Below are 124,308 nucleotides of genomic sequence, written 5' to 3'. Positions count from 1 at the left end.
CCACTCCTCCTCCCTACCAGGTCTCATCACTGCGACTGCCCGGTGACATTCAGCGGAACCCACTCCTCCTCCCTACCAGGTCTCATCACTGCGACTGCCCAGTGACGCTCAGCGGAACCCACTCCTCCTCCCTACCAGGTCTCATCACTGCGACTGCCCAGTGACGTTCAGCGGAACCCACTCCTCCTCCCTACTAGGTCTCATCACTGCGACCGCCCGGTGACGCTCAGCGGAACCCACTCCTCCTCCCTACCAGGTCCCATCACTGCGACTGCCTGGTGACATTCAGCGGAACCCACTCCTCCTCCCTACCAGGTCTCATCACTGCGACTGCCCGGTGACGCTCAGCGGAACCCACTCCTCCTCCCTACCAGGTCTCATCACTGCGACTGCCCGGTGACGCTCAGCGGAACCCACTCCTCCTCCCTACCAGGTCTCATCACTGCGACTGCCCGGTGACGCTCAGCGGAACCCACTCCTCCTCCCTACCAGATCCCATCACTGCGACTGCCCGGTGACGTTCAGCAGAACCCACTCCTCCTCCCTACCAGGTCTCATCACTGCGACTGCCCGGCGACGTTCAGCGGAACCCACTGTCCTCCCTTCCAGGTCTCATCACTGCGACTGCCTGGCGACGTTCAGCGGAACCCACTCCTCCTCCCTACCAGGTCCCATCACTGCGACTGCCTGGTGACGTTCAGCGGAACCCACTCCTCCTCCCTACCAGGTCCCATCACTGCGACTGCCTGGTGACATTCAGCGGAACCCACTCCTCCTCCCTACCAGGTCCCATCACTGCGACTGCCTGGTGACATTCAGCGGAACCCACTCCTCCTCCCTACCAGGTCTCATCACTGCGACTGCCTGGTGACGTTCAGCGGAACCCACTCCTCCTCCCTACCAGGTCTCATCACTGCGACTGCCTGGTGACGTTCAGCGGAACCCACTCCTCCTCCCTACCAGGTCTCATCACTGCGACTGCCTGGTGACGTTCAGCGGAACCCACTCCTCCTCCCTACCAGGTCCCATCACTGCGACTGCCCGGCGACGTTCAGCGGAACCCACTCCTCCTCCCTACCAGGTCCCATCACTGCGACTGCCCGGCGACGTTCAGCGGAACCCACTCCTCCTCCCTACCAGGTCCCATCACTGCGACTGCCCGGCGACGTTCAGCGGAACCCACTCCTCCTCCCTACCAGGTCTCATCACTGCGACTGCCCGGTGACGCTCAGCGGAACCCACTCCTCCTCCCTACCAGGTCTCATCACTGCGACTGCCCGGTGACATTCAGCGGAACCCACTCCTCCTCCCTACCAGGTCTCATCACTGCGACTGCCCAGTGACGCTCAGCGGAACCCACTCCTCCTCCCTACCAGGTCTCATCACTGCGACTGCCCAGTGACGTTCAGCGGAACCCACTCCTCCTCCCTACTAGGTCTCATCACTGCGACCGCCCGGTGACGCTCAGCGGAACCCACTCCTCCTCCCTACCAGGTCCCATCACTGCGACTGCCTGGTGACATTCAGCGGAACCCACTCCTCCTCCCTACCAGGTCTCATCACTGCGACTGCCTGGTGACGTTCAGTGGAACCCACTCCTCCTCCCTACCAGGTCTCATCACTGCGACTGCCTGGTGACGTTCAGCGGAACCCACTCCTCCTCCCTACCAGGTCTCATCACTGCGACTGCCTGGTGACATTCAGCGGAACCCACTCCTCCTCCCTACCAGGTCTCATCACTGCGACTGCCTGGTGACGTTCAGCGGAACCCACTCCTCCTCCCTACCAGGTCTCATCACTGCGACTGCCCAGTGACATTCAGTGGAACGCACTCCTCCTCCCTACCAGGTCTCATCACTGCGACTGCCCGGTGACATTCAGCGGAACCCACTCCTCCTCCCAACCAGGTCCCATCACTGCGACTGCCCGGTGACATTCAGCGGAACCCACTCCTCCTCCCTACCAGGTCCCATCACTGCGACTGCCTGGTGACGTTCAGCAAAACCCACTCCTCCTCCCTACCAGGTCTCATCACTGCGACTGCCTGGTGACGTTCAGCAAAACCCACTCATCCTCCCTACCAGGTCCCATCACTGCGACTGCCTGGTGACGTTCAGCAAAACCCACTCCTCCTCCCTACCAGGTCTCATCACTGCGACTGCCCGGCGACGTTCAGCGGAACCCACTCCTCCTCCCTACCAGGTCTCATCACTGCGACTGCCCGGTGACGCTCAGCGGAACCCACTCCTCCTCCCTACCAGGTCCCATCACTGCGACTGCCCGGTGACGCTCAGCGGAACCCACTCCTCCTCCCTACCAGGTTTCATCACTGCGACTGCCTGGTGACGCTCAGCGGAACCCACTCCTCCTCCCTACCAGGTTTCATCACTGCGACTGCCCGGTGACGCTCAGCGGAACCCACTCCTCCTCCCTACCAGGTCCCATCACTGCGACTGCCTGGTGACGTTCAGCGGAATCCACTCCTCCTCCCTACCAGGTCCCATCACTGCGACTGCCCGGTGACGCTCAGCGGAACCCACTCCTCCTCCCTGCCAGGTTTCATCACTGCGACTGCCTGGTGACGCTCAGCGGAACCCACTCCTCCTCCCTACCAGGTTTCATCACTGCGACTGCCCGGTGACGCTCAGCGGAACCCACTCCTCCTCCCTACCAGGTCCCATCACTGCGACTGCCTGGTGACACTCAGCGGAACCCACTCCTCCTCCCTACCAGGTCTCATCACTGCGACTGCCTGGTGACGCTCAGAGGAACCCACTCCTCCTCCCTACCAGGTCTCATCACTGCGACTGCCCGGTGACGTTCAGCGGAACCCACTCCTCCTCCCTACCAGGTCCCATCACTGCGACTGCCTGGTGACATTCAGCGGAACCCACTCCTCCTCCCTACCAGGTCCCATCACTGCGACTGCCCGGTGACGCTCAGCGGAACCCACTCCTCCTCCCTACCAGGTCTCATCACTGCGACTGCCTGGTGACATTCAGCGGAACCCACTCCTCCTCCCTACCAGGTCCCATCACTGCGACCGCCCGGTGACGCTCAGCGGAACCCACTCCTCCTCCCTACCAGGTCCCATCACTGCGACCGCCCGGTGACGCTCAGTGGAACCCACTCCTCCTCCCTACCAGGTCTCATCACTGCGACTGCCCGGTGACGTCCAGTGGAACGCACTCATCCTCCCTACCAGGTTTCATCACTGCGACTGCCTGGTGACGCTCAGCAGAACCCACTCCTCCTCCCTACCAGGTCCCATCACTGCGACCGCCCGGTGACGCTCAGCGGAACCCACTCCTCCTCCCTACCAGGTCTCATCACTGCGACTGCCCAGTGACGTTCAGCGGAATCCACTCCTCCTCCCTACCAGGTCTCATCACTGCGACTGCCCGGTGACGCTCAGCGGAACCCACTCCTCCTCCCTACCAGGTCTCATCACTGCGATGTTCAGCTGATCACACTTACCTCCTTCTGCGTACACGTCTTTGGCCAGAATTTCAGCAGTCCGCGCAGAACCTGGGACAGGACAAGACACAGGTGGATGGTCAGGTCTGGGCTGGTCATAGTCATACTTTACTGATCCGGGGGAAATTGATTTTTGTTACAGTTGCACCATAAATAACTAAATAGTAATAAAACCATAAATAATTAAATAGTAATATGTAAATTATGCCAGGAAATAAATCCAGGACCAGCCTATTGGCTCAGGGTGTCTGACCCTCCAAGGGAGGAGTTGTACAGTTTGATGGCCACAGGCAGGAATGACTTCCTATGACGCTCTGTGCTGCATCTCGGTGGAATGAGTCTCTGGCTGAATGTACTCCTGTGCCCACCCAGTACATTATGTAGTGGATGGGAGACATTGTCCAAGAGGGCATGCAACTTGGACAGCATCCTCTTTTCAGACACCACTGTCAGAGAGTCCAGTTCCATCCCCACAACATCACTAGCCTTACGACTGAGTTTGTTGATTCTGTTGGTGTCTGCTACCCTCAGCCTGCTGCCCCAGCACACAACAGCAAACATGATCGCACTGGCCACCACAGACTCGTAGAACATCATCAGCATCGTCCGGCAGATGTTAAAGGACCTCAGTCTCCTCAGGAAATAGAGACGGCTCTGACCCTTCTTGTAGACAGCCTCAGTGTTCTTTGACCAGTCCAGTTTATTGTCAATTCGTATCCCCAGGTATTTGTAATCCTCCACCATGTCCACACTGACCCCCTGGACGGAAACAGGGGTCACCGGTACCTTAGCTCTCCTCAGGTCTACCACCAGCTCCTTAGTCTTTTTCACATTAAACTGCAGATAATTCTGCTCACACCATGTGACAAAGTTTCCTACCGTAGTCCTGTACTCAGCCTCATCTCCCTTGCTGATGCATCCAACTATGGCAGAGTCATCCGAAAATGTGTAGTAGTTGAAGTTCAATGTGTAAATGGTGAAGAGAAAGGGAGACAAGACAGTCCCCTGAAGAGCCCCAGTGCTGCTGATCACTCTGTCGGACACACAGTGTTGCAAGCACACGTACTGTGGTCTGCCAGTCAGGTAATCAAGAATCCATGATACCAGGAAAGCATCCACCTGCATCGCTGTCAGCTTCTCCCCCAGCAGAGCAGGGCGGATGGTGTTGAACGCACTGGAGAAGTCAAATAACATGACCCTCACAGTGCTCGCTGGCTTGTCCAGGTGGGCGTAGACACGGTTCAGCAGGTAGACGATGGCATCCTCAACTCCTAGTCGGGGCTGGTAGGCGAACTGGAGGGGATCTAAGTGTGGCCTGACCATAGGTCGGAGCAGCTCCAGAGCAAGTCTCTCCAGGGTCTTCATGATGTGGGAGGTCAATGCCACCGGTCTGTAGTCATTGAGGCCGCTGGGGCGCGGCGTCTTCGGCATAGGGACGAGGCAGGACGTCTTCCACAGCACAGGAACCCTCCGGAGCCTCAGGCTCAGGGTGAAGACATGGCGAAGTACTCCACATAGCTGAGGGGCACAGGCTTTGAGCACCCTGGTACTGACACCATCCGGTCCTGCAGCCTTGCTTGGGTTGAGACGTTTCAGCTGTCTTCTCACCTGTTCAGCGTGAAGCTCCCCGTGGTGGTTTCGTGTGGGGAAGGGGAGCAGGGTGGGGGACTGTGAGGAGGGGTAGGAGGGGAGAGTGGAATATGTGTTGGTTGGGGGCTGACAACAGATGGCTCATGTGGGGGATGGGCAGGGGCCACAATGTCAGATCTGTTAAAGAACAGGTTAAGTTCTGGTGGGGGCTGTGCTCACAGGGCAGCAGAGAGCAGCTTCCACCCTCATCATCACTGTCATGCCTTCCCCCTCCCTCTGAGAGCGGACACAGGGGAGGAGTGAGAGGGCAACGTAGGTGGAGAGGGTGCGAGAGAGTGAAAGAGAGAGAGAGAGAGAGGTCAGTGGGAAAGAGATGAGGGATGGGGAGGGTGGGAGAGGGATGGGGCAGAGTGAGAGAGGGAAAGAGGGAGAGGAGGAGAAGTGCATCTGTTCCAGACAAGCCAGGTCCCAGGTTTCACCGTCCACACTCACCGGCTCTGTCAACGTGGCATCTTTCTCCAGGAACTGCACGATACAGTAGGCGAGCTGGGGAGGAAAGGTAGAGGGTGAGGGTGAGACTGAGACAGTGAGAAATACCCAGCAGATTACCTGTGCCCCAAGGTAACACAAATTCCCTCCGTGATCCCGTACAGGTGCCTGTGTGGCTCTGCCGCCCTGGAGACTCCCCCTTCCGCCTAGAGGGTCTATACTGACCACTGGACCGACTTCACTTGCCTCAGCGCTGACCCGGCTCCGTAGCAGCCATTTTGTTGCCCGCCCATTCTAGGCCCAATCACCCCGATGAGGGGGGCAGCAGCAAGACAGATCAGGTTGAGGGGTGTTGCTACGACACCACACCCAGTGTCAGCAGGACTAATTGTTGACTTCAGGAAGGAGACGCCGAGGGAACTCGCACCAGTCCCCAGTGAGCAGCTTCAAGTTCCTGTTCTCGACACCTCAGAGGGCCCAACACATTGACATGGTCGTGAGGAAGGCACACTTCATTCGGAGTCTGAGAAGATTTGGTGTGTCGCCAAGGATTTCTACAGAAGCCCTGTGGAGAGCATTCCACCTGGTTGCATCACTGGGAGCCTCCAACGCCCAGGACAGGAGGCTACAGAAGGCTGTAGACTCTGAAAATCAGCCATTCACCAATGAGACCTCCAAACTCCATCAGAAGGGCCCTCACTATCCAGGCGTGCACTCTTCTCATTGCTACCATCAGGGACGGGGTACAGGAGCGTGAAGACGCACATTTCAATAATTTGGGGACAGCTCCTTCCCTGTCCGCCATCAGCCAATGAACCTATAAACACAGCTCGTTATTCCTTTCTTCACGCAGATTTACCAGATTTACTGCAGAGATCTTTATCGCCTCATACAGTACTGCAGCCACAAAGCCACAAATTTCACTATGTGTGCTGGTAATATTTAACCTGATTCTCATCCTCCTCACAAGCAGCTTTGCAAGATTTACTCTTAAAGGAAATGGTGTCTCGTACTTCAAAGGCTCAGGTTACTCTGAAGAATTCTCCTACAAACTGCGTGACAGCCAATGAGCAAACTGCTTCTGAGTAACGATTCTATCTCAGGATTGTTCTCAAAACGCAGCCACCAGCTTTTTTGAAGTGACATTTTGATCTGCGAAGAAGTAATCCAACATTTGTGTTTCAAACCTCACCATGGAAACACAACAGCTTGTCGTTTGGAGAGATTATTTTGCAATTACATTCACTCTGGCACTGACTGTTCTAACAGCAGATCTGGCAGAGTTGTCGAGCCAAGGAGAACCAGCAACCATTAACTATTCTGTTATGACAGGGGGAGAGAGAGGGAGAGAGGAGGAAAGGGGAAAGGGGAGGGGGAAAGGAGAGAGAGAGTGAAAGGGGAGGGGGAGAGGGGAGAGAGAGAGTGAAAGGGGAGGGGGAGAGGGAAAGGAGAGGGGGAGAGAGGGGGAAGGAGGGAGAGTGGGGGAGAGAGGGGGAGGGAGGGGGAGGGGAGAGAGGGGGAGGGGGAAGAGGGGGAGGGGGAGAGAGGGGGAGGGGGAGAGAGGGGGAGGGGGAGAGAGGGGGAGGGGAGAGAGGAGGAGGGGGAGGGGAGAGAGTGGGAGGGGAAGGGGAGGGAGGGAGAGGGGAAGGGGAGAGGGAGAGACGGGGAGGGAGGGGGAGAGGGGGTAAGGGGAGGGGTGAAAGGGGAGAAAGGGGAGGGGAGACAGGGGAGAGAGAGGGAGAGGGGAGAGAGGGGGAGAGAGGGGGAAAGGGGAGGGGGATGGAGGGGGAGAGGGGGTAAGGGGGGGGTGAAAGGGGAGGGGGAAAGAGGAGGGGGAGAGAGGGGGGAAAGGGGAGAGGGAGAGAGTGAAAGGGGAGAGAGGGAAAGGGGAGGGGAGAGAGGGAAAGGGGAGGGGAGAGAGGGGAAGGGGAGGGGAGAGAGGGGGAAGGGGAGGCGGAAGGGGAGAGAGGGGGAGAGGGTGAAAGGGGAGGGGAGAGAAGAGAGGGGGAAGGAGGGAGAGAGGGGAGAGGGCGGAGGGAGAGAGGGGAGAGGGCGGAGGGGGAGAGGGAAAGGGGATGGGGAGAGAGGGGGAGGGAGGGGGAGAGGGGCAAGGGGAGGGGAGGGGGAGAGGGGTGAAAGGGGAGCGGAGAGAGGGAAAGGGGACAGGGGATGGGGAGAGAGGGTAAGGGGTGGGGGAGATGGGGGAAGGGGAGGGTTAGAGTGGGGAAGGGGAGAGGAGAGGGGGGAAGGGGAGGGGGAGAGGGGGAGGGGGGAAGGGGAGGGGGAGAGGGGGAGGGGGGAAGGGGAGGGGGAGAGGGGGAGGGGGGAAGGGGAGGGGGAGAGGGGGGAAGGGGAGGGGGAGAGGGGGAAGGGGAGGGGGAGAGGGGGGAAGGGGAGGGGGAGAGGGGGGAAGGGGAGGGGGAGAGAGGAAAACTGGAGAGGGTGAAAGGGGAGGGGGAGAGGGGTAAAGGTGAGGGCAGAGAGTGGGAAAGGGGAGGGGGAGAGAGGGATTGGGGAGAGTGAGTGACTGGGGGAGTGACAGAGGGACTGGGAAAGGGGGATGAAGAGAGGGAATCGGGTGTGAGGGGGGAACGGGGTGTGAGAGGGGAATGGGGCGTGAGAGGGGAATGGGGTGTGAGAGGGAATGGGGTGAGAGGGGGGAACGGGGTGAGAGAGGGGAAATGGGGTGTGAGAGGGAACGGGGTGTGAGAGGAAACGGTGTGAGAGGGGGAATGGGGTGTGACGTGGGGGAATGGGGTGGGTGAGGGAAAGGGGAGATGGTTAGTATATTGAAAGGGGAGATTCGTGTCTGTGGGTTGTGGTGGTGATATTTGTGTCTGTGGGTGGGGGAGCGTCGTGTCTGTGGGTGTAGAGAGTCCTGTCTGTGGGTGGGGGTGCGTCGTGTCTGTGGGTGGGGAGATTTGTGTCTGTGGGTGGGGGAGCATCATGTCTGGGTGGGGGAGCGTCGTGTCTGTGGGTGGGGCGCGTCGTGTCTGTGGGTGGGGGCGCGTCGTGTCTGTGGGGCGACGCATCGTGTCTGTAGGTGGGGGAGCGTCGTGTCTGTAGGTGGGGGAGCGTCGTGTCTGTGGGGGGGCGCGTTGTGTCTGTGGGTGTAGAGTGTTGTGTCTGTGGGTGTGGGAGGTTCGTGTCTGTGGGTGGGGTAGAGTCGTGTCTGTGGGTGGGATAGAGTCATGTATTGGGTGTGGGAGAGTCGTGTCTGTGGGTGGTGGGAGGTTCGTGTCTGCGGGTTGTGGGAGGTTCGTGTCTGTGGGTGGGGTAGAGTTGTGTCTGTGGGTGTGGGAGAGTCGTGTCTGTGGGTGGGGGAGATTCGTGTCTGTGGGTGTAGAGAGTCATGTCTGTGGGTGTGGGAGGTTCGTGTCTGTGGGTGTGGGAGGTTCGTGTCTGTGGGTGGGGTAGAGTCGTGTCTGTGGGTGTGGGAGAGTCGTGTCTGTGGGTGGGGGAGATTCGTGTCTGTGGGTTGTGGTAGCTGTGTCTGTGGGTGTGGGAGGTTCGTGTCTGTGGGTGGGGTACAGTCATGTCTGTGGGTGGGGTAGAGTCGTGTCTGTGGGTGTGGGAGAGTCGCGTCTGTGGGTGGGGTAGAGTCGTGTCTGTGGGTGTGGAGAGTCGTGTCTGGGGGTGGGGGAGAGTCGTGTCTGTGGGTGGGGGAGGTTCGTGTCTGTGGGTGGGGGAGGTTCGTGTCTGTGGGTGGGGTAGAGTCGTGTCTGTGGGTGTGGGAGAGTCATGTATTGGGTGTGGGAGAGTCGTGTCTGTGGGTGTGGGAGAGTCGTGTCTGTGGGTGGTGGGAGGTTCGTGTCTGTGGGTTGTGGGAGGTTCGTGTCTGTGGGTGGGGTAGAGTCGTGTCTGTGGGTGTGGGAGAGTCGTGTCTGTGGGTGGGGGAGAGTCGTGTCTGTGGGTGGGGGAGGTTCGTGTCTGTGGGTGTAGAGAGTCGTGTCTGTGGGTGTGGGAAGTTCGTGTCTGTGGGTGGGGTAGAGTTGTGTCTGTGGGTGTGGGAGAGTCGTGTCTGGGTGTGGGAGATTCATGTCTGTGGGTTGTGGTAGCTGTGTCTGTGGGTGTGGGAGGTTCGTGTCTGTGGGTGGGGTACAGTCATGTCTGTGGGCGTGGGAGAGTCGTGTCTGGGTGGGGGAGATTCGTGTCTGTGGGTGGGGTAGAGTTGTGTCTGTGGGTGTGGGAGAGTCGTGTCTGTGGGTGGGGTAGAGTTGTGTCTGTGGGTGTGGAGAGTCGTGTCTGGGGGTGGGGGAGAGTCGTGTCTGTGGGTGGGGGAGAGTCGTGTCTGTGGGTGGGGGAGGTTCGTGTCTGTGGGTGGGGTACAGTCGTGTCTGTGGGTGTGGGAGAGTCGTGTCTGTGGGTGTAGAGAGTTGTGTCTGTGGGTGGGGGAGAGTCGTGTCTGGGTGCAGAGAGTCGTGTCTGTGGGTGTGGGAGAGTCGTATCTGTGGGTGTAGAGAGTCGTGTCTGTGGGTGGGGGAGAGTCGTGTCTGTGAGTGTGGGAGAGTCGTGTCTGTGGGTGTAGAGAGTCGTGTCTGTGGGTGGGGGAAGAGTCGTGTCTGTGGGTGTGGGAGAGTCGTGTCTGTGGGTGTAGAGAGTCGTGTCTGTGGGTAGGGAGCCTCAGCCCCCGGTACCTGCCTGATAATTCCCTGTGTGATGGATCAGAGCGAGGAGTCTGACATGTCTGGAACAATGAGCCCATGGCTGGACATTTCAGATGGGATGAGCTGCACTCAAAGACCCTGGGGCACATCGTTTTTGACAAACAGTCATCCAGTTCCAGAGACCTGGTTTCGATCCTGTCCTCTGCTGCGGTGTGCATGAGTGTGAGTGTGAGTGTGAGTGAGTGTGTGAGTGTGTGTGTGTGTGTGTGTGTGTGTACGCGCGTGTGTCTGTGCTTGTGTGTGTGCATGAGTGTGAGTGAGTGCTTGTGTGTGTCTGTGCGTGTGAGTGTGTGTATGTGTGTCTGTGTATTTGTGTGTGTGTGTATGTGTGAGTGTGTGTGTATGTGTGTGTGTGTGTGTGTCTGTGTGTGTGTGTCTGTGTCTGAACATGTGTGTGAGTGTGTGTCTCTGTGTGAGTGTGTATAGTTAGTTTAGTGAGCATTTGTGAGAAAGAGTGTGTTCAACATTCAATGTAAATGTATTATCCAAGTACATGTACATTTGCAAGAAAAAGTTTGTGAACCCTTTGCCATTACCTGGTTTTGTGCATTAATTATTCATAAAATGTGGCCTGATCTTCATCTAAGCCACTATAATAGACAAACACAATCTGTCCAAAATAATAACACACAAAACTCTTCATGTCTTTATTGAACACATTGTTTAATCATTCACAGTCCAGAATGTGAAGCCTTGTATTTAATAATGGATAGAACCTCCTTTAGCAGCAACAACCTCCACCAAACGTTTCCTGTAGCTGCTGATCAGACTTGCACAACGGCGAGGAGGAACTTTAGACCATTCCTCCATACAAAACTGTTTCAGTTCATCAATATTTCAGGGATACCTTACGTGAACAGTTCTCTTCAGAACATGCCATGGCATCTCAATTGGGTTAGGCTCTGGACTCTGACTTGGCCGTTCCAAAACACAAATTTTCTTCTTTTTAAAATCATTCTGTTGTTGGTTTGCTCTTATGTTTCGGATCATTGTCTTGTAGCATCATCCAACTTCTATTAAGCTTCAAGTAACGGACGACTACCCAGACATTCTCCTGTAAAATGTCTTGATACAATTTTGAATTCATTGTTCCCTCAACACCTGCAAACTGTCCAGACCCTCAGGCAGCAAACCAGCCCCAAACCATGATGGTCCTTCCACCATGCTTCACAGCTGGGATGAGGTTTTGGTGTCGGTGTGCAGTACCTTTTTTGGTCCAAACAGGGCAGTGTGAATTTCACCAAAAAGTTCGACTTTTGTTTCATCTGTCCACAGAACATTGTTCCAGAGGCATTGTGGAGCATCAAGGTGGTCTTTGCAAACTTGAGACATGCAACAATGTTTTTTGGAGAGCAGTGGTTTCCTCTATGGTGTCCTTCCATGAACACCATTCTTGTTCAGTGTTTTTCTTATAATGGATAGATGAACAGAGACTTCAGCAAGTTCTAGAGATTTCTGCAGGTCTTTTGTTGTTATCTTGGGTTCTTTTTTCACCTCCCTCAGCATTGCACATTGTGCTCTTGGTGTGATCTTTGCAGGACGCCCACTCCTACGGAGAGTAGCAACAGTACTGAGTTTCCTCCATTTGTAGACAATGTCTCTAACTGTGGCCTGATGACCACTCAGATCCTTAGAAATGTTTTTGTAGCCTTTTCCAGCTTCATGCATCTCTACAATTCTTCTTCTAAGGTCCTCTGAAAGTTGCTTTGATCGAGGCATTATGCACATAAATAGATCTTTCTTGAGAAGAGCAGGCTCTGTCAGTAAGCTGACTTTGTGTGTCCTTTTATAGGGCAGGGCACCTCTACAACCCACACCTCCAATCTCATCTTATTGATTGGAACACCTGACTCCAAATAGCTTTTGTAGAAGCCATTACCCCAGAGGTTCACATACCTTTTTTGAACCTGGACTGTGATTGTTTAGATGGTGTACTCAGCATTGATGAGAAGGGCAATTGTTTGTGTGCTATAGTTCTGGCAGATTGTGTTTGTCTATTATTGTGACCTAGATGAAGATCAGACCATATCTTATCAATAATTAATGCAGAAAATCAGGTAATTGCAAAAGGTTCACAAACTTTTTCTTGCAACTATACAATAAGTTAGCATAGTAGGTACAGAGGAGATGTCAGGGGTAAGTTTTTTACGCAGAGAGTGGTGAGTGCGTGGAATGGGCTGCCAGCGGCCGTGGTTGAGGTGGATGCAATAGGGTCTTTTAAGGGACTCCTGGACAGGTACATGGAGGTTAGAAAAATAGAGGGCTATGGGTAACTGAAGGTAATTTCTCAGGTAAAGACATATTTGGCACAGCTTTGTGGGCTAAAGGGCCTGTATTGTGCTGTAGGTTTTCTACGTTTCTATATAGAATCCTCAAGCTCATTTCCTTGTGGGAATATGTAATAAATCCATAATAGAAAAATAGAATCAAGGAAAGAGCGCACCAACTGGGTGTACAGTAAGTGTGCAAAAGCCAACGAACTGTGCAAATACAAACAGAAATAATAACAACAAATGAATAAATAAACAAAAAGATCAAGAATATGAGATGAAGAGTCCTTGAAAATGAATCCATTGGTTGTGGGAACATTTCAATGATGGGGCAAATGAAGTTGTGTGAAGTTATCCTCACTGGTTCAGGAGCCTGATGGTTGAGGGGTAATAACTGTTCCTGAACCTGCTGGTGTGGGTCCTGAGGCTCCTGTACCTCCTTCCCGATGGAATCAGTTCAGAGTTGAGGTTATCCTCACTGGTTCAGGAGCCTGATGGTTGAGGGGTAATAACTGTTCCTGAACCTGGTGGTGTGAGTCCTGAGGCTCCTGTACCTCCTTCCCGATGGAATCAGTTCAGAGTTGAGGTTATCCTCACTGGTTCAGGAGCCTGATGGTTGAGGGGTAATAACTATTCCTGAACCTGGTGGTGTGGGACCTGAGGCTCCTGTGCCTCCTTCCCGATGGAATCAGTTCGGAGGTGAGGTTATCCTCACTGGTTCAGGAGCCTGATGGTTGAGGGGTAATAACTGTTCCTGAACCTGGTGGTGTGGGACCTGAGGCTCCTGTACCTCCTTCCCGATGGCAGCAGCGAGAAGAGAGCATGCCCTGGGTGGTGGGGGTCCCTGATGATGGATGCTGTTTTCCTGTAACAACGGTCTTTGTAAATCTGCTCAGTGGTGGGGAGGGCTTTACCTGTGATGGACTGGGCCGTATCCACTACTTTTTTGTGAGAGTGTGTGCGAGTATAAAACTCCTGTTAGGCCACATCTGGAGTAATGCACTGAATTCTGGTTGTCCCTTTATGGAGAGGGTATGGGGGCTTGGAGAAGGTGCAGAAGGGGTTCTGGATTCGACAGGATGTGCTGTAATGAGAGGGTTGACAAACGTGACGCTTTTAAGACTGTGAGAGGTGTAGATGGAGTAGACAGCCAGTATCTTTTTGCCAGGTCCGAAGTATTAAAGGTGAGAGGGGCAAGTTTCAAAGAGATGTGCGGGACAAGTTTTTTTTAAAAGACAGAGAGTTGGGTGCTGGGAAACACCGCCGGGGGTAGGGGTTGAGACAGAAAGAAGGGAAGAGATCAAGAGTCTCCGAGACAGGTTCATGAATGCACAGAGAATGGAGGAATTAGCTTAGTTAGGGATTTGATTAGATCGAAAGGCTTGCTCCTGAGCTGTACCTCTGAATGTTCTGTGTATCTGGGGAAGGGCAGAGAAGGTGATGCAAGTTTCTGACAGCATTCCCACGTTCCATCAGGGATAGGGGCAGAATATTGTTTGCTGAGCACTTGGTGGAGGGTTGGCCCCAGGTAAACATCCTGCTTGTTCCTCTTCATGAACTGATAAGAGGAGAATTGCTGTTTTCTTTTTTATTATATATTATATACTAGGTTAACACTATGTATGATTTTGATAATGTCCATTTCAATCTCTGTTTGTATTGTTATTGATATATATATTTGAGATAATTCTCTTGATTGTATTTATGTTCTTTTTAAATCAATAAAAAGATGAATAAAGAAAGAACATCCTGCTTGGACAGCCTCTTCCTCTGGCGCCGTCAATATCATACAATTAAACTGCTTCCACAGCCCAGCACCCACAGCTCCACAGCTGTCTGCAATTGGCTCTCAGCCTGCCGAAATGCCAACAGGCAGATTGGGATGATTTTCTGGAGCCCGGGACGAATTTCACCCATTAATTAACTTCATCCGAGGCTCCAAGCATCAGCTTTGTTTGCCTGTTCAACCATACCACCCTGAAGTTAACAGTTTCACAGACAGCCAGACGTGCCGTGTGTAGGCTGGCAATCTGAGCATAAGACCTTAAGACCGAGGAGCAGAACAAGGCCTTTCAGCCCATCGAGTCTGCCCCACCATTCCGTCATGGCTGATGGGGGCTCTCAAGCCCATTCTCCTGGCTTCTCCCCGTAACCCTTGATGCCCTGGCTGATCAAGAACCTGCCAACTTCACTTTAACTTGGTGCCCACAGCCACCAACAACAACCACAGCGATGAATTCCAGTTTCCACTCCTTGCCCCCAACACCAGGGACAATTCCCTGGTCGAGTACCCCACCCGCCTGCGCCCCCGCCCCTTACCTGGGCGTGGAACAGAGAGAGTGTCCGCGAAGTGTGGAGAGGTATTAGGACCCGTAGCAGGAACTGCTTGTGTTCAGCCTTCAGCGGCAGAGCAAATCCGTTGATGATGCTGTGGGTGGGGGACAAACGAGAACTGGCTACAGGTCAGAGGTTCGGACCACATCCCCCCAGGACACCCAGCTCGCGGCACAAGGCAACCGCGGGAGGCTCGAATGCAACACCAGACTCACCTCCCCAGAATCTCCAGCAGTTCGGCCACTCCATTGAAGTGTTCGGACTCGTATATAAACCTGAGGGAAGTTCAAACACGTCACATTTCATCTCCAGGAGTCAGTGACACCCTCGCTTCAATCATTTCCCCCTACGGCGGCACCTAATACGGCTACGGGGTGGGTGATCATAAGGCATGAGTAAAGCAGAAGTAGGCCATTCGGTCCATCAAGTCACAGCTCTGCCATTCTATCATAGCTGCAACATCCCCCACAACACCCTTCTCCTGCCTTCTCCCTGTGACGCCCTAATTAATCAAGAACCTATCAACCTTCGCTTTAAACATACCCAATGACTTGGCCTCCACAGATACATCACCCTCTGGCTAAAGAAATTCCTCCCCACCTCTGCTCTAAAGGGATACTCCAATGGCAGGGCAATCGACAGGAGACGGGGAGGTGGAAGAGAAGGAATATCAGGGGGTGGTCAGTGTGGTGCGGGTGCAAACACACCCAGTCCTGAGACACCAGGCAAGGTCATTTGATTCCAAACGATTGGTTTATTGATCATCACAGCATGTCTCTCCGGTGCTTCCCACTCCCTCCCCTCTCCCTTCCCCTTTTCCCAACCATGATTCCCCTCTCCCTGCCCCCTTCCCACTCTCAGTCCACAATAGAGACCCAGATCAGAATCAGGTTTATCATCACTCACACGTCATGAAATGTGTTTTTTTTTGTGGCAGCAGTACAATGCAATACATAACATGCCTGAGACCCTTGCACAGTACAGTATACCAGTGAGATTAAACTTGATTCTGATACGTACGTTCTGCAGGCAGAAGGGTTCAGTCTCGTGTGTTTTATCACCCGTTCAACAATCCGGGTTCAATTCCCACTGCTGCCTGTAAGGAGTTTGTACGCTCTCCCCGTGACAGCGAGCGCCTCCTTCCACGCTCCAGACACGTACCCAGTCGCTAGGTTAATTGGTCATTGCAAATTGTCCCGACGTGAGGCTGGGGTCAAATCAGGGGTTGCTGGGCGGCCGAGGTCGAATGGTCAGAGGTGTCAATACCACACGATATCTCAATTGATAAACAAACCCAGCGTGTTTGAATCTTGGTGATGAAGACTATCAGATACAGCAGCAGATTTAGGCTATTTGGCTGCTCTGCCATTTCATCATGGCTAATTGAATTTTCCTCTCAGTCCCAATCCTGCCTTCTCCCTGTATCCCTTCATGCTCTGACCAATGAAGAATTTATCAGGCTCTGCCTTAAATATACCCAATGACCAGGCCTCACGGTCACCTGCGGCAATGAAACCCTCAGATCCACCACTCTGCCTGAAGAAATCCCTCCTCATCTCCATTCAAAATGGACGTCCCTCGATTCTGATGCTGCGTCCTCTGGTCCGAGACTCTCCCACCACAGGGAACATCCTCTCCATATCCACTCTGTCAAGGCCTTTCACCATTTGATAGGTTTCAATGAGGTCACCGCCCCCCCCATTCTTCTGAATTCCAGTGAACACAGGCCGAGAGCCACCAGATGCTCGACACAAGACAAGCATTCAAGCCTGGAACCATTTTCGTGACCCTCCTTTCAACCCTGTTCAGTGTTCGCACGTCCACTCTTAAATAAAGGGGTCCTGAACACTCACAATACTCAGCAGTGCCTGAGAAAGCCTCAGCATTACAGCCTTACTTTAATATTCTGGTCCCTGTCCGGCGTACCATTCTGCACACTGGCATTGCGGTTAGTGACCGCGGTTCAATTCCTGCCGAAGTCGGTATCTTCTCCCTTTGACCGGCTGACCAGCTATCCTCCGGCTGTTCCGGATTGCTCACATTTCAAAGAGATGCGTGTTGGTGGGTTAACTGCTCAAATGGGTGTAATTAGGCGGGACAATACCACTGGCTTGGGGAGAGGCCAGTGCGATGTCCTGCACAGAGCCGCAACAGACTAGACAAGCAAAGAGGCCTCGACAGACTCTGAATTTGTGATTGGACAATGGGCTCTCAGATCTCTCTGTCATTGGATGGGAGGCTCTGGGATGGCTCCCAATGTGATTGGACGGCAGGATCTGTGATTTCCCTGACTGTGATTGGACCACAGGTTCCGCCTGTACTACTGTCAGTCACAGTGGAACCAGCAGGTGGGGGTACTGAGCAACATTCCTCAGCACCAATAAGGGATGGAGAAGGGCCAGGTATTCAGGTGCGGGAGGGGGAGGAGGAGGGGGAGAGGGGGGAGGGAAGAGGGAAGGGGGGAGGGGAGAGGGGAAGGAGGGAGGGGAGAGGGGAGGGGGAGTGGGGGAGGGGGAGAGGGGAAGGGGAGTGGGGGAGGGGGAGAGGGAGAGGGGGAGGGGGAGAGGGGGAGGGGAGAGGGGGAGGGGGAGAGGGGGAGGGGGAGAGGGGGAGGGGGAGAGGGGGAGGGGGAGAGGGGGAGGGGGAGAGGGGGAGGGGGAGAGGGGGAGGGGGAGAGGGGGAGGGGGAGGGGGAGTGGGGGAGGGGGAGAGGGGGAGGGGGAGTGGGAGAGGGGGATGGAGAGGGGGATGGAGAGGGGGATGGAGAGGGGGATGGAGAGGGGGATGGAGAGGGGGATGGAGAGGGGGATGGAGAGGGGGATGGAGAGGGGAGAGAGTGGGGGAGAGAGATAGTGGGGAGAGAGATAGTGGGGAGAGAGTGAGAGAGATAGTGGGGAGAGAGAGAGAGATAGTGGGGGAGCGATAGTGGGGAGAGGGATAGTGGGGAGAGGGATAGTGGAGAGAGAGGTAGTGGGGAGAGAGGTAGTGGGGAGAGAGAGAGTGGGGGAAGAGAGTGGGGGAAGAGAGTGGGGGGAGAGTGAGGAGAGAGAGGGGGAGAGAGGGGGGAGAGAGGGGGAGAGAGGGGGAGAGAGGGGGAAGAGAGGGGGGAAGAGAGGGGGAAGAGAGGGGGAGAGAGGGGGAGAGATGGGGGAGAGATGGGGAGAGATGGGGGAGAGAGGGGGAGAGAGGGGGAGAGAGGGGGAGAGAGGGGGAGAGAGGGGGAGAGAGGGGGAGAGAGAGGGGAGAGAGAGGGGAGAGAGGGGAGAGTGTGGGGGGGGAGAGAGAGAGTGGGGAGAGTTGGGGAGAGAGTGTGGGGAGAGAGGGGGAGAAAGTGTGGGGGAGAGAGGGGCAGAGAGTGTGGGGAGAGTTGGGGGAGAGAGTGAGGGGGAGAGAGTGAGGGGCAGAGAGTGTGGGGAGAGTTGGGGGAGAGAGTGAGGGGGAGAGAGGGGGGAGAGAGTGTGGGGAGGACCCAGTGAAAGTGAGGGAATGATCCAGCATTCAGACTCACCATAAAAATATATTATTGATCTGTTTCCGGATGAAGGCTCGGAGGCCGAGGAATTTGCCATAGATACGGTGCAGGACAGTTTTGAGAAAATCCCGTTCCCGAGGATCCTCGCTGTCAAAAAGCTCCAACAACTTAAGAAGAAGGGAGACAGGGAGAGTCAGTGAGGCTATCTGGAGGGATGAGGGATGATGTCGAGGGGAGAGTAGCTGTCGAGGAGCGGTTGGGTGAGAAGAGAAGATGTTGAGGAGAGGGAGGGGTATCAGGGATAAAGGGAGCATCGTCAGGGCAGGGACAGGGTATCATGGCGAGGGGGAAGGGTATCTCAGCATGCGGAGAGATATCAGGGCAGGGACAGGATATCATGGCGAGGATGAAGGGTATCTCAGCATGCGGAGAGGTGTCAGGGCAGGGACAGTGGTATCATGGCGAGGGGGAAGGGTATCTCAGCGTGCGGAGAGGTGTCAGGGCAGGGACAGGGTATCATGGCGAGGAGGAAGGGTATCTCAGCATGCGGAGAGGTGTCAGGGCAGGGACAGGGTATCATGGCGAAGGGGAAGGGTATCTCAGCATGCGGAGAGGTGTCAGGGCAGGGACAGGGTATCATGGCGAAGGGGAAGGGTATCTCAGCATGTGGAGAGGTGTCAGGGCAGGGACAGGGTATCATGGCGAAGGGAAAGGGTATCTCAGCTTGCGGAGAGGTGTCAGTGCAGGGACAGGGTATCATGGCGAGGGGGAAGGGTATCTCAGCATGCGGAGAGGTGTCAGGGCAGGGTCAGGGTATCATGGCGAGGATGAAGGGTATCTCAGCATGCGGAGAAGTGTCAGGGCAGGGTCAGGGTATCATGGCGAAGGGGAAGGGTATCTCAGCATGCGGAGAGGTGTCAGGGCAGGGACAGGGGTCTCATGGCGAGGGGGAAGGGTATCTCAGCATGCGGAGAGGTGTCAGGGCAGGGACAGGGTATCATGGCGAAGGGGAAGGGTATCTCAGCATGCGGAGAGGTGTCATGGCAGGGACAAGGTATCATGGCGAGGGGGAAGGGTATCTCAGCATGCGGAGAGGTGTCAGGGCAGGGTCAGGGCCTCATGGCGAGGAGGAAGGGTATCTCAGCATGCGGAGAGGTGTCAGGGCAGGGACAGGGTATCATGGTGAAGAGGAAGGGTATCTCAGCATGCCGAGAGGTGTCAGGGTAGGGACAGGGTATCATGGTGAAGGGGAAGGCTATCTCAGCATGCGGAGAGGTGTCAGGGCAGGGACAGGGTATCAGGCGAGAGGGAAGGGTATCTCAGCATGCGGAGAGGTGTCAGGGCAGGGACAGGGTATCATGGTGAAGGGGAAGGGTATTTCAGCATGCGGAGAGATGTCAGGGCAGGGACAGGGGTCTCATGGCGAGGAGGAAGGGTATCTCAGCATGCGGAGAGGTGTCAGGGCAGGGACAGGGTATCATGGCGAGGGGGAAGGGTATCTCAGCATGCGGAGAGGTGTCAGGGCAGGGTCAGGGTATCAAGGCGAGGGGGAAGGGTATCTCAGCATGCGGAGAGGTGTCAGGGCAGGGACAGGGTATCATGGCGAGGGGGAAGGGTATCTCAGCATGCGGAGAGGTGTCAGGGCAGGGACAGGGTATCATGGTGAAGGGGAAGGGTATCTCAGCATGCGGAGAGGTGTCAGGGCAGGGACAGGGGTCTCATGGCGAGGGGGAAGGGTATCTCAGCATGCGGAGAGGTGTCAGGGCAGGGACAGGGTATCAAGGCGAGGGGGAAGGGTATCTCAGCATGCGGAGAGGTGTCAGGGCAGGGACAGGGTATCATGGTGAGGGGGAAGGGTATCTCAGCATGCGGAGAGGTGTCAGGGCAGGGACAGGGTATCATGGCGAGGGGGAAGGGTATCTCAGCATGCGGAGAGGTGTCAGGACAGGGACAGGATATCATGGCGAGGGGGAAGGGTATCAGCATGCAGAGAGGTGTCAGGGCAGGGACAGGGTATCATGGCGAGGAGGAAGGGTATCTCAGCATGTGGAGAGGTGTCAGGGCAGGGACAGGGTATCATGGTGAAGGGAAAAGCTATCTCAGCATGCGGAGAGGTGTCAGGGCAGGGACAGGGTATCATGGCGAGGGGGAAGGGTATCTCAGCATGCGGAGAGGTGTCAGGGCAGGGACAGGGTATCATGGCGAGGGGGAAGGGTATCTCAGCATGCGGAGAGGTGTCAGGGCAGGGACAGGGTATCATGGCGAGGAGGAAGGGTATCTCAGCATGCGGATAGGTGTCAGGACAGGGACAGGATATCATGGCGAGGGGGAAGGGTATCTCAGCATGCGGAGAGATGTCAGGGCAGGGACAGGGGTCTCATGGCGAGGAGGAAGGGTATCTCAGCATGCGGAGAGGTGTCAGGGCAGGGACAGGGTATCATGGCGAGGAGGAAGGGTATCTCAGCATGCGGAGAGGTGTCAGGGCAGGGACAGGGGTCTCATGGCGAGGGGGAAGGGTATCAGCATGCGGAGAGGTGTCAGGGCAGGGTCAGGGCCTCATGGCGAGGAGGAAGGGTATCTCAGCATGTGGAGAGGTGTCAGGGCAGGGACAGGGTATCATGGTGAAGGGGAAGGCTATCTCAGCATGCGGAGAGGTGTCAGGGCAGGGACAGGGTATCATTGCGAGGGGGAAGGGTATCTCAGCATGCGGAGAGGTGTCAGGGCAGGGACAGGGTATCATGGCGAGGGGGAAGGGTATCTCAGCATGCGGAGAGGTGTCAGGGCAGGGACAGGGTATCATGGCGAGGAGGAAGGGTATCTCAGCATGCGGATAGGTGTCAGGACAGGGACAGGATATCATGGCGAGGGGGAAGGGTATCTCAGCATGCGGAGAGATGTCAGGGCAGGGACAGGGGTCTCATGGCGAGGAGGAAGGGTATCTCAGCATGCGGAGAGGTGTCAGGGCAGGGACAGGGTATCATGGCGAGGAGGAAGGGTATCTCAGCATGCGGAGAGGTGTCAGGGCAGGGACAGGGGTCTCATGGCGAGGGGGAAGGGTATCAGCATGCGGAGAGGTGTCAGGGCAGGGTCAGGGCCTCATGGCGAGGAGGAAGGGTATCTCAGCATGCGGATAGGTGTCAGGGCAGGGACAGGATATCATGGCGAGGGGGAAGGGTATCAGCATGCGGAGAGGTGTCAGGGCAGGGTCAGGGCCTCATGGCGAGGGGGAAGGGTATCTCAGCATGCGGAGAGGTGTCAGGGCAGGGACAGGGTATCATGGCGAGGGGAAGGGTATCAGCATGCGGAGAGGTGTCAGGGCAGGGTCAGGGCCTCATGGCGAGGGGGAAGGGTAATCTCAGCATGCGGAGAGGTGTCAGGGCAGGGACAGGGTACCATGGCGAGGAGGAAGGGTATCTCAGCATGCGGAGAGGTGTCAGGGCAGGGACAGGGGTCTCATGGCGAGGAGGAAGGGTATCTCAGCATGCGGAGAGATGTCAGGGCAGGGACAGGGGTCTCATGGCGAGGAGGAAGGGTATCTCAGCATGCGGAGAGGTGTCAGGGCAGGGACAGGGGTCTCATGGCGAGGAGGAAGGGTATCTCAGCATGCGGAGAGATGTCAGGGCAGGGACAGGGGTCTCATGGCGAGGAGGAAGGGTATCTCAGCATGCGGAGAGGTGTCAGGGCAGGGTCAGGGCCTCATGGTGAAGGGGAAGGGTATCTCAGCATGCGGAGAAGTGTCAGGGCAGGGTCAGGGTATCATGGCGAAGGGGAAGGGTATCTCAGCATGCGGAGAGATGTCAGGGCAGGGACAGGGGTCTCATGGCGAGGAGGAAGGGTATCTCAGCATGCGGAGAGGTGTCAGGGCAGGGACAGGATATCATGGCGAGGGGGAAGGGTATCAGCATGCGGAGAGGTGTCAGGAGAAGTACTGCGGCGAGGAACGGGGTTTGGGGTGGGAAGGAGGGGTTTCGGGGAAGAAGGAGGAGACCAGCTGGGTCCCCTTACCTGGAGGACGAATTTCTGGTCGATGTATCGCTTGGCGATGGCCGGCTGGAAGTCTGGGCTCTCCAGGAACCGCAGGAAGAACTCATAGACCAGCTGCAGGGCACAAACACAGGTTGCACACTTTACCCCCAGGGTCACAAGTATTTGATACCCAGGACAGTACCGCTTGGGAAGAGGGGGCAGCGGGGAAGGGTGATGGGGAGAGAGAGAGGGAGAGGGGGAGGGCGATGGGGAGGATAGGGTGTGCGGGAGGAGGGGGAGGGTGATGGGGAGGATGGGGTGTGCGGGAGGAGGGGGAGGGTGATGGGGAGAAGGGAAGGGCGAGGGGGAGGATGGGGTGTGCGGGAGGAGGGGGAGGGTGATGGGGAGAAGGGAAGGGTGAGGGGGAGGATGGGGTGTGCGGGAGGAGGGGGAGGGCGATGGGGAGGATGGGGTGTGCGGGAGGAGGGGGAGGGTGATGGAGAGAGAGGGGGAGGGCGATGGGGAGGATGGGGTGTGCGGGAGGAGGGGGAGGGTGATGGGGAGGATGGAATGTGCTGGAGGAGGGGGAGGGTGATGGGGAGGATGGGATGTGCTGGAGGAGGGGGAGGGTGATGGGGAGGATGGGGTGTGCCGGAGGAGGGGGAGGGTGATGGGGACGATGGCGTGTGCAGGAGGAGGGGGAGGGCGATGGGGAGGATGAGGTGTGGGGGAGGAGGGGGAGGGTGATGGAGAGAGAGGGAGAGGGCGATGGGGAGGATGGGGTGTGCGGGAAGAGGGGGAGGGTGATGGAGAGAGAGAGAGGGAGAGGGTGATGGGGAGGATGGGGTGTGCGGGAGGAGGGGGAGGGTGATGGAGAGAGAGAGGGAGAGGGTGATGGGGAGGATGGGGTGTGCTGGAGGAGGGGGAGGGTGATGGGGAGATGGGGTGTGGGGGAGGATGGGGTGTGGGGGAGGAGGGGGTGTGCGGGAGGAGGGGAAGGGTGATGGAGAGAGGGAGAGGATGATGGGGAGGATGGGGTGTGGGGGAGGAGGGGAGGGCAAGGGGGAGGATTGGGTGTGGGGGAGGAGGGAGAGGGCGATGGGGAGGATGGGGTGTGCAGGGGAGGGGGAGGGCGATGGTGATGGGGAGGATGGGGGTGCTGGAGGAGGGGGAGGGCGATGGGGAGGATGGGGTGTGGGGGAGGAGGGGAGGGTGATGGGGAGTATGGGGGTGTGGGGGAGGAGGGGGAGGGGGATGGGGAGGGTGATGGAGAGAGAGGGAGAGGGCGATGGGGAGGATGGGGTGTGCGGGAGGAGGGGGAGGGTGATGGAGAGAGAGGGAGAGGGTGATGGGGAGGATGGGGTGTGCGGGAGGAGGGGGAGGGCGATGGGGAGGATGGGGTGTGGGGGAGGAGGGGGAGGGCGATGGGGAGGATGGGGTGTGGGGGAGGAGGGGAAGGGCGATGGGAAGGATGGGGTGTGGGGGAGGAGGGGGAGGGGGAGGGGGATAGGGAGGATGGCGTGTGCGGGGGGAGGGGGAGGGCGATGGGGAAGATGGGGTGTGGGGGAGGAGGGGGAGGGTGATGGGTAGGATGGTGTGTGCGGGAGGAGGAAGAGGGCGATGGGGAGGATGGGGTGTGGGGGAGGAGGGGGAGGGCGATGGGGAGGATGGGGTGTGTGGGAGGAGGGGGAGGGCGATGGGGAGGATGGGGTGTGGGGGAGGAGGGGGAGGGGGAGGGCGATGGGGAGGATGGGGTGTGTGGGAGGAGGGGGAGGGTGATGGGGAGGATGGGGTGTGCGGGAGGAGGGGGAGAGTGATGGGGAGGATGGGGTGTGCGGGGGAGGGGGAGGGCGATGGGGAGGATGGGGTGTGGGGGAGGGGGAGGGCGATGGTGAGGATGGGGTGTGGGGGAGGAGGGGAGGGCAATGGGGAGGATGGGGTGTGCGGGGGAGGGGGAGGGCGATGGGGAGGATGGGGTGTGGGGGAGAAGGGGGAGGGCGATGGGGAGGATGGTGTGTGCGGGAGGAGGGAGAGGGCGATGGGGAGGATGGGGTTTGGGGGAGGAGGGGGAGGGCGATAGGGAGGATGGGGTGTGAGGGAGGAGGGGGAGGGGGAGGGCGATGGGGAGGATGGGGTGTGCGGGAGGAGGGGGAAGGCGATGGGGAGGATGGGGTGTGGGGGAGGGAGAGGGCGATGGGGAGGATGGGGTGTGGGGGAGGGAGAGGGCGATGGGGAGGATGGGGTGTGGGGGAGGAGGGGGAGGGCGATGGGGAGGATGGGGTGTGGGGGAGGAGGGGGAGGGCGATGGGGAGGATGGGGTGTGGGGAGGAGGGGGAGGGGGAGGGCGATGGGGAGGATGGGGTGTGCGGGAGGAGGGGGAGGGTGATGGGGAGACGGGAAGGGCTGGGGGAGGAAGGAGTGTAGGGGAGGAGGAGGACGGGGAGGGAAAGGATCAGGTGAGGGAGAGAGGGGCTGACAGAGGGCCAGAAGGAAATAGAGAGCTGTAGAGATGGAAAGAGGAACAGGTAGCAGATGGAGAGAATGAGAGAGAGGCGAAGTGACAGATGGAGAGAGAAAGAGGGTCAGGTGAGCGGGGGAGCAGGCTGAAGTGAAGGGGAGGGGGTGCAGACCGAGGTGAAGGGGAGGGGGTGCAGACCGAGGTGAAGGGGAGGGAGAGGGGTCCGAGGTGAAGGGGAGGGAGAGGGGTCCGAGGTGAAGGGGAGGGAGAGGGGACCGAGGTGAAGGGGAGGGAGAGGGGTCCGAGGTGAAGGGGAGGGAGAGGGGTCCGAGGTGAAGGGGAGGGAGAGCGGACGGAGGTGAAGGGGAGGGGGTGCAGACCGAGGTGAAGGGGAGGCTGAGGGGACCGAAGTGAAGGGGAGGGAGAGGGGTCCGAGGTGAAGAGAAGGGAGAGGGGACCGAGGTGAAGGGGAGGGAGAGGGGTCCGAGGTGAAGGGGAGGGAGAGGGGACCGAGGTGAATGGGAGGGAGAGGGGTCCGAGGTGAAGGGGAGGGAGAGGGGACCGAGGTGAAGGGGAGGGAGAGGGGACCGAGGTGAAGGGGAGCGGGTGCAGACCGAGGTGAAGGGGAGGGGGTGCAGACCGAGGTGAAGGGGAGGGAGAGGGGACCGAGGTGAGGCGGAGCGGGTGCAGACCGAGGTGAAGGCGAGGGAGAGGGGACCGAGGTGAGGCGGAGCGGGTGCAGACCGAGGTGAAGGCGAGGGAGAGGGGACCGAGGTGAAGGGGAGGGAGAGGGGACCGAGGTGAAGGGGAGTGGGTACAGACTGAGGTGAAGGGGAGGTAGAGGGGTCCGAGGTGAAGGGGAGGGAGAGGGGACCGAGGTGAAGGGGAGGGAGAGGGGTCCAAAGTGAAGGGAAGGGATAGGGGTCCGAGGTGAAGGGGAGGGGGTGCAGACCAAGGTGAAGGGGAGGGAGAGGGGACCGAGGTGAAGGGGAGGGAGAGGGGACCGAGGTGAAGGGGAGGGAGAGGGGTCCGAAGTGAAGGGGAGGGGGTGCAGACCGAGGTGAAGGGGAGGGAGAGGGGACCGAGGTGAACGGGAGGGAGAGGGGACCGAGGTGAAGGGGAGGGGGTGCAGACCGAGGTGAAGGGGAGGGAGAGGGGACCGAGGTGAACGGGAGGGAGAGGGGACCGAGGTGAAGGGGAGGGGGTGCAGACCGAGGTGAAGGGGAGGGAGAGGGGACCGAGGTGAAGGGGAGGGAGAGGGGACGGAGGTGAAGGGGAGGGAGAGGGGACCGAGGTGAAGGGGAGGGAGAGGGGACCGAGGTGAAGGGGAGTGGGTGCAGACCGAGGTGAAGGGGAGGGAGAGGGGTCCGAGGTGAACGGGAGGGAGAGGGGACGGAGGTGAAGGGGAGGGGGTGCAGACCGAGGTGAAGGGGAGGGAGAGGGGACCGAGGTTAAGGGGAGGGAGAGGGGTCCGAGGTGAAGGGGAGGGAGAGGGGTCCGAGGTGAAGGGGAGGGAGAGCGGACGGAGGTGAAGGGGAGGGGGTGCAGACCGAGGTGAAGGGGAGGGAGAGGGGACCGAGGTGAAGGGGAGGGAGAGGGGTCCGAGGTGAAGGGGAGGGAGAGGGGACCGAGGTGAAGGGGAGGTAGAGGGGTCCGAGGTGAAGGGGAGGGCGAGGGGACCGAGGTGAAGAGGAGGGAGAGGGGTCCGAGGTGAAGGGGAGGGAGAGGGGTCCGAGGTGAAGGGGAGGGAGAGGGGACCGAGGTGAATGGGAGCGGGTGCAGACCGAGGTGAAGGGGAGGGGGTGCAGACCGAGGTCAAGGGGAGGGAGAGGGGACCGAGGTGAAGGGGAGCGGGTGCAGACCAAGGTGAAGGGGAGGGGGTGCAGACCGAGGTGAAGGGGAGGGGGTGCAGACCGAGGTGAAGGGGAGGGGGTGCAGACCGAGCTGAAGGGGAGGGAGAGGGGACCGAGGTGAAGGGGAGCGGGTGCAGACCGAGGTGAAGGCGAGGGAGAGGGACCGAGGTGAAGGGGAGGGAGAGAGGACCGAGGTAAAGGGGAGGGAGAGGGGACCGAGGTGAAGGGGAGGGAGAGGGGACTGAGGTGAAGGGGAGGGAGAGGGGTCCAAAGTGAAGGGAAGGCAGAGCGGTACGAGGTGAAGGGGAGGGGGTGCAGACCGAGGTGAAGGGGAGGGAGAGGGGACCGAGGTGAATGGGAGGGAGAGGGGTCCAAAGTGAAGGGAAGGGAGAGGGGTCCGAGGTGAAGGGGAGGGAGAGGGGTCCAAAGTGAAGGGAAGGGAGAGGGGTCCGAGGTGAAGGGGAGGGGGTGCAGACCAAGGTGAAGGGGAGGGAGAGGGGACCGAGGTGAAGGGGAGGGGGTGCAGACCGAGGTGAAGGGGAGGGGGTGCAGACCGAGGTGAAGGGGAGGGAGAGGGGACCGAGGTGAAGGGGAGGGAGAGGGGACCGATGTGAAGGGGAGGGAGAGGGGACCGAGGTGAAGGGGAGGGAGAGGGGACCGAGGTGAAGGGGAGTGGGTGCAGACGAAGGTGAAGGGGAGGGAGAGGGGTCCGAGGTGAAGGGGAGGGAGAGGGGACGGAGGTGAAGGGGAGGGGGTGCAGACCGAGGTGAAGGGGAGGGAGAGGCGACCGAGGTGAAGGGGAGGGAGAGGGGACCGAGGTGAAGGGGAGGGAGAGGGGACCGAGGTGAAGGGGAGGGAGAGGGTACCGAGGTGAAGGGGAGGGAGAGGGGTCCGAGGTGAAGGGGAGGGAGAGGGGACCGAGGTGAAGGGGAGCGGGTGCAGACCGAGGTGAAGGGGAGGGGGTGCAGACCGAGGTGAAGGGGAGGGATAGGGGACCGAGGTGAAGGGGAGGGAGAGGGGACCGAGGTGAAGGGGAGCGGGTGCAGACCGAGGTGAAGGCGAGGGAGAGGGGACGGAGGTGAAGGGGAGGGAGAGGGGACCGAGGTGAAGGGGAGGGAGAGGGGACCGAGGTGAAGGGGAGGGGGTACAGACTGAGGTGAAGGGGAGGGAGAGGGGACCGAGGTGAAGGGGAGGGAAGGGGTCCAAAGTGAAGGGAAGGGAGAGGGGTCCGAGGTGAAGGGGAGGGGGTGCTGACCAAGGTGAAGGGGAGGGAGAGGGGACCGAGGTGGAGGGGAGGGGGTGCAGACCGAGGTGAAGGGGAGGGAGAGGGGACCGAGGTGAAGTGGAGGGAGAGGGGACCGAGGTGAAGGGGAGGGGGTGCAGACCGAGGTGAAGGGGAGGGAGAGGGGACCGAGGTGAACGGGAGGGAGAGGGGACTGAGGTGAAGGGGAGGGGGTGCAGACCGAGGTGAAGGGGAGGGAGAGGGGACCGAGGTGAAGGGGAGGGAGAGGGGACCGAGGTGAAGGGGAGGGGGTGAAGACGGAGGTGAAGGGGAGGGAGAGGGGACCGAGGTGAAGGGGAGGGAGAAGGGACCGAGGTGAAGGGGAGGGAGAAGGGACCGAGGTGAAGCGGAGTGGGTGCAGACCGAGGTGAAGGGGAGGGAGAGGGGTCCGAGGTGAAGGGGAGGGAGAGGGGACGGAGGTGAAGGGGAGGGGGTGCAGACCGAGGTGAAGGGGAGGGAGAGGGGACGGAGGTGAAGGTGAGGGAGAGGGGTCCGAGGTGAAGGTGAGGGAGAGGGGTCCGAGGTGAAGGGGAGGGAGAGGGGTCCGAGGTGAAGGGGAGGGAGAGGGGTCCGAGGTGAAGGGGAGGGAGAGGGGTCCGAGGTGAAGGGGAGGGAGAGGGGTCCGAGGTGAAGGGGAGGGAGAGCGGACGGAGGTGAAGGGGAGGGGGTGCAGACCGAGGTGAAGGGGAGGGAGAGGGGACCGAGGTGAAGGGGAGGGAGAGGGGTCCGAGGTGAAGGGGAGGGAGAGGGGTCCGAGGTGAAGGGGAGGGAGAGGGGACCGAGGTGAAGGGGAGGTAGGGTCCGAGGTGAAGGGGAGGGCGAGGGGACCGAGGTGAAGAGGAGGGAGAGGGGTCCGAGGTGAAGGGGAGGGAGAGGGGTCCGAGGTGAAGGGGAGGGAGAGGGGACCGAGGTGAAGGGGAGGGAGAGGGGTCCGAGGTGAAGGGGGGGAGAGGGGACCGAGGTGAAGGGGAGGGAGAGGGGACCGAGGTGAAGAGGAGGGAGAGGGGTCCGAGGTGAAGGGGAGGGAGAGGGGACCGAGTTGAAGGGGAGAGGTGTCCGAGGTGAAGGGGAAGGAGAGGGGACCGAGGTGAAGGGGAGGGGGTGCAGACTGAGGTGAAGGGGAGGGAGAGTGGTCCGAGGTGAAGGGGAGGGAGAGGGGACCGAGGTGAAGGGGAAGGGGTGCAGACCGAGGTGAAGGGGAGGGAGAGGGGACCGAGGTGAAGTGGAGGGGGTGCAGACTGAGGTGAAGGGGTGGGAGAGGGGACCGAGGTGAAGGGGAGGGGGTGCAGACTGAGGTGATGGGGAGGGAGAGGGGACCGAGGTGAAGGGGAGGGAGAAGGGACCGAGGTGAAGGGGAGAGGGGAGCAAGATGAAGGGGAGAGGGGTCCGAGGTGAAGGGGAGGGAGAGGGGACCGAGGTGAAGGGGAGAGGTGTCCGAAGTGAAGGGGAAGGAGAGGGGACCGAGGTGAAGGGGAGGGGGTGCAGACTGAGATGAAGGGGAGGGAGAGGGGACCGAGGTGAAGGGGAAGGAGAGGGGACCGAGGTGAAGGGGAGAGGGGTCCGAGGTGAAGGGGGGGGAGAGGGGACCGAGGTGAAGAGGAGGGAGAGTGGTCCGAGTTGAAGGGGGGGAGAGGGGACCGAGGTGAAGGGGAGGGAGAGGGGACCGAGGTGAAGGGGAGGGAGAGGGGACCGAGGTGAAGGGGAGGGGGTGCAGACTGAGGTGAAGGGGAGGGAGAGGGGACCGAGGTGAAGGGGAGGGGGTGCAGACTGAGGTGAAGGAGAGAGAGAGGGGACCGAGGTGAAGGGGAAGGAGAGGGGACCGAGGTGAAGGGGAGGGAGAGGGGACCGAGGTGAAGGGGAGGGAGAGGGGACCGAGGTGAAGGGGAGAGGGGTCCGAGGTGAAGGGGGGGGAGAGGGGACCGAGGTGAAGGGGAGGGAGAGGGGACCGAGGTGAAGGGGGGGGAGAGTGGACCGAGGTGAAGGGGGGTGGAGAGGGGACCGAGGTGAAGGGGAGGGAGAGGGGACCGAGGTGAAGGGGAGGGAGAGGGGTCCGAGGTGAAGGGGAGGGAGAGGGGACCAAGGTGAAGGGGAGGGAGAGGGGACCGAGGTGAAGAGGAGGGAGAGGGGTCCGAGGTGAAGGGGAGGGAGAGGGGACCGAGTTGAAGGGGAGAGGTGTCCGAGGTGAAGGGGAAGGAGAGGGGACCGAGGTGAAGGGGAGGGGGTGCAGACTGAGGTGAAGGGGAGGGAGAGTGGTCCGAGGTGAAGGGGAGCGAGAGGGGACCGAGGTGAAGGGGAAGGGGTGCAGACCGAGGTGAAGGGGAGGGAGAGGGGACCGAGGTGAAGGGGAGGGAGAGGGGATTGAGGCGCAGGGGAGGGAGAGGGGATTGTGGCGCAGGGGAAGGAGAGGGGACCGAGGTGAAGTGGAGGGGGTGCAGACTGAGGAGAAGGGGAGGGAGAGGGGACCGAGGTGAAGGGGAGGGGGTGCAGACTGAGGTGAAGGGGAGGGAGAGGGGACCGAGGTGAAGGGGAGGGTGTGCAGACTGAGGTGATGGGGAGGGAGAGGGGACCGAGGTGAAGGGGAGGGAGAAGGGACCGAGGTGAAGGGGAGAGGGGAGCAAGATGAAGGGGAGAGGGGTCCGAGGTGAAGGGGAGGGAGAGGGGACCGAGGTGAAGGGGAGAGGTGTCCAAGGTGAAGGGGAAGGAGAGGGGACCGAGGTGAAGTGGAGGGGGTGCAGACTGAGGTGAAGGGGAGGGAGAGGGGACCGAGGTGAAGGGGAGGGGGTGCAGACTGAGGTGAAGGGGAGGGAGAGGGGACCGAGGTGAAGGGGAGGGGGTGCAGACCGAGGTGAAGGGGAGGGGGTGCAGACCGAGGTGAAGGGGAGGGAGAGGGGACCGAGGTGAAGGGGAGGGAGAGGGGACCGAGGTGAAGGCGAGGGAGAGGGGATTGAGGCGCAGGGGAAGGAGAGGGGACCGATGTGAAGGGGAAGGAGAGGGGACCGAGGTGAAGGGGAGGGGGTGCAGACCGAGGTGAAGGGGAGGGAGAGGGGACAAGGAGAGGGGACCGAGGTGAAGGGGAGGGAGAGGGGACCGAGGTGAAGGGGAAGGAGAGGGGACCGAGGTGAAGCGGAGGGAGAGGGGACCGAGGTGAAGGGGAGAGGGGTCCGAGGTGAAGGGGGGGGAGAGGGGACCGAGGTGAAGGGGAGGGAGTGGGGACCGAGGTGACGAGGAGGGAGAGTGGATTGAGGAGCAGGGGAAGGAGAGTCGTCCGAGGTGAAGGGGAAGGAGAATGGGCCAGGTCCCTGCCATGCCCAATAAAATCCGCAAGGCCTAAGACCTGCTGACCTGTAAGTGGGGCCAAGAAGGTTCAAGGTTTGGCTCATCCTCTTCTGGGTCGAACTCTGGATTGTCGCTCGGCGGAAGGGTCCGGAAAATGTTGAGGGAGATCTGTAAGGAAATGGGAGCCGGTCATATTAACTCACATCAGTGTCCACACTGTTCACAGGATCTCTCTCTCTCCCTCACAAACACATTCCCAAAATACATTAGACCCATACCAAACAAGTGCCGCCTGTGATTGACACTCCAGTTATGTGCAATATTACCTCATGTTCTTCGTGACGTGAACAATGAACTCTCTCATTTCTGGAATCACACACTCCCCCATTCCTATCCCTTCCTGGTCATCCCTGTGGTCCTCCAGCACACTCCCCCATTCCTTGCAAATGTCACCCATCGTTCCTTTTACCTAGCTTCCCATTCCAAACTCACTCAGTCTCTGGAAGTGTGAGATGGGATGGTGTGGAGGGAGTTTCACTCTGTGTCTGTCCCCAGGAGTGTGTGATGGGACGGTGTGGAGGGAGCTTCACTCTGTGTCTCACCCTGGGAGTGTGTGATGGGACGGTGTAGAGGGAGCTTCACTCTGTGTCTCACCCTGGGAGTGAGTGATGGGACAGTGTGGAGGGAGCTTCACTCTGTGTCTGACCCCGGGAGTGTGTGATGGGGCGGTGTGGGGGCAGCTTCACTCTGTGTCTGACCCCGGGAGTGTGTGATGGGGCGGTGTGGAGGGAGATTTACTCTGTGTCTGACCCTGGGAGTGAGTGATGGGATGGTGTAGAGGGAGCTTCACTCTGTGTCTGACCCTGGGAGTGTGTGATGGGACAGTGTGGTGGAAGTTTCACTCTGTGTCTCACTCTGGGAGTGTGTGATGGGACGATGTGGAGGGAGCTTCACTCTGTGGCTGACCCGGGAGTGTGTGATGGGACAGTGTGGAGGGAGATTCACTCTTTGTCTGACCCTGGGAGTGAGTGATGGGATAGTGTAGAGGAAGCTTCACTCTGTGTCTGACCCTGGGAGTGTGTGATGGGACGGTGCGGAGGGAGATTCACTCTGTGTCTGACCCCGGGAGTGTGTGATGGGACAGTGTGGAGGGAGATTCACTCTGTGTCTGACCCTGGGAGTGAGTGATGGGATAGTGTAGAGGAAGCTTCACTCTATGTCTGACCCTGGGAGTGTGTGATGGGACGGTGTGGAGGGAGCTTCACTCTGTGTCTGACCGTGGGAGTGTGTGATGGGACGGTGTGGAGGGAGCTTCACTCTGTGTCTGACCGTGGGAGTGTGTGATGGGACGGTGTGGAGGGAGATTCACTCTGTGTCTGACCCCGGGAGTGTGCGATGTGTGATGGGATGGTGTAGAGGGAGCATCACTCTGTGTCTGACCCTGGGAGTGAGTGATGGGATGGTGTAGAGGGAGCTTCACTCTGTGTCTGACCCTGGGAGTGTGTGATGGGACAGTGTGGTGGGAGTTTCACTCTGTGTCTGTCCCCAGGAGTGTGTGATGGGACGGTGCAGAGGGAGCTTCACTCTGTGTCTCACTCTGGGAGTGTGTGATGGGACGATGTGGAGGGAGCTTCACTCTGTGGCTGACCCGGGAGTGTGTGATGGGACAGTGTGGAGGGAGATTTACTCTGTGTCTGACCCTGGGAGTGAGTGATGGGATGGTGTAGAGGGAGCATCACTCTGTGTCTGACCCTGGGAGTATGTGATGGGGCGGTGTGGAGGGAGCTTCACTCTGTGTCTGACCCTTTTCTTTTAACAAAATTCTTCATTACAAATATCAGTGCTATACAATATGTACAAAAACAGTGACTAACACAGTTACTTCACTACTAACAGACAATACATGTTAAACCAGTATATTACCATCTCTATCAATGATGGCAATTACACCCCGCGGGCCCAACGGTCCCGGAACACCTCTCTGGTCGCCATGGACTGCGGGTATTCCTTTTCAATATTCACCCGAGCACGAACATACCCCCTAAACATTGCCAGGCAGTCTGCCCGGGGATATCCTCCCACCACCCATTTCCAGGAGCCACTGATGGCAATTTTCGCCAGTCCCAGGAGCAAGTTGACAAGGACATCTTCATCCCTCTGTGTCTGACCCTGGGAGTGTGTGATGGGACGGTGCGGAGGGAGATTCACTCTGTGTCTGACCCCGGGAGTGAGTGATGGGACAGTGTGGAGGGAGCTTCACTCTGTGTCTGACCCCAGGAGTGCGTGATGGGACGGTGTGGAGGGAGATTCACTCTGTGTCTGACCCCGGGAGAGTGTGAAGGGACGGTGTGGAGGGAGATTCACTCTGTGTCTGACCCCGGGAGAGTGTGAAGGGACGGTGTGGAGGGAGATTCACTCTGTGTCTGACCCCGGGAGTGTGTGATGGGACGGTGTGGAGGGAGATTCACTCTGTGTCTGACCCCGGGAGTGTGTGATGGGACGGTGTGGAGGGAGATTCACTCTGTGTCTGACCCCGGGAGTGTGTGATGGGACGGTGTAGAGGGAGCTTCACTCTGTGTCTGACCCACACTATTCCCTCTGTGGGAGTTAGCAGCAACATGTGTTGAATGAACAGTAACCAGCAGGCAGAGAAAGCACAGAGGGGATTGGTGACGTCCCGACTGTGGCACCAGTTGTCCCACACCTTATCCATGTGACCCAGACTGCCGACCTCCTCCAGTTCCACTGTCGAGACCACAGAAGGATCTTTGTGTGCGGTTGTGCTCGCTGTTCTTTCCAAAGAATGGGATCAAGCAGGGGAGGGAGCAGTAACATTTTTGAACCCCTGGCAGTCAGGAAAAACTTTCTCTCTGAACGCTGACCGCATGTTTTATAAGCTGTAATCGAGCTGACTGACCTAATCTCTCCTCACACAGCCTGCCCATCATCGCAGGAATCACCTGCTCACCTCCTGCGCAGTCCCCGTTTCACACGAGAACAGAGGGAGGCGCGAGACCAAGAGGCGGCAACAACCACTGAGCAGGCAGATGGTGCGAAGGGCAGTATGGCAGTGTAGTGGTGAGCGTAACGCTTTACAGCACAAGCTTTAAGATGAAGGTTCGATTCCCGCCGCTGTCTATGAGGCGCGTGTACGTTCTCCCTGTGACCGTGGGGGTTCCCCTCCTGCTTTCTGCCACATTCCAAAGATGGACGGGCTCGTGTTAGTGAGATGTTGGCGCTGGAAGTGTGGGACCCTCGCCGGCTGCCCAGCGCCATCCTCGCTGATTTGATGGAAACGGCACATTTCACTGTATGCTTCAATGTACCTGTCACAGATCAAGCTGATCTTTATCTGTTAAACGTCCGCAGTGAACTGCGGGTGAGGAAGCAGACTCTCAGGAAGTGGAGCAGCCCTGCAGGACGGGGACAAATCACAAATCCCTGGAGGGACGCAGCAGGTCAGGCAACATCGACAGAGGGAAATCGAATCAAACTTTCTGGTTGAGATCCCTCAGCTGGATGAGGGGAGAGAGCCGGTACAGAGAGGTGATGGGCAGGTGTTCAGTGGATCCAGGTGAGGGGGAGTGATGGACAGACGGAGGAGGGGAGAGTGGGAATAGTGACAGAGACTGGGAGGTGACGGGTGGATCAGGTGAGGGGGAGTGATGGACAGACGGAGGAGGGGAGAGTGGGAATAGTGACAGCGACTGGGAGGTGACGGGTGGATCCAGGTGAGGGGGAGTGACGGACGGACGGAGGAGGGGAGAGTGGGAATAGTGACAGAGACTGGGAGGTGACGGGTGGATCCAGGTGAGGGGGAGTGACGGACGGACGGACGGAGGAGAGGAGAGTGGGAATAGTGACAGAGACTGGGAGGTGACGGGTGGATCAGGTGAGGGGGAGTGATGGACAGACGGAGGAGGGGAGAGTGGGAATAGTGACAGAGACTGGGAGGTGACGGGTGGATCCAGGTGAGGGGGAGTGATGGACAGACGGAGGAGGGGAGAGTGGGAATAGTGACAGAGACTGGGAGGTGACGGGTGGATCCAGGTGAGGGGGAGTGACGGACGGACGGACGGAGGAGAGGAGAGTGGGAATAGTGACAGAGACTGGGAGGTGACGGGTGGATCAGGTGAGGGGGAGTGATGGACAGACGGAGGAGGGGAGAGTGGGAATAGTGACAGAGACTGGGGGGTGACGGGTGGATCAGGTGAGGGGGAGTGATGGACAGACGGAGGAGGGGAGAGTGGGAATAGTGACAGAGACTGGGAGGTGATGGGTGGATCCAGGTGAGGGGGAGTGACGGGCAGATGGAGGAGGGGAGACTGGGAATAGTGACAGAGACTGGGAGGTGACGGGTGGATCAGGTGAGGGGGAGTGATGGACAGACGGAGGAGGGGAGAGTGGGAATAGTGAGAGACTGGGAGGTGACGGGTGGATCCAGGGGGGAGAAAGGAGAGGGGAGGGCGGAGGGGAGTGAGGGGGAGGGGGAGGAGGAAGGGGGTGGGAGAGGGGAGGGAGAGAAGAATGGGGAGGGGAGTGGGAGAGGAAGGGAGGGTGAAGGAATGGGAGGGGGTGTGAGAGGGAGATAGGCGAAGGGAGGATGAGGGAGGGGGAAGGGAGGGGGAAGGAGAGAGGAGTGGGGGAGGGGAGGGGGAGGGAGGGTGCAGGAGTGGTAGGGGAGGGAGGGTGAGGGAAAAGGAGGGCAGGGGGGGGAGAGGAGGACGACAATGAGGTTTGTGAAATGGTCCATTGTGGATATCTGTTTCCATTTAATTCCTCCAAGGGTAGCCCTCCACCAGACCTGACCATGAGGTCACCAGGTGTAGTGGGGATGCAATGGAGATACCAAATCTGTAAGGTACTCCTTCACTCCGCTGGCCTGGAGGTCACCCTAGGGCAAGGTGTAGCATCTGCTTAGCCCCCCATCAGGTTCATGTGAAGCTGTGGGAGTAGGTGTTGGATGGTCATGTGAGCAGCCGGTGCAGATCACAAGTCCTGGTTATCTGACCACTGACGCCAGGAAGGCAATCTCTGACAAGTATTGCTAATGGCTGGGGTCACCCGTCTGGTAAAGACACTGCCCAGAGGCAATGGCAAACCACTTCTGTGGGAAAATTTGCCCAGAACGATCATGGTCATGGAAAGAGAAACGACAGATGGAATGAAAGCTGGAAGAACACAATTGTCCACATCATGGAAGGCCACGATCAACCACAATGCTCACTTAGCTTAGTCCCAAACACCTACTTTTGCCCATATCTGCGTACCTATCCAAATGTCTTTAGCCACCTCCTCTGGCAGGTTGTTCCATATACACAGAACCCCCGCAAGAAGAAACTACCCCTCACATCCCTCTAAACATTTCCCCTCTTACCTGTGCTTCCCCTTCCCTGGGGAAAAAGTCCATGTGTGCTCACTCTGGGTATGAGAACAGCTTCTTCCCCTCCGCCATCACATTTCTAAACCCTTGAACACTACCTCGCTGATTTCCCTCTCTTTTTAGTTAACTTACTAAGCAAAAATCTGCACCACATCTGTATTGTTGGGGTGCCTAAGACTTCTGCACAGTACTGTGTTTGTCAACATGGAGCGGACAGCGAGTCTGTAAATCTGGCGGGAGCAAAGGATGTTGGGAATGGTGAGGGTGGGGCGCCGTGGGAGGGGTGAGGGACAGGTGGCAGAGAAGGAGTGTCGGGGTGGGTACAGACACACCCAGCCCTGAGACACCAGGCAAGGTCATTTGATTCCAAACAATTGGTTTATTGATCATTACAGAATGTCTCTCTGGTGCTTCCCGCTCCCTCCCCTCTCCCTTCCCCTTTTCCCAACCATGATTCCCTTCTCCCTGCCCCCTTCCCACTCTCAGTCCACAACAGAGACCCAGATCAGAATCAGGTTTATCATCACTCTCATGTCATGAAATTTGTTTTTTTTTTGTGGCAGCAGTACAGTGCAATACATAAAATTACTACAGTACTATGTGTATGTATATTTCTCATTCTAATTTACAATTTATCTTCTATGTGTTGCACTGTAGAACAACAAATTTCGCTTTGCTTTTGGCCTAAATAAAGTGCCCACTGCGTGTATGTTTGGCCTTCTGCCGCTGTAGCCCAATGCATTCCATGGTTCAACGTGTTGTCTGTTCAGAGATGCTCTTCTGCACACCACTGTTGTAACATATGGCTATGTGGATTACCTTCTTGCTTGAACCAGTCTGGCCATTCTCCTCTGACCTCTTTCATTCACAAGGTGTTTTCACCCACAGAACTGCTGTTCACTGGATGTTTTCTGTTTTTCACACCGTTCTCTGTAAACGCTAGAGACTGTTGTAGAAACATAGAAAATAGGTGCAGGAGGCCATTCGGCCCTTCGAGCCTGCACCGCCATTCAGTATGATCATGGCTGATCATCCAACTCAGAACCCTGTACCAACCTTCCCTCCATACCTGCTGATCCCTTTAGCCACAAGGGCCATATCTAACTCCCTCTTAAACATAGCCAATGAACTGGCCTCAACTGTTTCCTGTGGCAGAGAATTCCACAGATTCACCACTCTCTGTGTGAAGAAGTTTTTCCTAATCTCGGTCCTAAAAGGCTTCCCCTTTATCCTCAAACTGTGACCCCTTGTTCTGGACTTCCCCAACATCGGGAACAATCTTCCTGCATCTCGCCTGTCCAATCCCTTTAAGATTTTATACGTTTCAACCAGATCCCCCCTCAATCTTCTAAATTCCAACGAGTATAAGCCTAGTCGATCCAGTCTTTCATCACATGAAAGTCCTGCCATTCCAGGAATCAACCACGTGAGGACAGAGGGGAGGAAGCTGTTCCTGAATTGTTGAGTGAGTGCCGGCTGAGCTGAGGATTTATGTCCTTGGCTGCACACCTCTCTCTGCAAGTCTGGTGTTGGCCACGATCAAAAGACAAACCCCAGAACACCAGGAACAGTAATTATTCACCACCGTCATCTGGCCATTGTCACAACGCTGTCTGCCATCGCTTGCTGTGGGAAAGATTCTGTGTGGGAAACACGGGCAAGTTTAAAGAATCCTGTCTTGTCCCGCAGCGAGTGATGGTTTCTAGGCAACCAGCTGTACAGAAAGTTTATTTTTAATCTTTAAAAAAAAACTTTATGCAGAAGAAGAAAAGGCACTTAACGACAACACAAGATAAGTATATGGGTTAGCATCGGGATGGTGTATAAAAGGAGGTGCAGACAGAGTCCAGGGAGGAGAGACGGTTTGTATGAAGGACGTGTGATTCCGTGAGTGCTGGGAGCATTCTCCAAATTGATGTGTGTGGTGGGAGGAATGCCAGACGAACAGAAGGTTTGGAGAGTGGGCCTTCACTCAAGGTCTGGGGAATCTACAACAAATATCAAAGTAAGATGAAATCATTCTTTTCTCAGCCAAGGTCTGCTTACCAAGAGAACTCTGATAAAATGAGACTGAGGATTATAAGGGATTGTGTGGCCTTTGCTCAGAGGGCAGTTTTCACAGATACCAGCTGTATTTGTGTTGAGACCACAGGACCATAAGATATAGAAGCAGAATTAGGCCATTTGGGTCATTGAGTTTGCTTCACCATTTCACCATGGCTGATATATTATCCCCCTCAGTCCCAATCTCCTGCCTTTACCCGTATCCCTTCATGCCCTGACTAATCAAGAACACATCAACCTTTGCCTTAAATATACCCAGTGACGGTTTCCACAGTGGCCAGTGGCAATGAATTCCACAGATTCACCACCTTCAAGTTAAAGAAATTCGTCCTCATCTCCATTCTAAATGGAGGGCGGGCTCTATTCGGAGGCTGTGCTCTCTGGTTCTCATGTTTCGCCCGGGAACAGGCCCTTTGGCCCAACTCATCCTTGCTGACCAAGATGTCTGCCCTATTTGCCCACGCTTGGCATGTCCTATCCATGTAGAGAGACTAGAGCAGACATCGAAAGGCGTACAGGAGTTAGATACGCCAACTGGTGGAGTGGTGCCATAGCAACAACCTGGCACTCAATGTCAGTAAGACCAAAGAGCTGATTGTGGACTTCAGAAAGGGTAAGACAAAGGAACACACACCAGTCCTCATAGAGGGATCAGAAGTGGAGAGAGTGAGCAGCCTCAAGTTTCTTGGTATCAAGGGCGGGAGGAGAAGATGGTGGCACGACGCAGCTCGCAGCGGCCATTCCGGTGGGGATGTCTGTTATTTGTCAAGTAGAGTGCTGCGCACAATCCTGATTTGATGGAGACGGACGTGAGAGCGGAGGAACATCTGGAGAAACCTCTGAAATGCCTGCTTCGCTGCTGCTGCTACTGTGTGATCCAGAATCTCTGGAGAAGGCCCCGAGTCCTCGGCTTTGCTTGTTGCTCGGCGGCCGGGGCGGGGTCGAAGCGCTCGGCAGAGGATGGTGCTCGGGAGGCTGTATCGGAGGGGCTGGTCGGAGGCTCGAAGTTTTCGGACAGACTCAGAGTCGGCTGCAGTTGGGTGCTTCCAATGCATCAGCAAGTTGTTGGCGCTTAGAGGTTCATGGCAGGGAGAGTTTCTCCCTTCTGCCGCCTGCGTTAGATGATGAGTCGATCGGGATTTTGAGACTTTTTTTTACCGTGCCCATGGTCTGCTCTTTATCAAATTATGGTATTGTTTTGCATTGTTGTAACTATATGTTATAATTATGTGGTTTTGTCAGTTTTAGTCCTGGTTTGTCCTGTATTTCTGTGATATCATACTGGAGGAACATTATATCATTTTTTAATGCATACATTTCTAAATGACAATAAACAAGGACTGAGTGTCCTCATAATCCAATCAACATCTCTGAGGATCTATTCTGAGCCCAACATATCGATGCACTTACAAAGAAGGCATGACAGCAGCTATATTTCATTAGTTTGAGGAGATTTATTAAGTCATCAATGACACTTTAAGGGACACTGTACAGATATACCATGGAGAGATTTCTAACTAGCTCCATCACATTCTGATATGGGGGGGGGGGGGGAGTCACTACACGGGATCAAAGTAAGCTGCAGAGAGATGTAACCAGCTCCCCTCTACCACCACTCTCATCCATCTAGCGGAATTAGTCCTTACTCTTAATAATTTCTCCTTTGGCTCACTTCCTCCAAACTAAAGGTGTAGCCATGGGCACCCACATGGGTCCCAGCTATGCCTGCCTTTTTTAAACGCAAACAACAGGAATTCTGCAGATGCTGGAAATTCAAGCAACATACATCAAAGTTGCTGGTGAATGCAGCAGGCCAAGCAGCATCTATAGGAAGAGGCGCAGTCGACGTTTCAGGCCGAGACCCTTCGTCAGGACTAACTCTTCCTTCAGTTAGTCCTGACGAAGGGTCTCGGCCTGAAACGTCGACTGCGCCTCTTCCTATAGATGCTGCTTGGCCTGCTGCGTTCACCAGCAACTTTGATGTATGATGCTTGCCTTTTTGTTGGCTTTGTGGAAAAATCCATGTTCCAAGTCTATACTAGTATCTGTCCCCCACTTTTCCTTCGCTACATCGACGACTGCATTGGCGCTGCTTCCTGCACGCATGCAGAGCTCGTTGACTTCATTAGCTTTGCCTCCAACTTTCAACCTGCCCTCAAGTTTACCTGGTCCATTTCTGACACTTCCCTCCCCTTTCTAGATCTTTCTGTCTCTCTCTCTCTGGAGACAGTTTATCTACTGATGTCTACTATAAGCCTACTGACTCTCACAGCTATCTGGACTATTCCTCTTCTCACCTTGTCTCTTGCAAAAATGCCATCCCCTTCTCGCAATTCCTCCGTCTCCGCCGCATCTGCTCTCAGGATGAGGCTTTTCATTCCAGGACGAAGGAGGTGTCCTCCTTTTTTAAAGAAAGGGGCTTCCCTTCCTCCACCAACAACGGCGCTCTCAAACTCATCTCTCCCATTTCACGCACAGCTTCTCTCACCCCATCCTCCCGGCACCCCACTAGGAATAGGGTTTCCCTTGTCCTCCCCTAACACCCCACCAGCCTCCGGGTCCAACATATTATTCTCTGTAACTTCCACCACCTCCAACGGGATCCCACCACTAAGCACATCTTTCCCTCCACCCACCTCTGCTTTCCGCAGGGATCACTCCCTACATGACTCCCCTTGTCCATTTGTCCCTCCCATCCCTTCCCACCGTTTCGCTGAACACCTACGCTCTGTCCGCCAGAGAAAGCAGGATCTCCCAGTGGCCACACATTTTAATTCCACATCCCATTCCCATTCTGATTATGTCTATCCACGGCCTCCTCTACTGTCAAGATGAAGCCACACTCAGGTTGGAGGAACACCTTATATTCCGTCTGGGTAGCTTCCAACCTGATGGCGTGAACATTGATTTTTCTGACTTCTGTTAACGCCCCTCCCCACTTGTACCCCATTCCTTATTTATTTATTATTATTATTATATTATTTTTCTTTCCCCTTTTTCACTCTCTTTTTTCTCCCTCTGTCCCTCTCACTATACTCCTTGCCTATCTTCTGGGCTTCGCCCCTCCGCCTTTCTTTCTCCCTAGGCCTTCCGTCCCATGATCCTCTCCCTTCTCCAGCCTCGTATCCCTTTTGCCAATCAACTTTCCAGCTCTTGGCTCCATCCCTCCTCCCCACCCCCCGTCTTCTCCTATCATTTCGGATCTCCCCCTCTCCCCCCACCACTTTCAAATCTCTTACTATCTCTTCTTTCAGTTAGTCCTGACGAAGGGTCTCGGCCCGAAACGTCGACTGTACCTCTTCTTAGAGATGCTGCCTGACCTGCTGCGTTCACCAGCAATTTGTGTGTGTGTTGCAGAGAGATGTAAGCTTGTAAGATCATTTGACTCCATCGTGGGCACGAGCCTCCGTAGCATCCAGGACATCTTCAGGAGCGATGCCTGAAAAAGGCAGCATCCATCATGAATCCCCCATCACCCAGGACATGCCCTCTTCTCATTGTTACCATCAGGGAGGAGGTACAGGAGCCTGAAGGCACACACTCAATGATTCAGGAACAGCTTCTTCCCCTCTGCTATCCAATTTCTGAATGGACATTCAACCCATGAACACCACCTCACCACTTTTTTATTCTTTTTGCATTACTTACTTAATTTAACTTTTAAGATACATATATACTTACTGCAGTTTACAGATTTTTAAATTTTCTATAGTCATGTACTGCTGCAGTATAACAACAGATTTCACGATGTTTGTCAGTCATATTAAACCTGATTCTGATTCTGACATACCTGTCCAAAGTGCCTTTTAAACGCTGTTTATGTACCTGCCTTAACCACTTCCTCCGGAGCCTCATTCAGTGTCCTGCCACTCTCAGCATGAAGTTGCCCCTTGTCCACTTTCAATGCTCCACTCTCACCTTCAAACGGTGATCTCTAGCTTTAGACTCTCCTACCTGCACCTGTGTCCTCCCCCATACCAGCACTCCTCCTGCCACCTCTACCCCCCTTCCCACCCCCACGGCGCCCTAGCCTCACCATTCTAAATACTCCTTTAACATACGAGGAGCGTTTGATGGCTCTGGGCTTGTACTCGCTGGAGATTAGAAGAATGAGGGGGGGATCTCATTGAAACCTGACAAATATTGGAAGGCCTTAATAGAGTGGATGTGGAGAGGATGTTTCCCATAATGGGGGAGTCTAGGACCAGAGGACACAGATAGAGAGGACGTGGAGAGGATGTTTCCTGTAGTGGGGGAGTCTAGGACCAGAGGACACAGATAGAGTGGATGTGGAGAGGATGTTTCCTATAGTGGGGGAGTCTAGGACCAGAGGACACAGATAGAGTGGATGTGGAGAGGATGTTTCCTATAGTGGGGGAGTCTAGGACCAGAGGACACAGATAGAGTGGATGTGGAGAGGATGTTTCCTATAATGGGGGAGTCTAGGACCAGGGGACACAGATAGAGTGGATGTGGAGAGGATGTTTCCTGTAGTGGGGGAGTCTAGGACCAGAGGACACAGATAGAGTGGATGTGGAGAGGATGTTTCCTATAATGGGGGAGTCTAGGACCAGGGGACACAGATAGAGTGGATGTGGAGAGGATGTTTCCTGTAGTGGGGGAGTCTAGGACCAGAGGACACAGATAGAGTGGATGTGGAGAGGATGTTTCCTATAATGGGGGAGTCTAGGACCAGGGGACACAGATAGAGTGGATGTGGAGAGGATGTTTCCTATAGTGGGGGAGTCTAGGACCAGAGGACACAGATAGAGTGGATGTGGAGAGGATGTTTCCTATAATGGGGGAGTCTAGGACCAGGGGACACAGATAGAGTGGATGTGGAGAGGATGTTTCCTGTAGTGGGGGAGTCTAGGACCAGAGGACACAGATAGAGTGGATGTGGAGAGGATGTTTCCTATAGTGGGGGAGTCTAGGACCAGAGGACACAGATAGAGTGGATGTGGAGAGGATGTTTCCTATAATGGGGGAGTCTAGGACCAGGGGACACAGATAGAGTGGATGTGGAGAGGATGTTTCCTATAATGGGGGAGTCTAGGACCAGGGGACACAGATAGAGTGGATGTGGAGAGGATGTTTCCTGTAGTGGGGGAGTCTAGGACCAGAGGACACAGATAGAGTGGATGTGGAGAGGATGTTTCCTATAGTGGGGGAGTCTAGGACCAGAGGACACAGATAGAGTGGATGTGGAGAGGATGTTTCCTATAATGGGGGAGTCTAGGACCAGGGGACACAGATAGAGTGGATGTGGAGAGGATGTTTCCTGTAGTGGGGGAGTCTAGGACCAGGGGACACAGATAGAGTGGATGTGGAGAGGATGTTTCCTGTAGTGGGGGAGTCTAGGACCAGAGGACACAGATAGAGTGGATGTGGAGAGGATGTTTCCTATAGTGGGGGAGTCTAGGACCAGAGGACACAGATAGAGTGGATGTGGAGAGGATGTTTCCTCTAGTGGGGTAGTCTAGGACCAGAGGACACAGTCTCAGTTTGGGAGGACATTCCTTTAGAACTGAGATGTGAAGGAATTTCTTTAGGCAGAGGTTGGTGAATCCGTGGAATTTGTTGCCACAGACAGCATTGGTTGTACCTCAGGCAGAGATTGATCAGTTCATGCTTGATAAGAAGACTAAAGGTTATGGGGAGAATGCAGGAGAATGGGGCGAAAAATAACAGCCATGATTTAATGGGCTGCATATACTCCTGTATCTCCTGATCTTCCACCTTTCTTCTTGGCTCAGTCAGCCCTGCTCAACCATGCATCACTAAGACCTCCTTCCTGCGAGGAACATGTTTGCATCTGCCTTGGTATGGGGACAGGTCCTGACTACACACACACCCAACGTGGGCGAAGCAACAATGCAATGAGTCTGAGCACGCAACCCATTCCCCCTCGGGGAATGAAGGTATGCCAGGCCGCACCCAGTTACAAAACTTGATGGGACATCTGACTGGAGGTCTGCCTTCATTTGTCAGACTCCTGTCCCCATCCACAACCTGTTACACAGAACCTGGCTGACAGTGACACTCCAAGGGCGTGGGTCCTGGGTGAAAACAGACATTACATCACTGAACCACAGAGAAGCCACGAGGAAGCTCGGGTATTTATGGGCTTCAAGGTAAAAGAGCGGAGGTTACTGAGCAGAGAAACTCAGCGATAACGTGGGGAGTGATAATGGCTCCAGGCCTGTGCTCGCTGGAATTGTGAGGAAGTAGGGAGGTTCTTATGGAAACCTATCGAATACTGAAGGGCCCAGAGCAGAGGTTCCCAACCTGGGGTCCATGGCTTAAAAAAGTTGGGAACCCCGGCGTAGAGTGGACGTGGTGGTGGGGTGGGGGGGGGGAACTATTTCCCATAGTGGGGGAGTCTAGGACCAGAGGGCACAGATAGAGTGGATGTGGAGAGGATGTTTCCTATAGTTGGGGAGTCTCAGACCAGAGGACACAGATAGAGTGGATGTGGAGAGGATGTTTCCTATAGTGGGGGAGCCTAGGACCAGAGGACACAGATAGAGAGGATGTGGAGAGGATGTTTCCTATAGTGGGGGAGTCTCAGACCAGAGGACACAGATAGAGTGGATGTGGAGAGGATGTTTCCTATAGTGGGGGAGTCTAGGACCAGAGGACACAGATAGAGTGGATGTGGAGAGGATGTTTCCTACAGTGGGGGAGTCTAGGACCAGAGGACACAGATAGAGTGGATGTGGAGAGGATGTTTCCTATAGTGCCTAAGACTTTTGCACAGTACTGTTGTTTCAGAATTATATTAACATGATATAAAAGAAATTTCCAGCTGCGCAGCAACCAAGGTTGTACGCGCGGGAGAACTTTGGTTACTGTGCGACTGAATGCCCGTACAGCTTACAAGGAACAGTGAGAGCAGCAGTGTCAACCACTGATTTCGTAATCACCAACAGTCAAATCTCAAAAAGCCCACTAGCTTTCTCCACCATATCCTAACAGGAAGTTCCTGTCATGCCCAATGTCACAGAGTCCAAGATGCATGGTTTTCCAACCTGAGGACAGATCAATCTTTGGTTTCTGTCTTTAGCTATGTCCCAATTTCTAAGCAGAGTATTGTGTGCAGATATACTGCAGAGAGCATCTTAACTGGCTGCATCACAGTCTGGTATGGGGTTGGGAGGGGACACTGCACAGGATCGAAATGAGATGCAGAAAGTTGTAAACTCAGTCAGCTCCATCATCGGCACCAGCCTCCCCAGCATCCAGGACGTCTTCAAAAGGTGGCATTCATCATTAAGGACCCCCATCACCCAGGACGTGCTCTCTCCTCATTGCTACCATCAGGGAGGAGGTACAGGAGCCTGAAGATGCACACTAAATACTTCAGGAACAGCTCCTTCCCCTCCGCCATCGGGTATCAGAACTGACAATGAACCCATGAACAAGTTTGTGAACCCTTTGCAATTATCTGGTTTTCTGCATTAATTACTCATAAAATGTGGTCTGATCTTCATCTAAGTCACAATACATCTGCCCACACTAATAACACACAAACAATTGAACAACTTCTTGTCAATACTGAGAACACCATTTAAACAATCACAGTCTAGGTTCAACGAAGTACGTGAACCGCTGGTGTGATCCTTCTATGAGAGTCAGGTGTTCCAATCAATGAGGTGAGATTGGAGGTGTGGGTTGTAAAGGTGCCCAGCCCTATAAAAAAAAGACACACAAAGTCAGCTTACTGACAGAGCCTGCTCTTCTCAAGAAAGATGTTTATGTGCACCATACCTCAATCAAAACAACTTTCAGAGGACCTTAGAAGAAGAATTGTACAGATGCACGAAGCTGGAAAAGGCTACAAAAACATTTCTAAAGATCTGAGTGGTCATCAGGCCACAGTTAGAGACATTGTCTACAAATGGAGTTAACTCAGTACTGTTGCTACTCTCCGTAGGAGTGGGCGTCCTGCAAAGATCACACCAAGAGCACAACGTGCAATGCTGAGGGAGATGAAAAAGAGAACCCAAGATAACAACAAAAGACCTGCAGAAATCTCTAGAACTTGCTGAAGTCTCTGTACGTGTCCACTAATAAGAAAAATACTGAACAAGGATGGTGTTCATGGAAGGACACCAATGCTCTCCAAAAATAACATTGCTGCATGTCTCAAATTTGCAAAAGACCACCTGGATGTTCCACAATGCTTCTGGAACAATGTTCCGTTGACAGATGAAACAGAAGTTGAACTTGGCAGAAATGCACACTGCTCTGGAGCAAAATAGGTACTGCACACCAACACCAAAACCTCATCCCAACTGTGAAGGAGCATCATGGTTTGGGGGTGGTTTGCTACCTTAGGGCCTGGACAATTTGCAATCATAGAGGGAACAATTAATTCAAAAATTATATTGACATTTTACAGGAGAATGCCAGAGTTGGGGTCCGTCACCTGAAGATTAATAAAAGTTGGATGATGCAACAAGACATTGACCTGAAACACAAGAGTAAATCAACAACAGAATGGTTTAAAAAGAAGAAAATTTGTGTTTTGGAATGGCCAATTCAGAGTCCAGATCCTACCCCGATTGAGATGCTGTGGCATGTTCTGAGGAGAGTTGTTCATAGTCATAGTATTAGTCATACTTTATTGATCCCGGGGGAAATTGGTTTTTGTTACAGTTGCACCATAAATAATAAATAGTAATAAAACCATAAATAGTTAAATAGTAATATGTGAATTATTTATGCAGGAAATAAGTCCAGGACCAGCCTATTGGCTCAGGGTGTCTGACCCACCAAGGGAGGAGCTGTAAAGTTTGATAGCCATGGCAGGAATGACTTTCTATGACGCTCAGTGTTGCATCTCGGTGGAATGAGTCTCTGGCTGAATGTACTCCCGTGCCCAACCAGTACATTATGTCGTAGATGGGAGACATTGTCCACGACGGCATGCAACTTGGACAGCATCCTCTTTTCAGACACCACCGTCAGAGAGTCCAGTTCCATCCCCACAACATCACTGGCCTTACGAATGAGTTTGTTGATTCTGTTGGTGTCTGCTACCCTCAGCCTGCTGCCCCAGCACACAACAGCATGTTCATGTAAGGTATCCCAGAAATATTGATGAACTGAAACAGTTTTGTATGGAGGAATGGTCTAAAGTTCCTCCTCACCGTTGTGCAAGTCTGTTCAACACCTACCGGAAACGTTTGGTGGAGGTTGTTGCTGCTAAAGGAGGTTCTACCAGTTATTAAATACAAGGGTTCACATACTTTTTCCAGCCTAGATTATGAATAATTAAACATGTTCAATAAAGACATGAAAAGTACAACTGTGATATTAGTGTAGGCAGATTGTGTTTGTCTATTATCGTGAGTTAAATGAAGATCAGACCACATTTTATGAGTAATTAATGCAGAAAGCCAGGCAACTGCAAAGAGCTCACAAACTTTTTCTTGCAATTGTATATTGCTAGGGTGCACAGTCCTGTAGGAATTTTATGTATTGCACTGTACTGCTGTGAGTGATGATAAACCTGATTCTGATATGGGTCTCTGTTGTGGACTGAGATTGGGAAGGGGGCAGAGAGAGGGGAATCATGGTCTGGAAAAGGGGAAGGGAGAGGGGAGGGAGTGGGGAGGGGGAGAGGGAGGGAGTGGTAAGGACCAGAGAGACATTCTGTAATGATCGATAAACCAATTGTTTGGGATCAAGTGTCTCAGAGCTGGGTGTGTCTGTACCTGCTCCACCTCCGCCCCCCCCCCCAATCCCTGACACTCCTTCTTTGCCACCTGTCCCACACCTCTCCCGCAGCACTCCACCCTAACCATTCCCCACATCCTTTGCTCCCGTCAGATTCACAAACTTGCTCTCCACTCCATGTTGACTAAAACAGTACTGTGCAAAATTCTCAGGCACCCAAGTTCTGCAGGAAGTATCCTATCCAGATGTATCACAGATCAGTACAGAAAGTGTCCTGCCCCAGATCACAGGAAACCGCAGGGAGTGGTGGACACAGCTCAGTCCCTCACGCAAACCAGCCTCCTCTCCCATGACTCCGTCTACCTTCCTGCTGCCTGCCTCTGGAAAGCAGCCAACATAATGAGAGCCCCCTCCCCACCGTGGACATTTGCTCTTCTCCCCCATCCCCACCCTCTGGCAGATGAAAAAAGCCTGACAGCATTTACCACCAGACCCAAGGGCAACTTGTATCACGCCATTTAGATTCTTCAGCAAACCTCTCACAGGCTAAAAGATAAACCCTCAAGCTCCTAATCTACTTCAATGTGATTACTGCAATGTGCTTTGTCTGTAACTGTAACATAATATTCTGCACTGTCTTCCTTCAGGGAAGAAATCAATAAGATTGAAAGGGTGCTGAGAAAATTTACAAGGACGTCGCTGGGATTTATGGATCTGAGTTCTAGGGAAATCTCTTAGAATATCTCCTGAGTATCTTCACTCACCAGCACTGAACCTATGCACTCACTGTCAAAGACTCTTCATCTTATGCTCTTGATACTTACTGCTTATTTTTGCTTCTTTGTGTTTACTGTGAATGATCCCGAGAACACGAATCTCAGGGTTGTGTATGGTGGCACATATGTTCTTTGCTAATGATGCTGAGACCCATCTTGGGATGCGCTAGGACTGATCATCAGTGACGTAACCTGGGAGTCATTGGGTTTCGGGTCTTTCAACATCAGCCACCCTCACCCAGGTGACCCAGTTGATCAGGCCCCAGCTTGTGCCCAGCAGCACTGGTCCACGGGTCACACCTCTTGACCCAAAGCCATGTGGAGGCTCGCTCAGCAGCCCCTGTGAGGGTCCCGATGGTTCTTTTCTTTGCAGCCCCATACTAAGGAGAGAGTAGGTTCTGCAGAGTGAGAACCAGCAAAACCTCCACACCCACCTCACATCGTGCCCTCCAGCCCTGTCTCTGGCACTGCTCTACCAGCTCCAGGTATTTGGCCTTCTTACTTTCAACTTTAAGGTTCCTTAAAGTTGTTATAGCTAGGGGTAGAAATGGGGACAAGCTCCCACTACCTATTAAATGCTCCCAATGGCGTGTGTCTCTAATAGCTTCTGACAACCAAGTCCAGCTCCTGGTCTACACGTGTGGCTTAGCCACTAAGCCCGGCAGAACAGCAGGAGAAGGGGCAAAGGTGGGTTACTGGTGCCTTAAAACCAGTCACTTGAGATGGACAGGGCTCGTTAGCAATGGTTAACAGATCATCTCGAAGAAGGCAAGCTCTGAACTCAAACCTCCGCTGCCTTGCAGTGATACCCACTCACGGGGGAGGCTTCGAGAGTAAACCCCGAGGGAAAATCCAGAGCTGGATTCCCTAAGGCAGTCCCACATTGAGTTCAACGCTGACTGGCAACTCCTGCGATGCTGCTGGTACCAAACTGTATTGGTCTCTGCCGTTCCTTTGGGTTCATCAGCTGCGTGGAGAGAGGGAGCTTGCTACATGGGCAACAGTTTGCTCTCCATATCGTACTGCCCAGGCTTGTGTATCTAGACAGCTAGAACACAACACCCATAGTCAATTCTGACTGACAGAGGATCTCACCTCACTTTGAACTTTAAGGTTAGCACTTTATTTCATCAAGTGCAGGAGAATGAGGGGAGATCTTATAGCAGAATAAAGCATCCGTTAGTCTCATGAGACCATAGATTTGCGCCTTGGAAGGTTTCCAGGGCGCAGGCCTGGGCAAGGTTGTATGGAAGACCAGCAGTTGCCCATGCTGCAAGTCTCCCCTCTCCACGCCACCGATGTTGTCCAAGGGAAGGGCATTAGGACCCATACAGCTTGGCACCGGTGTCGTCGCAGAGCAATGTGTGGTTAAGTGCCTTGCTCAAGGACACAACACGCTGCCTCAGCTGAGGCTCAAACTAGCGACCTTCAGATCACTAGACCGACGCCTTAACCACTTGGCCACGCGCACGCGCCAACCGAAATACAATGGTCTTCCAAGAGGAATACAGACCATTATCAATCTAACAGCGTACAGCGTAGAGCTTTCATGTACACCTCACTCTCAATCTGCCCCACTATGGTCATTCTCTCCTGTGGGGTTACTCCTAGACCACCCAGTTAGTTCAGATTGGCAACAGCACCTCCACCAGCACAAGGCTGTGTGTTCAGCCCCCTGCTCTAATTTGCTTTGCACGTATGACTGTGTGGCTAAGCACAGCTCCAATGTCATATTGTAGTTTGCTGGTGACAGCACTGTCGCGGGCCGAACCTTTCATTGGTTCTGTTATAGCTATTAATCTATAGGTTTATTGAGGATGCCCACAAGAAAATGAATCTCAGGGTTGCATATGGTGATATACGTGTACTTTGATAATGACTTTACTTGGATTTTGAATGTCTAGCAAGGTCCCACAGAACATGAGCACACAGAGAACGTGACTGACCTGCACAGACAGAAAGGCGGTGTAGGAAAGAAGCCTCTAGACTCACTCACCATCTTCATGATCTCGGGGTAGATGGGCTCGATGAGCAGCCCTCGACCCGTGGCGATGCACTCCACCAGCTCGTTGAGGGCCGCCCGCTTGATCTCTTTGCCCTTCAAGTCGGCGACGCAGTCCATGAAATCAAAGATGGTGCAGCACTGCTGCAGCTTCTTGCAGAAGAGGTCATGCAGCTCGGAAACCGGGGCATCTGCAGAGTGGAGACGTAAAGGAGGAGGAGCGGGTAAGGAAGGGAATCACCATGGTACAGTATCATACGCAAAATTCCCTCTAACGTGTTTTTACAGCCGCACAGACCAACCATTGCTCTGAGCAGGAAATTTTTACATGGCCTGGAAACTTTGCGAAACCTTAAATTCTAACAAGTTCCTAATTAAGAATTCTTATTAGATTACAATTTTTTTGAAAGATTACTTACCAAAGAAGTCAGAATATAGAATTTTTCACATCAAAAAAACCCATAACTCACAAGTAAACAATGTCAAGCAGTCAAAACAACCCACAGGCACAATGGCAAAAATAAAATGAAATAAAATGTTTTGACTAGATGGCGTCGGTGTTCACCAGGCCGGCGGTTTATTAACAATGAGCTACCGACTTCCATTCTGTGTTTATTTTACAATTTGTAACAGTGTTGTAACTTGAAACACCGACAATGTAAATACAATGAAAGTCCAAAACGTTTCAAAGTAAAGGTATGTTTATTATTCAAAAAATTTATGGATTATATTCATTAACACATAATTAATTACAGGGTATTGTCCTATATACAGTATTGTGCAAAAAACTTCGACACATATAAGACTTTTGCACAGTAATGTATTTGTCAACATGGAGCTGAGAGTGAGTTTGTACATCGGGCAGGAACAAAGAATGTTGAGAATGGTGAGGGTGGGGTGGCACAGGTGCACACACCCCCAGCCCTTAGATACCAGGCAAGGTCATTTGATTCCAAACAATTGGTTTACTGATCATTACAGAACGTCTCTCTGGTGCTTCCCACTCCCTCCCCTCTCCCTTTCCCCAACCATGATTCCCCTTTCCCTGCCCCCTTCCCACTCTCAGTCCACAATAGAGACCCATATCAGAATCAGGTTTATCATCACTCACGTGTCAGGAAATTTGTTTTTTTTTTGTGGAAGTACAGTGCAATATATATAAAATTATTACAGTACTGTACAAATATCCTAGGCACCGAAACTATATATATGTGCCTAAGAGTTTTGACAGTACTCTACCTACAGGAAAGATGTAAATTAGATTGAAAGAACACAGAGAATATTTACAAGGATGTTGCCAGGACTGGAGGACCTGAGTTATAAGGAAAGATTGAATAGTTTAGGACTTTATTTCTTGGAGCGTAGAAGATTGAGAGATTTGATAGAGGTATACAAAATGATGAGGGGTATAGATAGGGTAAATGCAAGCAAAGCTTTTTCCACTGAGGTCAGGTGAGACTACAAATGGAGGTCATGGGTTAAGGGTGAAAGGTGAAACGTTTAAGGGGACATCTTCACTCAGAGGATGGTCAGAGTGTAGAAGTGGTGGATGTGGATTTGATTTCAACATTGAAGAGAAGTTTGGATAGGTACATGGAAGGGAGGAGCGTGGAGGACTATGGTCTGGGTGCAGTCAACGGGACTAGGCGGAAGACCAGGTCGCCACAGGTTAGATGTTTCTGTACCATAGTGCTCTGTGACTCCAAAACCATGTCTTCCCTCATTCAGATTCTGCTGCAACTGTACTACTAAAATCTGGAGTGCCGAGTCGAATTCTGGTTCATGACAGAGCGGATAACATGAGAGGGGGTGCAGAGGGATCTACTAGGCTGCTACCCGGCCAGGAGGGTTACTCAGGTGAGAGAGTCCAGGCTGGAATTGTTTTCCATGGGAAACTTGAGGGGATTTTTAATTGAGTCGCCAGAACTAGATCCTGACCAAAACAACAACGGGCGTCGAGCCCAATCACATCAAGTACAAAAGAGAGTGTCACCTTCTTTGGAGAAGGAAGAAGAGAGAGAGAGAGAGAGAGAGAAAACTGAGACAGTGAAAATAAAAATAACTGGTTATACACAGAGGATGTACAAGACCGTGGATGTAGGAAAAATGGGGGGTTATTGGATGTAAGGGTAGGCACAACATTTTGCGCCACTGCTTTACACTGAGTGGCCACTTTACTAGGTACACCTGCTCGTTAATGCAAATAGCTAATCAGCAGCTACTCAATGCACAAAAGCATGCAGACATGGTCAAGAGGTTCAGTTGTTGTTCAGACCAAACATCAGAATGGGGAAGAAATGTGACTTTAACCCTAGAACGATTGTTGGTGCTAGACAGGCTGGTTTGATCATCTCACAAACTGGTGATCCCCTGGGGTTTTCACAAACTGTCTCGGGAGCAGGGGTTCCAGGGACCCCTACCATTAACTGAGGGGTCCGTGGAGCCCAGACTGGGAACTCCCGCTCTGGAGTTTACAGCGAATGCTGTGAAAAACAAAATAAAGACATCCAGTGAGTGGCAGTTCTGTGGGTGAAAACACCTTGTGAATGAGAGAGGTCAGAGGGGAATGGCCAGACTGGTTCAAGCTGACAGTAACTCAAATAACCACACGTTACAACAGTGGTGTGCAGAAGAGCATCTCTGAACACACAACACATTGAACCCTGAAGTGGACGGGCTACAGCAGCAGAAGGCCACGGAGATATGTGCAGTGGCTACTCTATTAGGGACAAGAGGTAACTAATAAAGTGGCCACTGAGTGTATGTTCTATGCTCTTAATAGATTCTGCAGGTCAGGTAGCATGTGTGGAGGGGAATAAACAGTCGACATTTCAGGTCGAGTGTCTGGCTTGCTGAGTTCCTCCCCCATTCTGAGTGTGTTGAACAGAGTTTACATTTTGTTTACGACTCCTCTGATCCGAAATGACCAGAGTTTGGGGCCCACAGCTATCCATCGGCAGGTGAGTGAGGATATTCCAACTGGAATATCTTTGTTTTTGTATTGTATTCCATTCCCACCAAGTTTATTAATGTTTCCCCTGCGGCCTGGTCAAAGGGCAGTTCTGTAGGCAGAGAGTGTGGCTGGCCAGTCATCCTCCAGCAAGCTAATGGGCAAATGGAATCTGATGGGAGGACGATGGGCCATGGAGAAACGGGACAGAGGTGAACAGGAGAACTCAGAAGTAGGAATGTGTGGGTGATTGGCAGATGGGGAAGATGGGGGCGATGGCACTGGTGGGATAAAGGGGAGGGGGAATTGAGATGGAGAGGAGATCTTACCAGAAGTTTGAAATGTTCAAGCATTAGGTTGGATGGAATCTGAGAAAAACAACCCATTTATCGAGAGGCCTAATCCGGCCCAGCACTCCGAACACTGCTTTGCCAGAATGACTAGTGCAGTGTCCACCCACTCTGAAGCCCAGGAAGAGAAGGAGTTACTCATCCATACAGTATAAAATCAAAGGATGCAGAGTTCCTTACTGTGATCAGCTTTATTCGTAGCTCCACTGCCTCTTGCCAGAACATCAGCAGAACCCATGTCGATTCCTCCCGAGAAAACCTTTCACTGCCGTGGTCCAACCTCCAACCGACAGCCAGACAGACAGAGACTCGAGTCATCACCTGGCCACCCCACCTCCCCCGTCAACACCTGACCCAACTTCGCTCCGCTCACCCAAAGACCCTTCCTTTGCAAACCTCCCTCCCCAACTATGAACCCGAGAGTGGGCGCACCTCCCCCACCCATTAGCCACAAACGCAGTGCAGGAGTTCCCAACCTGGAGTCCATGGCATTAAAAACAGTGATACCACATGCAATCTCTCCCTTTCTTTACCACTCAGGTCATTCTACAGTATGCACCCTCTTTCCTTGTCCCTACTTTGACCCTTCTTTACCCCTTCCCACCTCCCTAGACAAACAATCTCACCCCCCCGCTTCACAGAGCACCCATTACTTAGGACTCTCATAATTATTGCAGCACTCCCACTAACTTCCACAGCATCTCTTTCCCCTGAACGACTGGGAACTTGTGCCTCCTCATCACCCCACTGCCCCAAACTCACAGGTTACACTCTCTTTCTCCTCCAGGGTTCTCCCCCCCCCCGGCCATCCCCCTTCAGGACTTGGGCCTAACTGCTCTGAGGTCACAATTCCTTAGCCACCACTCATCCTGACTCACAGACCCCAGGGCTCGTGTGCCTCTCATCACCCCAGCACAAGAAACCCCTACAGGACCCAGGACCCAGGACCCAGTTGAGAACAGCTGGCAGCACAGTCGCACGCTGGCTCACTCAACACTTTACGTTTGGATCAGAGGTACACAGGGCCAGCAACTTTAAATTCCTCAGTGTCCTGGGGACACCATGCAGGTGCAATTATGAAGAAAGCACGGCAGCGTCTCTACTTCCTTCGAAGCTTGTGAAGATTCGGCATGATATCTATAACTTCGACTAACTTCTATAGATGTGTGGTGGAGAGTATATTGACCGGCTGCCTGGCATGGAAACACCAATGCCCTTGAATGGAAAATCCTACAAAAAGTAGTGGATACGGCCCAGTCCATCGTGGATAAAGCCCTCCCCACCATTGAGCACATTTACACGCAGGAAAGCAGGACCCATCATCAGGGACCCCCACCACCCAGGACATGCTCCCTTCTCACTGCTGCCATCAGGAAGAAGGCACAGGAGCCTCAGGACTCACACCATCAGGTTCAGGAACAGTTATTACCCCTCAACCATCAGGTTCCTGAACCAGAGGGGATAACCTCAACTCTGAACTGATTCCATCGGGAAGGAGGTACAGGAGCCTCAGGTCCCACACCACCAGGTTCAGGAACAGTTATTACCCCTCAACCATCAGGCTCCTGAACCAGTGAGGATAACCTCAGCTCTGAACTGATTCCATCGGGAAGGAGGTACAGGAGCCTCAGGACCCACACCACCAGGTTCAGGAACAGTTATTACCCCGCAACCATCAGGCTCCTGAACCAGTGAGGATAACCTCAACTCTGAACTGATTCCATCGGGAAGGAGGTACAGGAGCCTCAGGTCCCACACCACCAGGTTCAGGAACAGTTATTACCCCTCAACCATCAGGTTCCTGAACCAGTGAGGATAACCTCAACTCTGAACTGATTCCATCGGGAAGGAGGTACAGGAGCCTCAGGACTCACACCACCAGGTTCAGGAACAGTTATTACCCCTCAACCATCAGGCTCCTGAACCAGAGGGGATAACCTCAACTCTGAACTGATTCCATCGGGAAGAAGGTACAGGAGCCTCAGGTCCCACACCACCAGGTTCAGGAACAGTTATTACCCTCAACCATCAGGCTCCTGAAGCAGAGGGGATAACTTCACTCAACCTCACTTGCCCCATCACTGAACCATTCCCACAACCTATGGACTCACTTTCATCTCATGTTCTCGATATTTATTGTTTATTGATTTACTATTATTTATTTTTATATTTGTACAGTTTGTAGTCTTTAGCACACTGCTTGAACACCCAAGTTGGTGCGGTCTTCCATTGTTTCTATTACAGTTATTATCCTATAAAGGATTTATTGAGTATGCCCCCAGGAAGATGAACCTCAGGGTTGTATACAGTGACGTATATGTACTTTGATAATAAATTTATTGAATTGAATTGAACTTAATGATCTTTATTGTCATTATACATAGGTACAATGAAACTCTGTTTGGTTTCCTCTCAGGCAATTAAATAAAGCGGTAGATAAAAACAAGACAGTAATAGAAAAACAGTATTAAATAGATAAGTAGCAGAAAATAAGTTGCAGGAGCACCAGAATATCACAGTAATGCACAAAGTGCCGTTAGTGCAAGTATTTGAGTGCTTGTGTGCATGTGTGTGCTCACAGTTTCAGTCATTGGTCTGTGGGAGTGGTGTGATGGAGGCCACAGCTCTGGGATAGAAGCTGTTCCTCAGTCTGTTTGTTCTGGCTTTGAACTTTTAAACTTTGCGCCAGCAATCACTGACTGAGACTCAATTCCTGCCACTGTCAGGAAGGGTTTGTATGTTCTCCCCATTGGTGCGCGAGTTTAACCCAGGAAGGGGTTTGTATGTTCTCCCCATTGGTGCGCGAGTTTAACCCAGGAAGGGTTTGTATGTTCTCCCCATTGGTGCGTGAGTTTAACCCAGGAAGGGGTTTGTATGTTCTCCCCATTGGTGTGTGAGTTTAACCCAGGAAGGGGTTTGTATGTTCTCCCCATTGGTGCGCGAGTTTAACCCAGTGAGGGGTTTGTATGTTCTCCCCATTGGTGCGTGAGTTTAACCCAGGAAGGGGTTTGTATGTTCTCCCCAATGGCGCGCGAGTTTAACCCAGGAAGGGGTTTGTATGTTCTCCCCAATGGTGAGTGAGTTTAACCCAGGAAGGGGTTTGTATGTTCTCCCCATTGGCGAGTAAGTTTAACCCAGGAAGGGGTTTGTATGTTCTCCCCATTGGTGTGTGAGTTTAACCCAGGAAGGGGTTTGTATGTTCTCCCCATTGGCGAGTGAGTTTAATTTGTATGTTCTCCCCATTGGTGCGCGAGTTTAACCCAGTGAGGGGTTTGTATGTTCTCCCCATTGGTGCGCGAGTTTAACCCAGGAAGGGGTTTGTATGTTCTCCCCATTGGTGCGTGAGTTTAACCCAGGAAGGGGTTTGTATGTTCTCCCCATTGGTGTGTGAGTTTAACCCAGGAAGGGGTTTGTATGTTCTCCCCATTGGTGTGCGAGTTTAACCCAGGAAAGGGTTTGTATGTTCTCCCCATTGGTGCGTGAGTTTAACCCAGGAAGGGGTTTGTATGTTCTCCCCATTGGTGCGTGAGTTTAACCCAGGAAGGGGTTTGTATGTTCTCCCCATTGGTGCGTGAGTTTAACCCAGGAAGGGTTTTGTATGTTCTCCCCATTGGTGCACGAGTTTAACCCAGGAAGGGGTTTATATGTTCTCCCCATTGGTGAGTGAGTTTAACCCAGGAAGGGGTTTGTATGTTCTCCCCATTGGTGCGTGAGTTTAACCCAGGAAGGGGTTTGTATGTTCTCCCCAATGGCGCGCGAGTTTAACCCAGGAAGGGGTTTGTATGTTCTCCCCAATGGTGAGTGAGTTTAACCCAGGAAGGGGTTTGTATGTTCTCCCCATTGGCGAGTAAGTTTAACCCAGGAAGGGGTTTGTATGTTCTCCCCATTGGTGTGTGAGTTTAACCCAGGAAGGGGTTTGTATGTTCTCCCCATTGGTGCGTGAGTTTAACCCAGGAAGGGTTTTGTATGTTCTCCCCATTGGTGCACGAGTTTAACCCAGGAAGGGGTTTGTATGTTCTCCCCATTGGTGAGTGAGTTTAACCCAGGAAGGGGTTTGTATGTTCTCCCCATTGGTGCGTGAGTTTAACCCAGGAAGGGTTTTGTATGTTCTCCCCATTGGTGCACGAGTTTAACCCAGGAAGGGGTTTGTATGTTCTCCCCATTGGTGAGTGAGTTTAACCCAGGAAGGGGTTTGTATGTTCTCCCCATTGGTGCGTGAGTTTAACCCAGGAAGGGGTTTGTATGTTCTCCCCATTGGTGTGTGAGTTTAACCCAGGAAGGGGTTTGTATGTTCTCCCCATTGGTGTGCGAGTTTAACCCAGGAAAGGGTTTGTATGTTCTCCCCATTGGTGCGTGAGTTTAACCCAGGAAGGGGTTTGTATGTTCTCCCCATTGGTGCGTGAGTTTAACCCAGGAAGGGGTTTGTATGTTCTCCCCATTGGTGCGTGAGTTTAACCCAGGAAGGGTTTTGTATGTTCTCCCCATTGGTGCACGAGTTTAACCCAGGAAGGGGTTTGTATGTTCTCCCCATTGGTGAGTGAGTTTAACCCAGGAAGGGGTTTGTATGTTCTCCCCATTGGTGCGTGAGTTTAACCCAGGAAGGGGTTTGTATGTTCTCCCCAATGGCGCGCGAGTTTAACCCAGGAAGGGGTTTGTATGTTCTCCCCAATGGTGAGTGAGTTTAACCCAGGAAGGGGTTTGTATGTTCTCCCCATTGGCGAGTAAGTTTAACCCAGGAAGGGGTTTGTATGTTCTCCCCATTGGTGTGTGAGTTTAACCCAGGAAGGGGTTTGTATGTTCTCCCCATTGGCGAGTGAGTTTAACCCAGGAAGGGGTTTGTATGTTCTCCCCATTGGTGCACGAGTTTAACCCAGGAATGGGTTTGTATGTTCTCCCCATTGGTGAGTGAGTTTAACCCAGGAAGGGGTTTGTATGTTCTCCCCATTGGCGAGTGAGTTTAACCCAGGAAGGGGTTTGTATGTTCTCCCCATTGGCGAGTGAGTTTAACCCAGGAAGGGGTTTGTATGTTCTCCCCATTGGTGCGCGAGTTTAACCCAGTGAGGGGTTTGTATGTTCTCCCCATTGGTGCACGAGTTTAACCCAGGAAGGGGTTTGTATGTTCTCCCTATTGGTGCGCGAGTTTAACCCAGGAAGGGGTGTGTATGTTCTCCCCATTGGTGCGTGAGTTTAACCCAGGAAGGGGTTTGTATGTTCTCCCCATTGGTGCACGAGTTTAACCCAGGAAGGGGTTTGTATGTTCTCCCCATTGGTGAGTGAGTTTAACCCAGGAAGGGGTTTGTATGTTCTCCCCATTGGTGCGTGAGTTTAACCCAGGAAGGGGCTTGTATGTTCTCCCCAATGGCGCGCGAGTTTAACCCAGGAAGGGGTTTGTATGTTCTCCCCAATGGTGAGTGAGTTTAACCCAGGAAGGGGTTTGTATGTTCTCCCCATTGGTGTGTGAGTTTAACCCAGGAAGGGGTTTGTATGTTCTCCCCATTGGTGCGCGAGTTTAACCCAGGAAGGGGTTTGTATGTTCTCCCCACTGGCATGTGAGTTTACTCCAGGTCTTCCGATTTCTTCCCACATTCCGAAGACACACGGGTTAGAATTGGTAAACCGTGGGCACGCCATGTTGGTGCTGGAAGCGTGGTGAAACTTGCAGGCTACCCCAGCACGTCCTCAGACTGTGTTGGTTACTGACCCATTTCACTGCATGTTTTCATGTACACGTGACAAATAAATCTAATCTTCATCTTTCTCGATAAAGGTGCCAAGATGGGTCAAAGCCCCCCAGCTGCGTGCAGATCTGTTTGCCCAATTACAGGAAGGGCACAAGTTGTGGAAACTTTGCAGAGCGAGTTTGTCCAACCTTTCTTTTCAGCACATGCCTTCGAATCCAGGCAGCAACGTGACCAATCTCGTCTGCACTTTATCCACAGCTTCTACATCTACATCCTTCCTGTAAAGGGGCGACCAGATTCATTGAAAGTGGCGTCACAGGAAGAAAGCTTCATGAAACAAGTATTGAGTGCAGGAGATGGGATGGGATGTTATGTTGAAGACGTTGGTGAGGCCTAATTTGGAGTATTGTTTGCAGTTTTGTAGCCTACCTACAGGAAAGATGTAAATCAGGTTGAAAGAATACAGAGAAAATTTACAAGGGTGTTGCTGGGACTGGAGGACCTGGGTTAGATGGAAAGACTGAACAGGTTAGGTCTTCATTCCCTGGAACGTAGAAGATAGAGAGAAGATTTGATAGAGATATGCAAAATTATGAGGGGTATGGACAGGCTTTTATACTGAGGTTGGGTGGGACTACAACTAGAGGTCATGGGTAAGGGTGAAAGGTGAGAAGTTTAAGGAGAAATGACGGGAAACTTCTTCACTCAGAGGGTGGTCAGAGTGTGGAACAAGCTGCCAATGGAGGTGCTGCATGCAAGTTCAGTTTCAACGTTCAAGTGAAGTTTGGATAGGTAGGGGTACGGAGGGCTATGGTCCAGGAGACGGGAGTAGGCAGTCTAAATGGTTTGGCACAGACTAGATGGGCAGAAGGGCCTGTGTATGTGCTGTACTTTTCTATGATCCTAGGACTCTATAATTGAATGTATTAATTCAGATTACTTTATATACATTGGATTCCAGTTAATTGGAACACATGAGAACCAGTACATTTCGGCCCAATAACGCAGTTGGCGCAATTAGCCGAAGTTTTATGAAAATAGTCAAAAAAGACAAACTGAGTAACAAATTAGATAGTTAAACAAAATACAGAACAGCAACAGCACTGCAGTACCATAAAACTGTGTAGTAGTTATCGACCGAGGAATACATCCAGTGTTCACAATGAACAAAATCAGAGCAAACATCGAGTGCCGATAATGGACGACCTTCATACAATGCTTTCAACCACTGCATCCTCCAAATCATTATAACATTCAAGATGATTGTAGATGGATTCAAGTTCTTCCCACACATCCACTCTATCTGTGCCCTCTGGTCTGAGACTACCCCACCATAGGAAACATCCTCTCCACATCCACTCTATCTGTGTCCTCTGGTCCTAGACTCCCCCACTATAGGAAACATCCTCTCCACATCCACTCTGTCTGTGTCCTCTGGTCCTACACTCCCCCACTATAGGAAACATCCTCTCCACATCCACTCTATCTGTGCCCTCTGGTCTGAGACTCCCCCACTATAGGAAACATCCTCTCCACACCCACTCTATCTGTGTCCTCTGGTCCTAGACGCCCCCACCATAGGAAACATCCTCTCCACATCCACTCTATCTGTGTCCTCTGGTCCTAGACTCCCCCACTATAGGAAACATCCTCTCCACATCCACTCTGTCTGTGTCCTCTGGTCCTACACTCCCCCACTATAGGAAACATCCTCTCCACATCCACTCTATCTGTGCCCTCTGGTCTGAGACTCCCCCACTACAGGAAACATCCTCTCCACATCCACTCTGTCTGTGTCCTCTGGTCCTAGACTCCCCCACTGTAGGAAACATCCTCCCCACGTCCACTCTATCTGTGTCCTCTGGTCCTAGACTCCCCCACTATAGGAAATATCCTCTCCACATCCACTCTGTCTGTGTCTTCTGATCCTAGACTCCCCCACTATAGGAAACATCCTCTCCACATACACTCTATCTAGGCCTTTCAATATGCAATAGATTTCAAGGAGATCCCCCCCCCCAATGAGCTCGTCTAAATTCCAGTGAGTAGAGATCCAATCACTCCTCATATGTTAACCCTTTCATTCCTGGAATCATTCTCCTCCAGACCCTCTCCAATGTCAGCACATCCTTTCTTAAATGAGGGGCCCAAAACCGCTCACAATACTCCGACCAGTACCTTAAGGCTGATTTATACTTGTGCATCAAATGTACACCGTAGGTACGGCGTAGCAGTGTACCTTACGCTGTACTCTACGCCAACCCTACGCCGCAGCCTAACGCTCACCTCTCCCAAAATGTAACTACGTGTCACGGCATCGCAGACCGCAACAAACTGTGATTGATCCGCTTGGTAGCATCCAGCTGCAATGCTTTCCATAAAGCTTTACAGACCTCCGAGATTATGGAGGACCCTGAGCTAGCTGCTAAAGCCTGTTGACCTCCACCTGAAGCTAAAACTCGAATGGTGATTGCCAGTCTCAGAGTATACTGTGCGCATACTGATGCGAAATAAATGGTTGGAGACGATGAACCAAATCGTCAAATCTACCTGCCAACATCCAAAAATATTTGAAGTGCATTTCCTCATCCATGTCTCTCGGTGGCCTGACAAGAACAGAAAATTCTGGCTCTGTCCGCCAGAGAAAGCAGGATCTCCCAGTGGCCACACATTTTAATTCTACATCCCATTCCCATTCTGACATGTCTATCCACGGCTTCCTCTACTGTAAAGATGAAGCCACACTCAGGTTGGAGGAACAACACTTTATATTCTGTCTAGGTAGCCTCCAACCTGATGGCATGAACATTGACTTCTCTAACTTCCACTAATGCCCCTCCTCCCTTTCGTACCCCATCCGTTATTTATTTATATACACACATCCTTTCTCACTCTCTCCTTTTTCTCCCTCTGTACCTCTGACTATACCCCTTGCCCATCCTCTGGGTCTGCCCCCCCACCTTTTCCTTCTCCTTGGGCCTCCTGTCCCGTGATCCTCTCATATCCCTTTTGCCAATCACCTGTCCAGCTCTTGGCTCCATCCCTTCCCCCTTCCCCCTCCCCCTCCCACTTTCAAATCTCTTACTAGCTCTTCCTTCAGTTAGTCCTGACGAAGGGTCTCGGCCCAAAACGTCGACTGTACCTCTGAGATGCTGCCTGGCCTGCTGCGTTCACCAGCAACTTTGATGCATGTTGCTTGAATTTCCAGCATCTGCAGAATTCCTCGTGTTTACAGAAAATTCACACTCCTTCAGTTTCAGTCGCCACTGTTTGAAGTTTGAGTTTCTTCATGTTGAGTTTCAACACGAAGAAACTCAACACAGTGGCACAGAAACCCCACCGTCAACTAGCGTTTTGGCGGTGAATTGCAGAGTGACACAGACACACCAACGCGCAAGTATAAATGCTCACAACAGCATAGCCCACTTGCGTAGGCTACAGCGTAAGCTAGTACGCTCAAGTATAAATCAGCCTTTATTAAGCCTCAGCATCACATCCTTGCTTTTATATTCTAGTCCTCTCGAAATCAATGTTAACATTGCATTTGCACCAACTCAGCCTGCAAGTTAACCTTCATCGCGCAACCCAGTCCTCCCTCTCCAGCAGAAGAACTATGGCCCTCCCACACCGAGCCCTTGCGGTGGCCGCACTCAGCTTCCGTGCGTTCCTCTACCACAGGAGCCCTCGGTTAACAGCCGGGATTCACTGTTGTGAGCCCCTGCTCGACGGACACCTCAACGTGCTGGCAGACCAACAGGACAGCAGATTTGAGCAAATGGAGTCTTATAAGAATCAAAACCACCATCAGGTTTACTATCACTGGCAATTTGTTAACTTAGCAGCAGCAGAATAAGGAAATATAGAAAGAAAAATTAATAATAAATATATTGCAGTACATACATATACATGTATATTAAATAAATTAAAAATAGTGCAAAAACAGAAATAATATATATTTGAAAAAGTGAGGTGCTCATGAGTTCTATGCATATTCAAGGCTGATTTATACTTCTGCGTCAAATGGACGCTGTAACCTACGCAAGTAGCCTACGCGTGTTGTGAGCATTTATACTTGTGCGTTGGTGTGTCTGTGTCGCTCTGCAATTCGGGCACATCGCACATGCGCACACACCTGCCCGTGCAAGGCTTCATGGTCTTGGTAGTCTTTCTCAGGGTAAACAAGTTTAAAGCGAGCGTCTTTTATCGTAAAAGCGAAATGTGTCCTCCATGATTTCGGAGGTCTGTAAAGCTTTATGGAAAGCATTGCACCAGAGTTCCTTCCCTGCCCTTCAGTCAGCCAATGGGAAGCTATTGCAGCGAAGGAGGAAATGCGATGCTACCAAGCGGACCAATCACAGTTGTTGCGGTTTGCAGTCTGCATTGCCGCGACACATAGGTACATTTTGGGAGAGGTGTGCGTCAGGCTATGGCTTAGGGATCCAGGTAGACACTGCATAGGGTTTGCTGCAACGCCGTACCTACAGCGTCGATTTGACGGATAAGTATAAGTCAGCCTTTAGAAATATGGCAGAGGGGAAGAAGCTGTTCTGAGTCACTGAGGGTGTGCCTTCAGGCTTCTCAGTGAGAAGAGGGCACGTCCTGGCTGATGGGAGTCCTTAATGATGGATGGGCAATGTCCCTGGTGATGGAAGCAGCTCTCTCTGAACTGTTCCCACAACCTACAGACTCACTTTCAAGGACTCTTCATCTCATGTTCTCCATATTTATTGCTTATTTATTATTATTTCTTCTTTCTTTTTGTATTTGCACAGTTTGTTGTCTAAATTACACTGGTTCACGCAATCTTTCATTGATTCTGTCACGATTATTGGATTTATTGAGTATGCCAGCAAGGAAATGAGCCTCAGGATCTTTCAAGTTAAATTTACTTTGAACGTGGCCACACAGGTGCACCTTCACACAGAGAGGGTGATGAGAGTTGGACGGGCTGTCAGCGAAAGTGGTGGGTGCAGGTTTGATTTCAATATTTAAGAGAACTTTGGACAATTACATGGATGGAAGGGGTATGGAGGGCTACGGACAATGGGAGAATAACAGTTGGCATGATCTAGATGGGCTGAAGGACCCATTTCTGTGCTGCGGTGTTCAATGACTCTACTGCCGTGGACTGGAAATTGATATTGAAAATTCCAGCTTACTCATCCTCTCTGACTGCAAGCACAACGTCAGTCACTGACAATGGCCACAACTAATCAATCAGGAGAGTGCGTTGCTTCTGAACCAATGAGGAGAGTGCGTTGCTTCTGAACCAATGAGGAGAGTGCATTGCTTCTGAGCCAATGAGGAGAGTGCACTGCCCCTGGACCAATGAGGAGAGTGCACTGCCCCTGGACCAATGAGGAGAGTGCACTGCCCCTGGGCCAATGAGGAGACTGCGCTGCTTCTGCACGGCCTCCAAATGCAACTGCTCCAAAGCCTAATGAATTTTTGATGCGACCGATAAGCAGGACATAAAAATGTTCCCTCACCCTCCGAGCTGCCTCAACAGCAGGAACGCTGTCTCTCTCAGGAGCAGCTTCCGAACCTGAATGTGCATATCCCAGCTGCCCCTCAGGACACACTGCTTCTGCTGAACTATGCACCTTGTAGAATATGGCCTGCCATCGCAATGTACAATCACGGCCACACCTGGGCCAGGAATCCGGGACGTGTTGCTCAGTGCTGTCTTTATTTATTCAGTGATACAGCAGGGAGCAAGACCTCCCAGTCTTCGAGCCACGCCACCCCTGCAAGCCCCCACAATCCCAATTTAACCCAAACCCCATCATGGGACCACTGACAACGACCGATTACCTACCCAGTCTTTGGACTGCGGGAGGAAACCAGAGCAGCTGCAGAAACCCACTCACTCCATGGGAGAGGACGGACAGTGACCTCCCTCTGGATGGTAGCAATGGCATGCCCTGGGTGAGGGGGGTCCTTAATAGTGGACTCCGCCTTTCTGAGATACCGATGGAGGCTGGTTCCCAAGATGGAGTTGACTAATTTTACAACTTTCTGTTGCTTCTTTCAGTCCTGTGCAGTTGCACCCCCGCCACCCCTCCCACACCCGCACCAGACCTGTCAGAACTTTCAAGTGTTTTAGGTGACAAACCAAACCTCTTCAAACTCCTAATGAAATATAGCCGCTGGTTTGCCTTCTTTACAACTGCATTGATATGTTGGGCCCAGGTTCGATCCTCAGAGATCTTGACAACCCAGGAACATGAAACTGCTCCCTCTCTCCACTTCTGATCCCTCTACGAGTATTGGCTCGTGTTCCTTTGTCTTACCCTTCCTGAAGTCCACAATCAGCTCTTTTGCCTTACTGACATTGTTGCTGTGACACCACTCAACCAGCTGATATAGCTCGCTCCTGTATGCCCTCTCGTCTCCATCTGAGATTCTGCCAACAATGGTTGTATCATCAGCAAATTTATAGATGGTGTTTGAGCTGTGCCTAGCCACGCAGTCATGGGTGTAGAGAGCGAAGAACAGAGGGCTAAGCACACATCCCTGAGGTGTGTCCCGGTGTTGATTGTCAGCAAGGAGGAGATATCATCACCAATCCGCACAGATTGTGATCTTCCAGTTAGGAAGTTGAGGATCCAGTTGTAAAAGGAGACGGCACAGGAAGCTGAAGGCACACACTTGACGATTCAGGAACAGATTCTTCCCCTCCGCCATCAGATTTCAGAATGGACATTGAACCCATGAACACCACCTATTTTTTTTATTTCTGTTAAACTACTTATTTAAGTTTTTATTTTTACTAGACAGCAGGGTGACCCGTTAGGGCACCCTCTGAGAGAAGGGTAGTGCAGTCTGATGTGACCAGAATGAACATTAGATTTTCCTGAATGCTATTGCTATCTCTTTGATTTGGAAATTAAAGAATTAAAACTCAGCTTATTAAAGAAGAAAGACGCATAGCAAGACAAATATGTGACCATAATAAACATTAACTATCCATGAAGTAAATTTGAAGGAATCAGGCTTGCTGGGTCGGGTCTGGAATTAAATGTTCGATGTAATGATGGATTTGGCCTTGAATAATCATAGAAAGATTGCATCGATTCCTAGACTTTTTTGGCACCAAAGGACGTCATTTGGGAGAGACAATTGTATTGTCTGATGTTCTTCCTGAACTCGTTTGCAATAGGTTCATCATTGCTGTACAAATTGAGGAGTTCATTAGGAAGAGGCTGCAAATTGCCTATCCTGACCTTTCCCTTCATACAGCAGAAATGTGCGGCTTCTCCAGTGAACAGGAAGGCACGACAGTGAGGGCATACTCTGGTCATCGAACCAACATCAGCAGAAATGTGATGGCATGCCAGTCGTGTATTTTGCCTTGCTCTTTCTCTGTCGAGGTATTGTCGTCGAAAGCAGCCATTGTCGTCGAAAGCAGCCATTGTCGTCTTCAGCAACTCTCGCAATAATTACTCTGTGCCGCATATTCTCAAGTTGATCTTTCCTTTTCTCCCATGTCTCTTCCTCTCTCCTCCTCCTCTGCCTGTTTTTGTCATTCTGGAGATGCGCAGCCCTTTCACCCTTCGTCTCATCTCTTCTACCATTTGTTCTTTCTCTCTGATCCTGGAGTCGTGCGGCCCTGGCCTGATTGGATTCTTGTTCTCTCCTCCGTCTGTGCCTATTGTTGTCATTTTGAGACATGCATACCTGTCCTCCTCTGTCTCGTCTTCTATCATCCTTTTTATCCTGACTCTTTGATCCTGGAGTTGTGCGGCCCAGGCCTCATCCGATTGTTGTTCTCTCCCTCTCCTTGCCGCTTCCCAACGACTTTTGGCGTCATCTCTTGGCATCACCCTTCTCTTTCCACCTGGCATAATTAGGTTATCTATATATTTTTACCCAAGTGCTTGATCGAAGATAGGAAGCAGGAACACCAAAGCCTCCAAGCTGCTGAGGCTGGCCGTGCGTCGTGGTGTGGGGTTGTGGTCTCCATGGAAGGTGGAAGCGGCTCTGTGAGCATCGTGAGGTGCTGCTGAGGCTGGCCGTGCGTCGCCGTGTGGGGTCGCAGTCTCTATGGAAGGTGGAGCCGGCTCTGTGAGCATCGTGAGGTGCTGCTGAGGCTGGCCGTGCGTCGTGGTGTGGGGTCGCGGTCTCCATGGAAGGTGGAGCCGGCTCTGAGAGCATCGTGAGGTGCTGCTGAGGCTGGCCGTGCGTCACGGTGTGGGGTCGCGGTCTCCATGGAAGGTGGAGCCGGCTCTGTGAGCATCGTGAGGTGCTGCTGAGGCTGGCCGTGCGTCGCGGTGTGGGGTCGCGGTCTCCATGGAAGGTGGAGCCGGCTCTGTGAGCATCGTGAGGTGCTGCTGAGGCTGGCCGTGCGTCGCGGTGTGGGGTCGCGGTCTCCATGGAAGGTGGAGCCGGCTCTGTGAGCATCGTGAGGTGCTGCTGAGGCTGGCCGTCGCATGCGTCGGGTTGTGGCATCCCGATTTCCATGATGGCCGATCGGGTCTCGGGTGAAAGGCAACCTGCTGATTTTTGGCGAATGAGTAATTTTACACGAATATATAACCCTGAACTTTGCCTGCATTCTGTAAGTTAGCACATTTTAATCCCATTTAGCCAAAAAAGTGCCACTGTAATGCACTGTTTGCACTAATTGGAGGTCATAAACAGACAAGCAGACAGACAGAGCATGAGAGTTTTCATAGTATATAGATGTAGGGGGGAGATACATCTTTACCGGGGGAGGGGGGTTTATAGTACTCCTTCCCTCCGCTAGCCTGCAGGTCACCCTTGGGCAAGGTGTGGCACCTGCTTAGCCCCCGATCAGGGTCACGCGAAACATAGTAATGGCTGGGTTCACCCATCCTGTGGAGACACTGTCCAGAAGACAGTGGCAAACCCCCCCTGTAGAAAAACTTGCCAAGAACAATCACGGTCATGGAAAGACCATGATCGCCTACATCATACGACACAGCACACGATGATGATGAGTGTAGATGGCATTAACAGTTCAGCATGAGGTGGTCGGCTAAAGGGTTAAGGTCTGTGCTGTACAATGCTCTGAGTGGGTGGTTTCCCAGGGTAAGGGAGTCTAATACCAGGGCACCTGAGCTGCAAGCTTTTCCACACAGGGAACAAGACACTTGTACAGCCCAGGTTCTTAACTCTTTTTATGTCATGAACCCCTTTGGCAGTCCAGTGAAACCTATGGATCCTTCTCAGAATATTTTATTAATTATAAAATAAAATACAAAGGATAACAAAATAAACCAATTATATTGAAACATGGTTTTCAAATGTTTTTTTGGGGTGTGCGTTCGTGATGATGTCTTTTTCACGGCTTTCACAAGGCGTGGAGCGAGAGAGGGCGAGAGAGAGACAGACTGTGTGGGACGCCACTCCTCACACAGTCATTTTCACAGTATTTTCCCTTTATCTTACCAGGTCGAGTTGCGATCTCGACACTCAACCCGGCACGGGAGCGGACCCGACTGGTTTTGAACCGGGGAACCTCCGCTCCCGGGTCCGGCGCCAATGTCATTGCACCACCAGCCGGCCCAGTTTTCAAAATATAATAAAAACAAATTTGTGATATCACTCGTCCCATCACTGAACTGTTCCCACAACCAATGGACTCACTTTCAAGGACTCTTCATCTCATGTTCTCGATATTTATTGCTCATTTATTTATTATTATTTTTCTCTTTTTGTATTTGCACAGTTTGCTGTCTTGTGCACCCTGGTTGGATACCCTAGTTGGTGCGGTCTTTCACTGATTCCGTTATGGTTATTATTCTATGGATTTATTGAGTATGCCTGCAAGAAAATGAATCTCAGGGTTGTACATGGTGACATACATTTACTTTGAATAATAATGTGGAGCTCTTTATTAATGCACTAAATAACAAGACTATGCATTTAAAATAGAGGCAAGTTAAAATTAATTTTTTTTAAGACACGAGTTCACGGAGCCCCTGGAAGCTATACACGAACTGCCGAAGGGTCTGGGAGCCCCTGGTCTATAGAGAAAGAGGTCAAATGTGGGCAAGCAGGACTAGCATGGATGAGACGGGCTGAAGAGCCTGCTTCTGTGCTGTGTGACTCTACAATCTCAAAACTACAAGGTTAATCGGCCATAATTGTGAGTGGTAGTATTCGGAGAAGAGAAGTAAACAGATCCTGAAGGGTCTCAGCCCTAAACATCGACTGTTTATTCCCCTCCAGAGAAGCCTCCTGACCCTCTTGAGTTCCTCCTGCGTCTTGTGTGTTACTCTGGGATGACAGCATCTACAGAATCTCTGGTGTTTATATGTGTGTAGCTGGGTGTATCAGCATGGACTGGCTGGGTTGTAGGGGCTGTATCTGTGCCATACTGTTCTATGACTATGAAAATCTGGAGGATCAAATGGTTTCACAAAAGCTTTAAAACACTGGATTACTGATGTAGATAAATGCATCTTATAGACAGAAGAGATTCTGCAGGTGCTGGAGATCCAGAGCACCTCCACTAAGCGGGTCAGGCAGTTTCTATGAAGAGGATGTTTCTGGCCAAGACCCTTCCTCAGGATTTCATCAGATTTTACAGGGACTTTTGCAGTTTATGAGGTTTACAGGCATAAACTGTTTCATCTGTTAGTAGCAACCTGGTGTCACCCATCCATCAACTTCTAGCTATCCTCCTTCCATTTTTTCATTCTGGCATCTTCCCCCTTCCTTTCCAGTCCTGAAGAATGGTCTCGGCCCAAAACATAGAACTTGCCTGACCGGCTGAGTTCCTCTGGCATTTTGTGTACGTGTCTCTGGATTTCCAGCACCTGCAGAATCTCTTCTGTTTATGACCTGTGGTAATGACAATCCAGTGGTCTAAAGCAGGTTCAGTTCCCACCTCAGCAATGAAATTTAAAACCCGGAACACGATATTCTCAGAATGGTGACTTTGAAACAATGGAACAATGGCAAAAGCTCACTCTGTCCGATAATTTATTTTGGAGAGAAAGCAGCTATCTTTCCCAGTCTAGCTTCTGAGGCCAAACTGATAGAGTGTGACTCAATGCCTTCAGGAATGGCCCTGTATTGTATCTTGAACAGGGACACTGAGGGAGGAGAAATTAGTTGCCAGACAAGTCAGTGATGTTTGCGATCAATTAACAATAAATTTCACTGACAACAAAACAGACAGGTGACTGCAAAACACCTTCCACCCTTCTTGAGTGCTAGATCTGTCATGGTTGGCAGAGTAGAAATCCATCTCTCTGACGAGATGGATCACTGACGCCAGGCAGACAATCTCTGAAGAGTGCTGGTAATGACTGGGGTCACCCATCTCGTAAAGACACTGCCCAGAAGGCGGCAATGGCAAACCACTTCGGTAGCAAAATTGCCAAGAACAATCGTGGTTGTGGAAAGACAATGACTGGCCATGTCATACGATACTAAAACGAATGAACTCTTAAACTTGGCAAGTGGTTGGAACTCAACACACTAGCACTAGCCATTCAACTATGCCACACTTGGGTTAGAACCTGCCTATCACCTCCCCTGGTGCCCCTCCTCCTTCCTCTTCTCCCATGGACCACTCTCCTCTCCCATCACATTCCTTCCTCTGCCACCCATCTGACCTCACCTATCACCTTCTAGCTAGCTTCCTTCCCCACCCCACAACTTTTTATTCTGCCGTCTTCTCTCCCTTCCTTTTCTGCCCTGAGGAAGGATCTCGGCCCAAAACCAACAGTTTATTCATTTCCAGATGCCGCCTGACCTGCTGAGTTCCTCCAGCACTGTGTGAGTGTGAGTGTGAGAGTGTGAGAGTGAGTGAGTGAGTGTGAGAGTGAGTGAGTGAGTGAGTGAGTGAGTGAGTGAGTGAGTGAGTGTGTGTGTGTGTGTGTGTGTGTGTGTGTTGTGTGTTGCTCTGGATTTCCAGCATCTGCAGAATCTCATCTGCTTGATGTTTGGCACTGATCCAGTGGACTGAGAAGCCAGCAACTCTATTCTCCTCTGTCTCCTACTCAGCTGGTTCCTTTCAACCAACTCATTCCAGATCACAGCAACCCACTAAGTGAGAAGTAAACCATCTCTCCAGTGATTCCCCCAAAAGACAACTTATTTAACTGTTTTAATATACATACTTCATACTGTGATTTAGTTTTTATTGTATTGTATTGTACTGCTGTCACAAAACACACTTCATGACATATTCCTGTGATATTAAACCTGATTCTGATCACCTCCTCACTGACACAACCACTACAAAAAGCGCTAGTGGTAGGGTAAATCCTTCCCTATCACTGGGCACATCTACATGGTGCGCTGTTGCAGGAAAGCAGCATCCATCATCAAGGACATGCTCCCTTCTCACTGCTACCATCAGGAAGGAGGTACAGGAGCCTCAGGACCCACACCACCAGGTTCAGGAACAGTTATTAGCCTCAACCATCAGGCTCCTGAACCAGTGAGGATAACCTCAACTCTGAACTGATTCCATTAGGAAGGAGGTACAGGAGCCTCAGGTCCCACACCACCAGGTTCAGGAACAGTTATTACCCTCAACCATCAGGCTCCTGAACCAGTGAGGATAACCTCAACTCTGAACTGATTCCATCGGGAAGGAGGTACAGGAGCCTCAGGTCTCACACCACCAGGTTCAGGAACAGTTATTACCCCTCAACCATCAGGCTCCTGAACCAGTGAGGATAACTTCACTCAACTTCACTTGCCCCATCATTGAAATGTTCCCTCAACCCATGGACTCATTTTCAAGACTCTTCATCTCAAGTTCTCAATATTTATTACCATTCCTTCCTTTTTGTATTTGCACAGTGTTGTCTTTTGCACACTGGTTGTATGCACAGTTGGTGCGGTCTTTCATTGAAATTATTGATTTATTGAATACGCTCACAAGAAAATGAACCTCAGCGTTGTATCTGGTGACATATATTGATACAATGCAAATTGCAGAAAAATACATTTAGAGTTCTCTGCAGTTTCAGACCATGTAAAAATTTTCTACTCAGAAAAATGGTTGGCCCATGCAACTGAGAAAAAGCATTAGAAGGCAAATTGATGGGAATCTTGATTGGCATAGAGCAGTTGGGCCAAAGGATCTGATTCTGTCCTGTATGACTGACTCTCGCATTCCCATCGACTGGTGTCTGACCTTCCCATCTCCAATGCATACAAATTAGGGACAATTTACAGCCCAACAACCTAATCCTACCAACCACAACAGGAGGGAAGTGGAGATCTTTTTACTGAGGTCCTTATACACCACTATTAACTCGGCAAACACTTGAGCACAACATGCGCTGAACAGTTCTCCCGATCGGTGAGCACTGGACACATTCTGAAATGGGCAGGTGACAGGAAACGTGGAAATGCAGTGAGCAACAATGAAGCAGAACGTTGATATGTCCAAGTGCACAGCTCACTGAAAATGACCTCTCAAGTAGATAGGGTGTTAAAGGCAGCTTATGACACGCTTGTCCTCATTGGATGGGGCACTGAGCAGGTTTATTCAGCATCACGGGCCGTGTCGTATGACGTGGGTGATCATGGTATCCATGGCGGGATTGTTCTTGGCAAATATTTCTACAGAAGTGCTTTGCCATTTGCTCCTTCTGGGCAGCGTCTTTCCAGGCTACATGACAGCTGTATAAAATTTTGGTCTGCTACAGTTGGAGCACTGTGTGCAGTTCTGGTCTCCTATTGCAGGAGGGATGCTTTGGAGAGGCTGCAGAAGAGCTCACCCAGGATGCTGTCCAGATTAGAGCGGAATCTGCCTGCTTCGGGTTAAGGAGTTGCTACCTCACGTGTGCAACAGCTTCCTGGTAGTCAAAAGGCTAAGAAATCAGACTAAAATTGCATTTTTTTCTGGGGTAGATTGTGCTAGATCATCACTGCTAACAGTGAAGAGGCAAGTGACGGCAAGGTGAGTTCGGGGGGATGAATCAACACAGATGGAGTCAATACCCGTACAGCTGGCCCGGATGCAAGGCTGGATCACTCTGGGAGCCGCAAGTCGGAACCCGGGCAGAGGAGGTACAATTTCGATGTTCATACAGCTGGCCTGGGTGCAAGGTTGGACCACTCTGGGCACCGAGTCGATTTAGAGAGCTTAAGAGTAGCTTTGAGCTGGGTGGCAAAATCTGGGCCCGGAGTGAATCGCCGGAAAGTGTGGTCTAGGCCCAGGGCCTTTCGCAGCAGCGATACCTGGGTCCTAGAGTGAGGTACAATGGGCTGTTTAGACAATTTAAATGTCAGCCCAGAGCCAACTTCATTCACTCTCCACAGTCTTCACCCCTCGCTCCAGGGCGCAGAGCCATTCACTGCTCTGCTGTGGGTTAACTTAAACGCCGGCTCCGAAAGACTGAAAAGACAAGGTACCGGTTGGACGACAGCCAATTCCGTTCATTCTCTATGATGGTCATTCCATGGTGCTGAGGCTATGAAGACTGCCCTGGCTGCTGTGCTCTGTGACACGATAACCAAGGCTTTGGGCCTACTCCAGACTGCTCCGACATTCGGAGCTGAGGGCTCTGTTTTGCTTCAGAATGCTGTTGTTCGCATGACTTTCTTTTTTCTCTTTCTCTTGCGCATCAGGTGTTGGTCTTTTATTTTTTTAAAATTGGGTTTTCAGGTTTCTTGCTATGTGGCTACCTGTGAGCAAGCAAATCTCATGGTTGTGGATCAGTCCTGATAAAGGGCCTTAGCCAGAAACATCAACTGTTTATTCCTTTGCACAGATGCAGCCTGACCTGCGGACTTCCTCCAGCATTCTGTGTGTGTCTGTTACTCGGGATTAGAGGTTGGACAAAGTTTATCGCGTGTGTGTTACTCAGGATTAGAGGGTACATGTATGGACAAAGTTTACTTATGCACCTTCCAGCTCTTCAAGCCCTGCCAGCCAGCACCCCCCCCCGATATAAACCTAGCCTAATGAAGGGACAATTTACAATGACCAATTAACCTACCAACTGGTACGTGGGAGGAAACCGGAGCACCTGGAGGAAACCCACACGGTCACAAGGAGAACACTCAAACTCCTTACAGGCAGCAGCAGGAAATGAACCCGGGATGTCTGTATTTTAAAAAGTTGTGCGATCCACTCCCACTACCCTGCCACCTTTGAGTGGTTTTCCCCTGCAATGCAGGAGGCTGAGGGGAGACCTGGTCGAAGAACAGCAAGATTTGAACCAGCAAGAAAAATGGGCTGAATAATGACAGACAATTGTGAGTTGTTGCACTTTGTAAGTCTTACACAGTGAACAGTAGGACACTGAGGAGTGTGGAGGGAGGACAAAAAGAGATCTGGGAATACAGGTCCATCACTCCTTGAAAGAGGCCACAGGTAGATAGGGTCGTAAAGAAAGCTTCTGGTACATTGGACTTCATAGAGCCAAGTATTGAGTACAGGAGCTGAGATGTTATGATATTGATGAGGACTGATTTAGAGAATTGTGTACAGTTTTGGTCACCTACCTACAGGAAAGATGTAAACAATGTTGAGAGAGTACAGAGAAAATTTACAAGGATGTTGTCGGGACTGGAGACCTGAGAGACAAGGAAAGTTTGAATAGGTTTGGACTTTATTCCCTAGAATGTAGAAGACTGAGGGGAGATTTGATAGAGATATTGCAACTTATGAGGGGTATAGATAGGGTAAATGCAAGCAGGCTTTTTCCACCTAGCAACATACACACAAAGTGCTGGAGGAACTCAGCAGGCCAGGCAGCATCTGAGGAAAAGAGAACAGTCGACTTTTCAGGCCGAGACTCTTCAACTGTGCACTCTTTTCCATAGATGCTGCCTGGCCTGCTGAGTTCCTCTAGCATTTTCTATGTGTTGCTCAGAATTTCCAGCGTCGACCGCGTTTCCACTGAGGTTGGGTGGGACCACAACTAAACGTCTTGGTTAAGGGTGAAAGTTGAAATGTTTAAAGGGAACACCAGGAGAAACTTCTTCACTCAGAGGGGGATGAGAGTATGGAACGAGCTGCCAGTGCAAGTAGCAGATGTTCAACGTTTGAGAGAAGTTTGGATCGGTACACAGCTGGGAGGGGTGTGGAGAGCTGTGGTCCCGGTACAGGCAGATTAATGGTTCAGCACGGACTAGATGGGCCGAAGAGCCTGTTTCTGTGCTGCAGTCTTCTATATCTCTATGAGAGGGACAGACAGAGTGGACAGCAAGTATTTTTCGCTCAGGGAAGTATTTCAAATTCCAGAGGACATATGTTTATTTTTTAAAATGTTATTCAGTGATACATCGTGAAGTAGGCCCTTCTGGGTCTTCAAACTGAGCTGCCACAGCAACCGCTGACAAACACGATTAACCCTGACCTAACCACGGGACAATTTACAATGAGGAACCTACCCCGACCAGCGTTGGACCGGAGGAGGAAACCAGGACTCCAGGGGAAACCCCACACAGTCCACAGGGAGGACGTACAGAGACATCGTTCAGAAGATGACAGGTGAAATAAATGTTTTGGTGGAAAGGCAGAATGAAAGACAAATAAATACGCAGATGCCAGCGTAGTGGTTAACGCAACACTATCACAGCACCAGCGACCCCAGTTCAATTCCCGCCGCCGTCTGTGCATTCTTCCTGTGACTGCGAGGGTTACTAAATGCGTACGGGATACTGGTTTAACTGGTCGCATGGGGGTACTTGAGTGGCATGGGCACTTTGGACTGGAGGGCCTGCTATTGTGAAGTATCTCTAAATTTTAAAATGGAAATAAGCAACTGCTACACCTTTAAATGAGCTACAAATGCAAAATTCCTGACCTCTACACACTTCAGTGAAGGTAGCAGGACATACGAACTATCATGTGATCCTGGGCTTTATAAATAGAGGCACAGGAAACAATAGCCAGGAACAAGCATTGAATACTTGCAAACCGCTCGTGCAGGCCAGCCTCACAATGTCCAACTCCAAATACCACAGCTTGGGGAAAATGGGAAGGCCTCAGAGTATCCAACTCCAAATACGACAGCTTGGGGAAAATGGGAAGGCCTCACAGTGTCCAACTCCAAATACGACAGCTTGGGGAAAATGGGAAGGCCTCACAGTGTCCAACTCCAAATACGACAGCTTGGGGAAAATGGGAAGGCCTCAGAGTATCCAATTCCAAATACCACAGCTTGGGGAAAATGGGAAGGCCTCACAATGTCCAACTCCAAATACCACAGCTTGGGGAAAATGGGAAGGCCTCACAGTGTCCAACTCCAAATACGACAGCTTGGGGAAAATGGGAAGGCCTCAGAGTATCCAACTCCGAATACGACAGCTTGGGGAAAATGGGAAGGCCTGAGATAAAAGGCTTTGTCGTTGTCCCTTTTTTTGCACCTTGTGGCACATTGGGTGGCATTTTTGCCATTTCCTCGGCTTTTTATGTGGCCAAGTTGCTAGCTCGATGCTCAATCCAGCACAGGTGGATTGCGTGCAAAGAACCAGCCAGATTTAACCCGGGACCATTTGCCACAAAAGTCCAGTGCTGAAGACACGACACCACCAACCAGCTTCAAAAGGCTTACGAAGGTGGTTGTTTAAATAATAAAGCTTCTGTTTATTCTGAGGTGCAAAGGCACTTGGGAGTCCTCATGCATGATTCCCTGAAGGTTAACTTAATGCTTGAACCGTTGGTGAGGAAGGCAAATGGTGTATTTCGAAAGGACAAGAATATAACAGCAAGCATGTGATGCTGAGTCTTTACAAGGCATTGGTTAGACTGCACTTCGAGTATTGAGACCGGTTTTGGGGCCTTATTTAAGAAAGGATGTACTGACATTGAAAAGGATCCAGAGGAGGTTTGGGACAATGACTCCAGGAATACAAGTGTTCTCTTATGAGCAGCAATTGATGTCTCTGGACCTGAACTGGCTGGAGTTCAGAAAAATGAGGGGCAATCTCATTGAAATCTATCGAATGTTGGAGGCCTTGATAGAGTGGACATGGTGAGGCTGTTTCCGATACTGGGGGAGTCTAGGACCCACAGATGCAGATAAAGTGGATGTGGAGAGGAAGTTTCCTATAGTGGGGGAGTCTAGGACCAGAGGGCACAGCCTCAGACTAGAGGGGTGTCCAGTTAGAACAGAAATGTGGAATTTATTTAGCCTGAAGGTGGTGAATCTGTGGAATTTGTTGCCACAGATGGCTGTGGAGGCCAAATCATCGGGTATATTTAAAGCAGTGGCTCTTGAATATTCAGGGCGTGAAAGGTTACAGGGAGAAGGCAGGAGAATGGGGTTACGAGGGGAATGGATCAGCCATGATGAAATGGCGGAGCAGGCACAATGAACCGAGTGGCCTGATTCTGCTCCAATGTCGTATGGTCTTAATACTGTTTGAGCATTTTCCTCGTCCTTTCACATCACAGTCAAAGAAACTGTGCTTTAAAATCTCTATTTTTAATCAAGCAATGTAACTCAATGTGCGGAGGTTTCTCCTGCTGACTACTCGGGTAAACAGCTGTCCACTACCTCACGTTGTAACACAAAACACTAAGGTGTAACCTGAAGGGGTTAGACCACAAGTCACAAGAGCAGAATTAGGCCATTCAACCCATCGAGTCTACCCCACCACATTCCATCAGGGCTGATTTACAGTATTGTTCAAGTATTGTCTACAGCACATATTTATGTATATATACACTAGGGTGCCCAAGACTTTTGCTCAGTTCTGTATTAGTCAACATGGAGCAGAGAGCGAGCTTGTAAATCTGGCAGGAGCAAAGGATACTGGCCAGGGGGCAGGGAAGGGAAATCACACAGAACTTGGCCCAACAGAGCTACACAAATCAAATCCCACCAGAGCTCACACAGAACTCGTTCGACAAGGTTTAAATGAATAATTATTTTAGTGTTTTTGTTTAAAGAAACTAAAGAATGATTGTGAAAGTCCAGCCTGGTTCACTTGCATGCTTTTACAGCAGGATCCCTTCCGCCTGGACCCAGGCGCAGCACGGACGTGGCCTAACCTGGGGTTGAGGTCTGTGTGCGTGAGGGGGTTGTGGAGGGGAGAGAAAGGGGACTATTTCTGCGGTTTCTGTTGCTGCTCGTGTTCTCCTGTGTTGTGTTTTGTTCCAGTGTTTATTTATAATAAATTTATTGAGATACAGCACGGCATATAGGAGGGAGACAGTGGTGCCACAGCAAGAACCTCTCCCTCAATGTCAGCAAGACCAAGGAGTTGATTATTGACGTCAGGACAGGGAAACTGGAGGTCCATGAGCCAGTCCTCATCAGTGGATCAGAGGAGGAGAGAGTCAGCAACTTTAAATACTACAAAAGACCTGTCCGAGGCCTATCGCACAAGTGCAACTACAAAAGAAAGCAAGGCAGCGTGTCTACTTTCTTTGGAGTTCGGCATGACATCTAAAACTCCGACAAGCTTCTATAGTGGAGAGTATATTGACCGGCTGCATCACAGCCTGGTATGGAAACACCAAAGCCCTTGAATGGAAAATCCTACGAAAAGATAATGGATATGGCCCAGTCCATCACAGGTAAAGCCCACTCCACCATTCAGCACATCTACACAAAACATTGTCACAGGAAAGCAGCGTCCAAGTTCAGGGACCCACTACCCAGAACATGTTCTCTTCTTGCTGTTGCCATCAGGAAAGAGGTACAGGAGCCTCAGGACTCACACCACCAGGTTCAGGAATGATTATTACCCTCAACCATCAGGATCCTGAACCAGAGGGGATAACCTCAGCTCTGAACTGATTCCATCAGGAAGGAGGTACAGGAGCCTCAGGACCCACACCACCAGGTTCAGGAACAGTTATTACCCCTCAACCATCAGGCTCCTGAACCAGTGAGGATAACTTCACTCACCCCATCACTGAAATGTTCCCACAACCTATGGACTCACTTTCAAGGACTCCTCACCTCAGGTTTCAAAGTACATTTATTATCAAAGAACGCATAAATTAACGATTTTAAGATTTATTTGCTTACATGCAGCAAAAAACCCAAAAGAACCCAATTAAAGTGATAAAGATCAACACCTGATGTGCAAAGAAAGGGAGAAAAAAAACACCAATCATGCAAACAACAAAAGAAAGCAACAACATTCTGAACCAAACTGTGTCATCAGGTTTAATCCCGGAGTAGGCCCAAGCCACAGCATCAGTTCTCAACACTTACTGCTTATTTACCGATTATAATTATTTCTTTCTTTTTGTATTTGCACAGTTTTGTCATCTTTTGAACACTCATTGAATGCCCAAATAGGTGTAGTTTACACCTACAGCACAATACAGGTCCTTCGGCCCACAAAGCTGTGCCAAACATGTCCCTACCTTAGAAATTACCTCGCGTTACCCAGAGCCCTCTATTTTTCTGAGCTCCATATACCTGTCCAGGAGTCTCTTAAAAGACCCCGTCGTTTCCGACTCCACGAATGGCCGGCAGCCCATTCCACGTTCTCACCACTCTCTGCGTGAAAAACTTACCCCTGACATCTCCTCTGTACCTACTTCCAAAGCACCTTCAACCTGTGCCCTCTCGTGCTTGCCATTTCAGCTTTCATTCTATTATGGGCTTATTGGGTATGCCCACAAGAAAATCAATCTCAGGGTTGTGTACGGTTCTATGTATACAAATACACACTGGCAATAAATTTATTTTGACCAGCACCACCTCCCTCCCTTTTTCCCATAACCCTTAATTCCCACTTTGCAAAAATCATTCCATCTCGGTGCCTTAAATATAGCTACTGAGTTAACCTCTACAGCTTCCCGGGCAGAGAGTTCCACAGATTCACTGCTCTCTGGGAAAACCAGTTCCTCCTCATCTCCTGGGTTAGATCCGAGTTTTCCACATAATGCTAACACGCATAACAAGTGGCACCCCTCCAATTGCTTCTAAAAATAAAGGCATCACCATGCACGAGGCAGGACCTTCCCCTCACAGAGACGCTGCGTCACAATGCTCCCTGACGCCACAGATCTGTGACTAAAAGGCGCAGGGAGGGCTAGACAGAGGAAGGGCCAGGTGAAAAGGCTGGTGTCCACAGTGTACCGACAGTGATCATGGTGCCTGAACCCCTCCTGAAACTGTGTCATGGGACGGTGTAGAGGGAGCTTCACTCTGTGTCTGACCCCGGAAGTGTGTGATGGGACGGTGTGGAGGGAGATTCACTCTGTGTCTGACCCCAGAAGTGTGTGATGGGACGGTGTGGAGGGAGCTTCACTCTGTGTCTGACCCCAGGAGTGTGCGATGGGATGGTGTGGAGGGAGATTCACTCTGTGTCTGACCCTGGGAGAGGGTGATGGGACAGTGTGGAGGGAGCTTCACTCTATGTCTGACCTCGGGAGTGTGATGGGGCAGTGCAGAGGGAGCTTCACTCTGTGACTGACCCCGGGAGTGTGTGATGGGACGGTGTGGAGGGAGCTTCACTCTGTGTCTGACCCCGGGAGTGTGTGATGGGACGGTGTGGAGGGAGCTTCACTCTGTGTCTGACCCCAGAAGTGTGTGATGGGACGGTGTGGAGGGAGCTTCACTCTGTGTCTGACCCCAGGAGTGTGCGATGGGATGGTGTGGAGGGAGATTCACTCTGTGTCTGACCCTGGGAGAGGGTGATGGGACAGTGTGGAGGGAGCTTCACTCTATGTCTGACCTCGGGAGTGTGATGGGGCAGTGCAGAGGGAGCTTCACTCTGTGACTGACCCCGGGAGTGTGTGATGGGACGGTGTGGAGGGAGCTTCACTCTGTGTCTGACCACGGGAGTGTGTGATGGGAGGGTGTAGAGGGAGCTTCACTCTGAATCTGACCCCGGGAGTGTGTGATGGGACAGCGTGGAGGGAGCTTCACTCTGGGTCTGACCCCGGGAGTGTGTGATGGAACAGTGTGGAGGGAGCTTCACTCTGTGTCTGACCCTGGAAGAGGGTGATGGGACAGTGTGGAGGGAGCTTCACTCTATGTCTGACCCCGGGAGTGTGTGATGGGACAGTGTAGAGGGAGCTTCACTCTGTGTCTGACCTCGGGAGTGTGATGGGACAGTGCAGAGGGAGCTTCACTCTGTGACTGACCCCGGGAGTGTGTGATGGGATGGTGTGGAGGGAGCTTCACTCTGTGTCTGACCCTGGGAGTGTGTGATGGGACGGTGTGGAGGGAGCTTCACTCTATGTCTGATCCTGGGAGTGTGTGATGGGACGGTGTAGAGGGAGCTTCACTCTGTATCTGACACCGGGAGTATGTGATGGGATGGTGTGGAGGGAGCTTCACTCTGTGTCTGACCCTGGGAGTGTGTGATGGGACAGTGTGGAGGGAGCTTCACGCTGTGTCTGACCATGGGAGTGTGTAGAAGGAGCTTCACTCTGTGTCTGACCCTGGAAGTGTGTGATGGGATGGTGTGGTGGGATCCTCACACAGTGTCTGACCCCGGGAGAGCGTGATGGGACAGTGTAGAGGGAGCTTCACTCTGGGTCTGACCCTGGGAGTGTGTGATGGGACAGTGTAGAGGGAGATTCACTCTGAATCTGTCCCCGGGAGTGTGTGATGGGACGGTGTGCAGGGAGCTTCACTCTGGGTCCGACCCTGGGAGTGTGTGATAGGACCGTGTAGAGGGAGCTTCACTCTGTGTCTGACCCTGGGAGAGGGTGATGGGACTGTGTGGAGGGAGCTTCACTCTGTGTCTGACCCTGGGAGTGTGTGATGGGATGGTGTGGTGGGATCTTCACACAGTGTCTGACCCTGGGAGTGTGTGATGGGACAGTGTGGAGGGAGATTCACTCTGGGTCTGACCCCGGGAGTGTGTGATGGGACTGTGTGGAGGGAGATTCACTCTGTGTCTGACCCCAGGAGTGTGTGATGGGACGGTGTGGAGGGAGATTCACTCTGTGTCTGACCCCGGGAGAGTGTGATGGGACGGTGTCGAAGGAGATTCACTCTGTATCTGACCCCGGGAGAGTGTGATGGGACGGTGTGGAGGGAGATTCACTCTGTATCTGACCCCGGGAGTGTGTGATGGGACAGTGTGGAGGGAGATTCACTCTGTGTCTGACCCCGGGAGTGTGTGATGGGAAGGTGTAGAGGGAGATTCACTCTGTATCTGACCCTGGGAGTGTGTGACGGGACGGTACGTAGAATGGTCCAATGTGATTAGACTGGGGTTTAATCGGGGGAGTGCAGTGTGGGCCGGTACTGCCTATTCCGTGCTGTATCTCGATAAATAAACAAACAAGATTCCTGGCATTAAAGTAGATGTAGCCGAACTCACCAGCTCCCTGAGCTGTGTCTGCCTTTCCCGCTGGTTTGTTTGAAGTTACCTTTCACAGTGAGGTCAATCTCCCCAGCTGCCAAACACTCCCTCCCCTCCACACTGCCAAATGAGTCTAAACCATTCTTCCCACAGTTAAACCTCCCTGCAAGAATTTTCTCCCCCAACAGCTTAAACCATAAGACATTGGAGCAGAATTAGGCCATTTGGCCCAGAATTAGGCCATTTGGCCCATCGAGTCTGTTCCACCAATCCATCATGGCTATTTATTATCCCTCTCGACCCCGTTCTCCTGCCTTCTCCCGGTGACCTTTGACGCTCTAACTAATCCAGAATCCATCAACCTCCACTTTAAATATACTCAATGACTTAAGTCTCCACAGCGGTCTGTAGCAATGAATTCCACAGATTCACCACCCTCTAGCTAAAGGAATTCCTCCTCACCTCTGTTCTAAATGGACATCCCTCTATTAAGATTGTGTCCTCTGGTCCTAGGCTCCCCCACTATAGGAAACATCCTCTCCACATCCACTCTATCTGTGTTCTCTGGTCCTAGACTCCCCCACTATAGGAAACATCCTCTCCACATCCACTCTATCTGTGTTCTCTGGTCCTAGACTCCCCCACTATAGGAAACATCCTCTCCACATCCACTCTATCTGTGTTCTCTGGTCCTAGACTCCCCCCACTATAGGAAACATCCTCTCCACATCCACTCTATCTGTGTCCTCTGGTCCTAGACTTCCCCACTACAGGAAATATCCTCTCCAAGATGATGAGGGGGGACCTCATTGAAATCTATCAAATATTGAAAGGTAAAGGCCCATATACCGAACACACATGTGTAAACCCTTTAATTCTCAGATAAGAAAACAGCATCCATCATCAGGGACCCCCACCTCCCAGGACATGCACCCTTCTCACTGCTGCCATCAGGAAGAAGGTACAGGAGCCTCAGGTCCCACACCACCAGGTTCAGGAACAGTTACTACCCCCAACCATCAGGCTCCTGGACCCGGGGTATAGCTTCACTTGCCCCATCATTGAAATGTTTCTGCAACCTATGGACTCACTTTCAAGGACTCTTCATCATGTGTTCTCGATATTTATAGCTTATTTATTGTTACTATGTCTTCCATCTGCGTTTGCACAGTTTATTATCTCTGCACTCTGGTTGAACGCCCCAGTTGAGCAGTCTATTTCATTGGTTCTGTTGTAGTTATTATTACATAGATTTACTGAGTATGCCCACAAGAAAATGAATCTCAGGGTTGTACGTGGTGACTATATGTACTTTGATAATCAATTTACTTAACTGCCATCGGGAAGAAGGTACAGGAGCCTCGGGTCCCAAACCTGGTGACTGGAATGACAAATCATAAACACAAGAGATTTTGCAGATGCTGGAGACCCAGAGCAACACACACAAAATGCTGGAGGAACTCGGCAGGCCAGGCAGCACTGATGAAGGGGAGTAAACAGTCGATTTGGGGGGCCGTGAACCTTCCTCAAGATGACAAATTTGTAGATAGCAGCTGGGCTGTGTTCGATAACATCAGGGCGGAAACCTTGTTCTTAAACCACATATCAGTGAAGAAATGACCAAGTGGAAGAGACAAAAAACCTTGTGTTTCTATTGGTACTTTGAACGAGCTCACCGATTAGGCCATTCATCCCATTCAGTCTGCTCATTCCACATTGGCTGATGTATTAACCCCATTCTCTCCGTAACATTTGACACCATGACTAATCGAAAACCTATCTCCACTTGGCCATCAAAGCCAATTAATTCCACCGATTCAGCACCCTCTGGCTACAGAAATTCCTCCTCATCTGTGCTAAATGGATCTCCCTCTGTTCTGAGGCTGTGTCCTCCCCTGCCACAGAAAACATCCACTCTATCTAGGCCTTTCAATATTCAGAGGTTTCAATAAGATCCCCTCCTCATTCTTCCCGACTCCAGCAAATACAGGCAGAAAGCCATCAAACACTCCTCATAAATTTATCTTGGCATTCCCAGAATCATTCTTATGAACCTCCTTTGGACCCTCTCCAACACCAGCACATCTCTTCTTACAGAAGCAGCCCAAAAGCACTCAGGATACTCCAAGTGTAGTCGGACCAGCTTCTTATAAAGCCTCAGCATCACATCCTTGCTCTTATATTCTCGTCCTCATGAAATGAATGCTAACATTGCATTTGCCTTCCTCACCAGATTCAATTCGCAAATTAACTTTAAGAATCCTGCATGAGGACTTCCAAGTCCCTTTGCACCTCTGATTTTTGAATTTTCTCTTCATTTAGAAAATAGTTTAGGTCTTTACTCCTTGTACCAAAGCATGATCATACACTGTCTTTGTTTCCTGACCAGCCACCAGCTAAACATAGAAACAAACATAGAAAATTGGTGCAGGAGTAGGTCATTTGGCCCTTCGAGCCCGCACCGCCATTCAGTATGATCATGGCTGATCATCCAACTCAGAACCCTGTACCAGCCTTCCCTCCATACCCCCTGATCCCTTTAGCCACAAGGGCCATATCTAACTCCCTCTTAAATATAGCCAATGAACTGGCCTCAACTGTTTCCTGTGGCAGAGAATTCCACAGATTCACCACTCTCTGTGTGAAGAAGTTGTTCCTAATCTCAGTCCTAAAAGGCTTCCCCTTTATCCTCAAACTGTGGCCCCTCGTTCTGGACTTCCCCAACATCGGGAACAATCTTCCTGCATCTAGCCTGTCCAATCCCTTTAAGATTTTATACGTTTCAATCAGATCCCCCCTCAATCTTCTAAATTCCAACGAGTATAAGCCTAGTTTATCCAATCTTTCATCATATGAAAGTCTTGCCATCCCAGGAATCAATCTGGTGAACCTTCTTTGTACTCCCTCTATGGCAAGGATGTCTTTCCTCAGATTAGGGGAACAAAACTGCACACAATACTCCAGGTGTGGTCTCACCAAGGCCTTGTACAACTGCAGTAGTACCTCCCTGCTCCTGTACTCGAATCCTCTTGCTATAAATGCCAGCATACCATTCGCCTTTTTCACTGCCTGCTGTACCTGCATGCCCACTTTCAATGACTGGTGTATAATGACACCCAGGTCTCGTTGCACCTCCCCTTTTCCTAATCGGCCACCATTCAGATAATAATCTGTTTTCCTGTTTTTGCCACCAAAGTGGATAACTTCACATTTATCCACATTAAATTGCATCTGCCATGAATTTGCTCACTCACCTAACCTATCCAAGTCAACCTACATCCTCTTAGCATCCTCCTCACTGCTAACACTGCCACCCAGCTTCGTGTCATCCGCAAACTTGGAGATGCTGCATTTAATTCCCTCATCCAAGTCATTAATATATATTGTAAACAACTGGGGTCCCAGCACTGAGCCTTGCGGTACCCCACTAGTCACTGCTACTAAAGCACTGACATACTCCCTCTCAGGATCCTTGGTAACTCAATCTCCTTCACTGCGCCAAGATTAACGTCCGCAAGCCTCCCAACCGAACCTCCGTACCCCTGGTATCACTTGTCTCTATTCATTATAGAGTGCCCAGACACAGACATGTGGTACAGGAGGCAGTTCGGCCCGCTGGCTCCATGCTGGCTCCGAGAACAACCCTATCAATCATATCTTCCTTTACCTTCTCCTGAGCCCGGCCAATCTCTAGACCCCATGAAGTGTCCCACGGCTCTACTAGCAGCAAAATCAGATATATATGGCTGGGGAGCCCAAGACTTTTACACAACACGGTAGCAATTTTATGTATTGCACCGTACTGCTGCCACAAAAACAGATTTCAAGACATAAGTGAGCAATGATAATCCTGATTCTGATCTGGGTTTCTATCGTGGACTGAGAGTGGGAAGAAGGCAGGGAGAGGGGAATCATGGTTGGGAAAAGGGGAAGGGAGAGGGGAGGGAGCGGGAAACACCAGAGGGATATTCTGTAATGATCAATAAGCCAATTGTTTGGAATCAAATGACCTTGCCTGGTGTCTCAGGGCTGGGTGTGTCTGCACCCACCCCTGTCCCACACAGCTCCCCACCCTCACCATCCCCAACATCCTTTGTTCCCACCAGATTTACAAACTCGCTCTCCGCCCCACGTTGACAAATACAGTACTGTGCAAAAAAAAGCCTTAAACACCTTAGCTGTGGCGCAAGACCTTTTGCACGCTATCATATATACTTTATTGCTTTTAATATGTATTGCAATGCGCTGCTGCCACAAATCAACAAACTTCTCGACATACGCCAGTGACATAAACTGGACTCTGATTTTCCAGCATAACCCTAGATCTGAAATTCCTCACCCCAGAATCACTTTAGCAAATCTTTCCAGCACCTTCACAAAGTTCACAGTACACTTATTATCAATCTAAATAGTACCTCAAGATTCATCTTCTTGCAGACACAAAGAAACACCACAGAAGCTTTTCAAAGAAAGCCCCCACACAACAAAGCCATCAAACATGCAAAAATTAAAAGAACAAATCACACACATAACCAAAAGTGAACAAATAACAGCAACGGCAGAGTCCCCAGAAGTGACTCGACTGCCATGAGCCATTGAGGTGAGCGAAGACAGCCCAGGGGCTGATGGCTACAGGCCACAGCCACCGAGTTTCCCATTTCTGTGCTGTGTCAACGGCAATTGAACCGTGCAGTGTGGGGCCCAAGACTCCCGGACCTTCCACCACAAACTGTCCTTCCAAAAGTCAGAGAACTAGAGTTGGACACAACAGGAAGACTCGGATTTATTAAGGCTCAGAATAACTCTGTTTCTGACTCTGCTCCAGATAATTATACCCCAGGATATCTTTTGTTGTTTTAAAAAGTTTGCTTCTGATGTGCCAGATTCACAGGGAGCCAGATTTCAAGAATGCTTATCACAAAACTTGAGTGGCTTTATTCCCAGAGCCCCATCAAGACAACCAGCTAGACAATTATTGCCGTTCCCTGAAACTGCACAGAGGCTTTCAACAAACCCTCGAGCCGTTAAACAGATTATAGAGGCCACGCGTTTTAAATTAATGCTGGCTGGATCACTGAAGGAAGTTAAGCAACACACGAGAGCTTTCCGGGAAGGGAGTAACTGGCAAACTCCTATGGGGGATTAGTCACGCCTACAAAGAAATAGCTTGCTTGTTCAGATTTACTTCAAACACGAAGGGATACAAAGACTTGTCGATGCATACCAGGGACTACACTCACTGGCCATCTCATTGGGTACAGGAGTTTACCTGAAAAAAGGTGCCTACTAAGTACATGCTCGTGGTCATCAGCCCCACCCACATCAAAGATGCTCTACTGCACACCACTGTTGTAACGTGTGGTTACTCGAGTTGCCGTCAGCTTGAACCAGTCTGGCCATTCCCATCGGACCTCTCTCATTAACAAGGCATTTTCTCCCACAGAACTGCCGCTCGCAAGGTGCTTTTTTTTTTTGTTTTTCACACCACTCTCTAGAAACTGTTGTGTGTGAAAATCCCAGGAGATCAGCAGTTTCTGAGATACTCAAACCACCCCATCTGGCACCAACAATCATTCCACGGTCAAAGTCACTTAGATCACATTTCTTCCCCATTCTGATGTTTGGTCTGAGCAACAACTGAACCTTTTGGCCATGTCTGCGTGCTTTTATGCATTGAGTTGCTGCCGCGTGATTGGCAAATTAAATACCTGCAATAATGAACAGGTGTAACTCAAAGTGCTGCGGTATTTGGAATGAGAACTGAAGAAACAACCGGTAAAATATTTTTTTTTAGATAAGGATTCAAATTGGATAGAAGCAAGGCGCTACATTTCTTGCAACACACAAAATGCTGGAGGAACTCAGCAGGCCAGGCAGCAACCATGGAAACTATCAACGTTTTGGGCCGAGACCCTTCATTAGGACTGGAAGAAAGCCAAGAAGTCAGACAAAGAAGGTGGGGGGGGGGAGGAAAGTACAAGATGGTAGGTAATAGGTGAAACCGGGAGGAAGGAGAGGATGAAGAAAAGAGCTGGGAGGTTGATTGGTGAAAGAGATAAAGGTCCAGAAAAGGGAGAATCTGACAGGAGAGGACAGAAGGCCTGGGAAGGAAGAGGGAGGAGCACCAGAGGGAGGTGATAGTGAGGAGGGAAACGGAACGGGGAAAGGTGAAGGAGAGGGGCAAAAGGCAATTACGAGAAGTTCAAGAAATTGATGTTCACGTCACCAAGTTGGAGGCTACCCAGACAGAATACAAGTGGTTGCTCCTCCACCCTGAGTATGGCCTGATCGTGACAGCAGAGGAGGCCGTGGGATATGTCAGAATGGGAATGGGAAGTAGAACTGAAATGGGTGCCACTGGGTGGGAGATCCCACATTTTCTGGGAGAAGGAGAGTAGGTGCTGGGCGAAGCGGTCTCCCAATCTACAATGGGTCTCACTGATATACAGGAGGCCACAGCGGCGGCAGCAGATACCCCAGCAGATTCACAGGTGAGGTGTCACCTCACCTGGAAGGACTGTTTTGGGGCCCTATATGGAGGTGTAGGGGCAGGTGTGGCACTTGTTCTGCTTGCAGGAAGAGGAGGGAAATAAATCTCTTTTCAGATTTATCCATCACGTACAGTGACATGAATACACTGAAACCTACAGTCGGTGAAAAAAATCTCAGGCACAGATACATTGCTAGGGTACCCAAGACTTTTGCACAGTACTGTAGTAATTTTATGTGTTGTACTGTACAGCTGCCACAAAAAAAATAAATTTCATGACGTGTGTGAGTGATGATAAACCTGATTCTGATCTGGGTCTCTATTGTGGACTGAGAGTGGGAAGGGGGCAGGGAGAGGGGAATCATGGTTGGGAAAAGGGGAAGGGAGAGGGGAGGGAGCGGGAAGCACCAGAGAGACATTCTGTAATGATCAATAAACCAATTGTTTGGAATCAAATGGCCTTGCCTGGTGTCTCAGAGCTGGGTGTGTCTGCACCCACACCAACCCCCACATCTGGCACTCCTTCTCTGCCCCCTGTCCCACATTCCTCTCTCACCATTCCCCTAACTATATACATGAGCACAAGACTTTTGCGCAGTACTGCGCAGTGAAATGTGTTCTTTGCGTTAACTACCAACACACCCAAGGACGTGCTGGGGGCAGCCCGCCAGTTTGGCCACATTTTCCGGTATCACAAAATAGCATCTCCACAGATCAGCACACGCAGCAAAACAAGCCCCTTTCTCATTCCTGCCACCCACCCAGACCGGCCTCCTAGCTCAGGGCAGGACAGACTTGTGTCAAACATGGGAACCGTGACTGTCCCAACCACTTACTTTCATCCCATACAGCCGCCCGCCCAGCTTTACTGAGGGACTGGTTAAATTTCAAAGCAAGGTCATATATGCCACCATATACACTTTCTTGCAGGCATTCACAGTAAATCTGAGAAGCAATGGAACCAATGAAAGACCACACCAGCAGGGCGGACAAACAACCGTATAAATACAAAAATAATAATCACTGGTGTACATCATGAAATTTGTTGTTATGAGGCAGCAGTATATTGCAAGGCATAATGATATAAACAATAAATTACAGTAAATATATTTTTTAAAGTTAAATTAAATAAGTAGAGTAAAAAGAGAAAAAGCAGTGGGGTAGTGTTCATGGGTTCAATGTTCATTCAGAAATCTGGTGACAGAGGGGAAGAAGCTGTTCCTGAATCATTGAGTGTGTGTCTTCAGGCTCCTGTACCTCCTCCCTAATGGTAGCAATGAGAAGAGGGCATGTCCCGGGTGACAGGGGTCCTTAATGATGGATGCCACCTTTCTGAGACACCGCTCCTTGAAGATGTCCTAATGTGCTAATAAATATCGAGAACATGAGATGAAGAGCTCTTGGAACCAAATCCATAGATTGTGGGAACAGGTGGGGCAAGTGAAGTTGAGTGAAGTTATCCCCTCTGGTTCAGGAGCCTGATGGTTGAGGGTAATAACTGTTCCTGAACCTGGTGGTGTGGGACCTGAGGCTCCTGTACCTCCTTCCCAATGGAATCAGTTCAGAGTTGAGGTTATCCTCACTGGTTCAGGAGCCTGATGGTTGAGGGGTAATAACTGTTCCTGAACCTGGTGGTGTGGGACCTGAGGCTCCTGTACCTCTTTCCCAATGTAATCAGTTCAGAGTTGAGGTTATCCTCACTGGTTCAGGAGCCTGATGGTTGAGGGGTAATAACTGTTCCTGAACCTGGTGGTGTGAGACCTGAGGCTCCTGTACCCCCTTCCTGATGGCAACCGTGAGAAGAGAGCATGTCACACATAACACATAAACGACAGAAAAATCTCAGAAATGTACACTGGGGGAAGGAAGAGGAGGGGTATGCCTGGAGGCAAGAAGAAAAGGAGTGTAAGGGAAATCACGTGGATCCCAAAGGACAGGAACAGAGCAGTTGGGCTGAACAGCCTTACTCTATACTGTACAATCGACGCAAAACCAAACTTCACAGACACAAACTCTGACTGAAGAGACACAGACTCAAGTCAAACACATGACTCTAGAGGTCATGGGATAAGGGTGGAAGGTGAAATGTTTAAGGGGAACATGAGGGGGAACGTCTTCATTCTGAGAGTGTGGAACGAACTGCCAGCGCAAGTGGCGGATGCGAGCTCGATGTCAACGTTTAAGAGAAGCTTGGAAGTTTGGATAGGTACGCGGATGGGAGGGGTGTGATCTGGCACAGACTAGATGGCCAAATTGCCAATTTCTGTACAGCTGTGTTCTATGACCATGACAAACAGCTGCTAACGCAGAAACTTTTCTCAATAGGTGATAACATTGTTCAAATATTTATGAGTAACAGGCTTAGGCATGTTCGACTGCTACACCTGGTTAAGCAAGTTTTACAGTTACAGCCGCCTGCTCTTGAGGTGAAATCGCTGAAAGAACAGAACAGGTACCACCACCCCAGGGCTTTCGAGCCTGCTCCACTCCGTTTCTGCCCTAGTTTCTGCCGGTTTTTTCTCAGGCCTCCCTATCCACAATGTCCATATCATTCATGAATTTAGACAGTGTCAGGGGCTGAAAGGATGAAGGGGGGATCTCATTGAAACCTTTCAAATGTTGAAAGGCCGTGACAGAGTAGATGTGGAAAGGATGTTTCCCATGGTGGGGGAGACCAAGACAAGGGGGCATAGCCTCCTTTCCAGTCCTGATGAAGGGTCTCAGTACAAAACGTCATCCCCCTTCCTTTCCGGTCCTAACAAAAGTTCTTGGCTTAGAATGTCACCCCCACCCCCCACACCTTCCTTTCCAGTCCTGATGAAGGACTTCGGCCTGAAATGTCAACTGTTTATTCATTCCACAGATGTGGCCTGCCCTGCCGAGTTCCTCCAATATCTTTGGCGTGCAGCTCAAGATGGGGGTAGAGAAATGACAACTGGAGTTGAACCTGAGGAAGGGCACATCAAATTCCTCCTCACCTTAGCCTTGTGGTCCACTCACCATCCCAAGAGGCTGCTTTCTCTACGCCTCAAACCAAACCCCACCAGAGGAGAACATCCTTTTTCTGCGTACCCTCCGAGCTTTGTCTTTCTGGACAGGAGAAACACCCAGCTCACTCAAACTTTATTCTGGCTAAAGAAATTTCTCCGCATCTCTGTTTTAAACACCCCTCTATCCCAGGCCGGCCCAGCAAACCCCAACAAACCGATTTAACCCTAACCTAATCACAGGACTCATCAGCCTACTAACCGGCACACCTTTGGATTGTGGGAAGAAACCGGAGGAAACCCACACATTCCACGGAGACTCCTTACAGAACAGCGCCAGAAATGAACTCTGGAACTACGTTCTGCTACCACGGCACCCAACTTGGGTTACACGTACGGAGAGTTGAATGCAGAGGAATGAAAGACGCTGCCAAGAGTGATGGATGCGGACACAGCTAAGTACATCCCTCTCCATCCCTGGTAGAACCCACCCGTGGCGCTACCCCAGGTCGGCAACATCCGTCGCGCACCCAGGTGGCACGGCGGCCTGGCCATTAGAGACAACACTATTACTGTGCCTGTGATGCAAGTTCAACTCCCCCGACTGCCTGCAAGGATTCCCGAATCGTTGAGTCTGTGTCTTCCGGTTCCTCCTTGATGGTAGCAATGAGAAGAGGGCACGTTCTGGGTGAGGGATGCTGCCTTCTTGAGGCATCGACTTCTGAAGATGTCCTGGATGGAGCTGGTTGAGTTGCAACTTTGCCTTCCTGTGCAACGGCCCCTCCATACCCGACAGTGATACAAACAGTTAGAATGCCGAAGAAATTTGCCAGTGTCTCTGGTGACATAGTAACTCTCCTCAAACTCCGAAAGAAATATAACCGTCATGCCTTCTTCAAAATTGCACCAATACGTTGGGCCGAGGTAGATCATCAGGGATGCTGACACCCAGGAACATCACTCTTATAAAAATTATGTTTCATTTCTGCTTTCCTTGTGAATGCTCCTATCTGATGCCAAGTGTCTGCCAATCTGCTGCAAGTTTTCCATTGCACCCGGGCACAGGATTACTTGACCGCCTGGTAATAAACTCAACTATTACAAGTTCCGGTCCCAAATATGAAAGATAATCAAAAGCTTGATACAAGAGATTGGCCCCAAGGAGCGAGCGAGGGAAGTGGATGGAAATGTCATTTCTGGGTTTCAGCAGGTGTCACGGAAATTCAAATACCCAAAAGTAATAATCAGAATCTTTGAAGAAATGTAGAACTCAGAGATTAATGTGATAAAGAGCAAGGAGGCCATTTGATTAAGCTGGGCTCAAGATCCAAGATTGTTTAATGTCATTTCCAGTACCCAAGTATAAAGGAGAATGAGATAGTAATTTCTCCGGATCGGATGCAGCACAAAAAAAAAGACACACGGGGTTCCTGAAAGGGATACACTCAGACACCCGGTACCGCTGGAATCGCCGAGACACAGTGTGAACTCGTGCATCTGCTGGGATCCTTAATCTCACAGTACAAGAGAAAACCTACAGAGGCTGGAAATGCCAGCAACACACACAGCGCGCTGCTGGAGCTCAGCAGGCCGGGGGCATCTGTGGAAAAGAGTACAGTCGACGTTTTGGCCCAAGACCCTTTGGCAGGACTGGAGAAACAAAAAGATGAGGAGTCAGAGTTAGAAGGTGAGGGGAGGGAGGGAGAAACACAAGGTGAAAGGTGAAACTAGGAGGGGGAGGGGCAAAGTAAAGAGCCGGGAATTTGATTGGGGAAAGGGATACCGGGCTGGAGAAGGGGGAATTAATAGAAGAGGACAGAAGGCCACGGAAGAAGGCAAAAATGAGGGAGGAGCACCAGAGGGAGGCGATGGGCAGGCAAGGAGATAAAATGAGAGAGGGAAAAGGGGATGGGAAATGGTGAAGGGGGGGGCTATTACTGGTAGATCAAGAAATCGATGGTCATACCATCAGGTTGGAGGCTACCCAGATGGAATACAAGGTGTTGTTCCTCCAACCTGAGTGTGGCCTCATCACGGCAGTGGAGGCCACGGACTAACATGTCAGAACGGGAAGCGGAATTAAAATGGGTGGCCACTGGGAGATCCTGCTTTCTCTGGCGGAGCATAGGTGCTTGGCGAAGCAGTCTCCAAATACATCAGGTCTCACCAATGTACAGGAGGGCACACTGGGAGCACCGGATTCAGTAGATGACCCCAACAGACTCACAGGTGAAGTGTCGCCTCACCTGGAAGGGCCCTGAATGGTAGTGAGGGAGGAGGTGTAGGGGCAGGTGTAGCACTTGTTCCATCTGCAAGGATAAGTGCCAGGAGGGAGATCAGTGGGGAGGGAGGAATGGACAAGGGATCGATCCCTGCGAAAAGCAGCAAGTTGTGGGAGGGGGGAAGATGTGCTTGGTGGTGGGATCCCATTGGAGATGGCATAAGTAATGGAGAATTATGCGCTAGGTGCAAGGGCTACTGGTGTGGTAGGTGAGGACAAGCGGATCCTTATTCCTGATGGGGTGAGGGCAGACGTGCATGAAATGGAAGCGATGCGGTTGAGGGCAGCACTGATGGTGGATGAAGAGAAGAAGGAGGGCAGATACCCTGATCAGACAGTCTTACTCACAAAGATCTTCATGCCCAGCATCTCAATCTCCAGCCCATTTCCCGTCCAGTCCCAGAATATCAAAATGGAGTTCAATTCTCTGTGATTTTTGTCAACAATTACATACATGGAAACCACAATAAAGCAATCTGAGATTCAAAACTGAAGCTGATTTAATGTCACTTCCTGTACACAAGTGTAAAGGAGAACAATATAATTGTTACTCCAAGGAACAAAACAATTAAAAAGACACACAAAAAATATATATACACACATAAAGTTTTCTAGGCACAGGAGTGTCTGCACATAAGGTGACTCTGACAGGAAATGATGATAAAGTAGTGGTGTTTGGGGGTCTGGAGGGGTGGGTTAGTGGGTGGAGGCATTAATCAGCCTTACTGCTTGGGGAAAGTAACTGTTTTTGCTATCAAGAAGGATATCAAGAATTGTATCAAGAAGGATACAATTTGAAATTGAAGGCTTTCATAAAGTTGTAAGGTTTACCACAGAGAAAGTGCCATTTGGCCCATCAATTCCCAGATGGCTGAGAAAATGCTATCCCATCTGATGGTCCACTGGGGACATATCTCATCAAGGACCAAACAGGTACTTTAAATTCAAGGGCAGAGATGGTTTCTACCACCAACACAAGCAGTGAGTGCCACACCTAACCACTATTTACCCATTTAGGAATCGGCCCTTCCGCTCCTCCATGCTGTGCTGTCCCAGCAACTTCTGATTTAACCCTAACCGATCAATAAGTTTCATGACCTTGGCCTCAATATCTCCTTGTGCAACTGGATCCTTGACTTCCTCACTTGCAGACCCCAGTCAGTTTGGAATGGCAACAACATCTCCTCCACAATCTCCATCAGTACAGGTGCCCCACAGGGCTGTGTGCTCAGCCCCCTGCTCAACTCGTTTTACACCTACGACTGTGAGGCTAATCACAGCTCCAAAGCCATGTTCAAGTTTGCTGACGACACCACTGTCATTGTCCGAATCAAAGGTGGTGATGAATCAGCCTACAGGGGGGCGGTTGAAAATCTGCCTGAGTGGTATCACAACAACAATCTCTCACTCAATGTCAGCAAGACCAAGGAGCTGACTGTTGACTTCAGGAGGAGGTCCACGAGCCAGTACTCAAGAGGATCAGAGGTGGAGAGGGTCAGCAACTTTCAACTCCTTGCTGTTATCATTTCACAGGAGCTGACTTGTGCAATTACGAAGAAAGCACTGCAGCACCTCTACTTCCCGAGCAGTTTGCAGAGATTTGGCATCACGTATAAAACTTTGACAAACTTCTATAAATGTGTGATGGAGCGTCTATCGACTGGCTGCATCACAGCCTGGTAAGGAAACACAGCCCTTGAATGGAAAATCCTACAAAAGTAGTGGATACGACCCAGTCCATCACAGGTAAAGCCCTCCCCACCATTGAGCACGTCTACATGAAACGCTGTCACAGGAAAGCAGCATCCATCATCAGGGACCCCCACCACCCAGGACATGTTTCTTCTCACTGCTCCCAGGAGGAAGGAGGTACAGGAGCCTCAGGTCCCACACCACCAGGTTCAGGAACAGTTATTACCCTCAACCATCAGGCTCCTGAACCAGTGAGGATAACCTCAACGCTGAACTGATTTCATCGGGAAGGAGATACAGGAGCCTCAGGTCCCACACCACCAGATTCAGGAACAGTTATTACCCCTCAACCATCAGGCTCCTGAACCAGTGAGGATAACCTCAACTCTGAACTGATTTCATCGGGAAGGAGGTACAGGAGCCTCAGGTCCCACACCACCAGGTTCAGGAACAGTTATTACCCTCAACCATCAGGCTCCTGAACCAGTGAGGTAACTTCAATTGCCCCATCATTGAAACGATCCCACAACCTACGGATTCACTTTCAACGGCTGCTAATCTCATGTTCTCGATATTTACTGTTTATTTATTTATTACTACTTCTTTTCTTTTGTATTTGCAGTTTGTTGTCTGCCCCGCAGGGTGCGGTCTTTCATTGATTCTGTTATGGTCACTGGTCATTGATGATGCCCTCAAGAAAATGAATCTCAGGCTTGTATTTGGTGACATATATGTACTTTGATAATAAGTTTACTTTGAACTTTTAAACATTATAATAGTATCCACTTCCTCTGGCAGTTCATTCATATACCTACCAGCCTCCGCATAAAAAAATTACTTTTACTCTCAAGTGTCCGATGCTATGACAGCTCGGGATGATGAAGTTCTCAGTTCAACCCCAGCGTCCACTATAAGGAGTCGCAGTATGACCCGGGTTCAATTCCCGCCACTGCCTGCAAGGAATGGGTACATCCTCCCCATGGGTTCCCACCAGGAGTTCCAGTGTCCTCCCACAGTCCAAAGACGTACAGTTGCTTGGTCAATGGGTCACTGTAAATTGTCCTGTGATTAGGCTGGGGTTAAATGGGTGGGATGCTGGGCAGCACGGCCCAAAAGGCCTGGCCCTCCCCTCGCTCTATCTCTAAATAAACAAATAAAAATTCGCTCCATCATTTCCAGCCTGTGAGATGATTTCGGAACATCTGCCCAATTTTATCAACCTCTCTCAGGTGCAACTTCAGGCTCCATCACCCCAGAGGACCCAACCCAAGTTTGTGCAGCCTCTCCCCCACCAAACGCTTCCGGCCAACGGAGGGGGGGAAACAATGACTGGGGGGATGGGGGTGATTGGAGGACCAGGCTTACCTTTCAGGAGGGGCAGAGGGGTGAGCTCCACCTGACTGCTCTGATACCGGAACTGGGAGGACCCGTGTGATCTCCTCTGCCGCGCTCGCCGCACTGACTTGCGGCTGAAACCATCCACCTTCTCGGCCGCCGTCACCGGTGAGGTCACTTTGGGCTCCATGGCACGCAGGCAAGCTGGGGGGTGGGGGTGGGCCAGAGGAAGGCTGCTCGCTGCCCGGGGGAGCTGGGCGGGGAACAAAACACTCGGACTGTCCACTCACTCACCAACCGAGCCCATCTCTGGGTCAACAGAATGGAAACAGCAGGGGTGGGGGAGAAGGGAGGGAGCGTTTCCCAACACTGGCCTCACAGGATCTCCAACTCCTCCAGCCCCCCTGGCAATCTCCTGCCCTGATGTCACCGAGAGGAAAACCAGAGCGATCACAGGATTCCAGGGAATATTTCAAGTTCAGTCCTCATCCCAGAAACGTTCTGAACCACAGGAGCTGGTTGACCCCCCTCCACAACTGGGGTTTTGGGAATGTTGCTGCCGGGATTCTCCAACTGAGCCTGTTGATCCCACTGCCGGGATTTGCCGACACAATCTTCAATTTCCCTGGGCTTTGCTGCTGTTTCTGAAACACTCCAGTACAGGCCGGTGTCAGACCTTTGCTCCAATCCTCGACACACTCTTACGCAGGCAGCTACCCACCTTCAATTACTCTGTTTGGTACAAGCCTGCCAGAGGTTTCCAGAGACTTAGAAGGGCCAATGCTATTCCCTGGTAGGGCCGATCCTCACAATCAGCTCCAGAATTAGGAAGAACAATTTAGCAGCTGAGGGGAGATTTAGAAAAACCTTTCCCAGACCTAGCTGGGATAAATTTCACACGTCCTAGTTTTCTGGCAGGGTTTAGCTGGGAACCCTTTAGCACAAGGTTCCAGGTATATTCACTGGGATTAGCACAATGCACCCAGTTCTGTTGCTGAAATTGGTTCGGTATTCCCAGATCTCTGGCTGGGATTAACAAAGTATTCCCAGATTTTCTGGCTGGGATTAGTTTGATATTTCCAAAGTGGGATGATCTTGGTATTCCAAGATTCTGAATTGGGATTAGCTCAGTATTCCCAGATTCCCTGGCTGGGTTTAGTTCAGTATTCCCAGATTTCCTCGATGGGTTTAGATCGGTATTCCCAGATCCTTGGATGGGATTATCTCGTTACTCCCAGATTTCCTCGATGGGATGAGTTCAATATTCCCAGATTCCCTGCCTGGATTTATCTCTGCTCTCCCGTTGGCGGGGGGGAATTAGCTCCGGACGGTGCCCGTTTACCATCAGGCTGCCACTCCAGGTCAGGCGGACGGGTCTCCTCCCATCTCCCTGGCGCTGCGGCTGGGACGAGGCCGGCACACTCCCGCAGGTAGGCGAGGCCGCTGCTCCGGGCTCCGTCTCTCGGGCAGCCCGGGGGTCGCGCTCGGGGGCCGGCCTGGATCCGTCGCTTGGGCCGCGGCCCCGATATTGCACTGCAGCCGCGCGCTGACACAATGTAACCTCTCCCCGCCCACGACACGTGACTCCCCAACCCCCTCCCCATTGGCCCGTTATATCCGACACTTGCATCATCAGCTTCGCATTACATCACCACCGCCGCTGTTGCGCAGACGTAAATGCGCCTAGCCTTTTGGGAGTTGTAGTCTACCATTTAAAAAAAAATTTGCCCTTGTCCGCAGTCGCAATGTATCTCATGTCCTGCCGGTCCAGCCCTTTGACCCTCATATTGAAAGAAGCTTACCGGCCCCACTATTTCCTTCCCCTGCCTAGGACCTATCTGGGGTACAGGGAAATAGACAGCAGCATCTGGCATTTTAAACAAAAATATCTTCCATTTGGGTGCCTAGGACATACCTGGGATGCAGGGAAATAGACATCAGCATCTGGCATTTTAAACAAAAAATTTATCTTCCATTTGGGTGGCAGGGTCTCTACCAAAGGAGGTGTAAGGTGCTTCCTCACCCCGCAGGCCTGCACGTCACCCTTGGGCAAGGTGTGAAATGTACTTACCCTGCCACGATCAGGGTGACGTGAAGTCGTGCCTGGGGTCAGGTGGTGGGCGGTCGTATGAGCAGCCGGTGCAGATCACAAGTCCTGGTTATGTGACCACTGACACCAGGCAGACAATCTCTGACGAGTATTGATCATGGCTGGGGTCACCCGTCTTGTAAAGATACTTCCCAGAAGAAGGCAATGGCAAACCACTTCTGTAAGAAGATTTGCCATGAACAATCAAGCTGCTGTGCAGGTTGACAGTGTTGCTAAGAAGCTGCATGGTGTGTCAACCTTCATCAACCATGGGATTGAGTTCAAGAGCTGAATAGGACCCTGGTCAGACCCCATTTGAAGTACTGTGCTCAGTTCTGGTCACCTTGCTACAGGAAAGATGTGGATACTATAGAGAGAGTGCAGAGGAGATTTACAAGGATGTTTTAAAATGCAAACAACAGGAATTCTGCAGATGCTTTACAAGGATATTGCCTGGATTGGAGGGTGTGCCTTATGAGAAGAGGTTGAGTGAACTTGGCCTTTTCTGCTTGGAGCGATGATGACAGATGTATAAGATGATGAGAGGCAGTGATCGTGTGGATAGTCAGAGGCTTTTTCCCAGGGCTGAAATGGCAAAAACAAGGGGGCATAGTTTTAAGGTGCTTGGAAGTAGGTACAAGGGGGATGTCAGAGATAAGTTTTTCACACAGAGAGTGGTGAGTGCGTGGAATGCACTGCCAGTGACGGTGGTAGAGGTGGATACAATAGGGTCTGTTAAGAGACCCTTAGATAGATACATGGTGCTTAGAAAAGTAACGGGCTATGCAGTAGGGAAATTCGCAGCAGTCTCTAGAGTAGGTTACATGGTCGGCACATCATTGTGGGCCGAAGGGCCTGTAATGTGCTGTAAGGTTTCTATGTTCTATAATCCATGATCATGGATAAACCATGATTGCCTATGTACTATGGCATGCCACAAAATGAACGAACAATCTTCCACTTAAGAAGATTGTTCGTTCATTGTTCGTTCACACTGGAGAAGCCCAAGACAATTTGAAGCCACGGTGGAACTACAAAGGTTAGCCGAGGAGTTAATGAAAGAAATGCTGCCATCAGTTTGACAAAAGGCAAAGCTAATCGTCAGGGAAAAGATGATCCTGGGGACTCACGGGGACAATTACTGCCGCCATCACGACCGTGCTAAATACACACTCAAGGTGGCGAGTGTGGCCTCTTCTGAAAGAATTTGAGCCTCTCCCCTGGTACTGCCCTGGGAGCATCTTCGTGCATGAGAGGGGCCATCTTCACCTCGAACACGAGAGCTGCTTCGGGATAGCCAGCACAGAGTCTGAGAAATCATGCCTCCCAAATTTCATTCAGTTCTTTAAAGTACAGAACTGTGCAAAAGTCTTTGGCACCCCAGCTATACAATACCATGCAAAAACCTCGGGCACATAGGGGCTGAAGACTTTTGCACAGTACTGTCGTAATTTTATGTATTGCGCAGTACTGCTGCTGCTGCGAAATATAAACAAATTTCATGCCATGTGTGAGCGATGATAAACCTGATTCTGACGTGGGTCTCTATTGTGGACTGAGAGTGGGAAGGGGGCAGGGAGAGGGGAATCATGGTTGGGAAAAGGGGAAGGGAGAAGGGAGGGAGCAGGAAGCACCAGGGAGACATTCTGTAATGATCAATAAACCAATTGTTTGGAATCAAATGGCCTTCCCTGGTGTCTCAGGGCTGGGTGTGTCTGTACCCACCCCTGACACTCCTTCTCTGCCACCTGTCCCACACCCCTCCCACGGTGCCCCACCCTCACCATTCCCAGCATCCTTTACTCCCGCCAGATTTACAATCTGGCTCTCCGCTCCATGTCGACAAATACGGTACTGTGTGAAACTCTCAGGCACCATAGCTGTGTATACATGCCTAGGAATTTTCCACAGTGCGGTAGCTTACTGTGAGTGTGGATGAGGGCAGAATAGTACATATTGCCTGCATAGATTTCTTCAGCAAAGCCTTTGACAACGTTCCTCAGAGAAGGCAAGTCCAGAAGGTTTGATTACGTTAGCTAATCAATTGGACACGAAATTTGGTTTGTGTTAGCATTCACAGTGTGTTATGGAGGTCTGGCTTTCAGACTGGGGGCTGTGTCTGGTGGCCTACTGCAGACCAACTGCAGACAGACTGTGTCTGGTGACGTGCTGCACGAATCAGTGTGCTGTGTCTGCTCTTGCTTCTCGTTGGATTGCCTCCGATGTCCAGGGTCACAAGAGGCTGAGCCACAACAATCACAGACCTAATACCCTCCACCATCACATTCATCTTCAAGGGGAGGGGCATCCATCATTAAAGATCATCACCAACCAATACCCGTCCTCTTCACATTACTACTGTGACGAGCCAGGACCTGTCCCCTTCACATTACTGCCGTGACCAACCAGGCCCTATCCTCTTCACATTACTACCTCACCAACCAGGACCTGTCCCCTTCACATTACTACCTCACCAACCAGGACCTGTCCCCTTCACATTACTGCCGTGACCAACCAGGACCTGTCCTCTTCACATTACTACCTCACCAACCAGGACCTGTCCCCTTCACATTACTGCCGTGACCAACCAGGCCCTATCCTCTTCACATTACTACCTCACCAACCAGGACCTGTCCCCTTCACATTACTACCTCACCAACCAGGACCTGTCCTCTTCACATTACTGCCGTGACCAACCAGGACCTGTCCCCTTCACATTACTACCTCACCAACCAGGACCTGTCCCCTTCACATTACTACCTCACCAACCAGGACCTGTCTCCTTCACATTACTACCACCTCACCAACCAGGACCTGTCCCCCTTCACATTACTACCTCACCAACCAGGACCTGTTCCCTTCACATTACTACCTCACCAACCAGGACCTGTCCCCTTCACATTACTACCTCACCAACCAGGACCTGTTCCCTTCACATTACTACCTCACCAACCAGGACCTGTCCCCTTCAGATTACTACCTCACCAACCAGGACCTGTCCTCTTCACATCACTACCGTGACCAACCAGGACCTGTCCCCTTCACATTACTACCTGTTACGTACCCCGTAACTGGGTTGCCAAACCAGCAGAAATGGATCACTCAGTTGGAGTCTGGAGTACTAGAACTAAGAAAGTTTTATTAAAGAAACAAGCAACACAGTAATCGAAAGGATAATAAATGCAACAGTTCAGCGATGATAAACACACATGTGCACAGAATTAAGATAACAGCATCAATCAAGCTCTATCGTTGTCTAGGGGTAAATGACCAAATTTCAAAATGACTCAAAGTTCAGTCCAGTTTAGTAGCTCAGTTCGCAGTAATCGTTGCCATGGCGAAGGACAACGTGGGGGAAGAGAGAGATAGAACAGGAACAACTGATCATTCAGAACACTGCTTCACTCACAGACCGGCGAGATTGCTCACAAGCAACTTTTCGGGCGGGTCCTTGGTGATGTCACCTGAGGTCACCGACTGTGACCCCTCCTCCAGATGCGGTCGATCCTCTGCAGTGAATCCGGCACCCAGGCAAGGGCGGACACACACCGGGTTCCCGCTGATCGTACCTTTCCACCCTGGCCGTTGTCTGGTACTTCTCACCCACTCGTGAGAGGCGCACCGCTTCCAGGGTCTCGTTACCTCGGGTGGCGTGTGTGTGTCCTGCCTTAGCGAACCTGTCCCTTTTTATCCCCCTGCTGGGGTATCGCCTGTCCATCACTTCAAACAGTTCAGGGTTCAAAGGGGGAGCCGCTCCAGACAGCTCTCTCTCCCACGTCCCTTCATTACACATCTCCAGACGCTGCTCCATTGTTCCTTATCTCTCCTTCCCCTGAGGGCAGGTGGCAGACCAACTGCTGATGTCACTGATGCTAACCCAGGCCAGCAAACATCTTAATTTTATGTGTATTCTCGTAACATACCTCACCAACCAGGACCTGTCCCCTTCACATTACTACCTCACCAACCAGGACCTGTCCTCTTCACATTACTACCTCACCAACCAGGACCTGTCCTCCTTCACATTACTACCTCACCAACCAGGACCTGTTCCTTTCACATTACTACCTCACCAACCAGGACCTGTCCCCTTCACATTACTACTGTCACCAAATAGGACATGTCCTCTTCATATTACTACCTCACCAACCAGGACCTATCCTCTTCACATTACTACCTCACCAACCAGGACCTGTCCTCCTTCACATTACTACCTCACCAACCAGGACCTGTCCCTTTCACACTACTACTGTCACCAACCAGGACCTGTCCCCTTCCCATGACTAACTCACCAACCAGGATCTTTCCCCTTCACATTACTACCTCACCAACCAGGACCTGTCCTCTTCACATCACTACCGTGACCAACCAGGACCTGTCCTCTTCACATTACTACCTCACCAACCAGGTCCTGACCCTTCACATTACTACCTCACCAACCAGGACCTTTCCCCTTCACATTACTACCTCACCAACCAGGACCTGTCCTCTTCACATCACTACCGTGACCAACCAAGACCTGTCCTCTTCACATTACTACCTCACCAACCAGGACCTGACCCTTCACATTACTACCTCACCAACCAGGACCTGTCCCCTTCACATTACTACCTCACCAATCAGGACCTGTCCCCTTCACATAACTACCTCACCAACCAGGACCTGTCCTCTTCACATTACTACCTCACCAACCAGGACCTGTCCCCTTCACATTACTACCTCACCAACCAGGACCTGTCCCCTTCACATTACTACCTCACCAACCAGGACCTGTCCCCTTCACATTACTACCTCACCAACCAGGACCTGTCCCCTTCACATTACTACCTCACCAACCAGGACCTGTCCCCTTCACATCACTACCTCACCAACCAGGACCTGTCCCCTTCACATTACTACCTCAACAACCAGGACCTGTCCCCTTCACATCACTGCCTCACCAACCAGGACCTGTCCCCTTCACATTACTACCTCACCAACCAGGACCTGACCCTTCACATTACTACCTCACCAACCAGGACCTGTCCCCTTCACATTACTGCCTCACCAACCAGGACCTGTCCCCTTCACATTACTACCTCACCAACCAGGGCCTGTCCCCTTCACATTACTGCCTCACCAACCAGGACCTGTCCCCTTCACATTACTACCTCACCAACCAGGACCTGTCCCCTTCACATTACTGCCTCACCAACCAGGACCTGTCCCCTTCACATTACTACCTCACCAACCAGGACCTGTCCCCTTCACATTACTACCTCACCAACCAGGACCTGTCCCCTTCACATTACTGCCTCACCAACCAGGACCTGTCCCCTTCACATTACTACCTCACCAACCAGGACCTGACCCTTCACATTACTACCTCACCAACCAGGACCTGTCCCCTTCACATTACTACCTCACCAACCAGGACCTGTCCCCTTCACATTAGGTCCTCACCAACCAGGACCTGACCCTTCACATTACTACCGTGACCGAGCAGGACCTGTCATGTTCACATTTCTAACATGACCAACTAGGAGCTGTCATGTTCACTTTACTACAGTGACCTACCAGGACCTGACGTGTTCACATTACTGCCGTGACCAACCAGGACCTGCCGTGTTCACATTACTGCCGTGACCAACCAGGACCTGCCGTGTTCACGTTACTGCCGTGACCAACCAGGACCTGCCGTGTTCACGTTACTGCCGTGACCAACCAGGACCTGCCGTGTTCACATTACTGCCGTGACTAACCTAGGCCTACCGTGTTCACAGTACTTCCATCGGGAAGAGGTGAAGGAGCTTGATTCCATGAACCCGACCTTCTGATTCGTTGTGGTTGGTGGAACTCAAAGTAATTTTAGTTGTACTGCCCTGCTGCTGTAAAACATGATCAGGAAATCACTGGCATGTTAATAAATAACTGTAAAATGCAGTAAGAAGTCTACTTGTAGTAAATATATATAAAGTGTTCAATTAAATAATACTGCTAAAATAGATTTTTAAAAACTGGTGAGGTAGTGTTCATGGGTTCAATGTTTTCGTGTGTGTCTTCAGGCTCCTATAACTCCTCCCTGATGGTAACGATGAAAGAGGGCCTGTCCTGGGTGATGGAGGTTCTTAATAATGGATGCCGCCTTTCTGAGGCACCGCCTGTTGAAGATGTCCTGGATGTTGGGGAGGCCGGTCCTCATGGTGGAGCTGACTGAGTTTATAACTTTCAGAATTATATCCAAATCCTCCAGATTATCAGTTAACTTACTCAAAGACAAAGGAAGTGAGGATCCAAGAAGAGAAATAATAGAGAATTTATGAACAGAATTAGCTTCTAAAAATACCCACATCGGGCAGTCCTCACGATTTACAAACGTTTGTATATAATATAACCAAAATGAAAGATTTCTTATATTAACTGCCCAATAATAAAATCTAAACTTTGGTAAGGCTAATCCTCCATTCTTTTTATCTTTCTGAAGATGAATTTTATTTAATCTAGAACGCTTATTCTTCCATATACAAGAAGATATAATAGAGTCAAGAGAATCAAAAAAAGGATTTAGGAATGAAAACTGGCAATGCCTGAAAAAGATATATAAATTTAGGTCATATATTCATTTTGTTAGAGGTAATTCGACCAATTAACAATAACGAAAGAGGCGACCAATTTGATAGTATTCTTTTTACATGATTCAATAGAAACTTTCTTTAAATAGACACTTAAAATTTTTAGTGATTGTTATACCTAAATAGGTAAATTGGTTAAATAATAGGTAAAATATTTTGGCTTATTGAGATTTTCTCTTATGAGTCCCATTTTTTCTAATTATTTTTTAAACCCTCTATGATTGATGTGGCTTTTAAAGAATGGGATAGATTAGGTATTAAATGCTTTCAGGACTTGTTTCTAGAGGGAAGTCTTTTTTCATTTGAACAATTGTCAACTAAATATAGTATACCCAAAACGCATTTTTTTAATATCTACAAAAAAGAGATTTTTTACAGTCCCAAATAAATACATTTCTTAAAAGTCCTGATAAGAATCTACTAGATGTAATCTTTAATCTGAATCCTTTTTATAATGGATCTATATCTAATATTTATAATATGCTGTTGGGAATGAGAAGTCTTCCTTTAGATAAACTTAAAAATCTTTGGGAACAAGATTTACAGACTTCAATTTCTGAGGAAACTTGGAATCAAATTTTTAAATTGGTCAGCACTTCATCGTTATGTGCCCGTCACTCTCTCCTTCAATTTATAGTGGTCCATAGCCTAAGGATAAGTTGTCTCATTTTTATTTAGATATATATCCATATTGTGATAAATGTAATAATAGAGAAGCTTCACTCATTCGTATGTTTTGGACATGTCCGAGTCTTGGAAAATATTGGAAAGAAGTATTTCAAACCTTTTCGATACTTTTTAAAGTGAATTTCAAGCCTAATCCTTTGACTGTTTTATTTGGTATTGTTGGAGGAAAGGATATTATTTTGGAGCCATCCGATTTGCACATTTTGGATTTTATGTCTCTTATAGCCAGAAGGACATTTTGCTTAAATGGAAACATGTGGCCCCTCCTATTCACACCCAATGGTTACGTGGTGTGACGTCATGTTTAAATTTAGAGAAGATTCGATGTTCAATCTTTGAATCTAATCAAGACTTTCAAACATTGTGGGGACCTTTTCTGAATTATTTTCAAAACCTTTGATTTGCTGTTAAATCACAAATGATAATGAACAATCTTTTTTCTTTTTTTTCTACTAATCAGCTTCGGTCTTGGTAGTGGGTTAGATTTTTTTTATATAATAAAATTATTATTTTTCAATGTTACGAACTAATTGACTTGTACGAATATAGGGTAAGGAGTCTTTATATGCGATTTAGTTTAATGTATTGACATATATATTTTTTCCTGTACTCTGTATTATTAGATATATATATATAAATTAATAAAACTATTGGAAAGAGTTTATAACTTTCTGTAGCTTACCTTGATCCTGTGCAGTGAATCCCCCCCATACCAGACGGTGATGCAGCCAGTCAGAATGCTCCCCAACCAAATCTCCTCAAACCCCAAATGAAGTATAGCCACCATCATGACTTCTTTGCAGCTGCATCGACATGTTGGAAAACACACATCAAAGTTGCTGGTGAACACAGCAGGCCAGGCTGCATCTCTAGAAAGAGGTACAGTCGACGTTTCAGGCCGAGACCCTTCGTCAGGACCTGGTCAGATCTCGGCCTGAAACGTCGACTGTACCTCTTCCTAGAGATGCTGCCTGGCCTGCTGCGTTCACCAGCAATGTGTGTTGCTTGAACTTCCAGCATCTGCAGAATTCCTGTTGTCGACATGTTGGTTCCAGGTTAGATCCTCAGAGCTAAAGACACCCAAGAACTTGAAACTGCTCAGTCTCCCCACTTCCGATCCCTCAATGAGGACTGTCAGACTGGGAGAGTGTTTAATTGGGGGAGGGTGAAATATGATGCTATTAGGCAAGAACTTCGGAGCTGATGTACCCGGGGAAATGGGCAATGGAAAGGTGAGGTTGGTGAGGGAACACTTCCATGGGGTTCAGGACAATTTTGTCCCATTGAGGCAGGGAAAGGATGTAGGGTGAAGGCACCATGGTTGACAGGTGATGGGGAACATCTAGCCAAGAGGAAGAAAGAAACAGATTTACAATTTAGGAAGCAAAGATCAGAGAGGGCTCTTGAGAATTATTAAGCTTGTCCGCCATTTCATTGTCCACCATTACTACCTCTCTAGTGTCATTTTCCTGTGGTCCGGTATCCACTCTCACTTCTCTTTTACTCTTTGTATATCTGAAAAAAAAGCGTTTAATATCCTCTTTGATATTATTGGCTAGCTTCCCTACGGTTGTCATAGCCAGGGGTGGTAGTGGGGATAAGCTCCCTCTACCTATAAGGTGCTCCAAATGGCGTGCGTCTCCAACAGCCTCTGACAACCAAGTCCAAATCTTGGCCTTCACACGTGGCTTAGCTACTAGGCCCAGCGGAACTGTTTCCACGGACAAGAGATGGGCTGATGTGGATCACTGGTACCTCAAAACCAGTTGCTTGTCAGCCTTGGACGGCAGCCCGTCTAGGAGAAGGAAACCTCTGCTGCTTTGTGGTCATACCCACCCACGGGAAAGGCTTCAGGAGTAAACCACGAGGAAGAAATCTGGGGTCCCGATGGCAGTTTGATGTTGTTTACAACTTCATTCTGGTAACCTCTGCGACAACACTGGTGCCAAGCTGTTATCGGTGCTCGCCCTTCCCTTGGACCACATCAGTGACGTGAAGAGGGGGAACCCACTGCATGGGCAACAGCCAGTTCTTCAAATCTTCTCACCCTGGATAGGACACAGTCCACCAGAGGCGCAAACCCATGATCCCCCAGGATCGATGGCTGCCTACTAGACCTTCCCATTTCATCTTCACACACACACACACACACACATACACACACAGACAATCACAGACACACACAGACACACACACATATTGCTGGGGGTCAGGATCATGGTGAACCTAACTCTGAATCACAGTTTCTTCTCTCTCTGTGGGACGGTGCTGCCCTGCCAGTCGACTACACGCTGGGAACGATTCATCATGGTCAATTAATCGACATTCCTCATCCCTAACTCCTCTCTGATGCTCCGTCTGGATTTGTCCAGCGCCGCTCGGCTGCAGATTATTACAACCTCAGACAACAGAGGAGAACGTGTGAGGGGAGGGTGGCCGACTCGAATCACGACATTTTTTCACTCATTGTCCATCATTCCTTGCAATTGAGGTCGGGCCTGGTGTGTCTTCGGAGGACTGATAAATCTTCTTTCCAGAGGTGAGGGAGGTGTGAGAAGTTTAGAAGCCACCAACTGAGAGCGTAAATTGTCCTCCGGGAAATTCACAATGGGAACGTGGAGGTTGTTTGGGGAGCATTTGCCTGGTGTTCTGGGATAGATTTTGCCATTGACGCGGGGAAAGTTAATGTGGAGGGTGTTTAAAGATCAATTGCTCAGATTTCAGGAAAGGTATCTTCCTGTCAGAAGGATGGACGGGGATGGAAAGATAAGAGAGCCTTGGATGTCCAGAGAAGTGGTGAATTTAGTCAGGAAGAGATGGGGAAAGTATGTAAAACTTCAAAAGTCAGGATTAGATGAAGCACATGAAGTCAGAAAAGAACTAGAGTAGGGAATTAGCAAAGCCAGGAGGGGCCATGCCAAGTAGGATTAAGGTGAATCCCAAGGCATTCTATACATACATCAGGAGCAAGAGGATAACTAGAGAGAGGGTGGGACCACTCAGGGATAAAGGGGGGAACATTTGCTTGGATGTGGAGAATGCGAGTGAGGTACTTAATGAGTACTTTGCTTCAGTATTCACTGAGGAAAAGGATATGGAAGACCAGGAGATCAGTGCTGAGTGTATACAGGGTGTTTAGAGGTCAAGGAGGTAGAAGTGTTGGGCGAGTGTATAAATCTGTTATGGCGTTTAGAGGAAAAGGAGGAGGAAATGCTGGGTGTCCTAAATCCCCACGGCTTAATGGGATTACCCTAGGTTATTGAAGGAAGCAAGAGACAAGATTATTGGGCCTTTGACCTGTATCTTCATGTCCTCTCTAGTCACAGGCGAGGCCCCGGAGGACAGGCAAGTGGATAATGTTGTACAAGAAGGAAAATCCTTGGAACTATAGATCGGTGAGTCTCACGTCAGTTGGAGGGAACTTGCTGGAGAATATTCTTAGGGATAGGATATATGAGCATTTGGAAGCCCATGGACTAATTAGGGACAGCCAGCATGTCTTTGTGTGGGGCAAGTTGTGCCTTACCTACTTGACTGAGATTTTTGACAAGGTGACGAGAGATATTGATGACGGCAGGGCCATGGATGTTGTCTACATTGATTTTAGTAAGGTATTTGACAAAGTCCCTCATGGGAGGCTAATCCAGAAGATTAGAATGCATGGGGTCCACAGTGAATTGGCTGTTTGCACATAGAAGGCAGGAGGTACTGGTTGAAAGAACTGATTCGAGCTGGAGGTCTGTAATTAGTGGTGTTCCGCAGGGATCTGTGCTCTGTCCTCTGCTGTTTGTGACCTAAATGAAAATGTAAGTTTGCGGTTGATACCAACATTGGTGCAGTTGTGGATATCGTAGAAGACTGGTAAAGAATACAGCACAATGCAGACCAGATGCAGATGTGGGCAGAAAAATGGCAGATGGAGTTTAACCCAGATAATGTGAGATGTTGCACTTTGGTTGGGAAAATGCAAGGAGACAGTACACTGTTAAGGGCAAGATCTTTAACAGCGTTGCTGAGCAGAGAGATCTTGGGATCCAAGCTCATAGTTCCTCGAAAGAGGCTACACAGGTTGATAAGAATGCTTGTTTTTAATAGTCAAGGCATTGAGTTCAAAAGTCAAGAGGTTATGTTACAACTTTACAAAACTCTGGTTAGGCCACATCTGGAGTATTGCATGCAGTTCTGGTCACCCACTATAGGAAAAATCTTGAGGCTTTGGAGAGGGTGCAGAAGAGTTTTACCAGGATGCTGCCTGGTTTAGAGGGCATATAAACATAAAACCATATAACAATTACAGCATGGAAATAGGCCATCTTGGCCCTTCTAGTCCGTGCTGAATGCTTACTCTCACCAAGTCCCACCGACCTGCACTCAGCCCATAACCCCCCATTCCTTTCCTGTCCATATATCTATCCAATTTAACTTTAAATGACAACATCGAACCTGCCTCAACCACTTCTGCTGGAAGCTCGTTCCACACAGCTACCACTCTCTGAGTAAAGAAGTTCCCCCTCATGTTACCCCTAAACTTTTGCCCCCTAACTCTCAACTCATGTCCTCTTGTTTGAATCTCCCCGACTCTCAATGGAAAAAGCCTATCTACGTCAACTCTATCAATCCTCCTCATAATTTTAAACACCTCTATCAAGTCCCCTCTCAACCTTCTACACTCCAAAGAATAAAGACCTAACTTGTTCAACCTTTCTCTGTAACTTAGGAGATGAAACCCAGGTAATATTCTGGTAAATCTTCTCTGTACTCTTTCTATTTTGTTGACATCTTTCCTATAATTTGGTGATCAGCATGTGCCGTGTGCTGTCACAAGAGGTGGGACAAACTTGGGTTGTTTTCTCTGGAGCACCAGAGGCTGAGGGGAGATCTGATAGAGGTTTACAAGATTATGAGAGGCATAGACAGAGTAGACAGGGAGCATCTTACATAAAGTGTAACACCAGAGAGCATGCATTGAAGGTGAGAGAGGAGGAAGGTTCAAAGGGGATGTGAGAGGCAAATTTTTTACTCAGAGACTGGTGGATACCTAGAATGCTCTCTTGGTATGGTGGTAGAGTCAGATACATTAGGGGCTTTTAAGAGACGTTTGGATAGCCACATGGATGTAAGAAAGATAGAAGGATATCGACGTTGTGTGGGAGGGAGGGGTTAGTGTTCGGATGTGTTTGATTCACTTTTTAGCTGGTTCAGCATAACACTGTGGGCCGAATGGCCTGTTCCTGTGCTGTACTGTTCTATGTTTTCCCTAGTAACCTGTTTTCTATGAAAGGATCGTAGGGTGAAAAACCCATGGTTGACAGGTGATGTGGAACATCTAGTCAAGATGAAGAAAGGTACAGACTTAATATTTAGAGAGAAAAGTTCAGAGAAGGTTCTTCAGAGTTATTTGGTAGCCAGGAAGTAGTTTACGACGGGATGGAGGAGAACTTGAAGGGGAGATGAGATGCGCTGATGAGCAGGGTTAAGGAAAGCCCTGCGTAAATGAAGAGCAGGAGGATGACTGGAGGGATAAAGGGGGAAATATGTGCCTAGAATCAGAGGAAGTCTTTAATGAAATCTCGGCTGAAGTGTTTACCAGTGACAGGGACCTCAGTGAGTGTGAACTCATTGTGGAATGTGAAATGTTTACCAGTGAGAGGGACCTCAGTGAATGGGTGGTCATTGTAGAATGTGAAATGTTCACCAGTGAGAGGGACATCGGTGAGTGTGAACTCATTGTAGAATGTGAGATGTTCACCAGTGAGAGGGACCTCGGTGAATGTGAACTCATTGTAGAATGTGAAATGTTCACCAGTGAGAGGGACCTCGGTGAGTGTGAACTCATTGTAGAATGTGAAATGTTCACCAGTGAGAGGGACCTCGGTGAGTGTGTGTTCATTGTAGAATGTGAAATGTTCACCAGTCAGAGGGACCTCAGCGAGTGTGTGGTCATTGTAGAATGTGAAATGTTCACCAGTGAGAGGGACCTCGGTGAGTGTGTGGTCATTGTAGAATGTGAAATGTTCACCAGTGAGAGGGACCTCGGTGAGTGTGTGGTCATTGTAGAATGTGAAATGTTCACCAGTGAGAGGGACCTCGGTGAGTGTGTGGTCATTGTAGAATGTGAAATGTTCACCAGTGAGAGGGACCTCGGTGAGTGTGTGGTCATTGTAGAATGTGAAATGTTCACCAGTGAGAGGGACCTCGGTGAATGTGTGGTCATTGTAGAATGTGAAATGTTCACCAGTGAGAGGGACCTCGGTGAATGTGTGGTCATTGTAGAATGTGAAATGTTCACCAGTGAGAGGGACCTCGGTGAGTGTGAACTCATTGTAGAATGTGAAATGTTCACCAGTGAGAGGGACCTCGGTGAGTGTGAGGTCATTGTAGAATGTGAAATGTTCACCAGTGAGAGGGACCTCGGTGAATGTGTGGTCATTGTAGAATGTGAAATGTTCACCAGAGAGAGGGACCTCGGTGAATGTGTGGTCACTGTAGAATGTGAAATGTTCATCAGTGAGAGGGACCTCGGTGAATGTGTGGTCACTGTAGAATGTGAAATGTTCACCAGTGAGAGGGACCTCAGTGAGTGTGAACTCATTGCAGAATGTGAAATGTTCAGCAGTGAGAGGGACCTCGGTGAATGTGTGGTCATTGTAGAATGTGAAATGTTCACCAGTGAGAGGGACCTCGGTGAGTGTGTGGTCATTGTAGAATGTGAAATGTTCACCAGTGAGAGGGACCTCGGTGAGTGTGTGGTCATTGTAGAATGTGAAATGTTCACCAGTGAGAGGGACCTCGGTGAGTGTGAACTCATTGTAGAATGTGAAATGTTCACCAGTGAGAGGGACCTCAGTGAGTGTGAACTCATTGTAGAATGTGAAATGTTCACCAGTGAGAGGGACCTCGGTGAGTGTGAACTCATTGTAGAATGTGAAATGTTCACCAGTGAGAGGGACCTCGGTGAGTGTGTGGTCATTGTAGAATGTGAAATGTTCACCAGTGAGAGGGACCTCGGTGAGTGTGTGGTCATTGTAGAATGTGAAATGTTCACCAGTGAGAGGGACCTCGGTGAGTGTGAACTCATTGTAGAATGTGAAATGTTCACCAGTGAGAGGGACCTCGGTGAGTGTGAACTCATTGTAGAATGTGAAATGTTCACCAGTGAGAGGGACCTCGGTGAGTGTGTGGTCATTGTAGAATGTGAAATGTTCACCAGTGAGAGGGACCTCGGTGAGTGTGAACTCATTGTAGAATGTGAAATGTTCACCAGTGAGAGGGACCTCGGTGAGTGTGTGGTCATTGTAGAATGTGAAATGTTCACCAGTGAGAGGGACCTCGGTGAGTGTGTGGTCATTGTAGAATGTGAAATGTTCACCAGTGAGAGGGACCTCGGTGAGTGTGTGGTCATTGTAGAATGTGAAATGTTCACCAGTGAGAGGGACCTCGGTGAGTGTGTGGTCATTGTAGAATGTGAAATGTTTACCAGTGAGAGGGACCTCGGTGAGTGTGAACTCATTGTAGAATGTGAAATGTTCACCAGTGAGAGGGACCTCGGTGAATGTGTGGTCATTGTAGAATGTGAAATGTTCACCAGTGAGAGGGACCTCGGTGAGTGTGAACTCATTGTAGAATGTGAAATGTTCACCAGTGAGAGGGACCTCGGTGAGTGTGAACTCATTGTAGAATGTGAAATGTTCACCAGTGAGAGGGACCTCGGTGAGTGTGTGGTCATTGTAGAATGTGAAATGTTCACCAGTGAGAGGGACCTCGGTGAGTGTGTGGTCATTGTAGAATGTGAAATGTTCACCAGTGAGAGGGACCTCGGTGAGTGTGAACTCATTGTAGAATGTGAAATGTTCACCAGTGAGAGGGACCTCGGTGAGTGTGAACTCATTGTAGAATGTGAAATGTTCACCAGTGAGAGGGACCTCGGTGAGTGTGTGGTCATTGTAGAATGTGAAATGTTCACCAGTGAGAGGGACCTCGGTGAGTGTGTGGTTATTGTAGAATGTGAAATGTTCACCAGTGAGAGGGACCTCGGTGAGTGTGAACTTATTGTAGAATGTGAAATGTTCACCAGTGAGAGGGACCTCGATGAGTGTGAACTTATTGTAGAATGTGAAATGTTCACCAGTGAGAGGGACCTCGGTGAGTGTGTGGTCATTGTAGAATGTGAAATGTTCACCAGTGAGAGGGACCTCGGTGAGTGTGAACTCATTGTAGAATGTGAAATGTTCACCAGTGAGAGGGACCTCGGTGAGTGTGAACTCATTGTAGAATGTGAAATGTTCACCAGTGAGAGGGACCTCGGTGAGTGTGTGGTCATTGTAGAATGTGAAATGTTCACCAGTGAGAGGGACCTCGGTGAGTGTGTGGTCATTGTAGAATGTGAAATGTTCACCAGTGAGAGGGACCTCGGTGAGTGTGAACTCATTGTAGAATGTGAAATGTTCACCAGTGAGAGGGACCTCGGTGAGTGTGAACTCATTGTAGAATGTGAAATGTTCACCAGTGAGAGGGACCTCGGTGAGTGTGAACTCATTGTAGAATGTGAAATGTTCACCAGTGAGAGGGACCTCGGTGAATGTGTGGTCATTGTAGAATGTGAAATGTTCACCAGTGAGAGGGACCTCGGTGAATGTGTGGTCATTGTAGAATGTGAAATGTTCACCAGTGAGAGGGACCTCGGTGAGTGTGAACTCATTGTAGAATGTGAAATGTTCACCAGTGAGAGGGACCTCGGTGAGTGTGTGGTCATTGTAGAATGTGAAATGTTCACCAGTGAGAGGGACCTCGGTGAGTGTGTGGTCATTGTAGAATGTGAAATGTTCACCAGTGAGAGGGACCTCGGTGAGTGTGAACTCATTGTAGAATGTGAAATGTTCACCAGTGAGAGGGACCTCGGTGAGTGTGTGGTCATTGCAGAATGTGAAATGTTCACCAGTGAGAGGGACCTCGGTGAGTGTGTGGTCATTGTAGAATGTGAAATGTTTACCAGTGAGAGGGACCTCGGTCAGTGTGAACTCATTGTAGAATGTGAAATGTTCACCAGAGAGAGGGACCTCGGTGAATGTGAACTCATTGTAGAATGTGAAATGTTCACCAGTGAGAGGGACCTCGGTGAATGTGTGGTCATTGTAGAATGTGAAATGTTCACCAGTGAGAGGGACCTCGGTGAATGTGTGGTCATTGTAGAATGTGAAATGTTCACCAGTGAGAGGGACCTCGGTGAGTGTGTGGTCATTGTAGAATGTGAAATGTTCACCAGTGAGAGGGACCTCGGTGAATGTGTGGTCATTGTAGAATGTGAAATGTTCACCAGTGAGAGGGACCTCGGTGAGTGTGAACTCATTGTAGAATGTGAAATGTTCACCAGTGAGAGGGACCTCGGTGAGTGTGTGGTCATTGTAGAATGTGAAATGTTCACCAGTGAGAGGGACCTCGGTGAGTGTGAACTCATTGTAGAATGTGAAATGTTCATCAGTGAGAGGGACCTCGGTGAATGTGTGGTCATTGTAGAATGTGAAATGTTCACCAGTGAGAGGGACCTCGGTGAGTGTGAACTCATTGTAGAATGTGAAATGTTCACCAGTGAGAGGGACCTCGGTGAATGTGTGGTCATTGTAGAATGTGAAATGTTCACCAGTGAGAGGGACCTCGGTGAATGTGTGGTCATTGTAGAATGTGAAATGTTCACCAGTGAGAGGGACCTCAGTGAATGTGTGGTCATTGTAGAATGTGAATGTTAACCAGTGAGAGGGACCTCGGTGAGTGTGAACTCATTGTAGAATGTGAAATGTTCACCAGAGAGAGGGACCTCGGTGAGTGTGAACTCATTGTAGAATGTGAAATGTTCACCAGTGAGAGGGACCTCGGTGAATGTGTGGTCATTGTAGAATGTGAAATGTTCACCAGTGAGAGGGACCTCGGTGAATGTGTGGTCATTGTAGAATGTGAAATGTTCACCAGTGAGAGGGACCTCGGTGAGTGTGAACTCATTGTAGAATGTGAAATGTTCACCAGTGAGAGGGACCTCGGTGAGTGTGTGGTCATTGTAGAATGTGAAATGTTCACCAGTGAGAGGGACCTCAGTGAGTGTGTGGTCATTGTAGAATGTGAAATGTTTACCAGTGAGAGGGACCTCGGTGAGTGTGAACTCATTGTAGAATGTGAAATGTTCACCAGTGAGAGGGACCTCGGTGAATGTGTGGTCATTGTAGAATGTGAAATGTTCACCAGTGAGAGGGACCTCGGTGAGTGTGTGGTCATTGTAGAATGTGAAATGTTCACCAGTGAGAGGGACCTCGGTGAGTGTGAACTCATTGTAGAATGTGAAATGTTCACCAGTGAGAGGGACCTCGGTGAATGTGTGGTCATTGTAGAATGTGAAATGTTCACCAGTGAGAGGGACCTCGGTGAGTGTGAACTCATTGTAGAATGTGAAATGTTCACCAGTGAGAGGGACGTCGGTTAGTGTGAACTCATTGTAGAATGTGAAATGTTCACCAGTGAGAGGGACCTCGGTGAGTGTGAACTCATTGCAGAATGTGAAATGTTCACCAGTGAGAGGGACCTCGGTGAATGTGTGGTCATTGTAGAATGTGAAATGTTCACCAGTGAGAGGGACCTCGGTGAGTGTGAACTCATTGTAGAATGTGAAATGTTCACCAGTGAGAGGGACCTCGGTGAATGTGTGGTCATTGTAGAATGTGAAATGTTCACCAGTGAGAGGGACCTCGGTGAGTGTGTGGTCATTGTAGAATGTGAAATGTTCACCAGTGAGAGGGACCTCGGTGAGTGTGAACTCATTGTAGAATGTGAAATGTTCACCAGTGAGAGGGACCTCTCATTGTAGAATGTGAAATGTTCACCAGAGAGAGGGACCTCGGTGAGTGTGAACTCATTGTAGAATGTGAAATGTTCACCAGTGAGAGGGACCTCGGTGAATGTGTGGTCATTGTAGAATGTGAAATGTTCACCAGTGAGAGGGACCTCGGTGAGTGTGAACTCATTGTAGAATGTGAAATGTTCACCAGTGAGAGGGACCTCGGTGAATGTGTGGTCATTGTAGAATGTGAAATGTTCACCAGTGAGAGGGACCTCGGTGAGTGTGTGGTCATTGTAGAATGTGAAATGTTCACCAGTGAGAGGGACCTCGGTGAGTGTGAACTCATTGTAGAATGTGAAATGTTCACCAGTGAGAGGGACCTCGATGAGTGTGTGGTCATTGTAGAATGTGAAATGTTTACCAGTGAGAGGGACCTCGATGAGTGTGTGGTCATTGTAGAATGTGAAATGTTCACCAGTGAGAGGGACCTCGGTGAGTGTGAACTCATTGTAGAATGTGAAATGTTCACCAGTGAGAGGGACCTCGGTGAGTGTGTGGTCATTGTAGAATGTGAAATGTTCACCAGTGAGGGGGACCTCGGTGAATGTGAGGTCATTGTAGGATGTGCTGGAACATATTGAGTTTAAGAGATTTAAAAAAACATTAGAATAGGAAAGTCCCCAGGGCCAGTGGGATATCCCCACATTACCATGGAGAGCGAGAGAAGAAATTACTGTGCCTTTGGTGATGATTGTTGGGTCTCCGCTGGACTCAGGAGTAGTATTAGAGGATTGAGGGTGGCAAATGTTGTCCGTTGTTCAACGTTCAAAGTAAATTTGTTATCAATACCCCAAGATTAATTTTCCTGCAGCCATATAATAAATCCATAGAATAATAACCAAAGTGGAATCAATGAAAGACCACACCAACCTGGGTGTTCAAACAGTGTGCAAAAGACAACAGACTATGCCAATACAAAGAGAAAGAAATAATAATAATAATAATAATAAATAAATTGCAAAAAATATCCAGAACATGAGATGAAGAGTCCTTGAAAGTGAGTCTATTAGTTGTGGGAACATTTCAACGATAGAGCGAATGAAGTTGAGTGAAGTTATCCTCACTGGTTCAGGAGCCTGATGGTTGAGGGGTAATAACTGTTCCTGAACCTGGTGGTGTGGGACCTGAGGCTCCTGTACCTCCTTCCCGATAGAATCAGTTCAGAGTTGAGGTTATCCTCACTGGTTCAGGAGCCTGATGGTTGAGGGTAATAACTGTTCCTGAACCTGGTGGTGTGGGACCTGAGGCTCCTGTACCTCCTTCCCGATGGAATCAGTTCAGAGTTGAGGTTATCCTCACTGGTTCAGGAGACTGATGGTTGAGGGTAATAACTGTTCCTGATCCTGGTGGTGTGGGATCTGAGGCTCCTGTACCTCCTTCCCGATGGAATCAGTTCAGAGTTGAGGTTATCCACACTGGTTCAGGAGCCTGATGGTTGAGGGGTAATAACTGTTCCTGAACCTGGTGGTGTGGGACCTGAGGCTCCTGTACCTCCTTCCCGATGGAATCAGTTCAGAGTTGAGGTTATCCTCACTGGTTCAGGAGCCTGATGGTTGAGGGTAATAACTGTTCCTGAACCGGGTGGTGTGGGATCTGAGGCTCCTGTACCTCCTTCCCGATGGAATCAGTTCAGAGTTGAGGTTATCCTCACTGGTTCAGGAACCTGATGGTTGAGAGGTAATAACTGCTCCTGAACCTGGTGGTGTGAGTTCAAGGACAGTGATAGGAATAATCTGGAGAGTTACAGGCCAGTGAGGTTTTCATTAGTGCTGGGCAAACTATTGGAGAGAGTTTTTAGAGATAGAATTTATGAGCATTTGGAGAAACAGTGTAATTTAGAGATGGTTGGTAGGGCATTGTGAGGGGCAGGTCGTGAGAATGTGACTGAATAATTACTGAGGGTGGAGTGCCCGATATGGTGCACTGTATACAGATTTTAGTAAGGTGTTCGACACAGTTCCCCATGGAAGGCTCACCAAGGAGGTCATGGGTCATGCGATCCAGGGAAACCTGGTGCTGTGCATTCAGAATTGGCTTGCCATAGAAGGCAGAGGGTGACTGTAGATGGAGTGTACCCACCCTGGAGGTTACTGACAAGTGGTGTTCTACAGGGAACCGTTCTGGGAACCCTACTCTTTGAGATTTTTATTAATGACTTGGATGAGGATGTGGAAGGGCGGGTTAGTAAATATGCAAATGACATGAATATTGGTGGAGTTGTGGATAGTGTGGAATATTGTCATGGGTTACAACAGGACCCAGGCTGGGCTGAGAAGTGGCAGATGCAGTTCAATACAGAGAAATACGAAGTGTTTCTCTATGGAAGGCCAAGCTTGAAGGCATAATATAGGGTTAATTACAGGACTGTGAGCAGGGTGGAGGAACAGAAGGCACAATATAGGGTAAATTACAGGACTGTGAGCAGGGTGGAGGAACAGAAGGCACAATATAGGGTTAATTTCAGGACTGTGAGCAGGGTGGAGGAACAGAAGGCACAATATAGGGTTAATTTCAGGACTGTGAGCAGGGTGGAGGAACAGAAGGCACAATATAGGGTTAATTTCAGGACTGTGAGCAGGGTGGAGGAACAGAAGGATCTTGGGATCCATGTCCACAGATCCCTCAAAGTTGCTGTGCAAGTTGACAGGGTGGTTAAGAAGGTGTATGGAGTGTTGGCCTTCAGTAGTCAGGGGCCTGACTTCAAGAACCGCGAGGTAATGCCTTTATTTATTTATTGAGATATCTTGTGGAACAGGCCTCCCAAACCTTCAAGCTGTGCTGCCCAGCAATGCCCAAATTAAGCCAGCCTAATCACGGGACAATTTACGGTGGTCAATTAAACTACCAAACAGGACTCTGGGAGGAAACCAGAGCACCCGGAGGAAACCCACGCAGTCACGGGGAGAACATACAAACTCCTTACAGGCAGCGGTGGATGGTGGTGGGGGTGCAGTCTGGAACACACTGCCTGAGGGGGTGGTGGTGGCTGCGATTAAATCCTGGATATACCACACTTGAAGTATTGTGTTCAGTTCTGATCGCCTCATCATAGGAAGGATGTGGAAGCTTTAGAGAGGGTGCAGAGGAGATTTACCAGGATGCTGCCTGGATTAGAGAGGATGCAGAGGAGATTTACTAGGATAATGCCTGGATTAGAGAGGATGCAGAGGAGATTTACCAGGACGCTGTCTGGATTAGAGAGGGTGCAGAGGAGATTTACCAGGATGCTGCCTGGATTAAAGAGGGTGCAGAGGAGATTTACCAGGGTGCTGCCTGGATTAGAGAGAATGCAGAGGAGATTCACCAGGATGCTGTCTGGATTGGAGAGGGTGCAGAGGAGATTTACCAGGATGCTGCCTGGATTAAAGAGGGTGCAGAGGAGATTTACCAGGATGCTGCCTGGATTAGAGAGAATGCAGAGGAGATTTACTAGGATAATGCCTGGATTAGAGAGGGTGCAGAGGAGATTTACTAGGATAATGCCTGGATTAGAGAGGGTGCAGAGGAGATTTACTAGGATAATGCCTGGATTAGAGAGGGTGCAGAGGAGATTTACCAGGATGCTGCCAGGATGAGAGAGCATGCCTTACAAGGACAGGTTGAACGAGCTTAGACTTTTCTCCATTGAGCGAAGAAGGATGAGAGGCAATTTGATAGTGTACAAGATGATAAGAGACATAGAGACTGTGTACAGTCGGAGACTTCTTCCCAGAGTAGCAAAGGCCAATACAGGAAGGGCATTCATTTAAAGTGAGTGGAGGGATTATTAGGGGAGATGTCAGAGATAAGTATTCCACACACAGAGTGGTGGGTGTGTGAAACATCCTGCCAGGGGTGGTGTAGAGACAGATACATTAGGGACGTTTAAGGTCATGGGAGGTAAGTGGAGGGTGAATGGAACGTCCTGCTAGGGGTGGTGTAGAGACAGATACATTAGGGACATTTAAGGTGATCGGAGCTAAGTGGTGGGTGTGTGGAACGTCCTGCCAGGGGTGGTGTAGAGACAGATACATTAGGGACGTTTAAAAGACTCTTGGATAGGTAAAAAAATGTAAGAGAAACAGAGGATATAGTCTGTGTTGGCGGGAAGGTTAGATGGATCACAGAATTGGTCTAAAACTCAGCACAATATCGTGGGCCGGAGGGCCGGAGGGCCGGAGTGTGCTGGACCGAGTTGCTCGGGGTGGCGTGGAGACTAACGCTTCGGAGACATTTAAAAGACTCTTGGACAGGCACGTGGATGAAAGAAAGAGCGGAGGGTTTTGGGCTGTGTGGGGTCAGGGGCTAACCATCCTGGGGTCCTCGGACCCCTTGCTTAATGGAATTGGTTCATGGTTGGGAACCCTTAGGTTAGGTTGATCATGGAGTAGGTACTGTGCTGGACTGTTCGAAGTCGTCCGGTAAGCAACACGGAGGTTTAGAACTGGAGGTGTAGTGGACAGTAAAGAAGGTTGCGTAACACTGCAACAGGATCTAGATCCATTGGGAAAGGAACGACGGGTTGAATTTAACTCCACAAGCTCAACAGTACAGGCCCTTCGGCCCACAATGTTGTGCTGAACTCCACCATCAATCGAACCCTTCCCTCTCACATAGGCCTCCATTTCTCTTTCATCCATGTACCTATCTACAGTAACTCTGCCCAGGATGGTCCCAGGCCCGGCTGTGAAAGGAGGAGGCTAGCAACCCCATCCCGTAACATCCCTGCTCTACAGAAATGCCCACAAGAAGCTCCAAAGACCTCATCCCTGGGAGAGGAAGGAGCTTCGATGAGCTACACATTGAAAGACTGAGTCTGGCCCAGGACTGGCAGGGGTGATGGGTTTCAGAAGAAGATTTGCCAATCTAAGAATCACTTAAATATTCCTAATGTGCAGAACTGTGCCAAAGTCTGAGGCACATATATATACATCTTGGATACCTGAGACTTTTACACAGTACTGTATACCTGGAGCGGACAGCGAGTTTGTAAATCTGACGGGAACAAAGGATGTTGGGAATGGTGAGGGTGGGACACCGTGGGAGGGGTGTGGGACAGGTGGCAGAGAAGGAGTGTCAGGGGTGGGTACAGACACACTCAATCCTGAGACACCAGGCAAGGTCATTTGATTCCAAACAATTAGTTTATTGATCATTACAGAATGTCTCTCTGGTGCTTCCCGCTCCCTCCCCTCTCCCTTCCCCTGGTGACATCCCCAGTCAACGTCCTGGTGAATCTCCTCTGCACCCTCTCTAATCCAGACAGCATCCTGGTAAATCTCCTCTGCCCCCTCTCTAATCCAGGCAACATCCTGGTAAATCTCCTCTGCAGCCTCTCTAATCCAGGCAGCATCCTGGTAAATCTCCTCTGCACCCTCTCTAATCCAGACAGCATCCTGGTAAATCTCCTCTGCAGCCTCTCTAATCCAGGCAGCATCCTGGTAAGTCTCCTCTGCACCCTCTCTAATCCAGGCAACATCCTGGTAAATCTCCTCTGCAGCCTCTCTAATCCAGGGGATATCCTGGTGAATCCCTTCTGTACCCTCTCACTTTACTGAAATCCATTATCACCATATCTACTGCTCTACCTTCATCAATGTGCTTTGTCACTTCCTAGAAGCATTCAATCAGGCCCATAAGGCACAGCCAGCCCCTCACAGAGCCATGCTGTCTATCCCTAATCAGAGCATGCTTCTCCAAATGCACGTAAACCCTGTCTCTAAGAATCCTCTCCACTAGTTCGCCCACCACTCAATGGTCTGTAATTCCCACTATTATCCCGATTACCTTTCTTAAACAAAGGGATAACATTTGCCCCCTCCAGTCCTCTGGGACTGCTCCTGTAGCCAGTGAGAATGGACAGATTATCGTCAAAGGCACAGCAAATCTCTTTCCCCATAATAAACTGGGGTATATCCCATCCAGCCCCGGGGATTTATCAATCCTAATATTTTTCCAGTGTTCCAGTACATCCTCTTTCTTAACGTTGACTAGTTCCTGTATGTCAGTCTGTTCTGCACAGGCCTCACACAGGTCAAAGTCCCTCTCACTGATGAACACTGAAGGACCACCCG

The 124,308-nt window shown here is 50.8% G+C and overlaps 1 protein-coding gene across 1 annotated transcript; it reads right to left on the bottom strand.

Moving 5' to 3' along the window:
* Positions 1-3,459: 3,459 nt before the first annotated feature.
* On the bottom strand, positions 3,460-99,552 carry ppp2r5b (protein phosphatase 2, regulatory subunit B', beta). The gene is made up of 9 exons (XM_063036448.1): positions 98,017-99,552; positions 51,037-51,233; positions 31,200-31,301; positions 22,304-22,396; positions 18,335-18,465; positions 15,043-15,102; positions 14,813-14,921; positions 5,560-5,613; positions 3,460-3,528 (listed from the first exon to the last, which is right to left on the bottom strand). The coding sequence occupies exons 1-9, from the start codon at positions 98,174-98,176 to the stop codon at positions 3,460-3,462; spliced, it is 975 nt and encodes a 324-aa protein (XP_062892518.1). The 5' UTR covers positions 98,177-99,552.
* Between the last annotated feature and the right edge of the window lie 24,756 nt (positions 99,553-124,308).

Source organism: Mobula hypostoma, chromosome 30, assembly GCF_963921235.1.
Source record: "Mobula hypostoma chromosome 30, sMobHyp1.1, whole genome shotgun sequence".
NCBI lineage: Eukaryota > Metazoa > Chordata > Chondrichthyes > Myliobatiformes > Myliobatidae > Mobula > Mobula hypostoma.
Note: the sequence above shows the minus strand (reverse complement) of the source record. Positions and strands in the feature narration are given on the sequence as shown.

Bases quoted from the DNA above. Each gene is read 5' to 3' on its own strand.
- ppp2r5b (XM_063036448.1), bottom strand. From the start codon at position 98,176: ATGGAGCCCAAAGTGACCTCACCGGTGACGGCGGCCGAGAAGGTGGAT. The intron at 18,466-22,303 runs GTAAGGGGACCC...CTTCTTCTTAAG, and splicing joins ACCAGAAATTCGTCCTCCAG to TTGTTGGAGCTTTTTGACAG. The intron at 14,922-15,042 runs GTGAGTCTGGTG...CCCCACCCACAG, and splicing joins CTGCTGGAGATTCTGGGGAG to CATCATCAACGGATTTGCTC.